General features: G+C 44.1%; 1 protein-coding gene across 1 annotated transcript; it reads right to left on the reverse strand.

The window, feature by feature from the left end:
- Window positions 1-60,860: 60,860 nt before the first annotated feature.
- SLC17A9 (solute carrier family 17 member 9) lies at window positions 60,861-120,827 on the reverse strand. Its single transcript, XM_030211955.1, has 13 exons — window positions 120,477-120,827; window positions 102,727-102,924; window positions 102,155-102,294; window positions 97,512-97,611; window positions 95,433-95,563; window positions 86,168-86,264; window positions 79,373-79,469; window positions 74,552-74,639; window positions 68,536-68,570; window positions 67,677-67,792; window positions 66,559-66,614; window positions 63,807-63,836; window positions 60,861-62,584 (listed from the first exon to the last, which is right to left on the reverse strand). The coding sequence occupies exons 1-13, from the start codon at window positions 120,623-120,625 to the stop codon at window positions 62,415-62,417; spliced, it is 1,407 nt and encodes a 468-aa protein (XP_030067815.1). The 5' UTR covers window positions 120,626-120,827; the 3' UTR covers window positions 60,861-62,414.
- Window positions 120,828-138,415: the final 17,588 nt, after the last annotated feature.

The raw sequence follows: 138,415 nt of genomic DNA on the forward strand, positions 1-138,415 counted from the left end.
GGGAAATGAACCCAGGTCACCAAGATCAAGGTCACCAGGTCACTAAGCATTAGACTACTCCTCCTGTGCTAGCTCAATGGCTGGCTGCTCCCCAGTATCTCTCCACACTCGTCCTTCCCTACACCCCTTCCCGTGCACTCCGCTCCATGGATAAATCCTTCTTATCTGTTCCCTTCTCCACTACTGCCAACTCCAGACTTCGTGCCTTCTGTCTCGCTGCACCCTACGCCTGAAATAAACTTCCTGAGCCCCTACGTCTTGCCCCATCCTTGGCCACCTTTAAATCTAGACTGAAAGCCCACCTCTTTAACATTGCTTTAGACTCGTAACCACTTGTAACCACTCGCCTCCACCTACCCTCCTCTCTTCCTTCCTGTACACATTAATTGATTTGATTACTTTATTTTTTGTCTATTAGATTGTAAGCTCTTTGAGCAGGGACTGTCTTTCTTCTATGTTTGTGCAGTGCTGCGTACGCCTTGTAGCACTATAGAAATGCTAAATAGTAGTAGTAGTAGTAGTAGTGGTATAAATGGTTCTGCCTCACTGCTAGTATTCTACAACTCATGTGAGTACTAGGCACCCCCCCCCCCCCCCATGTCCACACTATCTTGCAGTTGTGCACTATGGATTTTGTGTGCACAATTTAGAGAACACTAAGGGCTGTTATATGCGTAACAGCAAATAAGCACCAATTAAAGTAATTATTGGTTGTTACTGCCAATTACAAGGTAGCAGCCAATTATTAAAATAAGTTACTTGTGTAACTAACCCTATTCTGTAACTTGCGTGCTCATCTTTGCACACAAGTTAATAGAATTAAGGGGTATCTCTGTAGTAATCCAGCAAAAGTTAGGGCAGTAATTGTTCTGTCCTAGGGCCCTGATTACTAAGATGCGCTAGCATTTTGGCGTGTGCTAAATGCTAGTCACCCATATGTTTCTATGGGTGACTTTAGCATTTAGCATGTGCTAATCATTAGCACGGGCTAAAAACACTAGTGCACCCTTAGCGCTGCTTAGTAAACAGAGCCCCTAATTTTAACTGGTATTATCCGGATAGCAGTCTAAATATTGCTGCTGCTGATACCTGCCAGCTCTGCCCTCGCTCAGCCCACACACCAACTCAGCAGTATCTGGATCGTACTGAAGTGGTCTAAAGGATTTTTCATAGCACAATCTGGAAGGTGCTGCTAAGGATTTATGGCCAGCCAGTTCCAGCTAAGGCATTTATCCAGATAAAAGGCAATTCTACAGCAGGGAGCTTAGAGTTATGCAGCACTTGTGCACTTAAATATACAAAAAAAACCTGTACTTCTGCTGGAATTCTGCGCCCAAAAAATTCAAAATTCTGTGTTCTGTGCACAGAATTTGCAAATTCTGCAAAATTCTCCAAGTTTATGTCATAATTTAAACAAGATTAAAGCCCTCCCTCCCTGTGCTCAGATACCATTCATACGTTTCCCAGTCCCCTTCCCAGCACCTACAGCATCCATGTTTTTTATAGCCCCCCCCTCTCCTGCACCCACACACCATCCATAGTTTTTCCCAGCCCCTCCTGCACCCAAACACCATCCATAGTTTTTTCCATTCCCCTCCCCCCACTGCACCCACACACCATCCATAGTTTTTTTTCAGCCCCCCCCCACTGCACCCACACAATACCCATTGTTGTTTCCAGCCCCCCCACCGCCCCCCACCATCCATAGTTGTTTCCAGCCCCCCCCCCCCCCCCCCCCCCCGCATCCACCCGCACCCACATTCGCACTCACCAGGGAGCTCTGATGAGGAGGAACTGTATCAGGTACCTCTTCAGGGCAGAAAAGAACCTGACTCTTTGCTGCCCTCTGCCGCTGCTCTGAGCTGGTACTGCCACTTCTTGCAAATGGTATATTACTACTACTACTACTTAACATTTTTAAAGCGCTACTAGGGTTACGCAGCGCTGTACAATTTAACATGAAAGGACAGTCCCTGCTCAAGGAGCTTACAATCTAAGAGCCACTAGTAAGAAACAAACGTTCCTGCAGCAGCCTCGAAAGATTACTACTTGAAGTCTCAGCGGCCATTTTAAAGAAGCAGAGCACCGGCCAGAGAGTGGGGGCAGTGGGTAGGAAAGAGTGGGGGCTCTTTTCTACCCCCAAAGAAGCCACTAGACCACCAGGTAGGCCTGGAGAGGGCCTTCCAAGGCTCAGGGAGCCAGTCATCCAGATTCTGTGCAAAAAGGCTGAATACTGCATGACTGGGGAATTTTTGCCCAAATTCTATATTGCTCAGTCACGCAGAATTCTAACAAGAGTAAAACCTGCCACTTACTCACCCACCTGCTGTCATCTACTATGTTAACATTCCCTGCAGGGGATGTTAACATAGTAGATGACAGCAGATAAAGACCTGTACTGTCCATCCAGTCTGCCCAACAAGATAAACTCATAGCATAAGGTATGATGTGATACTACATATGTATACTTGATCTTGATTTGTCCTTGCCATTTTCAGTGTGGAAAACAAACTAGCAGATCAGTATAATATCCAAAAGACTTTATTGAAGATACCGTGTATGAGACAAATGCCCGACACAGGCCGTGTTTTGCCCAACGATAGGGCTGCGTCAGGGGCTAGTCTGTATCTTTCTTGAATAAGAGCGGTATCAAATAATCTATCAGGACAAGGATATAAGAAATTCTCTTCATAAAAAACCAGCATGAGCAGCTCAAAATAGCATATCCTGCGTGACACCAGATAGTGGATTAATAGTCTGCTGTCAGACTAGCCCCTGACGCAGCCCTATTGTTGGGCGAAACACGGCCTGTGTCGGGCATTTGTCTCATACACGGTATCTTCAATAAAGTCTTTTGGATATTATACTGATCTGCTAGTTTGTTTTCCACGTTGGATTTTGCAGATCGGTTGCCTTGTTTTTTGGGACTTGCCATTTTCAGGGCACAAACTATAGAGGTCTGCCTGGCACTGGCCTTGTTCTCAAACTTCTGAAATTGTCATTGAACCCCCACTCCAGCCCATCCAAATCTGTCCAGCCATGAGCAGTGCACAGACCATAGAATTCTGCCAGCACTGGTTTTGCTTCTCAATTACTGGTGTTTGCCATCTAATTACTATTGTTTGGTTCCATGCCTTCTACACACACCAGTTCATACTGGTGGAGCATGGGTGGTGCTGCCACTTACACATTTTCCCCAAAATTCTATAAAAGTTGCTAAAAAACTGTGCATGCAAATTTGGGTGCATATCCAATTTGTGCACACAATTTAATTGCATAATGAGACAATTAGCACCGATAATTGGCTTCTTAAGCAATTATTGATGCTAATTGGATTTAATTAAAAATTACACATGTAAATTTAGGCGTGGGTCCAAAAAGGGGGTGTGGCCATAGGAGGGTCATGGGTGGATCTGGGGAGTTTTCACAATTTATGTGCGTTGTTGTAAAATAACAGGGATCTGCACCTAATTTAGACAGGGATTTACAGAGCCGGCTCAAGCTGTTGTGACACCATGGACCAACTTTGGATTCTGCGCCCACCCCCCACCATGCCCCCGCCAACGTTTCGTTGGTGTAAAAGGTCGTGCCTAAATGTAGTTGCAGTTCCTGGTACTCTAAGCGCTATTCGATAAATGGCGCCTAACCTTAAGAGCCCTTTAAAGAATAGTGCTAAGTGCTTTTTTCAGCACCGATGTTTTAGGTGCCGTTTATAGAATTTAGTCCTTAGCTTACAGAATATATAAAGTTATGCATGTCCTTGTAGCAATTAGGTGCCTGCAGTTACACTAGGTCTATGGCTAGCATAACTGCGGGCATGTAAGTGTAAGGCAAGCCAATGCCAGGTTAAAATATAACTGATTCTGCCCAGATGCCATTATAGAAAAGGCTCTGATCACACAGCATCAGGACAACCAAAAGGAAGTGCCCCATAATGCTCCAGAAAAATGCCTTAGAATAATGGACTAATTGTGTCTAAGGCAGGGTAGGGTGGTCCTCCTTTTTCACTGAAATCTGCCCACTATTTAGGTTTCACGAGTGGAGGAGTAGCCTAGTGGGACTTTGATCCTGGGGAACTGGGTTCGATTCCCACTGCAGCTCCTTGTGACCGTGGGCAAGTCACTCAACCCTCCATTGCTCCAAGTACAAAATAAGTACCTGTATATATGTAAACTGCTTTGAATGTAGTTGCAAAATACCTCAGAAAGGCAGTATATCAAGTCCTATTTCCCCTTCCCTTTTCCCTATTCCAGCTCCAAGACTCACTGGAGGCTTCATTCCTTGCAAGCAGCTCACTCCTTTAACTCAAAGACCCCAACCCAACATGTTCTGTCTGTGTTCCTTGTCTGTCTGGCCGATAGGTAGGGACCCCAGGTGAGGAGCTCCCAAAGTCCAGAGGAAACAAAACGTACCTGGACCACCATGCGCCATCTCCAACCGGACCGGAATGGACCAGAGCTAAATCGGAGCGGGTCTGCAGTCGAACCGAAAACTGTGGGACCGCGGGGAACAGCACAGCACAGGTGAGCAAACCCAAGACTGGCCGGGACGGCCTGGCTGTAGCTGACCTCGGTGTCCCTGCATACTCCCAACCAGACCATACGGCCCGTCTGGGACTGGCTGAGCCTGTCGGATCGGCCCAAGCCTAGGGGACCGAACTGAGAACTGGTCCATAACAAACAGGATCAGAGCCAGTCGGGATCCCTGGAACGGAGCGGTACCGTGGCTCTCTGGAGCGAATAAGCGAGCCGACCGCAGCTGACCTCGTGGCCCGACACATCAGACCGGATAGACTCATCCGAACTGGCCGAGCAACGAGCGGACGAGCGGACAAAGCTGATCAATACTGTTGGCCCGCCTTAACCCAGGATGGATTGGCAAGGCTGCTACAGGATTGAGTAGACCTCAGGACGAGGCGATCGAGGAGCTCCGGGACGGGCAGGCAGGGGAGACTAGAGATGGACGGGCACTGTTTGCCTGTCGCGTCCCAGGGCGGAGCGGGAAGCGGTGACAGGACCGACCGACCCATGGACCGATGATCTCGTGGAGAACTGTTCCCAAAGAGGCTATTCGGGTCTCTAGACCGGAGCCCAATTGGGGGCTGATGAAAATAGGCTAGAGAGACCTTCTTGAAGAGTGGCTTCATAGTCCACACAGGACCAGACAGGCTCACTTCCAATAATAGCCTATGAGACCAACGCAAAACCTGCAAGCAATCCCTCTAAGAGCACTTGGATGACGGCAACTCTAAACAGGGAAACAAAAACCAACTAACTCTGCTCCCGTGCTTCTTCTAATAGATTGGACAGGTACATTTCCTCACCAGATTAACTAAACACTAAACACAGTCAAAATGCATCCCAACAAACTACTCATGCTAATATACTTCCTACTCTTAATCTACCACGTATGGACTACTCCCAACATAAGCAACAATCTTCCCACAACATACAAAGACCACAGACAACCCTTTAACAGCACAACAAACCAAAGGAACAACAACCAACCAAAATTAAAAACAAACACATATAGAAACAACCAACAGAAAGAGAAGAAAAGATACAACAAAAACAAACACAAACACCAAGAAACCAGACAAATAATAAAAATCAACACAACCAAATCCCAAACAGAACCCTACAGACAAATCCACATGGGATACACAAACGCCAGATCAGTGATAACTAAAACAGCGACTCTAACAGATTGGATCATCGCAGATAGACTGGACCTCCTATTCATCACTGAAACCTGGATTTATAATCTTAAAGACCCTATAATCCTAGATCTATGTCCACCGGAGAATCAAAATTATCCACTGGACAAGAAATGGAAAACGAGGAGGAGGAATAGCAATCATATACAAATCCGAGTTCAACATTACAACAATAACCTGATGACACAAAGTTATTCAAAGTCGTTAAATCACGACAGGATTGTGAAAAATTACAAGAGGACCTTACAAGACTGGGAGACTGGGCGGCTAAATGGCAGATGTTTAATGTGAGCAAGTGCAAGGTGATGCATGTGGGAAAAAAGAACCCGAATTATAGCTACGTCATGCAAGGTTCCACGTTAGGAGTTACGGACCAAGAAAGGGATCTGGGTGTCGTCGTCGATAACACACTGAAACCTTCTGCTCAGTGTGCTGCTGCGGCTAAGAAAGCGAATAGAATGTTGGGTATTATTAGGAAAGGTATGGAAAACAGGTGTGAGGATGTTATAATGCCGTTGTATCGCTCCATGGTGCGACCGCACCTTGAGTATTGTGTTCATTTCTGGTCGCCGCATCTCAAGAAGGATATAGTAGAATTGGAAAAGGTGCAGCGAAGGGCGACTAAAATGATAGCGGGGATGGGACGACTTCCCTATGAAGAAAGACTAAGGAGGCTAGGGCTATACAGCTTGGAGAAGAGACGGCTGAGGGGAGACATGATAGAGGTATATAAAATAATGAGTGGAGTGGAACAGGTGGATGTGAAGCTTCTGTTCACGCTTTCCAAAAATACTAGGACTAGGGGGCATGCGATGAAACTACAGTGTAGTAAATTTAAAACAAATCGGAGAAAATTTTTCTTCACCCAACGTGTAATTAAACTCTGGAATTCGTTGCCGGAGAAAGTGGTGAAGGCGGTTAGCTTAGCAGAGTTTAAAAAGGGGTTGGACGGTTTCCTAAAGGACAAGTCCATAAACCGCTACTAAACGGACTTGGAAAACTCCAAAATTCCAGGAATAACATGTATAGAATGTTTGTACGTTTGGGAAGCTTGCCAGGTGCCCTTGGCCTGGATTGGCCGCTGTCGTGGACAGGATGCTGGGCTCGATGGACCCTTGGTCTTTTCCCAGTATGGCATTACTTATGTACTATGTAACCGAATCTATTCTACCGCAACTCGAAATCGCTTCGGTAAGAATTAACCACCCAAACCTACAAGAACACCTCACCGCAGTCTTGCTTTACCGACCACCAGGCAACTGGCATGAATCCCAAACACACTTCATGGACTTCATCTCAAACACCTGCGTCTCTAGCTCAAATATCATCATAATAGGAGATATCAATCTACATCTCGAAGATCTCAATTCAACCAGTACCCGAGAATGCGCTGAGTTCCTACAATTATGGGATCTTCATAAGACACACACACAACCTACCCATAAAAAAGGACACACTCTAGACATCATCACATATAACTTTGATCTCAACACAAACCTTATACTAACAGATACAAAATGGACACCCGCACCATGGTCAGACCATTACAAAGCAAACATCTCCTTCCAATTGCGAACAAAAGGACTACCGAACAAACAAGAACGCAAAACTTATACCACGAGAGGAAAAATAGATCCGGAAATTTTCTGGCAACAGATCTACCACAATGATTGGTCAATAAAAACAGATACAAGCCAATTCCTATTAGATTGGGACGACAGATGCAGATTCACACTAGACAACATTACTCCAACCCAAACAAGAACCTCACACAGAAAGAATTCAACGCAGTGGTTTAATGAAGAGCTGGAAAAACTTAAAATACAAGTCAGAAGGTTAGAACGAGCTTGGATTAAGAAGAAAGATGACACTACACATAACGATTGGAAGCAACTTCACAGAAAATACAAATACACCATAAGACAAACCAAAAGACTACATTACAAAACCATAATCGGACCAAACTACAAGGACACACATAAACTCTTCCAACTCGTGAACAAACTATTAGATACAACACCAGTCACCACCAATAGCAAAGACACTCCTGGAGCAGACAATCTCGCAAGATACTTTAACGAGAAAATAATACAACTGCAACTTAAAATACCGACCAGCACCATCGACTACGTTGAACTCCTCAATTGCCTAGATCCAAACCCTGGCATTTACCCAGTGGACAGGACCTCCAGACAGCCCAGAATACAGCAGCTAGACTCATATTTGGCAAACCAAAACTCAAAAGTGCCAAGCCCCTACGAGAAAAACTACACTGGCTTCCACTCAAAGAATGCATAACGTTCAAAATATGCTCACTAGTCCACAAAATTATCCACAGAGACGCACCAACATACATGTCAGACCTAATAGACCTGCCACCTAGGAACGCCAAATTATCATCTCGCACATTCCTTGATCTGCACTTCCCCAGCTGCAAAGGAATGAAATACAAAACAATGCACGCGTCAAACTTTACCTTCCTGAGCACACAGTTCTGGAATGCACTACCACGCAGTTTGAAATCGACATTCGAAAGAACGAACTTCTGCATCCTACTGAAGACACATCTCTTCAATAAAGCGTACCACAAAGATCAACAAATGAGAAAAGGCACAACTCGCATATACACTTCAGAACTCGATTCTTAATATCTGCTTGTACACTATGAAATCGTTTATTCTGTATGTTATACCTTCATCAAAATGACCAAAATCCTGTAATATCAAATGTTTACTTATTAACTTTCTTCCACTAATCATGATGTATTGTAAGCCACTTTGAGCCTGCAAAGAGGTGGGATAAGGTGGGATACAAATGCAACAAATAAATTATACTGTGAGCTTTTAGAAGCAGGGACTCTCTATTACGTATCTCATATGTATGTACAGTGTTTTATACACTTGACAGCAATAATGATATCAGCATCATTGACTCACCTAGAATTATCCTTAGTGATTCCTCTCACTTTAGCTGTATTCTCTGTTTTGCCTCTTTCACTGCATTTCCTCCTCCGATAGTAAACGTTTAGGAGGGAACAGATCATTTGAACACTCACCTGACCTTGGTTGAGTACACACTCCATCCTCCCCCCCCCCCCCACCCCCATCTTAGATAAAAACAAGCACAAAGAAATTTTGACCTTTTGGTTGGGAGGGTCAAGTTGACAAGAGCAGAAACAATGTATCTCAACCCCAGAGAGCAATCTGAGAGACTGATGCAGACAGGAGCCTGCAATGGGAATGGAGTCAATCGCCTTACATGGGGGCCAATGATCAAAGCCCAGGCGCTAAAACCCACAATGCAAACCCCATAGCGCAAGAACAGTGCAGAAAACTATCTAAACAATGCTCAAAGCAAATGATATTCACATTTTATGCATGAATAATTCTCACTATAAAATTGAAAGCAAGGGGAGGAACGTGCCTGGTGCATAGCACAAAGGTTTCAAGGGAAGCTCGGCTCTTGTGCATTTGTCCACTGCACCTTTAAATATAAGTTTTTCAAAAATGTGGTTGCATTCACATTTTTGAAAAGCTCATATTTAAGCACAGAAAAACAGGCGTCAATGTGTGCTTTCACTTTTGCTTGGACTCACACACGTTTGTTTCTCACTGTTGCAGGAATTGGGATAGGAATTTGTGATGCTTCAGGAGTCAGACAGCACACACCAGAATGAGAGAGAAATCTTCTTTATTTGCCAGCAAACAAAGCAGGACATCAGTTCTAGCTCTCTTCTCCTCTCTTAGCTCTTTGTGTCTTTCTCTCAGCTCTCTGTGTCTTTGTCTCAGCTGCTTCTCTTCTTATGCTGTCTCTCCTGTTGTCTTCCAGCTTTCTTCCTTTCTTCTGAGCTCCTTCTGACGTAAACTGCTTCTGCTCCTACTTAAATAGGGTCCTAAGCCCTCCTCCTAGCCTAGCCCCCTTTACTCCCAATTGGTTTAAGGAATAGATTGGTCACCTTGCCTCAACCAATCATTACTTTTGAAATATCAGTTACATAGGTTTGGTATTCCTCAAACTGACCCAGTCCTACACTTAGCTTATAATTAATCAAGGAGACGAGAGCTAACTAGCCCTGACCTCGTTCACCTATCAGCTTATATATTAAACCAGCCAGAACTGCAGATAAGTCTAACCACATGTTGATCTCCTCAATTGCAGTCTTAAACAGCAGACAAAGAGTAATACAGAATTTAACAGACATTCTACATTTAACTACACAGAGTAAACATATTCTAAATATCAAAAACTTGTAAATACTAATCTATTGCCTCTCTCTAAACAGTATTTCTTCTAAGCATTTTAAACTAATCCTAAACAAACAGCCTGCTATATACCGGCTCATAATAGAATACATGTGTTTGCTTAGCAATCCATCCCTCACAAGGTTGAAAGAAATTCCTGTGTCTGACCTTTCTAACCCAGCCCAGCAAATGTAAATAACTTAAACCAGATAACATTCCTTCACTTGCTAGCAGAACTGAGAATTTAAAATAATATCTGAGCACCTTTAAACAAAATTAACCCTTCATATGATTTCTCAGAATTATTCAATTTCTTTTGCTCACTGCCTCATTCCCCCCTTTGAGACTAAAATCAGCTTATGCAGAGATAAGTCTCACAACTCAGACTCTGGAGATTATAGTGGTCCTAACTAGGAATAACATTTTCTTTCTTCCTAATCTAAAACAAATACAGCAAACTAATTAAGCAGTAATATTTCAACAGTCTGTGCTAATCACAGATTACTCTCATATAGTGTTCTCAGTCTTTGAGTTCTTATACCAGTTGGGATAGACCCTCAACTGATAAGGATCAAGCTTTCAAATTCCAAGAAAGCCAGAATCAGGCAAGAAAGAGTCTCAGTATGAAGCCGAAGTTCAGCCGCTCCTGCAGTATGCAGTTGACCCTTCTTTTCAGCTAGTAGATTCTTTGGTTCGGGTCAGGCGCAACTTCAATGGCTCCGCTGGATCTCTTTCTGCTCTCCACTGTTTAGGCTCCGTCTGATCCGTGCTGGGCTCAGTCTGGTCAGCAGACTTAATTCGAGACCAATGGACCCATGGAGTTATCCCTGCGACCTTCACAGCTGTAGGGGTAGAAAGCAAAACAGTAAAAGGTCCTTTCCATCGGGGCCCCAAAGGCTGGAGCCTCCAGTCTTTCACCCAAACTCTATCCCCTGGCAGGAAGGAATGTACCTGAGCCTGGAAGGGGACAGGGTTTATTTCTCTCACATAAGACTGAAGCTCAGAAATTATCTTACCCAGGAGGGCTACCTGCTCCTGCACCTGGGCAGACCCTAAAATCCCTATGTCTCCCTTAATTCCCTGTAAAATGGCTGGGGGCTTCCCATACACAATTTCAAAGGGAGAGAGGGCTGTTCCTTTAGTTGGAGTGCATCGGAGGCGGAAGAGGGCTAGTGGCAGTGCCTGTGGCCATTTCAATTGGGTTTCCTGACAAATCTTTGCTAGGCTATTTTTCAAGGTTCTGTTTGCCCGCTCAACCTGCCCTGAACTCTGGGGACGATAGGCACAATGCAATTTCCAGGTAATGCGCAAAGCGCGGGACAGGGCCTGAAGTGTAGCTTCAACAAAGGCGGGACCATTATCTGAACCTATGGCAAGAGGCAGTCCATACCTGGGGATGACATCCCTAAGGAGGGCTCGAGCTACTTCTGTGGCTTTCTCAGTGACTGTAGGATATGCTTCCACCCACCCAGAAAAGGTACAGACCATGACTAAGAGGTATCGGAACCTACCACTCCTGGGCATTTCTGTGAAGTCTATAACTAGGGACTCAAAGGGTGTTAGTCCTCTAGACTGAACTCCTGGTGGAATACGGGGTCCCTGACGAGCATTATTCTGGGCACAGAGAGTACATCGGGCAGAGGCAGTGGCAACCAGACTATCCAATCCTTCCAGCACCACTACTCGATTGAGTAGGCGGGCTAGTGCTGTTTTCCCTAAGTGTGATAGGTCATGAGCTTGAGACACTACAGGCCAAGCTAGGTGGCGTGGCACCAGAACTCTGGTATCAGGGAGATGTAACCAGCCATCAGGTCTCCTTACTGCACCTTCTTCTTGAGCCCATTTCTCTTCCATTTGGGTATACATAGGTGTCCATTCTTGCAATCGAATTTGGAACAGGGGGGTCACAGTACTTGCTGGGGGTCCTCGAGCAGCTTCCTTGGCCACCCGATCAGCATGGCGGTTCCCTCGGGCCACTGGAGTATCTATTCTTTGGTGTCCCCTGCAATGAATGACAGCTACCTTCTTAGGGGCCCACACAGCCTCTAGCAACTGAAGTATTTCAGGTCCATACTTAACAGGTTGGCCTGCAGCATTTATGAGTCCCTTTTCCTTATACAAAGCTCCATGAGCATGTAGAGTTGTGAAGGCATATTTGGAATCAGTATAAATGTTGGTTACCAGTCCTGCTGCTAACTCCAGAGCTCGTATGAGGGCCACAAGTTCTGCTTTCTGAGCTGAAGTTCCTTGGGGCAGGGCTCTTGCTTCTATCACCTTGTCTTCTGTCACCACAGCATAGCCTGCCAGTCGCTTGGAGTTCTCCACATAACTGCTTCCATCTGTGAAATAAATTACATCTGGGTCCCTCCATGGAACATCTTTAAGATCTGGTCGACTGGAATACACTTCATCCATGGTTTGGATACAGTCATGATCCGGTGGTCCCTCAGATGCTGGCAAAAGAGTGGCGGGATTGAATGTAGCCACTGTTTCCAGGTGTATCCGTGGATTCTCACACAAACTAGCTTGGTACTTAACCATGCGGTTATTTGTAAACCAGTGGTTGCCCTTATACTCCATGAGGGTGAGAACTGCATGGGGGACTTTAACAACCAGTTCTTGCCCCAAGGTCAACTTATCAGCTTCCTGGACCAGTAAGGCTGTTGCTGCAATGGCCCTCATGCAGGCTGGCCATCCTTTAGCCACTCCATCCAGCTGTTTAGACAGGTATGCAACAGGCCTCTGCCAGGATCCCATCATCTGGGTCAGCACACCCAGAGCAACCCCCTGTCTCTCATGGACATACAATGAGAAAGGTTTCTCCACATCAGGAAGGCCTAACGCAGGGGCTTGGAGTAGGGCTTTCTTTATGGCAATGAAGGATTGTTGAGCAGTAGATCCCCATTCAAATGGTTCCTTTTCACCCCCCTTTGTGGCTTGGTATAGGGGTTTCGCCATCAATGCAAAATTTGGAATCCAAATTCTGCAGAATCCGGCTGCTCCCAGAAATTCCCTAACTTCCCTTCTGGACTTGGGTTGGGGAATTGCAGCTACTGCTTGCTTCCTACTAGCATCCAATCTCCGACTTCCCTGGGAAATGCAAAAGCCCAGATACTTCACTTCTGACTGACAAAGTTGGGCCTTTGAGCGTGAGACCTTATAGCCTGCATCCAAGAGTAGCTCCAGCAATTCTCTAGTAGCCTCAAAACACTCTTCCTGGGTCACTGCTGCAATCAGGAGGTCATCTACATACTGAAGTAAAACTCGCCTGGAAGGCTCAGATTTAAAAGTCTTAAGGTCTTGTCCTAGGGCTGTCCCAAAAATAGTGGGGGAATTCTTGAACCCCTGTGGCAGGCGGGTCCATGTATACTGAAGCTTCCTTCCTGTTACTGGGTTTTCCCATTGAAAGGCAAAAAGCAATTGACTGGCGGGGGCCACCCGAATACAAAAGAAGGCATCTTTTAAATCTAGTGTTGTGAAATGGGTAGCTCCAGAAGGTATCAATCCTAGCAGGACATATGGATTAGGCACTACAGGGTGTAATGAAATAGTGGATTTGTTAACCACTCGTAAGTCTTGGACTGGCCGGTAATCCTCAGTCCCTGGCTTCTGAACTGGCAATAGTGGCGTATTCCATGGAGACTGGCAAGGTCGAATAATTCCATGGGATAACAGACGATTCAAATGTGCTTGAATCCCTTCCAGAGCCTTTCTGGGAATTGGGTATTGGCGAAGATGGATTGGCCGGGCACTTGGAAGTAAGTCTACATGTACAGGAGGAATATTTCGGGCCAACCCTGGGGAATTATCTTCTGCCCATACCCCACTGACCTGAAAGCTGTCTGCCAGGGGTAGGTCAACTTGGCCCTGCGACTGATGCAGCCGCCATTCTTCTTCAAGAGGGCAACAGAAACTCAGTATACCCTTAGGGCTGGATGTTGGGGGCCGAAAGGAGACTGAAGTCTGGCCATCAGAGTCAAAGGAAATTTGGGCCCTAAGCTTGGACAGCAGGTCTCGACCTAACAAAGGGATTGGACAGTCTGGCATATACAGGAATTCATGAGTGACTATGTGTGAGCCCAATTGGCATCTACGGGTTGTCAGGAAGGGCCTCTGGTTCTGCACCCCCGTGGCACCCACCACTCGGACAGTTTTTCCAGACACAGGCGCTAATCGCTCCGTCACAACAGAATGTTCCGCTCCTGTATCAATCATGAATGGAATTGAGCGGCTCCCTATAGTTAACTTGACCATAGGTTCCTGGGAGCCCAGTTTGTAGGAACCCGGTCTGTCCTATTCGTCCCATTCTGCCATCTCGGCTATCCCGATGATGTCAGATTCAGGAGGCTCATATCTTCCCTCTCGAACTCGGCCTCGGCTTCCTCGATCTCCTGGTCCCCTTCTCAGTCCCTGGCGCCTCTGGGGGCATTCATCTTTCCAGTGCCCTCTTTCCTTACAATAGGCACACTGATCCCTCTCCAATCTTGGTCTGGGATTCTCCCCCCTTGGCCGGGATTGATTGAAGGAATCTCGGAGCCTGGCTGGTGGTCCGGGGTCCCACTTTGGCTTCCCATTAGCTAGAGGTCGACCTCGATTAAGAGTGGAATTAGTAATGGCTGCCGCTAAAAGGTCGGCCTTCTTCTGCATCTTCCGGTCAGCCTCTCGGCGCACCTCCTGATCTCTATTAATGAAAACCTTGGTTGCGATCTCAATTAGCTGGGTGGTATTCATCCCTGCGAATCCCTCCTGACGCTGCAACTTCTTCCGGATATCTGGCATACTCTGGGCCACCAATGCGCTATTCACCATTCTCTGGTTTTCTTGGGCTTCAGGGTCAAATGGGGTGTATGTTCTGTAGGCTTCAATTAGTCGCTCTAGAAAGGCCCCAGGGGATTCAGTTGCCCCTTGGAGAATTTCAGAGACCTTTGCCAGATTAATGGGCCTCTTTATGCCTTTCCTCATACCTTCCAGTAAGTCCCGGCAATAGCCAGACAACAGTTCATAGTGCTGCCCATCATTTGGATCCCAATCTGGAGCTGCGCGAGGAAACCGAGCTCTAACCCATCCCTCTGGGTCCTGTATCCCCCCGGGGACACGCTCTCGCGTGATGGCCTCAGCATTTTGCAAAATCTTCCGCCTCTCCTCAGTTGTGAAGAGGGTCAGGAGAAGTTGTTGACAATCAGTCCAGGTTGGGTTATGGGTGGCCATAATGCTAGTCACTAGGTCCACCACTGCCTGAGGCTTTTCAGTATAAGAGGGATAATGCGTCTTCCAATTCAGGAGATCGGTGGTTGTAAAGGGTACATACTGATAGGCCTGTGCCTGTATAACCTGACCCTGATTATTAGGATCCGGTCGAGTGGTAGTTACCTGACGAAGTGGCAGAACTCTCGAGGAGGTGGGAATGGAACCTGAGGTAGAGCTAGGAGCTACCCTCCTATCATGCTCAAAGGTAATTGCAGCAGGTCTAACCCATTCAGTGGAGGTGTGTTGAACCCCTGAGGGATGGGGAGGGGTACTCATAGACTGAGAGGTGGTCACAGGTGAATCAGTCCATTGAAAGGGATGCCGGGCCCCTGATGAGTGGGTAGGGGTATTAGAAGGAGAGGCTGGGCTGTCGGGAGTTGAGGAGTCAGGGAGTGGAACCCAAAGTGGGTCTTCGGAGGTTAACAGGAGAGGATTTGGCACAGAAGGGTAGAGGCCAGGTGAAAAGTCCAACCTAGGGTGTGGCAGGTTTGGCACAGGAGGGGAAGAACTATCCGGAGAAGCCTGTGCTGGAGAGGCTTGGGCTGGGCGGCGTGGATCTCTGGGGGCGGCACGGAACCCCAACAATGGGCCATAAGGTGGCGGCTCAAGGTCTGAGGGGTCATCAGAGAGTATGGGTTTCTCAGACAGGGTAGGGGCGGAGGCCACCGATTGGGTGGTAGGCTTCCTAGGGCTCTTTCCCTCTTCTAGTTTAGATTTTCTAATCTTTCTTTGAACACGGCCTAACATGAATTTTACTGGGGATCCCATATAAGTTTTCAACCAAGAGGGAGGGTCAGTCACAAGGCTGTCCCAGGAATCTATATAAGGGAGTTGTTCAGAATATTCTGGTCCTCCTACTACTATGCTGTAGACCTTCCGGATTACTTCAATATCTAAGCTGCCACTAGGGGGCCACCCCACTCCCATAGATGGCCACTCAACTTCACACAAGGTTCTTAAAGTACCTGAGCTTAAAGTCTGTCCATAGTCATTAATTAAAAATCCTTTTTTGAAATTTCTAAGCATACAATCTAGGGGGGTAGCAATTGTTCTAGATGATGTCCCACCCATAATGCTTACAGTTACAACACACAAAGAGGGAAGGAGTTTTTGAGAATGCAGTAAGAGGTCTGCACTCTTCTAACATTCAAGCATCACACATCCCATACAGAAAATCCCACCCAACAATTTCAAATTTCTCAGATACAGATAAGCTCAAGCGTTTTCGCTTCTAGTCCCCGCGACTAGAAGGTACTAGGGCCTTTGCTGAGAATTGATCAGATTCTCCTTCCCTCTTTCTTGAGGGGCTGGTTTACAACTTCCTAGCTAGGATTACAATACAAAATACAGAATACATACCCGGCAAATGTTCTCCAGTCAGTTGGGTGCTGGGATTAATGCAGGATTTATCCCACCGCTGCCACCAAGAATTGTTGCAGGAATTGGGATAGGAATTTGTGATGCTTCAGGAGTCAGACAGCACACACCAGAATGAGAGAGAAATCTTCTTTATTTGCCAGCAAACAAAGCAGGACATCAGTTCTAGCTCTCTTCTCCTCTCTTAGCTCTTTGTGTCTTTCTCTCAGCTCTCTGTGTCTTTGTCTCAGCTGCTTCTCTTCTTATGCTGTCTCTCCTGTTGTCTTCCAGCTTTCTTCCTTTCTTCTGAGCTCCTTCTGACGTAAACTGCTTCTGCTCCTACTTAAATAGGGTCCTAAGCCCTCCTCCTAGCCTAGCCCCCTTTACTCCCAATTGGTTTAAGGAATAGATTGGTCACCTTGCCTCAACCAATCATTACTTTTGAAATATCAGTTACATAGGTTTGGTATTCCTCAAACTGACCCAGTCCTACACTTAGCTTATAATTAATCAAGGAGACGAGAGCTAACTAGCCCTGACCTCGTTCACCTATCAGCTTATATATTAAACCAGCCAGAACTGCAGATAAGTCTAACCACATGTTGATCTCCTCAACTGCAGTCTTAAACAGCAGACAAAGAGTAATACAGAATTTAACAGACATTCTACATTTAACTACACAGAGTAAACATATTCTAAATATCAAAAACTTGTAAATACTAATCTATTGCCTCTCTCTAAACAGTATTTCTTCTAAGCATTTTAAACTAATCCTAAACAAACAGCCTGCTATATACCGGCTCATAATAGAATACATGTGTTTGCTTAGCAATCCATCCCTCACAAGGTTGAAAGAAATTCCTGTGTCTGACCTTTCTAACCCAGCCCAGCAAATGTAAATAACTTAAACCAGATAACATTCCTTCACTTGCTAGCAGAACTGAGAATTTAAAATAATATCTGAGCACCTTTAAACAAAATTAACCCTTCATATGATTTCTCAGAATTATTCAATTTCTTTTGCTCACTGCCTCATCACTAGTGGCTCTTAGAAGCAACACAGGGTTCTTTCTTCTTCCAAAGCAAGACAAAACCGGCAGTTTGAAGTGAGAAATTGACAGGAAATCTTCTCCACAGACCCCTCTACGCTACCCCTGAGCTGGTGGTAAGTTTTCGGTGTTATAGGCCATCATTTGCTTTGGGCATTGCAGTACTGACCTCTGAGCATTGTGAGGGAATACTAACTGACCTCATTTGCACCCATTTAGAGGCATTTTAACACAATTTGTGGCAATGTTTAGCGCACATGTTAAGATAGACGCTCCAGCCCTTTGAGCATTCTGCACTTAATAATGTGCATACAAATCAAGTGCTAATCGCTTCTTAGCGCTGGCGTTAGTTTTGAGCATTGGCCCCATAAAAAGGCCAGTGTCACAGATGAAGGTTCACTGTAGAGATTTGCAGGCTACTTTTTTACTTACTTACTCTGCCAAGCAGCCAACCTCTGAAGAGTCTGTGCTGGGTCACACAGCAGTGGCGTAGCCACAGGTGGGCCTGGGTAGGCCGGGGCCCACCCATTTAGGGCTCGGGCCCACCCAACATTAGCACACGTTTAGCGGTAGCTGGTGGGGATCCCAAGCTCCGCCGGCTGAAGACTTCCCCCTGATGGTAACGAAAATGCTACTGTCCACAATACCGGTACCTGCGCATGCTCAGCTTTCAGCGCATGCCTGCTACAGACTGCCAAGGTGGAAAGGAGCGTTTTTTCACCAGCTGAGATAATTGTTTTGTTTTTTTTGGGGGGGGGGGGTGATGGGAACACTTGGTGCCCACCCACTTCTTGTCTAGGCCCACCCAAAATCTGTTGTCTGGCTACGCCTCTGTCAGACAGCACTACATTCTCCAGCATCACCTCATGCTCATTTCTTGGGAGACATATATAGATAGACATCTACTGCTTATCCTGTCAGTCTAATCATTTGACGTGAAATATAGAAAAACAGTTCATTTTGGGGGGGGGGGGTCCCAATTTTCAGCCATTTTTCAGTTAGTTCCAGAAATGAATGCATGTAAAATTTGATTAAAGCAACCAAATGTGTTTTAACGTTTGTAGATCAACTTTTGCATGCATTAAATCAGAGGTCTGATGCATGCAAAGTCAATTTAGAGCATAGAATTTTCCAAACAGAAAGCAGAAACCAACAGCACTTCCCTACCGATTATCTCATCTTTGGCACTCCTGGTGTGAATGACAAAGTGTATTGCAGCTCTGCTCTCTAACAAAGCACCAGGCACCATTCAGCTTGGGTATGTTAGGTGCTGGCCAGCTGAGCAGATGCACATGCTTGGCTACTGTAACATGGCTCCCAAATTCACTCACACCACAGCTGGTGAAGGGGAGCTCAGTCTAAGATTAACCAAAGCTTCAACGAGATTATTTAACAGTCAAAATAAAGTTTATTGGGGTTTGCTGTTCTCTCTCATGCAGGAGATCCATATCTGATGCCTGAGCCCAACTTCTGCTCCTCAGCTTCCTGAGGTCTGGAGATGCCACAGATGCAGCATTTGCAGGCTCCTGGGAAAGGCTGGAAGGAGAGAGACTCTCAGGGAACCCACAACAGTAGCTTCAAGTACTGAATAGCCTCAGGCTGCATTCAAGAGATTCCAGAGGGGCTGATGCAGAAAAATATAGCCCCCAAATATTTAAAAGCATTTAACCAGCAAGGATCAGCACCTGGCTGGTTAAACGTCCCCCAATAACTGGCTATCCACAAAATGTCAGTGGGACGTGTCCATATATGATCACGTGAATACCAGGTCTATCTTTGGCCAGTTCAAACTTAACCAGCCAGCGCTGAATATCGGCTTGGCTGGCTAAGTTTGAAGCAGCCAAAAATAAACCATATATTCAATGTTGGTCACCTGAATTGACCCAGCATTGGAATAGCTGAGCTCAGCGCCAAATGCGGGAGTTAGCCGGGCTAACTCTTGTGGTCTGAATATTGAACCCACATGGTAAAGGTGGCTCAATGTGCTGATTCTACCATAAAATTAAGGTGAAAAAAATTCTGCTGCCATTTTGTAAACAATGAACATGCAAATTACTGCAGCTTATTACAAAAAATGTCACTTTTCCTGTCTGTATCTGAGCAGTAATTGGCTAAGGCACTGACAGGAAAGGTGACATTTTTTAAATTTTTTATTTATAACCATTTAAATTTTTACAAGCGATAAAACAACTTGCCGGAAATACAGAGGAAGTAATATATAGGAATTATTTCAGTCAGGTAATTCTATTCTCTTCCTTAGGCCACTAAATGGAGAGAGTGAAACAAGACAAGGAGACCAATTAAACAGTAAACAGAAAAAAAAACGTGGTATTAACCTGATTATCCCCCAATATTATTCGTCTAATTCATTATTCCACATTGATCATCTGGTTGGCTTCTTCAAGGCCAATACGGTGTATAGTCAAATCATTTCATTGAAAACATACTTATTATCCAGTATTAGTTAGAAATAATACATCTGATTACATTCTCTCTCTTTCAAAAACCAGAAGTTATTTAACAATACATATACCTAAGTCTCTAATTCAAATCCCACTGATTAAAGTAATCCCAGTTTTCACAGGCTTCACTCCTTTTAAAATAATAATTGAGGAAATATTTCTGAGGAAAACTTTAGGAGTCATACCCAGAACTCTGGGAAAAACAATAATCTCGATATTGGGGGTATGACCAGGCACAATCTTCCCACACTTTCCTCCCATGATCGAAGCTAATAGCACACCTAAATTTGCAAGCTACTAACTTCGATCATAGGGGAGTTATTTCCCTGTGCTGTTCCAATGCTAATTTTACAGCGCGGGGAAATTGATCATCAGGTCCTGACTGCAATTAGAAGAGAGATGTTTTCTAAATCTGCAAAGTGAAAGGTGACACCTGTACTGAATGCAGTATTATTATTGTCCATAAATTACCAGAAGACTAGTTACTCTGGATACAGTGGATGGAATGAGCCCCTGATGCAGGCAGAATGCCAAAACATGTTGGGCTGAAAGATCTTTGTATCAAAGGACTGCTGGACCCTGGTCCAGAGAGATCTATCTTTATAAAACTCTTTTTAATGTGTTATTTATATGTAAATAAAGTCAGTGCATTACTGTTGCTAGTTCAACATAGCTGTCTTTGCATGGGACTGGATACTGTGCAAGAAGATTTGCCTCTCTTTTGGGGGCTATAAAATGCCAGTTCAGTGCTGTACGAGCCTTTGAGCAAATACAAATGAGAAGTGATAGCGACAGGGTCCAGCTGAGATTATCTGAGCTGTAATATGTCGTGGTTCTTTGGTCGGTTTTTAGGTATCCTGATTTACTTCTATCTGTATGCAGTTAGTGTTATAATGTATCCCCCTTTTTTTTTTTTTTAATTCCTTCTCTTTTGTAAACTGCCTAGAGCTAATAGTTTAACATGGTACAGTAGAGTCTCGCTTATTCGACCTTCATTATCCAACATACCCTGGTGTCATCACTGAGTTGTGCATGGGTTTTTCTTTGTCTTTCCTGGCATCACATTTAGTTAAAAGTGTAAAAACACATAATTGGACATCTTGAAGTCTACAGCTAAAAGCATCTCTGTGGCACTGTAAGTCTTTCTTTCTTTAAATCCAAGTCACTTAAACAGATAACTGAGCATTTTACATTGCTAAACAGCTACAGTCATTAACTGAAAAAGGGGACACGGTTAAGAGGTATTCCAGGGCAGGCCCAAAAGTTATCTATTTAAACAGTAATATGCAGCCACTAACCCCCAGATTCTATATAGCATGCCTAGAAAAAAACACGCTGAAATCCATGCAGATTCTATAATAATGTGCGTAACTTAATTGGCTTAATCTAATTAGCATTGATAACAGCACTTAACAAGCAATAATGAGCACTAATTGGCAATAATTAGAATTTATGTACACAACTCACTAGGCATATTTTGTAATGCACTGCGCCTAACTTCTAATGCGCGCAGAGAAATAGAGGCATGGTTATGTGCGTGGAAATAGGCATTTCATGGGCATTCTGAAATTTACATGCATAGTTATAGAATATGGCCCTCTGCACCTAAATCTACATGCCAGGATTTGCACCATGTATTCATTGGTGTAAATGGATGCTCGTAGTTTTAGGCACTGGGATATCAACTAAGCGTATTCTATACACCTCACCTAAATCTAGGTGCCGCCAGGGGCGTAGCTACGTGGGGCCACGGGGGCATGGGCCCCTGTAGATTTGGCCCTGCCCCCCCACCGCCAACCCCTTCGACCCCCCCCCCCCCCATCTTTCATCCAATCAACAGGCAATATTTCTTCGGACATAAAAAAGTTACACAGTGAGTTCACATCCCAGCACAAAATGGCTCCATTTCAGAACATGGCTGGACACCTGGGATCTTTGAACCTCTAAAAACGCTGAACTACTGGCCCCTACATGTCCATGCTTAGCCTGAGAGAGCCAGAGACTTGTAAAGACAGTACAGCACTATTCTGATGTGACTGGTTTCTGAGTGACAGAGCAGCACTCTGGGGAAAGTGGGTCTGTACCATCTGTCTCGCTGGCGACCAAACTACCGAGGGCTTTTGGGAATGGCTTATTGGCACCCAATTGCTCAAGCATTGTACAGCCAACTCCTCCATAAGGCACACAAGAGCTTGGCCATATGGCTCCACCATGCATTTCTTTTCAGGAAGGGAGAAGGAGAGAGGCTCATCCATATGCAGAAATTGTCAGCTTTCTACCCTTTATCAAGAACTCATCTCCCCCTTCAGGAAGCACCAAGGGGCTTGGACAGGGTAAATGCAACATTCACAATGTCTTGCTCTTGTTTGGTGAGCATCCATTCATTTTTTTTTAAATCAAAACAGGATATTGTGGGATTTTATTTTGCATTTCTTTTCTTTTAAATCATAAAGTAGGTTTCCAAATTCATCCAAGAGCAGCATAATGACATTAGACCTGTAGTGAGCGCTGCCCCTGAGCAATCTGGGGCTCTTGGGAGAGTTGTATGTTTAGAAGATCATTAAATAATTTGGGTAATGCTGATTAAACACCGGAAAATGGAATAAAGAAGAGAACTGAGTTCTAGCTCTGGTCCCCCTTTAAATAGCAACATAATAGCTAACAACGTGTAGATGATGGCAGGAAAAGAGCCATTGACCTGTCCAGACTGCCCAATTATTACTGTCCACTTATAAGGATATATTCCACCCTCCAGCCATGACTTCTGGTATGTCTTATCCAAATTAGTTTCTTTTTCTCCATAATGGGTTCCTTGAGACGATAGGCATACAAGATCCCATATGTAGCCTCTGGTTAGCAGAAGTGAGGTGCAAAAGAGGTTCCTCATGCTCCCCAGAATTCTTTTTGAATGGGGAGAAAGACAGTCATTTGGGATCCTCAGCTTCTGAGACTGTCAACACAAAATTACACTACACACCTGTTTGGGTTTGTTCAAAATTAACACATGTAAGCAAACAGTACAAAAAGAAAAATCAGTACAAGCTGCATAACCAGTCCTGATACAAACCCAGTGCAAAGGAAAAGAAGGACCCACTGTTAAGTATGAAAGTATTGCCATACTGGGACAGACCAAAGGTCCATCAAGTCCAGCATCATAGGCGCCCCGTATGGCTAAGCCTCCCCAGCCCAGCTGTGACCTTCCCCGCCTGCCTCCTCCTCCAAATGTAGCCCCGACTCGAGTCCCGCTGAAATCTGCTGCCGCCACCGCTTCTGTTGAGCGGCGGCAGGAACAAGCACCGCACTGAACCGCTGCCGCCACTTCTCTCCACAGCCAGCATAAGAACAAAAAGAAGCGCGGGGCCGCAGCAGCCTTCAGGCATGCGCTGTCGGCTCTGCCGTCCTCTGCCCCCGCTGACGTCAATTTCCCATTTTGGGGGCAGAGGACCAGCAGAGCTGACAGCGTATGCTGAAGGCTGCTGTGGCCCCGTGCTTCTTTTTGTTCTTGTGTCAGCGCTGCTGTAGAGAGGCCTGGAGGGAGAGAACATGGCTGGAAATGGTAAGGAAGTGAGGACGCTGGAGGAGAAAGGGAAAGAGTGGAAAAGAGCAGGAGAGAGCCAGAGCGAGAGATGGGGAGAGAAAGAGGGGCCATGGAAAAAAGCAGGGGAGAGCCAGGGACATGGAAAAGAGCAGGGGAGAATCAGAGAGAGATGGGGAGAGAAAGAGGGGCCATGGAAAAGAGCAGGGGAGAGCCAGGGACATGGAAAAGAACAGGGGAGAATCAGAGAGAGATGGGGAGAGAAAGAGGGGCCATGGAAAAAAGCAGGGGAGAGCCAGGGACATGGAAAAGAGCAGGGGAGAATCAGAGAAAGATGGGAAGAAAAAGAGGGGCCATGGAAAAGAGCGGGGGAGAGCCAGGGACATGGAAAAGAGCAGGGGAGAATCAGAGAGAGTTGGGGAGAGAAAGAGGGGCCATGGAAAAGAGCAGGGGAGAGCCAGGGACATGGAAAAGAAGTTATGTCAGAGAGAAGGCTCTGGGGTTGGCATGAACAGCCTGTATAAATCGTTGCTCGCTGCCACTGACCGCTGGTGACAAGAAAACTTTTAAAAGGTAGATAGGTGTGGGGGGGGGGGGGGTCAGAGACAAGGAAAGATGCCTGGTCGCTAGCTGGAGAGGGAACAGGAAGGACAGATACTGGACTATTTGTGAGGATGGGGAGGAAGAGAAGGTAAATGCTGAACTACTTGGTGGGAGGAGAAGGTTAAATGCTGGACCATGTGTGGGGTGCAGATAGGTGGGGAGAAGAAAGGAAAATCCTGGACCATGTGTGGGGGTGTGCCTTCACAATTCTAGCACCATGTAAGTGTGCTGTGAGACTATAAAGATTGAAAATCTCTGCCTTAATAAGTGGAACAATGCCTAGACCCCATCCAGCTCTGATTTTAAGCCTTTCTCCTTATTCCAAGCTTATCCTGAACTTTCTATGGCATTATTACTTAAGTACAAACCCAATGGATCTGTAGTGCTTTCTTTTCACCTTTAAAGATGCAGGTTGCACAGGATCATGAGACAACAAATACTCCACTCTTCACAACAAGCCCCACTTCCCATCCCTCTCATCGCTGCCTATCTCCCCATCCCTCCCTTGTCTGGACATCTCACGTGAATCTGCTTTTTGCCGTGTTGGCTCACATCTCTGAAATTCACTGCCCCCTGAAGTTGGACTGGAACCATCCTTCACTGAGTATCTGAACCTTTGTCTCTGCCCTTCCTTCCTTTCCCTTGCCCTTTCATTAAAGCTTCTTTCTTTATTTTGTTTTGTAAACTGCTTAGCAGCATATATATATTGTGACTTGAGGTATATCAAGCCTTGAAAATAATAATAATATCTCCTGTATCAATGGTCTGTTAATGAAACTAGAAATCATGTCAAGCGGATTGAGTAACTCTGCAAGATCAGCAGCAAGATGCACCAGCCCACAAGTTCTAAAAATGCTCACAGTGTCCTAGAAGTGTGTGGACAAACAGCAGCTGTGTGTGGGAAGCATTTAAGATGTGCACAGTTGGGCCTAGAGGAACATTAATTACAAGTCCATAGAAGCAAAGTAACACACTAAGACTGGCCCAACCTGTCCCTTATGGCCTAGAGCTACGTGGTCACCTTGGGTATTGAAAAGTTGTATATTTTTATCTCCGATATAACTGCAGTGAGTCCCCGTCTTTTATACAGTCCACTTACCTTCTTTTCCTGCCCTCATCATTTTTCCTTTACATCTGGACATTTTTAAGATTCAATTATTTATCTTCTGACGGTCAGGGATCAAAATTGTGGCACGTAGTAACTTCTCTCCTCAAGAACATTTACAATTCTAATTGTACCTGAGACAATGGAGGGTGAGGTGACTTGCCCAAGTTCATAAGGAGCAGCAGTGGGGTTTGAACCCTGCTTTGCTGGTTTACAATTCACTGCTCTAACCATTAGGCTACTCCTCCGTGATACTGTTAAAAGTCTCCAGCAAATTCCCTGATGGACTTGCATCTTAATATAGAATTCTAGCTTTCTTTCTGTGCATCTAGGGTGGCCTTCAGACAGGTTTTCTTTACTTATTTAAGTATTTAACAAAGTATAACATGACTACCAGGTCACCAACTTGGATGCCTTTTTAATTTGCTTCCTTTTCCTCAGTACAGCTGAAGTAGGTGAAGGCTGCCACTGGCCCCAACCACGTACCTTTCTTTTTTAGAAAATTACCACTATGTACTTCAGGTTTTCAGTCACAGTCTGGTAGGTCCTTCAGTACTTTTGTATACTCTGCCTAAATGCCCTCTCCCACTGGTCACCCAGTATGTGTCTACATGAACTGAATTTACTAGTCATGCTATGTTCATAAACTGTCCAAGTCTGTAGGTTTCAAAATATGATGGCTATGTCTCTCCATCTTTGTCTCCCCCCCCCCCCCTTCTATTTTCCCTTTTTCCCTTTCTCTCTCTCTCTCTCTCTCTGTCCTCCCCCCCCCCCCCCCCCCCCCCTCTTTCTCTGTTCTTTCCTGTATACCCATACCACCATACCATCTGTCAGTATTGCTTGGCCAGTAACTCTGTCCAGCAAGTGATAAAGGGTCATGGATATGATATACCGCCTGTCTGTGGTACTGTACAGCCAAAGTGGTTTACATACACCATATGCAGGTACTTAGGAAGGCAAAAAAAAAAAAAAAGCTTGTGTTGCATAGAATGGTCTATTATAATTAAAATATAAGGTACCTGGGTATGTAAAGGGTAAGACATGGGGAATGGGGTGATTAAACTGGCCTGGCAGCATTGTAGTTTGCAGGTCTTTTTATGTTGCCTTTAATTGCAAAGCAGTCAGGCTGTAAGGATTTTAATAGACATCTTAATTATTACATTAAAGCTTGAAATGGAAATGTCCTCAGTGCTTCACACATTGTAGGCCAGAAGAGCAATAAATGGTGCTATTTTCACATCTGAAAATGCAAGGTAGGACTGAGAGGTTTCCAGGTTTATTAAATATTTGCTATCCCACCCATTGTGGGAAACTTCTGGGTGGCTTACAAACAACTAAATATATAGATACAAAGGAAAAACGAAAGTGGAGACTACAATTTTCAAGAAAAATGGACAAGTTGCATTCTGCCACGCCAGACAGTACCCCAAACCCCATAATTCAGGCATGAGCAATGTTGCTTACAATTCATCCATACACATCCATGAACAAGTAGGTTTTCAGACCAGATTTACATTCTTTCCAGGAATCTTCTAAGCACAAAGAGAGTGGAAGAGCATTCCATCATACAGAAGCAGTTACACTAAAAATAGCTCTCTGGATGGCTTGTGAGTACTCATCGCTCTTATCTGTACCTGTCTCCTCCACTGCCAACTCTAAACTCTGTTCCTTTTATCTTGCTGGACTTCCTGAGTCAGTATGTCTGATCCTCTTGAAATCTAGGCTAAAACCCCCCTTCCAGAATAAATAACTCCCTAATCCCTTATCTGTCTTGAATAGATTGCAAACTCACTTAGCAGGTACTGTGTCTTTTGTGTTTGTGTACAGCACTGTATACATCTAGTCTAATCTAACCTAATTTAATACAAAATTTGTTCACTGCACAAATCCCAGTTAGAGGTTCTAGGCAGTTTACAGTGTAAGAAGCCCAATTACACATGGGGAATTACATCAATTTCAAACTCACATTCACCCTCCAATGGAAAGAAAAACAATAAGAAGAGGGAACAAAGAACACCACACAACTTCTTTACTAGAGGGAAGATGAATAACAATAACTTCTGGCTAACAACACATAACGACCAAACAGACATAACACCAAATACCATTCACTTCATGAGAAACAGGGATGAATTAAGCAAAAACACACTGAACAAGAAGCAAAAAACAATCTTTCCCCTGGTTCAAAGATGAATTACTAGAGATGAAAAAAACATTGCAGGAAACTGGAGAGAAATTGGTCTAAAAAAACAAAACAGAATTGAATAAAAACACATGGAGACAAACTTTAAGAACGTACAAACTTAACATAAAGACAGCTGAAGCAGAATTCTACAACGTATATGTGAATCCAGAACAGATCAACTCGAAAAAAGTATATGAACTTATGAACAGCCTACTACACACCCAAAACCTACTAATATTTCAAGCGAAAAAATAACAAAAATAAGATCAATGCAATGCAAATATCGCTCACAGAATTCTTACATGAGTATGAAACCAACAATGACCATATCCGGTGCTTTTTTGTAGGAAAAAAGGTACCGGTACTCATTATGGGCGCGGTCACTGCCTATGGCTCTGTCCCTATGATAGACACCCACATTAGCAACACCCCTTAAACCACCCATGGTGCATATAAACAGGCATCATTGAAAATATTATACCAGTATAGGAGAAAAAAATAACTTGTGATTTTTTTTATTATAAATAATTTCTGTAACAGCTCCAGTATACCCAGTATAAAATACAACAGCAGATATAAATTTTCAAATTGGACATATCCCAAACACTAAAATGAAAATAAAATGTTTTTTTTCTACCTTTGTTGTCTGGTGGCTTTGTTTTTCTGATCATGTTGGTCCCAGTCTCTGATTCTGTTGCTCTCTATCTGTTCTCTTAATTCTGTTTCCAGGGCTTCCTTTCCATTTATTTCTTTACTTTCTCCTTTCTTCTTCATTTCTTGCCCTACATCCATAAGTAAAAGCTGGGTCCTCCTTCGTGGAATTGACTGGAGGAGGTATAACGTGGATCCTCCATCCATGTGCAGTTTTTCTCCTCTCTTTCCTTTCCCTCATCTCCATCCATGTGCATCTTCTTCTTTTCTCTTCCCCCCCCCTCCATCCATGTCCATGTCCAGCATTTCTCCTCTCTCCTCTCCTCCATCCATATCCAGCATTTCTCCTTTCTTCCCTCCCCTGTATCCATATCCAGCAATAATTCTCTCTCCCCTCTCCTCCATCCAAGTCCAGCATTTCTCCTCTCCTCTGCCCCCTGTTCTTCCAGCCATCTATGTCTAGCAATTCTCCTTTCTGTCCTGCTCTCCTCTCCATCCATTTCCAGCATTTCTCCTCTCTCCCCTGCCCTCCCCTCCCATCCATGTCCAGCGATTCTCTCTTCCCTGCCCTCCCCTGCCATCCACGTCCAGCATGTCTCCTCTCTCCCCTCCCATCCATGTCCAGTAATTCACTCTTCCCTGTCCTCCCTTCCCATCCATGTCCAGTAATTCTCCTCTGCCCCCTGTCCTCCCCTGCCATCCATGCCCATCAATTCTCCTCTCTCCCCTGCCCAGCGATTCTCCTCCCGTCCTCCCCTGCCATCCATGTCCAGTGATTCTTCCCTTCCCCCTGTCCTCCCCTGCTATCCATGTCCAGCGATTCTCCCGCCCCCCCCCCCCCGCCCATCCTCCTTCTCCCGTTGCCTGCCTGCCTGCCTGCTTGAGAGTCGGGGCTGCCAGCATCAGCCAGTGCAGCGATTAAGAGAGGCTGCCGGCGTTGGAGCCTTCCTTCTGCAAGTCCCGCCTACTTTGTTTCAACTTCCTGTTTCCACAGAGGTGGGACTTGCAGAGGGAAGGCCCCATCGCCAGCAGTCTCTCAATCGCTGCACTGCGCTGCTGAGTTGATAAACAAAAGTAAGGAGGGTCTAGGGGAAGAGGGAAGCGAGAGGAAGGGTGCAGGTCAGCTGCAGGACTCACCAGGAAAAATAAGCTGCCGGTATACCATACAGGTGCGAACCAGCACAAAAAAATCCCTGACCATATCAAGGCAGACAGAATCTGGTCCTCCTTTAAAATACTCTGTGTAAAGCTGAAGAAACCAGAATGGGCAGTATATGCCTGCATATAACCTATCAAGCAATATCTTATTGCTGGGAAGAAAAGACCTCAAATGTTCTTTGCTAGGCGGCAAGCATACAAGCTTAATGCCAGTTCATCTTGGACTATTGTCATATCATTGGTCAAAAACCTCCTGTGCTCCTCTCGCAGAGATATTGGATAAGGTAAAAAATATATAGACCTCATGGAAGACTGGGCCAAAACTTTCAAACAAACTAAATTGAGATAAAACCAAATTACTGGTACTATCTAGCTCACACAATCCCACTTCCTACCAAAGTCTAACAGGAGGAGTGGCCTAGTGGTTAGAGCACCGGTCTTGCAATCCAGAGGTGGCAGGTTCAAATCCAACTGCTGCTCCTTGTGATCTTGGCCAAGTCACAACTCTCCATTGCCTCAGGTACAAACTTAGATTGTGAGCCCTCCTGGGACAGAGAAATATCCAGAGTACCTGAATGTAACTCACCTTGAGCTACTACTGAAAAAGGTGTGAGCAAAATATAAATAAATACCCTATTGAACCACAACTACAAATATTAAGAATCATCCTCAACAAACATCTATCTGTTGAAAATCAGGTTTCAGCAGTGAATCAAAGAGCTTCAAAACTCTATGGAAACAGAGAAAGATTAGAGACTATTTCCCCAGACAAGTATTCCATCTCATAGTACAATCTCTGATATTACCACAACTTGATTATTGAACGCAGCATATGTAGGATGCAAAGAAAACATGCTAAAATCATTGCAAACCATCCAAAACACGGCAGCAAGATTAATTTTCAAAACTCAAAATATGATAGAGTAACTCCACTGCTTGTAATGCTACACTGGCTCCCAATCAAGGCTAGATTATTCTTTAAAACTAGCACTTTAATCTTCAAAATACTGTTTGGCATGTCTCCCGACTACATGCTAGACTTGATTGAATTATCACCAAGAAACCAAGAAATGCAAGTCCAGGAACTAGTGGTTACTTATTACTCCACTTACCCAGCTATAGAAACATCACCTACAAATCCATCTACATGGCTGGATTTAGCTACCTGGGTTCTAAATGGTGGAACTCAATTCCCAAGGTCATAAGAAGCATCAACAACTATCTCCAGTTCAGAAAAGAAAGAAAAACATATCTTTTTAAGAAAGTTTACGGTTAATCTCATACGTCATTAATCTTCCATAATGCATGTAATCGAATACCAACACTGTAATCCCCCTTGTTAATTGTAAGCCACATTGAACCGAAACTTGTTTTTGGATAATTGTGGGATATAAGAATAAATTAAATAAGAAACTTGCATCATCAGAAAAAAAACTGTCAACAGACATAAGGTTCTCAAAACTTATCAAATAAAAGTTTTCAATTTCCTTCAAAATTGTAAATAATTTGATTCAGCTCTGATATACTGAGGTAGATCATTCCATATAGAAATTGCATACAAAGAAAACATGGGATCAAGCTGTCGCTTGTATCATAATCCTTTAATAATGGAATACCTTAATAAAAATGTATCATGTACCGGAGCTGAAGAAAAAAATGATTGAGATAAGTTTGATCAATAAATCAGACAGTTGCATGTAATATATGAAAAACAGAACAAGCAATTTTAAAAATGACACAAGCTTTTAATGAAGCCAGTGAATCCTACAAATACAACCAGAAATCCTGTTGCATTTCTTAATTTGTAAAATCAGTCGAGTTGCTATATTTTGTATCAATTGCAACTTTTTAAAAAGTATAACAATTAATCCTATATACAAAGAATTACAATAATCCAAATGGGACAAAAATCAACATTTGGACTAGTCGGGCAAAATGATGTTCATGAAAATATCTAGTAGTGCTATATATTTAAGCAGGGACTATCGCTTATGTGTTTGTGTATAGTGCTGCATATGTCTAATAGCGCTATAGAGATGAGAAATAGTAGTAATAGGGAGAGGGGATGGGACTGTCACTTGATATACCACCTTACTGTGGTTACAATCAAAGCAGTTTACATATTATATACAGGTACTTATTTTGTACCTGGGGCAATGGAGGGTTAAGTGATTTGCCCAGAATCACAAGGATCTGCAGTGGGACTCAAACCTATTAGGAAAGGGAGTGCAGCATGGAACCCTTTGGTGATTAGGTGAGTGTAGAAGGGTATGAGAGCAGGGCCGCCAAGAAACAAAAGCAGGCCCAGCAAACAGTCTTTGGGGGTGCCCCACCCCACTGCAACATCAGTCAGGAAATCATCACAGGGGCATAGCCAGAAGCCCATGGGGGGGGGGGGATTCTAGGGCTACCCATTCCTTTCTGCTCTCTCCTCGACTCCATTCCACTACCACCACCATCCCCCTCCTCACTAAAAATGTTACCTTTGCTGGCAGGGATGCCAAATAGCTCCACAGCCTGAACCTCCCCTGTTGTGAGGAAACTGGCAACATGCTTTCAAACCACCGACGCTGGCAGTCCTTGCACATGCACGGTTCATGCGTGCGAACTGAGCATGCACGGAGTGCCAATATTGGCTGCTAGAAAGTATACTGCTGACTTCCTCACACCAGGGAAGGTTTGGGCTTCGGACCTCCTTGGGCATCCCTGCCAGCCATTCGAGGTACAGCAGTTGGGCAGGTTCAAGCCCAAAGTGGAGGGACCTAGGCCTCCCATGCCACTGGGTCAGCCAGGCCCCCCCTTTGAGGTTGGGCCTAGGGAATCTCCCCCCCCCCCCACCTACCGCCCTCTCGGCAGGCCTGGATGAGAGTGGTCACTGCCCACCAGTTACTGAGAGCCTCCAGGTGGCACATTAAGCAGGAGTAGGTAATCACTTAGGGTGGCAGCCTCCAGGGGGCAGTAAAGAGTAGCTGAAGCTAAAGCAACACAATATACCCTGGACTGATCATAAAAAAAACTTGAGTTTTCTCTTCATTGGAGAGAATCTGGCAAAGCCATGCCAACAAGAAGCTATCCTTTATTTTGCAAGTCCTGGGGCAAAATAAATATTATTGCTTTTTGGGCCAATATATTTTATAGTCAGCAGCTCCCTTCGCCTGTGGCTGCAGATTTCTTACTTAGTTTAGATGGATGCTGTGAACACATTCTGGATGACCTAGCCCCCCTTAAAAAGCCACAGCTCACCGAGTGTCCCCTGGTATGATCCATCTCTTCTCACTCTCGTCAAAAAATAGATCAGATAGAAACATAGAAACATGATGGCAAATAAGGGCCAAATGGCCCGTCCAGTCTGCTCTTCCACAGTAACCACTAACTCCTCCTTTTTCTAAGGGATCCCATGTGTCTGTCCCACGCTTTCTTACATTCCGACACAGTCTTCGTCTCCATGACCTGGAGGCCATTCCACGCATCCACCACCCTTTCCGTGAAAGAGTATTTTCTTAGATTCTTCCTAAGTCTATTTCCTCTTAACTTCATACTATGCCCTCTCATTCCAGAGTTTTTCTTCACTTGAAAAAGGCTCAGCCCATTCTTCAAGTTTTGCTAGATCCTTCTTCATGCCATCCATTCCCTCCGGGGTGTCCACCCTATTACAGAGTTTGGCATCATCTGCAAAGAGACAAACCTTACCAGACAGCCCTTCAACAATATCACTCACAAAGATGTTCAAAATAGCCGGCCCTAGGACCAATCCTTGCGGTACACCATTGATAACATCCCTTTCCTTGGACTAAGCTCCACTTACCACTACCCTCTGTCTCCTCTCATTTAACTAGTTTGTAACCCAGCCAGTCACTTTAGGTCCCATACCAAGGGCATTCAGTTTATTAATCAGTTGCCTGTGCGGAACTATGTCAAAGGCTTTGCTAAAATCCAATTACACCACATCTAGCGCCCCTCCCATGTCCAATTGTGTGGTCATCCAGTCAAAGAAGCCAATCAGATTCATCTGACATGACCTGCCTCTACTGAAGCCACGCTGCCTCTGGTCCTGCAGGCCATTCGATTCAAGAAACCTCACGATCCTCCGCTTTAGAAGCGTTTCCATTAGTTTACTCACGCTGAGGTCAGACTGACCAGTCTGTAAATCCCAACCTTCTCCTTACTTCCGCTATTGTGCAGAGGGACAACATCCACCCTCCTCCAGTCCTCTGGGACCACTCCAGATTCTAAGGAAGCATTGAAGAGGTCTGAGTCTACCATGTATCCATCCATATTAGCATTTGTTTTCTGTGGTCCTACTCCAGGCCTTTCATCCGTGAACACAGAATAGAAGTAATTGCTAAGCAGTTCAGCTTTATCCTTATCAACTTCTACATATTCCTCCCCCTCAGCTTTGAACCTCACAATGATATTGTGGCACTACCTCCTGTCACTTATATGTCTGAAAAATGTTTTTTTCCCCCAATTTTACCACATCAGCTATCTTTTCTTCCCTTTGCCTCTTCGCTTTTCAGACAGGTGATAATAGAATGTTATAGAGATGAGCTGTTAGAGACGACAAAAGTAAAATTTGAGAGGCAAAGATCTGTTATTTCACTGCACATATTGGCAACATTAAGTTAAATACATGAGCGTAGTTTGACTGTTTCATTTGGGGAGGCAAAGGATAGGGTGGGGTATATTAGCATATTTGTTTGCATATATATATATATAACGCGCGGCGGGGGAGGCTGTCGGTTGGGAAGGAGGGACCGTTGGAGAGCAGCCTTGCGCCGCACCGGCCCTGCGTTTGGGGGGAGCAATGCCCCCTCTCGCCCCCCCAAACTACGCCCATGGTTAAATATCCTGTTATGGGGTATCTGTAATATAAGCTTTGAAAGTCCCAGTTTAATACTCCAGTTGCTCTTTTCCCACTCTTGCACATGCTCCCATGGAGAGATCACCACTGCAGTTGTGCAGTTTCTTCCCACAGGGACACAGTTCATTCAAAAATACCAAGAAAAAGAAAAACAAAATTCCACAAAACACTACCTTATCTTCAGCAGCTATTTGTTCATGCACTATTCAGTTCCCTTTTTTCACCACTAGGATGTTCCCTTTCACCATCCAGGCTATCTCACTTTCTTCACGCCGCTTCCTTAGGAGTCTTTTAATGGAGACACTAAAAATCCAATGTCTTTCTCTTATCACTTTTGTTCAAAACCCAAACATTAAAAACACAGGGTTCAACAAAACTACAGCCTTGGCTTTCTAGTTTTTGGGCCAAGGCTGAGTAGCCCTCCTCCCTCCCAGTGTTTGAAATCACACTGAACCTGCCTGCAGCTGCTGCTGACCCTTTCTAACTGAAACCTTCCAGCTCGATTTTCTTTATAACAATAAAAATAGCAAGATAAAGTTCACAAACTTAACTTCATAGTTTTAGTTGGATTGAGGTATCCCACCCCTTCAGTGTCTGGGCAGTTTGTCTTCCACCTTCCTCTCTACTGAGCTTTCAAGGGTTTCAAAGGTGTCTGCTCACAGTCCATGGGCTCAAGATCCTCCCCTTCCTATTTCCGCCCCTCTATTGGGCTGGGGCCCTTCTCTTCCCTGTTGCTCAGCTCACCATACTTTCAGCTGGCTGGGAATGGCCACACCCCACCCTCTTCAGCGAGGAGGCCTCCAATATGGTTTTCCCCCCTAGGGGAAAATCATAGAGGTCCCTAGGCTAACAAGACAGGTATCTCCCCCCCCCCCCCCCCCATCTACCTTCTTCTTGGTGGGAGTTTTATTCCTAAGGGCCATTCCACCAGATCACTGCTCTCTAGAGGAAGTCTTTGGAAAGGCAGGCTCCTCTTCTATTAAGCTGTACCATTTCGGGTTTTTGAACTGGTGCTCTCAATGCCTTCTGGGACATGTATTAGGCTTTTCCCCCGCTCTTGTGACAAACCCTGGCTACTACCTTGTCACAACCCACAAACTTTACCAGCTGGTACACAGAGTTTTCTCCACCAAAGATGTCACAGTTACTAGTGAGATTAATCCTGCAGTGCAACAGCTAGCTTCTCAATTTGAACAGAAAATAGTGACAATTAGGAGGGCAGTTCTCTAGCTTGCTGGCAAAAGTGTTGCTCCTCCTGCGTCACGGATTTAGTTTTGGGCTGGAATACCTGCTGATAGACTTTAGCATTCTTTTCAGGTGCCTTCCTCTGACACAGTTAAATTCTTCCTTTCAAAGTATTCTTCATCTCACTATATCCTTGATGCCTGTTCAAGTTATCTACTGAAGAATGCCCTCAGCATATTCATTGAACTTCTCCGGGAGCATATATCCTTCATGTTCACTCATGGCCTCTTCCCAGTTGAGGATTCCATTATATTGACCCCTATAGCTAAGAATTCTTTAGGCTCTTTGAGTGATGTTGCCAACTACAGACTAGTTACTTCTATACCCTTATTAACCAAGGTGATGGAAGGAATTGTAGCAGCCCAGCTCACTGACTACCTTTCCACCTTTCACCTCCTTCACCCACCCCAATCTGGCTTCAGACTGCATTACAGTACCTGTCTTAGCCACTTTAGTTTCTGCCTTCAGGAAATAAATTTGCTTAGGTAACAGGGTTTTAGTAATGCAATTTGACATGTCAAGTACTTTTGATGTGGTGGATCATAACCTATTGTTAAATTTATTGGACAATTTTCTTTAAAACAAAATCAGCCTTTTACCTTCTGCGGTAAAAGGGGGCCTTTGTGCGTGTCAAAAACATACACCAGTGCTACCACAGACCCCTTTTTACCGCAGCTTGGTAAAAGAGGCCCTTAACTGTTTATCTTCCAATAATTAGGGGGCTCTTTCAGGGTATGAAAATATGTGTTTATCAGTGTTTTGTGCTACAGGTACTTTTTCTGGCGGAATCAAATATGTACATTTCTGTCACTATCCAGCTCATTTTCGAAAGAGAAGGGCGCCCATCTTTCGACACAAATCAGGAGATGGGCGCCCTTCTCTCAGGGGTGCCAGAATCGGCATAATCAAAAGCCGATTTTGGGCATCCCAACTGCTTTCCGTCGCCGGGACAGCCGAAGTTCCCGGGGGTGTGTCGGAAGGGTAGTGAAGGCGGGACAGGGTCATAGTAACATATAGTAACATAGTAGATGACGGCAGAAAAAGACCTGCACGGTCCATCCAATCTGCCCAACAAGATAAACTCATATGTGCCACTTTTTGTGTATACCTTACCTTGACTTGTACCTGTCTTTTTCAGGACACAGACCGTATAAGTCTGCCCAGCACTATCCCCGCCCCCCAACCACCAGCCCTGCCTCCCACCACCAGCTCTGGCAAAGACCGTATAAGTCTGCCCAGCACTATCCCCGCCTCCCAACCACCAGCCCCGCCTCCCACCACTGGCTCTGGCAGGCCGTATAAGTCTGCCTAGCACTATCCCCACCTCTCACTACCGGCTCTGCCACCCAATCTCGGCTAAGCTCCTGAAGATCCCTTCCTTCTGAACAAGATTCCTTTATGTTTGTCCCACACATGTTTGAATTCCGTTACCGTTTTCATCTCCACCACCTCCCGCGGGAGGGCATTCCAAGCATCCACCACTCTCTCCATGAAAAAATACTTCCTGACATTTTTCTTGAGTCTGCCCCCCTTCAATCTCATTTCATGTCCTCTCGTTCTACTCTCTTCACATCTCCGGAAAAGGGTCATGCCGGGGCGTGGTTAAGAGATGGCCGGCTGCGGCCGATAATGGAAAAAAATGGGCGTCCCTGGCAAGAATTTGGCCCGCTTTTTATGGTCCCTTTTTTTTTAGGTCCAAGTCACAAAAAAGTGCCCAAACTGCCCAGATGACCACCGGAGGGAATCGAAGATGACCTCCCCTGACTCCCCCAGTGGTCACTAACCCCCTCCCACCCTCAAAAAAATAACTTTAAGAACTTTTTTTGTCAGCCTCTATGCCAGCCTCAAATGTTAAATGTTATACTGCGGTCCATGACAGCAGTATGCAGGTCCCTGTAACAGGTTTAGTGGGTGCAGTTTACCTCAGGCAGGCAGACCCAGACCCATCCCCCCCCCTACCTGTTACACTTGCGGTGGAAAATGGGAGCCCTTCAAAACCCACCAGAAACCCACTGTACCCACATGTGGGTGCCCCACTTCACCCCTTAGAGCTATGGTAGTGGTGTATAGTTGTGGGGAGTGGGTTTTCGGGGGGCTCAGCACCCAAGATAAGGGAGCTATGCACCTGGGACCAATTTACCAAGTCCACTGTAGTGCCCCCTATGGTGCCCTGGCATGTAAGGGGGACCAGTGCACTATGAATCCTGGCCCCTCCCATGACCAAATGCCTTGGATTGGTTCGTTTTTGAGATGGGCGCCATCGGTCTCCATTATGGAGGAAAACCGAGGGTGCCCATCTCTAAATCTGGTGATCTCAGCATTTAGGTCGAGATTTGGGCGCCCCAACCGTATTTTTGAAATGAAAGATGGACGCCCATCTTGTTCAAAAATACGGTTGGCCCTGCCCCTTCGCTGCACCGTCCTCGGAGATGAGCACCCTTAGCGATGGGCGTCCCCGTTCGAAAATGCCCCCATATGAGTCATCAGCACAGGAAAAGCATAAAAACCGAGTGTACGATACAAGACAAGCCAGGGGAGGGGTGATAGAATACTAGGGGCAGTGATATTTATCCAATAAACCCCTATTTTAGGGGCCCTTTTACTAAAATGCGTTACAAAATGGGTTTAATGTGTTTTAATGTGGAACTTTCCTGCACGCTAAGCTCATATTTAACATATCAGTAAAATAAGGCTTTTTAATTTTTAACACTTTTAGGCTGTGCACTACTATTGGCATTAGAATGCAGCAATTGCGAAGTGCAACCACATTGTCTGCATTATTCAGGTAGCGCGTGCTAATCATAACACATTCAAAAAAGCAAAAGAAGAGCAAAAAATCTTCCACAAAAAACTACAACAGCAAACCAAAAAGGGTGGAAGCCACCAAATCTACAAGTCCAAAGGCAACAAATTCTGAGGACATTCGGTTTAAATGTTCCAAATTGTTTACTCATCAATGATACATACAGGCAAAACCCAACACGAACCGTGTTTCGGCACGGTAGCCTTCATCAGCGGTCCTCATGAAAAAATAAAAATAATAATAAGCACAATTGAACATAAATAAGAACTATAAAAAGGAAATCAAAATATAAATATACACAAATGAACAATAATGTGAATTATATAAACCAAAAATGTGAATATATATATTATGTAAAAATGGTGAATATAAATATAAGTGCTCACAAAATCCTATATAATCATAGTATATGCAAAATGTGATGAATGTGAATATGAAAACCTAAAATACTAATATTTAATATATTTGTAAAATAATGAACCACATTATAAAATGGTTATAAGGAAAAATACTATATAAAAAACAATATAATCATAACACACGACCTGAATAACACTTACATGCCCATTTTCCACCTATGGCATGCCCCCTCCAAAACATATCTTTGAAAAATAAATAACGTATGCATAGTGCATGGGAAATGGTAAATTACTGCAAAACACTTTAATGATTTTTAAGGTGTTTTCCAGCACACTCTGCATTTGTTACAACTCCTTTTAATAAAAGGGTCCCTTAACTTTTATTTTATTTTATATGAGGGTATTTTGGTGGTGATTATTGGTTAAAAACCTAAAATCGGAAGTCCTGTGCTGGACACCACACTTCCCTGAGACCAGTATCTGAAGCTTATGAGAATGCAGATCAGACACCTTCTGGATTGATTAAACAACATTATCAAAGGGAATTTCTGCTAGTGTTATAAATGGTGGTGTCCTTTCTCTAATGTTCAGATGTGAGGCACGATGTGATCTTAGCATGATCTCAATTGCCCCAGTGATTCTCTGCTGCCCAGTAGCAGACATCTCACCTGGAAATGGTCAATGATTTGTGCACCCTAGGAATATATTAGGAGAGAGGTTTTTAGTAAATAAGTTTTATTCAGCAAGTGTTTTTCTCCCATTTAATATCTGCTGAGAAAAAAATCTTAAGTATTGCCTACTGCATTGAGCAGTAAACAAGAGCGAAGGGTTATTAGGATAGCCTAGGTTTTATTACCATTATTATGTTAAGACGCTCGCTGAACCTCCAGAGTACAGATAGGAAGCACTTGTGCAGGCTTACATTCAGAGATCTAGCAGCGCCCTCTGTGGAGCCTGACTGGTAATGCCTATGCTACCATTTCCTGAGTTTGTCCCAGAACAGCAGATTTGATATTCCATTAAATAGATTGCAGGATCCAATGCAGCATGGTTTCACTAGAGGCAGGACTTGTTAGACAAATCTGATTAATTTCTTTGGCTGGGTGACCAGAAAGTTGAACTGAGGAAGAGTGCTAGGTGCGCTGTAGTTAGATTTCAGCAAAGCCTTTGACACGGTTCCACATAGATGACTTATGAATAAACTGAGTGCTCTCAATATGGGCCCTGAAGTGACTGGGCTAGAAACTGGTTGAGTGGAAGGTGACAGAGGGTAGTGGAAAATTAAGTTCACTCTGAGGAAGAGGATGTTACCAGTGGTATGCCCCAAGGTTCGGCTCTTGGGCTGGTTCTTTTTAACATTTTTGTAAGCAATATCACAGAAAGGCTGTCTGATAAGATTTGCCTCTTTGTACACCACTCTGTCTTGAGGAAAATGGTTAAAAGAAGCTGAAAGGTTCAGCCGCAAAGGTTAGGACTCTGTATCCGGCATGGACATTGTTAAAAATTACCATTGTGGAAGCCCAGACTAGATATATTCCATGTATTAACAAAGGTGGAAAAAAGAGCAAACGACAGCCAGCATGGTTAAAAGGTGAGATGAAAGAGGCTATTAGAGCCAAAAGAGTATCCTTCAAAACATGGAAAAAGGATCCGAATGAAGAAAATAAGAAGCAAAATAAGCACTGTCAAGCCAGATGCAAAGTACTGATAAAGAAGGCTAAAAGAGAATATGAAGAAAACCTTGGTGCAGAGATGAAAACTCATAATAACACTTTTTTCAGATATATCAGAAACAAGAAGTCTGTGAGGGAATCTGTGATGATCATTAGATCAGGAAGGCGTAAAAGGAGTGCTCAGAGAGGACAAGGCTATAGCGAAGAGATTTAATTAATTTTTTGCTTCGGTCTTTACAGAAGAAGATGTACTGGAAATGGTTTTCAGGGGTGACGATGCAGAGGAACTGAAAGAAATCTCAACTTGGAAGATGTACTGAGCCAAATTTACAAATTAAAGAGTGTTAAATCACCCGGACCGGATAGTATACATCCCAGGTTATTGAAAGAACTCAAACGTGAAATTGCTGAGCTGCTGCTACTGATCTGTAACCTATCGTTAAAGTCATCTGTAGTACCTGAGGCCTGGAGGGTGGTCAATGTGATGCCGATTTGTAAAAAGGGTTCCAGGGTTTATTACAGACCGATAAGCCAGACTTCAGTGCCGGGTGAAAAAAAAGGTTCCAGGGGTGATCATGGAAATTACAGATCAGTGAGCCTGATGTCAGTCCCAGGCAAAATAGTGGAAACTATTATAAAGAATAAAATTACATAACACATAAACATGATTTAATGGGACAGAGTCAGCATGGAGTCAGCCATGGGAGGTCTTGCCTCACCAATTTGCTTCATATCATTGAAGGCGTGAATAAACATGTGGATAAAGGTGAGCTGGTTGATGAAGTGTATCAAGATTTTCAGAAAGCTTTTGACAAAATTCCTCATGAGAGACTCCTGAGAAAATTGAAGAGTCATAGGATAGGAGACAATGTTCTGTTGTGGAATTGGTTATTGGACAGAAAATAGAGGGTAGGGTTAAATGGTCATTTTTCTCAGTGTAGGAGAGTGACTAGTAGAGTGCCACAGGGATCTGTACTGGGACCAGTGCTATTTAACATATTTATAAATGATCTGGAAATTGGAATGACAAGTGATATCATTACATTTGCGGATGACATGAAACTATTCAAAATTATCAAAACACATGCGGATTGTGAAGAATTGCAGGAAGACCTTAGGAAACTGGAAAACTGGGCATCCAAATGGCAGATGAAATTTAATGTAGACAAATGCAAAGTGATGCACGTGGAGGGGCATAATTGAATGAAAACGTCTATCTCCATGGGCGTTTATCTCCGAGAACGGGTCCGTGAAGGGGCGGACCGAACCGTATTTTCAAAAAAAATAGACGTCCATGTTTTATTCAACAATTTGGGAGCTGGGCGTTTTTGTTTTTCAGTGATAATGGAAAATGAAAGCGCCCAGCTCAAAAACGAATAGATCCAAGGCATTTGTTCGTGGGAGGGGCCAGGATTCGTAGTGCACTGGTCCCCCTCACATGCCAGGACTCCAACCGGGCACCCTAGGGGGCACTTTTACAAAAACAAAAAAAAAGATAAAAGAGCTCCCAGGTGCATAGCACCCTTCCCTTGTGTGTTAAGCCCCCCAAATCCCCCTCAAAACCCACTGCCCACAAGTCTACACCATTACTATAGCCCTAAGGGGTGAAGGGGGGCACCTACATGTGGGTACAGTGAGTTTGGGGGGGTTGGAGGACTAAGCATTAAGCAGCACAATTGTAACAGGTAGGGGGGGGATGGGCCTGGGTCCACCTGCCTGAAGTCCACTGCACCCCCTAACAACTGCTCCAGGGACCTGCATACTGCTGCCAGGGAGGTGGGTATGACATTTGAGGGTGAAAATAAAAAGTTGTGAAACATCATTTTTTGTGGTGGGAGGGGGTTAGTGACCACTGGGAGAGTCAGGGGAGGTCATCCCCGATTCCCTCTGGTGGTAATCTGGTCATTTAGGGCGCTTTTTGGGGCCTTATTCGTGAAAAAACAGGGTCCAGGAAAAGTGCCCTAAATTCTAGCTACAAACGCATACTTTTTTTCCATTATTGGCGAAAGGCGCCCATCTCTCCTCGGCCGATAACCATGCCCCAGTTCCACCTTCGTCACGCCTCCGACACGCCCCCGTCAACTTTGTACGCTTCCACGATGGAGTGCAGTTGAAAATGTCCAAAATCGGCTTTCCATTATACCGATTTATTCGTTTTTGTGAGATAAACGTCTATCTCCCGATTTGGGTCGAAATCTAGGCGTTTTTCTCTTTCAATTATTAGGTGGATAGTAATCTAATGCTAGGGTCCACTTTAGGAGTCAGCACTCAAAAAAAAGTTGAAGACAGTATGCTGAAATCTTCTGCCCAGTGTGTGGCGGCAGCCAAAAAAGCAAAAGGATGCTAGGAATTATTAGCAGAGGGATGCAAAATAAGATCAAAAATATTATAATGCCTCTGTATTGCTCCATGGTGCAACCTCACTTTGAGTATTGTGTTCATTTCTGGTCACCGTATCTCAAAAAAGATATAGCGGGATTAGAAAAGGTTCAAAGAAGAGTGACCAGACTGATAGAGGGGGTGGAACTGCTCCCGCATGAGGAAAGGCTAAAGAGGTTAGGGCTCTTCAGCTTGGAAAAGTGACAGCTGAGGGGGAATATAATTGAGGTCTACAAAATCCTGAGTGGTGGAGTGGAACGGGTGGAGTTTTTCTCTCATTCAAAAAGTACAAAGACCAGGGGTCACTCAATGAAATTTCATGAGAATACTTTTAAAACAAGTAGGAGGAAATATTTTTTCACTCAAAGAATAGTTAAGCTCTGGTAACAGCAGTTAGTGTATATCGTTTTTAAAAAGGTTTGGACAAGTTCCTGGAGGAAAAGTCCATAGCCTATTATTGAGATGGACATGGGGGAAGCCACTGCTTGCCCTGGGATCAGTGGGATTTATATAGTATGGAATGGTGCTACTAATTGTGTTTCTGCCAGGTACTTGTGACCTGGATTGGCCACTGCTGGAACCATTGGTCTGACGCAGTATGGCTGTTCTTATCTTGGCAGGAAGGGAGGCACATAAATCCAATATACCATAGACACATCAGTTCATAGGGGCTTGGAAATGTATACTCCACGTTCCATCTCACTATCACCCATATCCCTCCAACAAGCACCACATTGTGCCTTTTGGGTGAAAATTACCCACATACTTGCTCAAGGTTGTTATCTCCTGGTTATCTTACATCTGCCAAAGCCCACACTTCTCTCTCTCTCTCTCTCTCTCTCTCTCTCTCTCTCTCTCTCTCCCTTCCCACTTCCACCCTCCCAACCCTATCCCCACCATAACAGCTTTCTCTGACCCTGTTTTTTTCTTATTTATATACCCTCCCTTCCCCCCACAGGTGCATACCTGTACACCCACATTTCTGGTATTCCTTTTTATCTCTCTGTTTATGGATTAGATAAGCGTGACATCTCAGGCATTCTCTATAATTAGTGATCTGCTGTTTCTGAATAAAGTGTTATCATCAGCTTTAGATGGCAGGATTTTAACCCAAGAAAACAAGTAGGCAGGCGACTTATAAAATCCAGCACAAAGTGAAAAAAGAAGAAAATCACCACAGAACTTTCACAAAAAGTCCAATTTATTCACCACTAAAATCATAACTGAATAAATAATTTGTATGAAAGTTCTGTGGTGATTTGTTTCCTTTTTCACTCCATGCAGGATTTTAACCCAGCCACAGTAGAGGATCCACACCAGACTCCATAATCACCCCCATTAGAGCAGAGGAAAGAGAGAGTGAGGGGATCAGCGCTAAGAAGAAAAGGCTGAGAGTGGTGTCGCTCAAGTCCACAGGTTTACAGCACACTGACAAATTGGTACTACTATTATAGTTGAATATATGCATTTGAATAAATTCTTATATATACTCATCACATACTGAAGATTAAGCACAAAGTATTTGCCTCAGTAATTCAGGCCTGATCTCTATGAAGCACGTGAAGGAACACTGAGGCAGGATTCTACATATGTACATTTGGGATCATTTTGGGTTTTTTATTTTTATTTTTTTAATGTTATAAGTTTGTATTTTTCATCCTTTTTTATGTTACCTGCTTTGAACCCTTTCAGGGATCTGGTGGCAGTGGCGTAGCTTTGGTGGCCCTGGGTGGGCTGTGGACCACCCAATTTGGACTCAGGCCCACCCAAAATTGTGGTAGTCTTGCTGTGGAAATCCCCAAACCCCACCAGCTAAAGGTTTCCTCCTGCTCAGGCAGCCAATGCTCTTCCAAATGGCAGCTGGCACCGCACACCGGCCCCTCTCCACATTTCACCCGTGCGGAAGTACTGAGCATATACGGACTGCTGGCAGCGGCGTCAGCTCAAGTCAAGTGCCTGCCAGCTGCTGATTGGAAGAGCACTGGCTGTCCGAGGAGGAAAAAATCTTCAGCTGTGCAATTTGGGGATCCCCACCAGCTAAGGTATTTAATATTTTGTGTTTGAAGGTAGGGGGAGAGGCAGAATGCTTAGAACAGAGCGGAAGGGGGCCAGGAGGGGCTGAATTCTGTGCCCATCCATTTTGGGCTCAGGCCCACCCAAAATTGACTGTCTGGTTACGCCCCTGTCTGGTGGGTTAAAAGAATCTGGATAGATTAAGATTAGAATAGATACCACATCAAAACTATTTGCCCCCAGGGCTGGTGCAACGCAGATGATCTCCTACAGTGTCAGATTTTGAAAGGTGGCACCCCACCAAAAAGTGTGCCCCCAAAATCCCCTGCAGCTGTAACCTCAGCTGGGGAACTGAGTTCGATTTCTACTGCAGTTCCTTGTGAGTCTGGGCAAGTCACTTAACCTTCCATTATCCCAGGTAAAAAAAAACTTAGACTCTGAGCCCACTATGACAGGGAAAGCACTTGCATATAATAAAAATGTAAACCACTTTGGTTGTGTAACAGAGAGGTGATATATCAAATCCATGACTCCTTGACTTCTTCCCAATAGGGACAGCCGAGCGAGAAACTCCAGTCCAGAATCTGCCTTTCCTATGTCCTCCAATGACATCCCATCCAAGATCTACCTTCTTATCCCTGCCCCTGTGGAAGAAGTCCAGTAGGGGACCAAGGAAAAGTAATGAATTTGTGTCAGAGGTCCAATAGGAGACCAAGGAGAAATGGAGAGTCAGTCATATAAGGAAGAATTATTAAATTCTTTTGATGAGAGCTGTAACACTGGAGGGAACAAGCTGTGAATATTATCTGTTATCTGTAATTGCTGAATCAGAAAGTACTATACAGGACCTTGAAAAGCAGGGCATAAGGGAGGAAATGTGTGTGGTTTAGCTAGGAAATGTGTATATAGTCTAGCCAAAGAAGATAAGGTGGGCTGTAAATGTTGCAAACAGTGTGTGAGAAAGAGAGAAGTATATTGCTCACCAAATTTGTAATCATGTATGGAATGTATAGTCATGATTGATTATTGCTAATAAAAAAACAGAGCTTAGAAGGGAAGTCAGAAGTCAGTCAAGTAAGGCTGCTAGACTTTGCAGTTGTCAGACTGTTTGCCTAAAGTTCTTTTTTTTTTTTTTTTTCAAATATAGCTTAGGCTCAATTCTTGAATCACAGGGGTTTTGTTATATCTATGCTGATGACATCACTGTTTTGATTCCAGTTTATCAGACTAATAACCAAGTCACTATATTAGTGGGAAAATGTTTGGATCACATCGTGGATGATGAGTCATAGGCTTAAATTAAATGCCAAGAAGACTAAGTTCTTGTTTTTAAATAATAATCCTGACCCTTTACTGGATAATTTTTTTGGTCAAACAAATCTGTTATTACTTCAGTTCTGAGTGACACATATTCAGTATTGGATAGGGGAGAAATTGTTTTTGCGGTTTCATTAGATTTGTCAGCAGCATTTGACCTGGTAGATCATACAACTCTTGATTTCTTATTTGAGCACTATTGGTCTTACAGATACAGTTTATCACTGGTTTTCTTCTTTTCTAACCGTAGTTTTACTGTCCACACTGTGTCTGAAGTATCTACTCCTCATTCCCTTCCATGTGGTGTTCTACAGGGTTCCATCTTGTCTCTGCTGTTCTTCAACATTCATCTCAGTCCACTCACAAGTGTTATTCAACCTTTCAACATATTACTGCTCTGCCCAGTATCATCTTCTCAAATAGATCTTTCCCCACTCCAAGATTGCCTTTACCACCCTTGCTAATCAGAAATTAGTCTTGAATGTAGAAAAACAGTTGCATGCTGGTTTACCAGGCCTTTGAGTCTACCAAATGTCAACCTCTGTCTCTTTGGTCTTTCTGTCTGTCCTGTCTCCTCATTTAAGTATCTAGGGGATCCTTTTACTAAGGTGCACCAAAAATGGCCTGCACTGTTGTTGACGTGTGTATTGGATAATCGTAGGTCCATTTTTCAATGTGCCTGCAAAAAAGGCCTCTTTTTTGGCCAAAAATGGACATGCGGCAAAATGAAAATTGACGCGCGTCCATTTTGGGCCTGAGGCTTTACCACCACCCATTGACTTAGCAGTAAGGTCTCACCCATTAACCGGGTGATGATCATCAGCATATGTACAATGCCGATTACTGCCTGGTTAGCGCCATGTGCCACAAAATAAAATATATTTTCCGGCGCATGCAAAAACTGAACTTACCGCCTGGGCCTATGCGACATAGCAAAAGGGCACCTAGGTGTTTGGTTTGATTCATCTCTCTCATTTAAAAGACAGGTCTCTGAGGTGATAAAATCCATTTTTTAAAGTTTGCAATATCATCGTATCTGACGTAGTTTTCTAGACTTCCAAGCCTGTCATGCACTTTTTACTTTTTTTGTAAGCCACATTGAACTCAAACTTGTTTGGGATAATGTGGGATATAAATGTCACAAATAAAAGGTACTTCCCATTCAGATTATTGTAATATTGCATATGATGCCAGTCCACCCCTTACCCAGATTAAACGCATTCAAACGCTTCAGAACACTGCAGCAAGACTTCTGTGCAGGGCTAAAAAGTTTGAACATGTCACTCCAATTCTCATTTGTTTACACTGGCTCCCTGTCCATTATTGCATTTTATTTAAGGTACTTATTTTGACATACAAAGCTTATAATCTAAATGAGCCACTGTAGCTATCTGCTTTGACAACACCATATAATCCCTCACGTACTCTACGCTCTCTGGATTCAAATCAGCTTGTTCTTCCAAGTCCCAAGATAGCTCGTTACGAATCCACTCATCACTCCGCTTTCTTTTTTCTAGCACCAAAGCTCTGGAATGATCTCCCTCCGTATACACTAAATGAACTTAATTCAAGTCCATACTAAAGACCCATTTTTTTTTTACTTCTGCCTTTAATGGTACCTTTTGCTACCTACTACTACTACTACTAATAGCATTTATATAGCGCTACCAGCTGCACACAGCGCTGAACATTTGACATAGAGAGACAGTCCCTGCTCAAAGAGCTTACAATCTAGGTAAAACAGACAGACAAGACATTACGGGCAAGGGAATTACAGGGTAAAGAGGAACAGGGGAGGAGGAGGGCAAATGAGTAGTGGTTAGGAGCCAAAGGCAGTAGTGAAATGGTGAGCTTTCAGCATAGATTTAAAAACAGGTAGAGATGGAGCTAGACGTATGGGTTCGGGAAGAAGGTTCCAGGCATAAGGTGCTGCAGGATAAAAGGAACGAAGTCTGGACTTACCTGCTTTTCTTTTCACTGAGGGGGTGTCTGGCAAGCCTGTTACAAGTTTATTTTTTATTAGTGTATTGAGTGAATTCTGTGTGCAAGGAGTCTTCTTTCCTTTCATTAATGGAGTTCCTTTTTCTCTTATTATGTATTGTATATTTTAGCACTGTACACCACTTAGATCTGTCTTGTCTTAGAATTAGCGGTATAACGAGTCTCAATAAACATGAGCAAATATACACTTTCCTCTGCAATTAAGATTTTAGGGGTATATGTTGATCAGACCATTTCTCTTGATTCAAACATCAAAGCTCTGGTTTAGTGGCGTAGCCAGACCTGACATTTTGGGTGGGCCCAGAGCTAATATGGGTGGGCACTATGTATATAGGTATGAGTAGCGTTTCTTAGAATACTCCTAAATAATGCCTTAGAGTGCACTTGATGAAGGATTTCTAATAAACAGTCTGCCCAACAGCTGTCCAGTATCAACATAAACCACATACATACTAAGAGCCTATGTAGCAAACCTTAACACCACCAATTCTGAACCCACAAATACCATTAACAGTACCTTTAAAAAGGCAACAGTGAATATACACAACAGCAATGCGGGTCCCACTGGAAAAGTCAGACTGATATAGATCCCCACACAAACCACATGCCAGAAGAATCTCTCACTTTGGTCACATGCAGAACACAGACCAATCTTCGTCAATTACAGAAAAAAAGGACCAAAAATTTGAAATTGTTCAGTAGCCCAGCATCAGCCCTGCCCTTCCCTACCACCCATCCCTCCCTGTAGCCTGACATCAGTCCTACCCTTCCCTTACTATCCCTCACTCCATCCATCACTGTACCCCAGCATCAGCCCCACCCTTCCCTTCCCTACTCCCCTCATCCATCCCTATAGCCTGATATCAGCCTTACCCTTCCCTACCACCCCATCCATCCCCATAACCCTGCATCAGCCCTTCCCTACATCCATCCTAGTAATCAGCCCCACTCTACCCCTACTCCTCCCTCCATAGTCTGGCATCTCCCCCAACCTGAAGCACACCACTGCAGAGCCCACCCCCACCCAGAAACCTGCCCACATTAAATATAAAGCTTTTTTATGTTATCTTGGGCACAGAAGAGACCATCCCCACCCAAAACCCACCAACATAAAAAGATATGCAGATTTTTTTTTTTAATTTTAACCTGGGCACTGAGTGCACTCCCACCCAGAAACCCACCAACATTAACATTTATTGTTGGTGGCTTTATGGATGGGGATGGACTCTAAACTGCCTAGGGGGAAAAAAAGGTATATTTTTGCAGCACAATACCAGAAAAACAGAACATTGCTATACATTGCAAAATAAGACAGGAGATGTAAATTCTCAAATTGGACATATTCCAAACACTAAAATGAAAATAAAATGATTTTTTTTCTACCTTTGTTGTCTTGTGACTTTATTTTTCTGATCATGTTGGTCCCAGTCTCTAATTCTGCTTCTCTCTATCTGCTCCTTTAACTCCACTTCCATTCTTATCTCTCCCTACCCCTCCATCCATGTGCATCTGCTTCCTCTGCCTTCCCTCCCTCTCCATCCATGCCCAGCATTTCTCCTCTTTTCCCTCCATCCATGTCCAGCATTTCTTCCCTTCCCTCCCCTCCATGTCCAGCAATTCTCCTTTCTCCATTGCCCTCCCCTCCCATCCATGTCCAGCGATTCTTCTCTCTCCCCTGCCCACCCCTCCACCCCTAGTCCAGCTGCATTTCCTTTTTGCCTCTCTAGTCGGCAGCACGGGGCCCCTGAGAGAGCGAGGCCCTGTGCGGCTGCACCAGATTGGAGGAGCAGGACAAATTGGGTGGGCCTGACCTGCTCTGGTTAAAAGTTTGTTTTTTTTCTGCTTAGAAAATTGAGGGCCTCTTTTACCAAGCTATGGCAAAAGGGGGCCTGCGCTGGCATGGGCCCCTTTTACTGCATTGGGTAAAAGGGAAGTCTCTCTTTCCTGCATAAAATGGCTGTGCAGCAAGTAAAGCACTTGCCATGCGGCCATTTCGGTGGGGGGGGGGGGAGCCTTTACCACCACCCATTGATGTGGCAGTAAGGGCTCCCGCCCTAACCCGGCAGTAACTGGGCAACGCATGGCACTGCCCAATTACCGCTGGGTACACTCCAGCACTAGAAACATTTTTGCAGCACCGGATATGATGACACGCTAGGGGTGGGAAGTACTGCTGGGCTGCTGCGGTAGCCTGGTAGTACTTCCTGTTTAGCGAGCGGTAAGCCCACATTGGGTTTACCGCCGCTTAGTAAAAGGGGCCCTGAGACATGTAAGGTGTTTCTTTGAAAGATAAATGTAGATTTTGGTCCAGTCACTGATATTGTCAAAGTTGAACTGTTATAATCTTATATTCCTGGGTAGCTTGAAACAAAAGCTAAGAAAGCTGTAAACACAGAATTCTCTTTCAGAAAATCAGACAGGATCTCAGGCTATTTTGTAAGATTGCACTGGCTCCCTATAGAAGCCAGGATTTTGTTTTAAGTTTCCTTGTCTGTTATTTAAAATTCTACATGGGAGTAGTCCTGAGTATATGCTGGAGAATTTTCAGTTCACCACTTTGTCCAGGAATAGGAATACTATTAATAATTCCCCTTTTATCTTCCCTTCTGTTAAAGGTTGTAAAAGACTGGCAATTCATGAAATGTTAGAATATCAAGCTCCTAAATTTTGGCAAGATATTTCAATCTGTTTTATTCATTCCCATACTTACTCTTTTTTTTAGGAGGAATCTTTAAACCCGTGTTGTTGTTTTTTTCAGAAATTTGTCCTTGGTTGAATTATTTAGGGATTTATGATTGTTTTAACTGAATTTGATATTGTAATTCTTGGGAGTTTGCCCCAGTTTCTGTTTGAGTTGTGAACTTCTTAGAACTTCTTGGTTATAGCAGTATATAAAATACTATTGTTATGTTATTTTTATATATACTTTGGTGACTGGTTTATTCTTTCCTCTCGCACAGACCTCGGGCTCTGAGGCAGAAGAGCCGAAGGTACACATATTGGGTACCTGGACCACATCCCCACCATGATGCTGTAGCATCACTGTTACATCTCCCTGGAACCTGCACAATGCAAATGGAAATAGAGTACAGTCTCGATTATCCAACTTTCACTAATCTGACCATCTGGCATATCCGATAGACCCCCCCCCCCCGGTGATGTCATTGCGTTGCCGTTAAGAAGCATGCGGCTTCTCTTTCCATTTTCCAGCATAGCACAGAGATAAAGGGAAGTTTTGCACCTTAGACAATCGGTTTTGACCCCACAAAACAGCACCATTATGAGCCAAGACCCTGCTTTTATTGTGCAGTGAGTTTTAACTCTCTCTTTCTTGCAGCATTTCTAATACAGTAGATACATAATACTACTGTACTACAGTACTGTATTTTTATTCTTCCCCTTTAGATCTGTAGAAGATAACTTCTGAACTGGCTAGTTAAAAGAGGAAAAAAGTTGTTTTGTCTATACAACAGAAACTTGACACTTTAAAAAGAATAGAGAATGGTGAATTCATCCAAAAAATTGCAACAGGAGTGAGGAGAGTAACTGTTCTTGACTGGTAAAGGCAACACAGTGTGTTGAAGAAATGGGCTTCAAATCATGCCTCTGCACTTTCATTGGACACTAGAAAAGCTATGAAAAAATGTGAACATGAGGTGAGAAAAACTTTATTCCTGTGGTTTCACACAGCAAAGAGACAAGGGCATACCTATATCAGGGCCAATACTGCAAGAGAAAGCCATGTTTCTTTATAAAGGAATTCAATGAAGGTCACCCTGATTTCACTGCTATTATTAGGTGACTATCATTGGAAGAAAAGATATGGAATAAGGCAGCTTTACATTGCTGGGGGAAAGCTATCTACAAATTCTGAGAAATTTGTCACATTCAAAGCAAACTTTCAGCATCTCCTTAAAAAGGAAGGTGTATCAAGGGTCCAGGTATAACTTTAAAATGTTGCCATCAAGAATTCTTGGCTCCAGGTTATAAACAGAGTAAAGAAAGAGAGACTATTCTGGCCTGTAGCAATGCAACTAGTAAACATAAATTACCACTGACTTTCATTGGAAAATTGAAAAAATCCTAGGGCCTTTAAAAACATGGCTCCCACTGCACTTCTGGTGTCCTGTAAGAACCAGAGGAATGACTGGATGGACAAAGTCATTTTCTGTAACTGATTTTTCAAGGAATTTTGTTCCATCAGTAAAAAACTTCTTTGAAATGATAAACCTGCCAAGGAAAATAATCCATTTCTTGGATAATGCACCATCTGATCCTGACGTTGACAAACCTACTGGTTAGGGTGGTGGACTCTGGTCCTGGGGAACTGAGGAACTGAGTTTGATTCCCTCTTCAGGCACAGGCAGCTCCTTGTGACTCTGGGCAAGTCAATTAACCCTCCATTGCCCCATGTAAGCCGCATTGAGCCTGCAATGAGTGGGAAAGTGCGGAGAACAAATGTAACAAAAAAAAAAACCAACTGAAAAGTGCTGATTCTGCCTCTCAATGTCACATCATTGTGTCAGCTAATAGACCAGAGCGTGCTGGAAGCCTTAAAGAATAAATATCTCCATAAGGTTCTTACAACGCTTGTTTGTGCCCTGGATGAAGGGAAAGGAATGATTGAAGTTTTAAAGAAAGTGAACATCAAAGATGTTATCTACTGGATCGCTCGGTCATGGAATTAAATCAAGCCTCCAACCCTAGAAAAAACATGGAGAAACTTAATTCCTGGGAATAAAAATGAACAAGGACATGACACTGAACATGGAGCAGCCAAGGAAGTTCTCCTTCATTGCAGAAAATACTGAGCTGTGAGAATGCTTGTGAGGATGACATACAAGAATGGATGCAGGCAGACGAGCAAGATGAGCTAACTGACAATGATGCGATTGCTCTGGCGAACGGGAATGGAGATTATGGTGAAGACACCTCGAGTGAGGCTGAACCTAGAATTGTAAAAGTCAATCATAGTGAAGGCGTCAAGGCAATCAAGGTTGCACTGGCGTATGTGGAACAACAAGAGGAAGTGACATCTACTGATGTAACTTTATTGAGATGCTGGCATGACCTTGCAGCGAGGAAGTATAATGAGAAAACAAACATTAATCACAAAAATTTTAAAGTTTTATAATTTATGTTTACCAGTTGCATTTCTACTAGGTATACAGTACAGTAAGTACTATTTCTGATTGTTTTTAGTTCTGTATTGGTCTTATTTTATGGTATAGTACAGTGATTACAGTATGTTTTAGTGCTCCAATCATGCTGCAGAATGTGCTATAGTGTTAATAAATAATTTTTGAAAATCAGGAACTCTATGCTTTTGTTTATGCCAGTCCTGTTTACATCAGATAATCAAGTACTATATTACAAAAAGCAAGCACGGTATGGGGCCTAAAACCCATACATACTCTGCAAGCCCAACTGTGTCCTATTCCCACACAAACAGAAAGTTTGCATTGGGGGAATGGATGGGACTGGGTTGGACTTTAAGAATGCACATGGGTTTTAGGCTCCAAGCTTACAGAGCTCATTTTCAAAAGAGAATAACCAGGGCCGGTGCTATGGTCTCTGGCTCCCCCTGCAAACTATCAGTTGGCACACAAACACCCCACCCCCTCCCCACCCCTGTCCAGCATCTCCTTTCTCTCTTTTCCCTCCCCAACTGTAGGAGTGGCGGCCGGATCTGGCCTGCATCGGTGCCGGATCAGGACTGACGGGGCTACCTCAAGACCTGTGCATATTTAATCAAGGACTTTGGCTTCCTTATACCACATTCCAGACCAGAACTTTTACAGAACTTTTATATTCTCTTGTACTGTGCCTTAACTACAAACTGTCAGCTCCTGCTTGCAAGATACCAAAGTTGCTGGAATAACTGTTTGAGACAGGATGCAGGTGCAGTAGATAACCGCTTGTAACATTAAGTAGCCAAGGCTTGCACACAAAACCAGCCTGCACGTAGACGCTACATGAATAAAAGATAGTCTGGGAGTGTCGCCACCCCCACCCTGCATCTCTGAGCCTTAAGCTCCATTGAGCCTTATCAACTCTGTGAAAGAAGCATTGTGTGATTATGTGTGTGTGTGTGCTAAAACAGGGCGATAAGTTTCGTTTTCTTTGCCAGTATCATTTCAGTGTTATGACGTGTGTATGTACTGTAAGAACTACAAGAACTACAAATGTTTACTGTGCATGCCAACTGTGATGTATAAGGGGCCTAATGCGCAGGCCCACAGGGGAGGTATAAATGTGAGTGTCAGCTGATTTCTGACACACAGTATCCTGAGACTGAACTCAGTGCTGTACATTGCTAGCAATAAAAGCTGTCTTGCCCTTGGAACCAGTTGCCTCTTGTCTCCTGATTTACTAGCTGAGAATCCTGTTACACAACTGCCATATTTTGCAGTCTGCAGCTTTTTCAAAAGTATATGTTACATCCTACATATACAAATTGCAGTAATCTAGCTGACTCAGTATCAATGCTTGCACCTCCAGCTTAAACTGTAAACAGTCACAACAGTGTCTAATTCTTCATAATCTTCTTAAACAGAAAAAAAATTTCTTCATTAACAGAATGACCTGTTTCTCAGATGATAATTTAGAATCTAGGACCACTCCCAGAATTTTAGATGTTTCTCCACTGGAAAACAAGAAACATTAATAATTAAACTTTGACAAAAAGCTGGTTGAGTAGGATTAAATGACAGGAAGAACTTGGTTTTTTCTAAATTCAGTTTTACCTTATGAGAAAGTACCCATTTTTCCACAAAGTTTGTCATAACGTTCAACCTTTGAGTTAATATCTATTGACAGATCTTCAACTGGCATCAACAATGTAATTAACATACAAAAAAATATATTTTGCTTTTACCTCAATTTTGAAAAGGCACTTCACCACTATATCAAGGATTCTAAAATTAAAAAAACAGAACCTCAATAATCCAGGGAGAAGTCGTAGACTTTTAACACAAAGCCTAATTGGACTTTTCTATCATTGGTTCCAACCATAAACCGGAAACCAAGAGTAGTAGAAAACAACTCTCAAAACTTCAAAAGAAAAAAAAAGAGGAGAGAAAAAAAACTACTACTCCAAAAAAACAAACAAACAGATATGCATTTTGAATAGCATTTTCAAAATTGAGGTAGAAGCAAAATATATTTTTGTATGTTAATTGTTAGATCTTTTGCTTTCCATTCTGTGATACTTTGAATCAACAATGTTATGTCATCTGCATAACATTTTTAGCTGAAAACTTATCCAAAATTGTTCCCTTTATAGAACAGTGCCATTTATAGAACTTAGCCCCATTATGTGCATTGAATTTTGTATCTGTAAAGGTATAACTCTATACAGTGGCGTTCCTAGGGGCACTGACACTTGGGGCAGTCGCCGATGCGCCCCGCCCCCCCGTGCAGCGCGAACCCCCTCGTCACCCCCCCCACTCCGGTGAAAGAACCCCCCACCGGGTGCATGCCGCTGGGGGGGGGTGCCGCGCGCCGGTCAGCTTCGTTGTTTCCATGCTCCCTCTGCCCCGGAACAGGAACCTGTTCCGGGGCGGAGGGAGCATGGAAACAACGAAGCTGACCGGCGCGCGGCACCCCCCCCCAGCAGCGTGCACCGGGCGGGCCGCACCCCCTTAGTACGCCACTGATTCTATATGCCAGAGTTGCTGCTGGTAGGTTAAGTGTGTATCTGGCAGGGAAAGAAGGTCCAAGAATGAATGTTCACCTAGGCTTGTCCCTGGATAACCAGTTTATCGGAGAGACTCACTTCTCAGTCACTGGTAGGAAAGAGCAGACATCTCCTCCTTTGGGCCTTAATTCAATGTGTTATAACTGTAAACCTACGTTTGGTCACAGAGGGGTCCTTTTACAAAGGTGTGCTGAAAATGGCTTGCGGTAGTGTAGACGCGAGTTTTGGGTGCGTGCTGATCCATTTTTTAGCGCGTCCATTTTGGGTCTGAGATCTTACCGCCAGCCATTGACCTAGCGGTAAAGAATCCAGGCGGTAATGACTTACGTGCATCAAATGCCACTTGGCACGCGTCCGTTACGTGCGCCCAAAAATAAAAAATATTTTTGAGACGCGCACCAAAAATAAAATGACCACAAGAGCTACGTTGGCACGAGTCTGGAGAAATCTGCCAATCTGATTGGCCAGTTCAGCCTTTTTAGGCATATGAAACCACTGCCAGCGTAACTGATCAAGTAATTCCAAAGAAGCTGATACAGTGTGTGCCCGAAGTGCTGGAGGTTTTACTCCTCTTTCCAAACTGAAGGAAGAATGTGATAGAGAAACACACAGATTCATACGCTTTTATCTAGTTTTTATTTATTTTCTCCCCCTGATTACCTTTTTCCACAATAATCAAATATCAAAGACTAGAAAACTGAGCACAGTACAAGGAACCGTGCTTGGTGGAACCGAGATGCATCGCAAGGTTAGGACTGACAGCAGATGAATAGGGCTCAGTCCTGACAGTAGTAGCTCACAGTACACTCTGCTGCTTGCAGTGTTCATTGAGAAAAGCAAGACCACAAATCCCGCCTCCTCCATGACTGCATAAACAGTGAAGCATTTCAGGGTAAAGCATCATGGGAACTATAATTTCATGCAGCTTTGCCAGTGACCCATGTATCAATGTGAGGTGCACAGGGTCCAGTTCTGGTTCTGTTATGGGTAATTCAGTCTTCCATCTTTCTTAGGTAGAGAAGTATTGCAATGTAATAAAAACTGTGCATTATCCCAACTGTATATTATAAAATGTACAGGATGCCGCAGAGGAGTGTTAAACGCACCTAAGCATAGCTCCAGGAATAAGAGAATACAAGGGTACCAGACTGCTCCATGGATGATCCAGTCCTGGTTTTATGTCATCTCAGACACTGGCTGGCTGATGACCTGGAGGCATTGATAATCCCAGATCCTGCTCTTTCATGTCCATTAAAATTCATGCCTGCAGCTCACAGAAGGAATCCAGGTCTGGGAGAGGGAAGGATAGGGTGTATCCCATCAGGCCTGGGGGTGGAAAAGGGTTTTCTAGTAAGCAGGATCACACACCCTTTCCCAAGTTTCATCAGACAAAGGGCTGGACAACATCATTTCCTTCCGGTCTTCAGACTCACAGCAAAGAGCATGTGCCGATATTATAAATATATGCAGTCTGCTTATATCCAGGTAGTCATGTACTTACATTACATTGCATTTGCATGTTCCTTAAAATGTATTGGATTTTCTTGCTCAGTGAAAAGGCTGACTAGAAGATATTTATAATGCATCAGCTTCTTTGAAAGGAAAAAAAAAAAAAGCCCAGAGCACCTGAAATAAAACTCTTCATATACCAAACTTCCAGGGACCTGACTGCTGTAACCTCTGCTTTTGGCTATAGATAGGATAACACATCTGAGGTGCAAAGTACAGCCCCTCTAGACCAGGCTCACAATTTCTGCTGCCTGTGGATCCCAAAAAGGTTCCTGACAATTCAGTCCTCTCAACCACCGCACCAGAAAGGACTGATGGGAGCAATTAGGCCCTCATGATCAAAAGCCCCGCGCTGTTCCAAACAGCGCCCTAAAAATAGCACCGGGACAGCGCAGGGCTTTTCTGCATCGATGATCAAAGATAATGCATGCAAATCTAAGCAGCGCTATTATCTTTGATTATCATGTTGAAGTGCGGGAGAATTGCGCCTGAGCATGCGCTCAGCACAATCCTCCCGCACTTCTTTGACAGGTCTGAGCTGTCAAAATCCCAAAACTGTCAAAGTGGCCTGCCGATCCCCCAACAAAGAGGCCGCCGCCACCGCCGGCGGCCAAACCGACTCCCACCCTCCCACCAAGCGATGGGGGGGGGGGCTGGAAGTCCGGTGGACCTCCGGTCCCCCCGACGACCCCCCCCCCCATGTTCACGGAGGGCTGGAGATCTGGTGGTTCTCCAGCCCCCCCCCCCACGAACCCCCAGAGGACTTGGTTGCCGAAACGCTGCCATACCCTCCCATCTGCGGGGGGGGGGGGGGGGGCTGGAGGATTGGTGGGTCTCCAGCCCCCCAAACCCCCAGAAATCGTTGTGATCCATCCATGGTATGAAGCCCCGCCCAGTGCATCCCATTTTGAAGCGGCGTCGAAAGGAAGAGGAGGGAGGCATGCAGGCTGCGTCCCTCCTCCAACAAAGGTAGGGGGGCCGGGAGGGAGGGAGGAGGGTGGGGTTACGTGTCACCACGGACCACCAGGGATTTGTTGAGAACGCGGGGGGGGGGGGGGGTTGGGGTGGAACTCCAGCCCCACCCCCTCGTCAGTAGATTACAGTGGCCACAAGGATTTCTTGGGGTTTGGGGGGCTGGAGGCCCACCGAACCTCCAGCCCCCCTCCCCGGCGCTGGTGGGAGGGTGGGACAACGCTTGGCCGGAGGCGGCCACGAAGATTTCGGGGGGGGGGGTTCGGATCGTCGGGGGGAGGGGACCGGAGGTCCTCCGGACCTCCAGTCCCGTGTGCTGTTGCCTTGGGGGGGAACGGGGGCCTGCCAGCATGCAACTGCATGCTGGACAGGGCTCACCATTCCTCCCCAATGATCCACAAAATCTAACGCCAGCTCGGAGCTGGCGTTGATTTTGCTGCGGCCAGCGACCCAATCTTTGGCGCGCTGGTCGCTGATCATTGGGGAAGAATGCGTTAAGCGCCAATTAGCATGTATTTGCAAGCTAATTGCGCTAGAAGCCCTGTTTAGAATGCATTTGCATACTACTTGCGCTGAGAGCCCTCAAGTGCGCTGTTTCAGGCGCTCGAGGGCTCTGATCATGGGTCGGCTGCAAACTCTGGCGCTAGTATGGTGTTAACAGCCTCTAGCGCCAGAGTTTGCTTTTGATCATGAGGGCCCTAGTCCTGAGAGTAGCAGTTACAGTGCTGGGAGAGAGCAGCATTCACACATACCCCCAACTACTCATACAAATATGCTACATAGGAGCTCAAAATGAGGAAAGTAAGTTTAGAACAGTCCAAGTTGTGCCAATTATGAGTCTATTTTATAAAGACACAGTGTGTCTTTATAAGAGAGCCTCATAAAACTGCACAATGGTATCTAAAATGCATCGGTGTAGACACTTATTTTATATTTACTTATCACATTTATATCCAACGTTATCTATATAAATTAAACAGGTTACAGTGAAACATCTATAGATTAAACACTATATTAAAAAAACATAACAATTAACATAAATACACTTAGTTATCATTCAGAATCCAACATGATAATTTAAGCAAAACATACCACATAAACCTCCTTCAGTCTGCTACCAGCGTTTACCATCATCATTGAAAGGCTTGACAAAATAAATATTTCCTAAAAGAAGGTAAGGAGGTTATTTGGCTTAGTTCTAAAGGAAGGCCGTCCCACATATTTGGACCATCAAGAAAAAACATGTGTAAATGATCTTCCTCCAGTCGAACTTGGTGAAAAAAGGGAACATCTAAAACACTTTTCCTTGGGATCTTAGTGTTCTGGATGGATATGGGAGGAATTCAGCAAGGTTCATCCACAATTGGGTGCACAGATCTGCATGTAAACTAATTAGCTTATTAGGTATTAACAATCAATAATTGGCATCAACAAGCACTTAATTGGCAGTAATTAGGAGTTACATGTGGATCTGCCCTATTCTATAATGTATGCCTACATTTCGTAGCATGCAACTCCAAAGAGGGTGTGGCCATGGGAGGGGCATGGGTGGGTCAAGAGCATTCCCCAAAATTTAGGCGCGATGCTATAGAATATCTGCATTTACGTGTCTAACTGCAATTAGTTGGCTGCTAACATTTACACCAGCCTTTGGTAGGGGTAAGTAATTGCACCCAAAGTTAGGCGTGAAATGCTTGCTAAACTGTATACCGCCTTGAGTGAATTCCTTAAAAAATGTGGTAAATAAATCCTCATAAATAAATAAATAAACTAGTATTCTGTAAAGGGTGCTCTGTGCAGAATGCTGTTTACAGAATACTACCTTAGAATAAATCATCCTGGTACTTAACTTTGAGAGCACAAGCAAAAAAGACGATGCACACCTACGTCAGTCAACCACACAAAACACCAGAGAAGGACTGTACAAATAGCCTTCCAAGACAAGTCCAAATGAAGACTCCGAGGATGTAAAGAGGTCAACCTTTATTGAAGAATCAAATTAAATCAGTGTGTAATGCCTGCTTCAGAAGTCACAGAAACAGTTCAATTTACTCCTCTGTATATTGCTCATAATAGAGCACTGGATGTATCAAAGAATACATATTAATAAAACATCCAAACAGCTAGTCACCTCGGAGACCCATTGGATGAAGCTCTGTTTTCATCCTCAGAGTCTTCTTTTGGACTCGGCTTGGAAGGCTATTTGTACAACCTCTCTCTGGTGTTTTGTCTGCCTAACTTTGGGAGCCATTTTTTTAATTCTCCCCATACCTTTAGCAAGTAGCAATGAACTTTGGGCCAGATTCAGTAAATGGTGCCCATGTTTAGGCCCCATAAGCATCTGTTTGAAACTCATATTCTATAATGAGTGCATCGTGCCAAGCCCCCTTTATAGAATAGCGCTTAATGCTGATTCTCATGCCCAGCTTTAAGTGTGAGGGAAAGAGAATGGGACTTGATATACTGCCTTTCTGTGATTACAATCAAAGTAGTTTACATATTCTATATACTATATACAGGTAGTTATTTTGTACTTGGAGCAATGGAGGGTTATGTGACTTGCCCAGAGTCATAAGGAGCTGCAGTGGGAATTGAACCCATTTCTCCAGGTTACTGCACTAACCATTAGGCTACTCCAAATTTATGACTGCTGAAACTTGGTGTAAATCCTGGCACACAAGGTGGGTGTGCAACCCCGGAATTCTATAACACTGCGCCTAAAATTTTGGAATGCCCCTGACCTGCCCATGCCCATCCAATGGCCACACCCCCTTTTGGATTGCACGTGAGACACTTTGGGTATGCAGACTTATAGAACAGCACATAGGCAGATGCGTGTGTTGTCCAAATTAGTAGCAAGTGGCATCAATATTTGGTGTTAATTGGTTCGTTAACTAATTAAGTTACACGTGCATCTTCCCTGTGCATCCAAATTTGGATGACCTATAAGGAATCTGGGGGTTTGGGACTCCACTCATGTTCCACCCAAACTGCATCTCTAAACACACCTACTTGCGAGACTCATAAAAGTCCATACCTTCTTGTAACTTCAGATATTGTTACATGCATAACCCATGGGCTACTTTTGAAAGAGGCCTTTTGCACACATAAAACAGGATTTATATGTGAAAAATCTGTTATAAAATTACCCATATACTCCCAGATTCTATATAGAGCAACTTAAGTTGCGCACGCAAATCCAGTCATATTCTGGATTTGGGCACACCACTTAGTTAACAAGCGAATCAGCGCCGATAATTGATACTTAATTATTGACACTAAGTGGCATTAATTAGAATTTAAGTGAAGTTTTACTTGGTGTAACTGCCTGCGGCTAAATTTAGTTGCACAGATGGGCGCTTGGCATAGTCTATAAACTGTAAGAAAATGTAGGCCTATTCTATAAAGTACACCTAAATTTAAGCATGCTTTATAGAATATGCCTAGGCGTATTTCATTTCAGCACCAATTTTTTTAGGCGTGATATATAAAATCTAATGCATCTACACACAGCTACACCCACAAATGCTCTTACATATACACGTGAAAATGCTTTATAAAAATACCCTGTGTAGGGGCAATTCTATAACCTAGGTTGTAAATACACATACGTGTGCAGGTGCACACTTAAGCATGTATACGCTAGCATGCTGCCTAAGCACTATTCTGTATCAACGCACCTAACTTGCATAGTGCATTAAAAAGATGGAGGCATACACAGGGCTGACGCATGGGTGGGACATAGGCAGGGCTCCCACTTATGCATATAACATACAGAATACTGTAAGCTACATGTATTGCTGGTGCAGTCAGGTGGTCACACTTACACCAGCTCTATAGTTAGGGTCCTACCATGCAGCTTTAGGTGCCTAAATGGAGGTCCATAGTGCAGCTACATTCACAAAAGTTCTTCCACATAGACAAAACTATACCTAGACACATGTGCACAAAGACAGAACCACACACCTACACAGTTTCTGGAAAGATCTCAAGTGCTACAGTTCTTCAAAAACAAGTGTCCTACTTCCATGAAACAGCCACCGTAAGAGCAGCTTCACCTTGCCGGATTCTCACAGAAACACCGCGAAGATAGCTCCATCACCATTCCTGGTTATTCACAGTAACTCTGACATGGCTCAGCTCCATTATCCACTTGAAAGTGTTTGCTACCATATGGTTGTGTGTTGCAGTGCAGGTTATCTTTTGTAACAGGCATCTCCAGGCAAGATCCTGAATTGACCTCCATACTGACCTTCCTGCTATCAAGCTTCACATCTACAAGACTCTTATTGCACATGTAGGGTCAATGTCCACCCTTCTGGCATCTGCAAACAGCAGAAAAATGGAGAGTCCCACCATGTTTACCACAACCACTAGGTGGAAGACAGGGGTCCAGGAGCCCACAGTTTCTATCAAGTATCCAGAGAGGGAAACCCATACGACCCCTGTGGATAGGAGAGAGAGAGAGAGCAGGACACAGCTGTCAAAAACACAGATCATTGAATGAGAGCTGAGAAGATTTTAAAATAAAAGCATTACAATTCATGATCAGCAAGTATAAATGATAGAGCAAAACTGGAAAAGGCACAGAGAAAGGCAACCAAAATGATGAAAAAAATGGAATTACACCCCTATGAGGAAAGGCTAAAAAAGTTAGGGCTCTTCAGCTTGGAGAAGAGACGGCTAAGGGGAGATATGACAGAGGTCCATAAAGTCATGAGAAGAGTAGAACAGGTAAACACAAATCAATTCTTTTTCAAAAAGTACAAAGACCAGGGAACACGTCAGGAAGTTCCATAGTAATACTTCTAAGGGAGAAAATATTTTTTCACTCAGCACATAATTAAGCTCTAGAATTTGTTACCAGAGGATGCAGTAATAGCAGTTACATAGCTTGGTTAAAAAAAAAAAACCCAAAACAAACAAATTGGACCAGTTCCTTAAGGAAAAGTCCATAAATTGCTATTAAGGTAGACTTGGGAAATAGACCTGGTTATCCCTGGTGTCAGTAGCATGGAATCTAGCTTCATTTTGGGATTCTGAAAAGTAACTGTGACTTGGTTTGGCCACTGTTGGAAACAGGATACTGGGCTAGATGGACCATCTGTCTGACCCAGTGTGGTTATTCTTCTGTACAAGACAGAAAGTGATTTTACATGAAAGAAACATGCACAGCAGTTCACAAGCTAAAGACATCTTACACTGTCCTAAGTAGGATTCTCAAACACAGCAACAGGATGGCATAGATTAGAGTATAAAGAAAGAGGGGGGGGGGGACGTACAGGGAGAGGGATAGTTGAGAAAGGTATGCTGAAGGACTGCTAGAATAGGAGAGGGGCTGGAAAGAGAAGCTGTTGGGTGTTCAGAGAGGAGCAGGGGGGAGAGAGGGAAGGCAAGAAATGCTGGGAGAGGTAGGATATGCCCGGGGTCTGGAAGGAGTGCATAAGGGCTGGAGGTGCTGGGGAGAGGGACAGAGGCTGGGATAGATGTACACAGAAAAGGAAAGCGCTGGGAGGGGGATGGTGTGCCCAGAGACAGAGGGTCTTGGAGGAGCTTGTAGGGAGAGAAGCTAGGACAGGTGACAGAGGGGCTGGGTGGGGTGTGCCAGTGAAAGATAAATTGATATCGATAGGGTCAGCCATCAGTCAGATGTTGTTTCTGCCTTACCTAACAGGGCACCTCCTGTGTTTGCCACACCTGTACAAATAAAACAGCTGTTAGGTACACAGATGATTCCAAGCCCCAACTCTCATGTCAGGAAAATCACAGCTCGGGTGATTGGAGATCCCACTCACACCTATCTAGTGAACCTAAATCTGTGATAGAATATACTATAAGTGGTTGCTGACTGAGAAGCAGGTACACTGTTTACAGCATTAATATTTTCATTTTACAGATGCTGACTCTGAGCTCTTGATAATTTGTTCACTTCAGCACTTGAATATGAATTAAGATGTTGAAAACTGAAATAAAATCAGTTGATTTGGGTCAGAAAGTTCATTTCCCAATCAACCACCATGAAAGAAAAGCAATGTCCTACCAGTGGTTAATGCATACCTTTAAAAATCCATGTGAACGTAAGCATATGTTAGATTCTTAAATAAGCGTGTAAAATGATAGAGTCATAATTCAATAGAAAAAACGCTTCTATGAAAAATGATACTTGTGGCTGTGAGAGGTAAGTAGGACTTTCCTAGTCAGAGCCAGGGGAAGGAGCATAAGTTTAAGAAATGCACCTCGCTGGCCTCCTTAACCTTTGTCAGGTAATCAAACAGCTCTTGCAAAGAGGAACCTTCCAGATCAGAGGTTCCCAAACCTGCCTCAGAATGGGAATGGTTTGAATATACACTGGAAATAGGTCAACCTGTCTACAAGTGGATCTCCACTGGGATTTTTGAGATGTAATAACATTTGTCTAGGAAACCTCTGCTCTCTGCTGTGTAAAGTGAGAAGGAAGACAGGCCACAACCTCACCCAGAATAGCCACTCAGGGCTCAATTCAGTAAAGAATGCTAAAACATAGGCATCAAAAATTTGAGCGCTACGCCTGTTTTCTTATTTAAAATAATATTCTAGTGTTCTTCTCAACTTTAAGAACTCCCCTCCTTCTTTTTGTGGTCTAAGAAGAGAGGATTAATTTCTAGTAAATGTATTTGCTTTGTATTATTTAGGTGTTACCCTCATGTTTCTATTGCAAGAAATTCTTGTGTATGTATTGCAAATTATAAATAAATAAATAAATAAAAAATTTGAGCGCTAAGCAATATTGTGTGTAGTTGCTGTTATAGAATACTAGCATAAGTCTGCATTTTGGAGCCTAATCTTAGGCGTGAACACTTACATCATGTCACGGGCTGGTGTACATGTTCACACCCCAATACTGACAGTTACATGTGTAACAGAGTATTCTAAAACTTGGTGCCTAATCGTTTGGCACACCCATGCCCCCCCTGGAGTTGCACACCATAGAAATCAGGCACTAAATTTATAGAATAGGTATGGAAGTCCTTTATGCGTGTAACTACAAATTAGTGCCAATTACTGCTTGTTGATGCCAATTGTTGGTACTTAATGCCAATTTAGCATCAATTAGTTAATTTAGTTATGCATGTAAATGACTCCTGCTTGCCTAATTTTTAGTGCCCTTTATAGAATTTGGGGGTTAATGGTTAGATTAGCTGGCTGAGCTGCAGAGAAACCAGGCCACTGTTGCTCCTTCTCATTTAACTCTCCGTTCCCCCAGGTACAAAAGTTAAGGACTATGGCCTAAATTCTATAGATGGCGCCTAAAAAATCAGCACCAAAAAAATAACGCTCAGCACTATTCTATAAACCGTGCTTAAAGTTAAGCAGTTTAAAGAATAGAGCTTAAACCCGGGAACATAAGAATAGCCATACTGGGTCAGACCAATGGTCCATCTAGCCCAGTATCCTTTTCCAACAGTGGCCAATCCAGGTCACAAGTACCTGGCAGAAACCCAAAGAGTAGCAACAATCCATGCTACCAATCCCAGGGCAAGCAGTGGCTTCCCCCATGTCCATCTCAATAATAGGCTATGGACTTTTCCTCCAGGAACTTGTCCAAACCTTTTTTAAACCCAGATACACTAATCGCTGTTATCACATCCTCCAGCAACGAGTTCCAGAGCTTAACTATTCAAAGGATGTGGTAACAGCAGTTAGTGTATCTGGATTTTAAAAGGGTTTGGACAAGTTCCTGGAGCGTGCTAACACATTAATGTGTGCCAATGATATGCATTAAAAATAAATAGACTCTACCTGTGGTAAATAATGTGCATTAACAGTCATTTACACTGGAGCCTACATATGGTGCCTAAAGTTAGACATGGAATTCTATGTGTGGTCTTCATTTCAGTGTGTAACTTAATTGATCAATTGGCACTAAGGATCTATTAATTTACCTTAACAACACTAATTGGAGCCAAGTAATAGTTACGCACAGAAATGTTGTGTGCATCACAGAAGTTAGGCGCAGTGCTTATAGATTACCTCGTAACTCCAAAGTGGATATGGCCATGGGAAGGGCATGGCTGGAAGTTAGGTGCGCTGTTATAGAATACTTGCCTTTCCATGTGTAACTACCAGGATTTAGGCGTAAGCGTTTATACCAGCCTGTGACTGATGTAAATGTTTGCGTCTTTATGAACGGAGATCTGCACTGAGCATGGACCATTACGGCACCTAACTTTGGGTGATATTTTCTGAATCTGGTCCTTAGTAACTCCAGCTCTTAGACTGAAGTCTTCTAAGAATAGAGAAATACCTACTATACCTGAATATAAATCGCAATTTAAAATGGTATGAGGTAAATCTAGGTATATAAGATATTCATAAAGACAAAGAACACATTTTGAAAGCTTTCTGTGTCATATACCATGCTAGTGAGAGAAATCCTTACCAAACAAGAAGCCTGCACATGATGGAGCCAAGTCCTGGACATTCACTGAAATACCACTGCACCAAAAGCAAGAAGGAAATCAAAGGTTATGAGCAAAAAGGATTTCTGCAGTTTTCTCAGTACACGAGAGAAATAAGTCAGGTTGCCCACATTGATCCATAGGGAGTAGAATGGGGTGAGCCACTGAGGACACAACCCTACCAATGTTTTGGATCTAGAGGCCTTGGGGTGAGGCCAGAGATTGGGTTGTTTGACGTCTCCAATCAAACAGATTTCCACTGTCTCACATTAATCAGAGCCTCCTTTCCAACTACAGGACAGCAGTCAGAGTGAGGGGCAATGGGACTGCTTTATCCTCTTTGCATAGCTACCAAAAGCATATCCAAAAGTCTGGCTTCTCGGAATCAGAGCTCCTTAGTGTGAATGAAGCCCGGAGGTCCACTGAATCCAACTTTCTTGTGACTACCCGACAGCCATCTAAGCAGAACATACAAACTACCTCATATCCATGGCCAGTTCTGTCACAGTAGGACCCCCCCCCTTTCTTAACCCCAAATTTGGTGATTGTCACAGGGTCCCTAGCTTAGCATTTACCAAAATCACCCAACCTACCAAGGTCTAAATTGTTCTTCAAATTCCTCACAGAAGTTCCCAAAACTGACTTGAAATCATGAACTCAGAGCAGGATAGCACCGTACCCAATGAACAAGGATACCTGGGCTGAGGAATTCAAGGATCTCAGTTTAAAGATCCACAGGGACATACAAAGCTGATGAGATTATTAACAACTGTCAGTAAACCTTTTCTATAAAGTGTCAGGACACATCAAAAGGTCATTGCCCTATGTGCTAAGGGGGACCACCAAAGTTTTCTGCTTCTAAGGCTAGTTTGAGTGACATTATGGGACATACAGGTGGATACATCACAGAGACTCTGGTGACTATTTAATTTATCTTTGTCCCTCCAGGTACAGGACAACTGGCCATTCTGTAGCCTGCTAATGCCCCGCTGGGTTATCCCTTTGGCTTCTCCCACCAGGGAAGAACTGCAAGAAACCAATACCCCTGCTGGAACTGTGAGGTACTGGATAACACCAGAACGTCAGGGCCAAGCCTCACCTGTGGTTAAAGGTCTGAAGTCCAATGGAGGCTGTGACAAAGATGATTGCTTTTCTGTAACTAGACGTTTGACTCAGGCACAAGACAAAAAAGCTCGATGCACCCATACCTATGATCTAACAGGAAAAAGATAGACAGCATTCAATCAGTCTCCTGACAGGAGGAGAAAGCAGGGGAGGAGGGGGCTCACTCAACTCTAACAATCTCAACACCTCATCACTTTCTCAGTTACACTGAATACTTTACAAAAGTGTGCTGAGTGATAAGAAATGCAAGTGGGTGAGCATCACTGGCATAAATTCTCTCCAAGCCATCCCTGCAGTCTAATGGGAACTCTAGAAGAATAGGACCTACCTGAGGTCATTCTCACACCCTCTTAAGTGGGTTCTTCCTTGCTCTGGGACCCCCCCCCCCCCCCAATTTGAAATTTATGCTACTAGTTGGCCAGGATTCTGCTATGAAAAATGACCCACCAAACTACAGAATAGACAGGAGTTTGTCATATCCCATATAAGCCAAAGGGTATGAGGGTCCCTATCTCCTAGTGCTTAACATTTGAAGTCCACTTTTGTCAGTTGTATTTTTAGCAATTTTGTTGTTTTTTTTTTTTGGCTGACTATGACCACATCTTCTGGACACTCAGGTGACTGGATTCCTATTAGTCCAAATAGTAACACATTGATCTAAAGCAAGAATAGCCCAGGTGACTTGAACCTGACAGAGCCACTGAATTCTCCCTTTTGACTTATTCCTTGGAACTATGTGAATCCCTTAATATTTGTTTTGAAACTATTAAACGAAACTGTACTACCATCCCCAAACCTTTCATTCCGAGTATAGACCTGTCGCCTGCATTTACCTGCATGAGCTTCCGAACAAAGATGGTCTGAAACCCTGGACGGGGAAAGAGATAAATGCGGTTGTCAGTAGGCTATACATTGGCCTCATGTCATGGATCAGATGACACATATCCGCACACATATGCAGTTTAAGTACATACATCTTGTATGCATTTATGTATGCCTTGCAAGTTTAAAGATGACACAGGTAGCACACCCCTCACCCAATCCTTCCCTTCCAGCCAGGTCTCCTCTGTTCACTTAGGGACCCCTTTACTAAACTGTACTAACTGCAGTAAGTACTAGCATGTGTACTTACTGAAGAAAAAAAACCACTACCACAGGGCACACTCAATCTTCCTGTGGTAGTTTTTGGACTAGTGTGCGTTTCCCATGCGCTAAAATATATTTTTTTATTTTTTAGCATTGGGGGCAGAGAGTAGGCATGTTCTGCACTAATTGGTTAGCACAGCTACACAGGGCCACCGAGAGACTGAACCGGGCCCGGGGCAGGGCCACCGCCCCCCCCCCCTTGCCCCCCGGATCGCAGTTCCCCCCCCCCCAGATCGCTGCCGCAAAATACCTTATTGGCTGGCAGGGATCCCGAGGCTCCAACAGCAGAAGACGTCTTACAGCGCTGCTCTTCTGCCAATTGCCTGCCCCTGCAGCTGCTTTTTCTCTTCAAGGCATGCTAACCGAGCATGCGCCCTGAGAGGAAAAGCAGCCACTCAGCTGGGCAGAAGAGCAGCACTGGAGTTGCTCCTCCGGGACCTCCCCAGCCTCCAAGCAGGGCCCGGCTGCGGTGCCGGAGTTTTGTCTCTCCTGCTCCTGTCAGTACGCGATCACTCGGGTCCCAGCAGGAGCAGGAGAGAGAAAGAGAGACCCCAGCGCCGGACCCCCCTTGGAGGCCCAAGCCCGGGTAATTTTGCCCCCCCCCCCCCTCCCTTGGCGGCCCTGCAGTTACCAATTAGCGCAGAATTAGAAAATAGGTGTTGGTAAGTGCTCACATGCTACTGAGGAACTTAGTATGTGGCCATTAATTAAGAAAATGGAAAATTCAGCCTTTTTGCAGTCATGCTAAACATGGCCTCAGCATGCGGAAAAGCCCAGCCATAGTGATAGCGCAGGCCACTTTTTAGTGCAGCTTAGTAAAGGGGCCCCTTAATTTCAAAGGGGAGTTCATTTATCATCCAAAATAAGAGATTAGAAGGGACCTACTAAATTGTTCACTTTCATTTCAAGCTTCAAATTGTTAATTTCCAGCTCAATCAGTCATAGTTAACAGGGTTTTCCTCCAACATTTTATATCTCCTTCGCAATTCACTTAGCCCAGTCAGTGCAGTAAGTCCTAGGCTAGGGGCCATGCTCCTTCCTGAATTCAGCCACTAGGTGTCACTGTTGCATAGTGGCTGATTCCCTGTCCCTAGTTGACTCTGCGGAGTACCCAGGGTGTTAGGAATTGAACCCAGAGCCTCCACCAGAAGTGTCAGTCCCAAGCAACTACTGTGTGAATCAGGAGAAGAAGAAGAAGATTTTTAAATGCCATGAAATATAGTCTGAGACCATGAAAATGTGGCAGAAAGATAAAGAAATATTTCCCATCGTTTTGGGTGCCACAGGCTTGTTTAAAAGGAATTTCCAAGCACACCTACATAGGTTGTCTATACATGTTACATCTTATGAACTCCAAAAGGAATCTCTCTTTAGCACAATACAGTACTACGGTGAGCATTAACAGTAGGGGTGGGGATGTCTCCAAATGGGTTAGTTTTGTACATAGCAAGACCATAATGAGCACATATCCTGACTTAGGAGTGAGGCTCATTATGGTCTTGCTATGTACAAAACTAACCCATTAGGAGACATCCCTCCCCCCACCTCCCACCCCACTCCCCACCCCCACCCCAGTACATAGCACTGGCGCAGAGCCATCAGGCCAACCTTTAATGTTTTTTTCATTTTCAAAACCTGTTTGGTTATATATTGTAGATTTTAGTATGAAAAAATGATATGTTACCTGATAATTTTCTTTCCTTTAGTCCTACCACACCAGTCCAGAACCTGTGAGGTTGTTGTGTCTGCTGACCAGTGGATGTAGACAGAGAAACAAAATAGTTCCTTGTGATTTGCCCTATAAGGGCACCATGCAGACACACAGCAAAACAGTATTTCTCCTGACAAAGCAGTGTGATATCACCTTAAGTTCCAGGAATATACCATACAAGGAATACAGGATACCATTCTGCCACTGAAATGGATGAATCTGGTAGGACAAGGCATAAAGATAATCTAATAGTGGCGTTCTGGCGACACAAAGGCAAGGTAGAATGGCTCCACTGAGCTCTGAACATCCCCCAGCATGGCTAGAACAGTACCTTCAATTAGTGCATGTACCCAGAAGGTACGAAAGTGCAGCTAGCAGGTTACTACTAAAATGCACGTCATGTTAGAAACGCCTTGTACAGGGAGCCAATGCACTGACGGCCTTATCATCAATGGTAGGCAATCCAGAGCAGGCAGACCTGATCTTCACACCAGTGCATTGCCAAGAAGACTGTACTAGAGGAGATGAGGTAGCGGAAGCAGTGATCTGCAGACAACAATCACCCCTGTGACGAAAGAGGTCTGACCTAGCCATTGAAGGCTATGGAGTGCCAGCTGAAGTTGGCTACCAACGACAATAGAGAATAAGCAGTCCTCTGCCATGGCAAGCACAGAAATTCAGGAACCTCTTTGCTACCAAAGACAATGGAGTTCAGATAAGCTGTGCACCTGCAGATATCAAAGTGCCCTGAAGCCGTAGCCATGGCAGGCAATGTACAGGAGGCAAACTCTTGCCCCCAAATGCCAAGAAGAGTAAGCAAATATTTGCTACTGAAGGCAACGGAGGGTCCGCAAAGACCCATCTGAGCAGGCCAGGTAGCGCAGGCAAGAAATACTATTGCCAGCCATGTTGAATAAGCAAGTCTTTACCCTGATAGGCAATGGAGAGCAGACAAGTTCATATCCTGGCAGGCAATGCAATGTAGGCAAGCATTTTGCATGGCAGGCATAGCAGGGTAGGAAGTTCCCAAATAGTTAGTAAGGCACTGCAGGCAACGTCTAGGTAAGCTTGGCACCATGAAAGGCAAAGTAGTGTAGGCAAGCTCTGTGCCATTGCAGACACTCTTTGCGTCACGGAAGGCCATGTATTGGACATGACCTCCACACCTGGAAGGTAAAGGGTTGCAGACAAGTTCTGTGACCTGGAAGGGAGCAGGCAAACTCATTTCCTAGGTAGGCAACATAGTGCTGGCAAGATCTTCGCCAAGGTAAGCGTAGTGCAGACAAACCTTTGCCATGGAAGGTATCCTTTGAAGTCCACTCCATCAGTCTATTCACTCCTCTGCCTCTCCGAGTAGCAGTCATTTATCAACCCCCTGATAAATCTCTTTCTTCCTTTCTCACTGACTTTGATGCTTGGCTTTCCTTCTTTCTTGAACCTTCATCTCCTTCCCTCATTCTTGGGGATTTTAACATTCATGCTAATGATCCCTCTGACTCTTATGCTTCTCAGTTTCTCGCTTTAACATCCTCTTTCAGTCTTCAACTATGCTCCACTACCATTTTATTTTTAAAGATCCTTGCTGCCCCAGAATTGAAATAAGCTACATACAGACTGGTTTATTCTCATACATGAGAGGGTGCCTTATAGTAACATATAGTAACATAGTAAATGACGGCAGATAAAGATCTGTAAGGTCCATCCGGTCTGCCCAACGATATACTCATTTTACATGGTATGTGATACTTTATATGTATACCCGAGTTTGATTTTCCTTGCCTTTCTCAGGGCACAGACCGTAGAAGTCTGCCCAGGACTGTTCTTGTACTAAGTTCTGAAGCTAACATTGAAGCCCCTTAAAATTTACAGTCCAGCCCATCCCTATCTATTCAGTCACGATCAGGGCATAGACTGTAGAAGTCTGTCTAGCTCCCGTTTTGTTTCCCAATTACTAGGACTAGGGGGCATGCAATGAAGCTACAAGGTAGTAAATTTAAAACGAATCGGAGAAAAGTGTTCTTCACTCGACGTGTATTTAAACTCTGGAATTCTTTGCCAGAGAATGTGTTAAAGGCGGTTATCTTAGCAGGGTTTAAAAAAGATTTGGACGGCTTCCTAAAAGAAAAGTCCATAGACCATTATTAAAATGGATTTGGGGAAAATCCACTGCTTATTTCTAGGATAAGCAGCATAAAATGTTTTGTACTTTTTGGGGATCTTAATAGGTATTTGTGACCTGGACTGGCCACTGTTGGAAACAGGATGCTGGGCTTGATGGACCTTTGGTCTGTCCCAGTATGACAATACTTATGTACTAGTATATTTGCTATTTCCTGAAGTAAAGGCATTGCGATGAATGGTGGTAGAGGAGAGGAAGGAAGGGACTCAGGACACTGAGAATTGCCTCCAAGCTTCTGATAACTGGAAACTCCCCTAACTCCACTAAGAGCCAATTTTTCAACTGGATCAGGGGCTAGCCTCAGACCAGCCAGAGAACCTCTCAACCTCACCCACCCTTCAGTGAATCAGAGGGAGGGTAGATCACAGAGGAAAAGGACTCAGAACTATCCAAGTATTTCCTCTTATTATTAATTTTTTTAAAGGGATTCCATCCAATCTCTACTCAACCAGAAACTGGTTCAGGACAGGAGCTCACAGAGGACAATGCAGCCCAGAACCTGCATGGTATAACATTTGCTAGAGAAAGAGAAAATACTGTTTTGTTTTGCTTTGCCTGCATGGTGCCCTTTGTGATAAGTAAGAGGCTGTCCTAGCCTGGGCAGGCCACTAGATGGCGCTGTTCCCCTAAAAATGTCCAGGATGTCCAGGGTAGGCAACTAGAGGGCGCTAGGAGAATAGGTGGAGGTCGCTAGGACCGGGGAGAGCCCTGGGAGGTCCACAGGTGCAGGCGGTTGTGGGCTGGGTCCTGTTTAGCTATTAACCACTTTATACCCCACCTGAGTTGCGAAAAGGAGGAGAGCTGGTAGCTGAAGAAAGAGAATCCCCCCTGGAAAGAACTGGCTAAACCCTATGGACTTGTGATGGACTGTGTGCTCAAGGAAGAAAAACAGGCTGGGGTAAGAAGTCCCTAAAGCATTAGTGTTGGACTGTGTAGCCTCAGTACTTAGAGGAACTGTGGGTTCAAAGAAAGGACTGGGTGTCCCAAGGAAGGAGGGACTGGGTGTCCAAAGAAGAAGTAGGGCTGTGAGTCCCAGTACTGAGAAGCAGGCTGCAAAGCCTGGGGTTAGAAGTCCCCAAAGTATTGAGGTTAATGCTGAGCCCAGGAATCTGTGTGGGGAGGCTCAGTGTGAAGATATGTAAATGTATAAAGTATGTAAGCTAGAAGAACTGTGCCCAGGGGCTGGAATAAAGAATTGCCTGAATATGCTGTTGGTAAGACCTGTTTAATTTTGCCCTGAGCGTGAAAGGATAACATGCTAATCTGCATACAATTTGCATACTGAGAACCAGCTCACCCTGAGTGAGAAAGGGGCCCAGGAGTTTGAGGTTGGATTGCTCAGGATGCTAGGAGGAGACTGTTTGGAGTCCTGTTCAGAGGCCACAGGCCAGTGAGGCCTGCTGGAGAGTGGGAGCAGAAGCCTCATCTTCACACCTTATAGTGTGAATCACAAGGAACTATTTTGTTTCTTTACCAACATCCATTGGTTGGTGGACACAATTACCCCATAGATTAAGGATGAACTGGAAAATAATAGTAAGTGGAGTGAAATCTTGACAATTAATGCTTTAGTTTGTTTATTTATAACTATATTTTAGCACATTTTGAATGAAAGGAATAATTGGTCTTCTGATAATTAAAATATAACTGAACTTATAGGTGTGACAGTATCAATCTTCCACCCCACTAACCCTAATCAGGCAGCAGCTACACTGGCTTTCTATAAGAACAAATGGGCGAGGTCACATGACAGTGGCTACATGTTCTGACTGGCTGCTTAGGATACACATAGAGAAAAGATAGGTGAAATTACCCAGGGTGGTAAGGTGATCCGAGAGGACGCCGCTAAAGATAGATGCTGGGATAGCAACAAGCCATGGAACGACATTAAAGACCCAGCCCTGAAACACAGAATATAGTCATTAGATCCACAGTGTCAGGAATCAATCACATTGTATCACTTATATATATATACAGTGGTGGAAATAAGTATTTGATCCCTTGCTGATTTTGTAAGTTTGCCCACTGACAAAGACATGAGCAGCCCATAATTGAAGGGTAGGTTATTGGTAACAGTGAGAGATAGCACATCACAAATTAAATCCGGAAAATCACATTGTGGAAAGTATATGAATTTATTTGCATTCTGCAGAGGGAAATAAGTATTTAATCCCTCTGGCAAACAAGACCTAATACTTGGTGGCAAAACCCTTGTTGGCAAGCACAGCGGTCAGACGTCTTCTGTAGTTGATGATGAGGTTTGCACACATGTCAGGAGGAATTTTGGTCCACTCCTCTTTGCAGATCATCTCTAAATCATTAAGAGTTCTGGGCTGTCGCTTGGCAACTCGCAGCTTCAGCTCCCTCCATAAGTTTTCAATGGGATTAAGGTCTGGTGACTGGCTAGGCCACTCCATGACCCTAATGTGCTTCTTCCTGAGCCACTCCTTTGTTGCCTTGGCTGTATGTTTTGGGTCATTGTCGTGCTGGAAGACCCAGCCACGACCCATTTTTAAGGCCCTGGCGGAGGGAAGGAGGTTGTCACTCAGAATTGTACGGTACATGGCCCCATCCATTCTCCCATTGATGCGGTGAAGTAGTCCTGTGCCCTTAGCAGAGAAACACCCCCAAAACATAACATTTCCACCTCCATGCTTGACAGTGGGGACGGTGTTCTTTGGGTCATAGGCAGCATTTCTCTTCCTCCAAACACGGCGAGTTGAGTTCATGCCAAAGAGCTCAATTTTTGTCTCATCTGACCACAGCACCTTCTCCCAATCACTCTCGGCATCATCCAGGTGTTCACTGGCAAACTTCAGACGGGCCGTCACATGTGCCTTCCGGAGCAGGGGGACCTTGCGGGCACTGCAGGATTGCAATCCGTTATGTCGTAATGTGTTACCAATGGTTTTCGTGGTGACAGTGGTCCCAGCTGCCTTGAGATCATTGACAAGTTCCCCCCTTGTAGTTGTAGGCTGATTTCTAACCTTCCTCATGATCAAGGATACCCCACGAGGTGAGATTTTGCGTGGAGCCCCAGATCTTTGTCGATTGACAGTCATTTTGTACTTCTTCCATTTTCTTACTATGGCACCAACAGTTGTCTCCTTCTCGCCCAGCGTCTTACTGATGGTTTTGTAGCCCATTCCAGCCTTGTGCAGGTGTATGATCTTGTCCCTGACATCCTTAGACAGCTCCTTGCTCTTGGCCATTTTGTAGAGGTTAGAGTCTGACTGAGTCTGTGGACAGGTGTCTTTCATACAGGTGACCATTGCCGACAGCTGTCTGTCATGCAGGTAACGAGTTGATTTGGAGCATCTACCTGGTCTGTAGGGGCCAGATCTCTTACTGGTTGGTGGAGGATCAAATACTTATTTCCCTCTGCAGAATGCAAATAAATTCATATACTTTCCACAATGTGATTTTCCGGATTTAATTTGTGATGTGCTATCTCTCACTGTTACCAATAACCTACCCTTCAATTATGGGCTGCTCATGTCTTTGTCAGTGGGCAAACTTACAAAATCAGCAAGGGATCAAATACTTATTTCCACCACTGTATATATACATACACAGATATACATAATACAGTGGCGTAGCAAGGAGGGCTGCCACCCAGGGCGGTTCGCCATTGCACCCCCCCCCCCCCCCGGGTGCAGCACGATGACACCCCCCCCTCAGCGCATCAACACCCCCCCCCCCCCGACCCAGTGCCTACCCTCCTCAGCTCCCTCCAACCAGCTGAGCACCCTACTTTTAAAGACATTTCGGAAGCCGTGGAGAGGCGAGGCGCAGCGCCTCGCACCTGCAAGTAAAAGAAGCGAGGATCGTCATCGGGCCTTCCCTCACGCCGTCTGTCCCGCCCTTGTGGAAATAGGAAGTTGCGTCAGCGGAGGGTGGGACAGACAGAGTGAGGGAAGGCCAGATGACGATCCACGCTTCTTTTACTTGCAGGAGCGAGGCGCTGCGCCTCGCCTCTCCACGGCTTTCGAAATTTCTTTAATGGTAGGGTGCTCAGCTGGTTGGAGGGAGCTGAGGAGGGTAGGCACTGGGTCGGGCGGGGTCATCGTGCTGCACCCGGGGGGGGGGAGCTGGCAGGGAGCACCCCCCCCCCCCCGAGCTGACACCCGGGGCAGACCGCCCCTCCCGCCCCCCCTTGCTACGCCACTGACATAATATAAGCATAAATACACATGTATAGAGAAATAAACACACATGTACAGACACACTCTCACATATATACATTCAAACACACAAACAGACATTCTCTCACTTTTACAAACATACACACAAAAATATAAATATAAGTACACACATACAGAGAAATATATACACACACATGTACAGACACACTCTCACACATACACATTCAAGCGCATGCCCAAACACTAGGGTTGCCAACTTTTTGACAGAGAAAAACCAGACTCCTGCCATGCTCCATGTCCTGCCCCAAATCCCTTGCCTCACCTACTGTTGTACCTTATCCTGCGCCCCCCCCCCCCCAAACACCCAACCGTCCACACAAGGGTTGCCATCTTAGAAGAAAAAAATTATGCATACGTATATTCTCTTATTTATTTTGCTAATTCTATCTGATGTTATGACAAACTAAAATTATGTTAAAGTTTTCATGTCCCCTCAGTAAAGCCAATACACAATCCCTCCATTGAAAAACACTATGTAGAAACACCTTACTATACCATAATATCACTAACCTCCAAGACTCAAAAAGCAATAACTTTATCTGTGAAAAGGCAGCACTATAAATATTAACACCCACACAGCCCCTGGTGAGAAAACAGAACAAACCGGAGGGTAAACAGATCTCTGCACAGAAACTACATGCTGGCAGAATACCGCACCCTGATCACACATGCAAAATACAACAAATATGAAACAAGGAAATACACATTAGTAATACAGATATGAAGACAAAAAAAATGTAAACCTCAATAAATCAGACTTACATATACAGCAATATTAGAGACAGAGAAACTGGTGGAAGACATCAGAGATGCACATTTCCCAAAGATGACACATTCCAATTAATAAATACAAAATAAAATAATTTTTCTACCTTTGTAGTCTTAGCATTTTATTTTTCCACCTAATTTGGTCCAAGTGCCCCTTGTGCTTTTCTCTGTTTTTCCTATCTTTCCAGGGTATCCTGTCCACTTGGAGTCAAACTCTCTACCTATTCCCTTTAGAACAGAAAACAGCTACCTCAACTTCAGGAAAAGGCTAAAAACCTTTCTCTTCCCAAAGACTGCTTCATAACAATCCAGCATGACTTCTACCTCCTAGTATCATGCATTATCCTTTCCTTAATGTTTTTAGTCTCATGCATTAGCAATGATCTCTAATGTTTCTATTACCTCACACTAACACTATTTGCTTTACACTCACCTAGAATGTAAACCGCACCAAACTCTGGAAAGGAGACATTAGCGGTATACAAGAATTGATTTGAATTGACATTACTTCTCTCTCTGTCCACCATCCATCTTTTCTCTGTGTCCTTATTAGTCCTATCCAGCATCTCTCCTCTGTGTCCCTGTTTCTATCCTCCCCACGTCTGTCCTCTTAGTGTCCCTTATCCTCCCCTTATTCAGTTGTCCCCTCTGTGTTCCTATCTCTATGCTAGTATAACCCGGTCTCTTCCCCCTCTTCCCAGCAGGTCCAGCGCATCTCCATCTCCCCCCCCCCCCCTCCATCCCAGGTTCTGCATATCTCCATCTTCCCCTCTCCCCCACAACTGGGTCCAGCATCCCTCCATCCCTCCCCCAATTCCAATTCCAGAATATCTCCATCTCTCCCCCAATCCCAGGTCCAGCATATCTCCATTCCACCCCCCTTTCCTAGGTCCAGCATATCTCCATCTCCTCCTCTCCCTCCCCCCCAAGGTCCAGCACATCATCTTCCAAGTTCTACCCTCCATCCAGCACAGCTGCCTCTCCCTCTCCCCCCACCCTCACCTATGCCAGCATATCGCCAGCTCCCTCCCTCCCCCTCACAGATCCACTTGGGTTCTCCAAATTTCATGCATCAGCGGCAGAGAGGCATTGATTAAAGCACTGTGCCTCCAGCCAGGCTCAAGCCCGTTCCTCTTTCTCTCCAATGACCTGCCTCCTTGGATGCAATTTCCTGTTTCCGCAAGGGCATGAAATTGGAGAGAAAAAAGAATGGGCTTGAGCCTGGCAGGAGGCAGAGTGCTTTAATCGCTGCCTCTGATACACTGGGAGGGAAAGAGGTTCAAAAACTCAGCTTTTGTAGTGCCAGTTTTGGGGGTCTGCCAGCAGCTGGCTTGGCCATTAGAAAACTGGCCAGGCCGGCTCAGAACTGGTCAGTTGGCAGCCCTAACAGACACACATTCTCCCACCTTTACACACACACATATATGTGAGTCAGTAGGTGGCAGGATTCTGCTATCTTAGGGGAGGCTGTTGCTGCTCTGCTGGTTGCTGCTTTATGACCTCTGCCACCTGTGTAGCTGCAGAGTCTGGATGTCATCTGGGAGCTGTGCTAGACTAAGTGGTGTGCACTCACAAGAAGAAATGATTGAGCGTGAGGAAGCAGATCTTGAAACACTAAGAGCTGGCATGGCCTTGAATCGGCCTTCTCCTCACTAACATACCTTAGACTCAGGGAATGTTTCTTTGAAGAACGTCGGCAACCAGGAGAGGAGGGTGAAGAAAGTGCTGGCCACACTGAGCTGAGCCACAATGACAGCCCTGGATACACAGAAACAAGACATGAAGAATCAGTCTGGATTAATTATCTGGAGAAAAAAATCCCAGCCAAAGAGTATCACCCTTCTGCTTTTCTGCAGAAGCAGAAAACAGCCTTACATGTCATTCAGTGACTCTGACATGTGAAGGACAATTCTGCAACAAGGTGCCTGGAGGGTGCACAGTAGGGGCTTATTCTGTAAAGAAGAGTAGGCACCAGTGGCGTAGCCAAGGGTGGGCTGGGGTGGGCCCAGGCCCACCCATTTTAGGCTCAGGCCCACCAAGTAGCAGCACACCTATAATGTGGCTGGCAGGGACCCCAAGCCCCACCAGCCAAAAACTCCCAACCATAGGAGCCAACTTTTCAAAATTATTGGGGGTGCTAAGCCCAATGGAAATGACCCCTCCCTGGACACATACAAGGAAGTTTCTCAATATTGGGGGTGCTCAAGCACCCACAGCACCCATAGAGTCGGCTCCAATGCTCCCAACAACTGTTTGCTGCCGGTGAAAATCTGCTATTTAAAAGGTATATGGGGGAAAGGGGATGTTTGAAAGACCATATGGCATGCAGGCGAGAGAGGGAGAAACCAAATCACTTGTAGGACAAGGCGGAGTTCTGCCCACCCACCTTGGGTCCAGGCCCACCCAAACTTGGATGTCTGGCTACTCCCCTGGTAGGCACCTACCTTCCTTTATAGGAGGGGTTCTCAATCCAGTCCTTGGGAACACCCAACCAGTCAGGCTTTCAGGATATTCATTAGGGATACCCTGAAAACCTGACCTGCTGGCAGCCCTTGAGGACACAGAGTGAAGACCAAGAGTCTCGTTTTAAATGCTAAAGAGAAAATATGACAGAAGTCTAATACAGAAAAGGAATTATTATTATTACTGGATTGGTTAAATCACAGTCAGAAAGCACTGAAATTTACTATGCAGTTTCATGCTACAGAAATTTGTTTTTTTAGATGTAAAAATATATAAAGAAGATATGAGATTTGTTACATCAGTTTTTGAAAGAACCCCCCCCCCCCCCCCGAAATTCATTGCTTGATTATAAGAGCTGTCATCCAATTACTTTAAAGAATAGTCTTCCTGTTTCCCAATTTTTATGATATTGGAGGCTGTGCTCTACAGATGAAGAAAGTAGTGAAACTGTGATTTCTGGAGAAGGGTTATCCTACAACCGTGGTTAATAAAGTTTATAAAACATGCTAAGTTCAATAATCATGATCTTTTACTGAATCCAAATTGAGAATTGTGTGAAGATGAGAATACACTGATGTGTTCTGAAATATATACAGTGGGGGAAATAAGTATTTGATCCCTTGCTGATTTTGTAAGTTTGCCCACTGACAAAGACATGAGCAGCCCATAATTGAAGGGTAGGTTATTGGTAACAGTGAGAGATAGCACATCACAAATTAAATCCGGAAAATCACATTGTGGAAAGTATATGAATTTATTTGCATTCTGCAGAGGGAAATAAGTATTTGATCCCCCACCAACCAGTAAGAGATCTGGCCCCTACAGACCAGGTAGATGCTCCAAATCAACTCGTTACCTGCATGACAGACAGCTGTCAGCAATGGTCACCTGTTTGAAAGACACCTGTCCACAGACTCAGTGAATCAGTCAGACTCTAACCTCTACAAAATGGCCAAGAGCAAGGAGCTGTCTAAGGATGTCAGGGACAAGATCATACACCTGCACAAGGCTGGAATGGGCTACAAAACCATCAGTAAGACTGGGCGAGAAGGAGACAACTGTTGGTGCCATAGTAAGAAAATGGAAGAAGTACAAAATGACTGTCAATCGACAAAGATCTGGGGCTCCACGCAAAATCTCACCTCGTGGGGTATCCTTGATCATGAGGAAGGTTAGAAATCAGCCTACAACTACAAGGGGGGAACTTGTCAATGATCTCAAGGCAGCTGGGACCACTGTCACCACGAAAACCATTGGTAACACATTACGACATAACGGATTGCAATCCTGCAGTGCCCGCAAGGTCCCCCTGCTCCGGAAGGCACATGTGACGGCCCGTCTGAAGTTTGCCAGTGAACACCTGGATGATGCCGAGAGTGATTGGGAGAAGGTGCTGTGGTCAGATGAGACAAAAATTGAGCTCTTTGGCATGAACTCAACTCGTCGTGTTTGGAGGAAGAGAAATGCTGCCTATGACCCAAAGAACACCGTCCCCACTGTCAAGCATGGAGGTGGAAATGTTATGTTTTGGGGGTGTTTCTCTGCTAAGGGCACAGGACTACTTCACCGCATCAATGGGAGAATGGATGGGGCCATGTACCGTACAATTCTGAGTGACAACCTCCTTCCCTCCGCCAGGGCCTTAAAACTGGGTCGTGGCTGGGTCTTCCAGCACGACAATGACCCAAAACATACAGCCAAGGCAACAAAGGAGTGGCTCAGGAAGAAGCACATTAGGGTCATGGAGTGGCCTAGCCAGTCACCAGACCTTAATCCCATTGAAAACTTATGGAGGGAGCTGAAGCTGCGAGTTGCCAAGCGACAGCCCAGAACTCTTAATGATTTAGAGATGATCTGCAAAGAGGAGTGGACCAAAATTCCTCCTGACATGTGTGCAAACCTCATCATCAACTACAGAAGACGTCTGACCGCTGTGCTTGCCAACAAGGGTTTTGCCACCAAGTATTAGGTCTTGTTTGCCAGAGGGATCAAATACTTATTTCCCTCTGCAGAATGCAAATAAATTCATATACTTTCCAAAATGTGATTTTCCGGATTTAATTTGTGATGTGCTATCTCTCACTGTTACCAATAACCTACCCTTCAATTATGGGCTGCTCATGTCTTTGTCAGTGGGCAAACTTACAAAATCAGCAAGGGATCAAATACTTATTTCCCCCACTGTAAGTATGACTAATTCCTTAGCGAATATCTTAAAACTTCACTGGAGTGTTTTGTCAAAAGTATTAAATACATCAAAAAGCACCAAGAGCCTTCAGAGACAGGACACAATTCTTTATTGGAACGAAGGGACCTCATGATTTTGACGCATTGAATAACTACTTTCTAACCAAATAGATTATCCCTCTATCACGCAGGGAAGAAGCTTTGGTTTTGAACACATTTGATCCCTGATGCAGGTGCTGTGCACTGAAACACGGCCCATGTCGGGCCTACATTGGAAAATTGATTTTACCAATAAAGAACTGCGTCCCGTCTCTGAAGGCTCTTGGTGCTTTTTGCTGTATTTTGGACTTTGTTCTGTACTTTGGACCCTCTTTGTATGTTTCTTGTCAAAAGTATTACCATGTTTTTCTGAGAGTTGGCTTTGGATTGCTTCAGTAGAGGGAGGAATTTAAAAAAACTGTCTTGTCCTTCTGATGTATTTTAAAATGAATAGAATAAATACAGAACAAGCATCTGGACATTTTGCCTGTAAGAGTTGCACTATCTGTGATGTCACACTTGAGATGGCAAGTTTTGTAAACCCGGTGGATAGAAAACTGTATGAATTGAGGTCGTATACCAGCTGCACCACGACTTTAGTGGTGTATTGCATTAACCCTGTAATATTATAAAAGTTGCCATAAAATTGCGTGCACAAATTTAGGCTCGCACCCAATTTGTGCATGCAATTTAATTGAAAAAGAAGCTAATTAGTACCAATGATTGGCTTTTTAACAATTGACACTAATTAGATTTAATTAGCATTTATGTATGTAAATTTCAGCACGGGATCCACGTCTAAAATTTAAGCGTGATCTGAAAAAGAGGGCATGGAAATGGGAGGGTCATGGGCACAACAGGGGCATTCCTAAAATTAATGTACATTGTTATAGAATAACAGGGATATGTGCCTAATGTAGGTGTGTATTTTTGCACCACATTTCAGTTGGTGCAAATGGCCATACTTGTTTGATTCCCAGGCTTGTGCGCTATTCTATAAACTGCACCTAACTTTAAGTATGGCAGAATCTAGCCCTGAATGTCCTCGTGATAAGCTGTATATAAGGCAAACGTCAAGACAGCTGCAGATTCGGTTATTAGAACATAAAAGTACAATTTCTACACAAAAATTAAATGCTCTTCTGGCAGCGCACTGGGTGGTTATGTAACAAGAATTCACTATGCTTAAGTGATTTACAGTTGAATGGATCCCTCCATTGCCATTTGGGGGGGGGGGGGATCACCGAAGGAGATTGCTACAAGCTGAAGAGCGATGGATTTCTACATTGAAAATGCTAGAGCCTGATGGTTTGAATGCCAACATTTTTTCTAAAGTATTAAAAAGATTTTTTTAATGTTTATAATTACAAGTATTTTTTTTGGGGAGGGGGGGGGAATGCTACTAAGCTGGAAGTAAGACACTGATTGGCTGGTTTGAATGACAGTGTCCTTCTTATAAAAGCTGCCATTTTGTTTGAGCAGTTGACTCTTTGGGTAGCAGTTGTTTGTGCTGAACCTTTCGAATAGTGAGTAATGTTACTTCTGAGATTTGATAAATGTATAAGCATTTTGTTTATTGATTGTTTTTAATGTTGCTCTCCCATTCAGTAGTTTATGATTCCCTGACGCAGCTTGGTGAAACGCTGGCCATTGTTGGATATAAGCAATTTATGAGTCACTCAAGTTTATTGGGAAAGCTACCACAAAGCTTTGAAGCTAAATAAAATTAGAAAAAATGGCTAGAGGTAAATAAAAATAGCTTTTTATGCCTATGATAAGATTAGAGCCAGCTGGCAGACTAGAAAACAGAGTCTGGGCCCGTTAAGGCTTTTTCCTCTCAGTTAAAACGTTGGTCTGTTAATAACACGTACTGATACTCTTAATAAGATTTTGGTGGAGGCAGATATTTGTATGGTATTAAGTACTCCGCTTCCTTCTCGATTTTGTATAAAATCCTGAATGGAGTGGAATGGGTAAATGTGAATCGTTTGTTTTACTCCTCTTTCAAATGTACAAAGTCTAGGGGACACGCCATGAAGTTACACTGTAAAACATTTTAAACAAATAAGAGAAAACCACTTCCCTCTCGACTTTGTATAAAATCCTGAATGGAGTGGAATGGGTAAATGTGAACTGTTTGTTTTACGCTTTCAAAAGTACAAAGTCTAGGGGACACTCCATGACGTTACACTGTAGAACATTTAAAACAAATAAGAGAAAATATTTTTTTCACTCAGCATATAGTTAAGCTCTGGAACTCTTTGCCGGAGCAAGTGGTATAAGCAGTTAATATCACTCTGGCCGATATTCAGTGCTATTTAACCAGCCAGCCATGGCTCCTGGCCGGTTAAATATCACTTGACCAGCTAAACACTAATATTCAGTGAGAGATAGCTGGTTACCTCCACTGAATATTAGTGCTTAGCAAATAGTGGCTAACCAGCTATATTGCGCGATATAACCAGCTACTCGCGAATATTCAGTGCTTTGCCAGATAAGTTTAGTACCCAAATCGGACCACCTAAATAGCAGTCCTATCTTTGGCCACTATAAACTTAACCGGCTAGTGCTGAATATTAACTTGGCTGGTTAAGTTTAAGCCAGCCAAAAAAAGAAACCCAGATATTCAATGCAAGTCACTGGAAATGGCCCGGCATTGAATATCCAGGCTCAGCACCAATCACTGGACTTTGTTAGCCTGCCTCCCACGGGCTGAATATCAGTCGGATTGGGTTTAAAAAAAGGTTTGGACAAATTACTGGAGGAAAAATCCATAAACTATTATTAAAAAGTCACTACTTATCCTCAGGGTCGGTAGCATGGAATATTGACACTTTTTAGACTATGGCAGGCAGGGCCGCCGAGAGGGGGGGGCAGGGGAGACAAAATTCCCCAGGCCCGGGCCTCCAAGGGGGGCCCGGCGCCGCAGTCCCCTCCACCCGCCCCCCCTCCGTCCACCACCAGGCCGGGACCCCCTGAATTCAAATCATAGCACCTCACCTCGACCTCACTCCATGTGAAAGAAGCGCAGCAGTGGCAGCCTGCAGATCGCCTCCCTTCGGGCCTTCCCTCCCTGTGTCCCGCCCTCGTCTGACGTAACTTGCGTGAGGGCAGGACATAGGGAGGGAAGGCCCGAAGGGAGGTGATCTGCAGACTGCCGCTGCTGCACTTCTTTCACAAGGAGCAAGGTCGAGGTGAGGCGCTATGATATGAATTCAGGGGGGCCTGGACCGGTGGTGGACGGAGGGGGGCGGCGATGGGGCGCCGGGGGCGGCCTTGCCCCAGGCCCGGCCCAGTCTCTCGACGGCCCTGCTGGCAGGTACTTGTGACCTGGACTGTTCGCTGTTAGAAACAGGATACGGGGCTAGATAGACCATTGGTCTAACCCAGTATGGCAACTCTTATGTTCTTATGTTATAGAATTATCCCCTGCCTGTCTGTGACCACTTTGGAAACCCCAGTTCACATTTGCCTGGTTAATTCTTAAGATCAATTTCCCACTATAGGTAAAAGACATCCTAAGGTCCAGGCTGAATACTTTCCTTTGCTGATCCCACGACCTCATGATTTTATTAACAAGAGAACACTTCCTGAACTCTGAATTCCACTTTTATTATACAGTATCCGAATTTGAAACGGTGAGAGGAGCTTGCTAGAAAACTAAGCAGATATGAGATAGGTTCTAAAACTGTAGCAAAAAAAAAAAAAAAAAAAGTAAAATGAACATTCAAGTGAGCTTGAATTGATTATACAGACCAGCAACTTACCAGACAGAAGCCTTTTTAAACAATTGCTTCCAAGGCACACAAGTCTGTTTGGAGGGAGAAAGGCCCTTTCCCAGATCTTCTAAGGAGACCGTGAGCTCTGCATTAAAGAGATCATCCTAGATTTACAGTCTAATTTTCTCTTGCTATGGACATACCAGCAAAATATATTTGTGCTACTTCCACAATCAGAACCCAGATGGATATAAAAACTGAACTGGCCACTGGGTGTTGGTAATAGGCGATGGCAAAATAACAACAGAACAACAGGAACCCTCACAGTCTCACAGACAAACCAAACACAGCGAAGGTGACATAAACAAAGGGCTAGATGATGTCAAAATGGTAAACATGTTTATTCAAAACATCCCAGACGCAACACAAATCGTGTTTTGGCCCAAATGGCCTGCTTCAGGAGTCTTCTAGCTAATATTTAAACTGCTAGCTAACCTTGAAATACCGTGTTTCCCCGAATATAAGACACTTTTCCTCCCCAAGACCCGCTAGGTCTTATTTTCAGGGGAGGTCTTATTTTTTTTTCAGGGAAACATCGGGGCGCCACCCCCACCCAAGGTCGCCCCCCCAACCGAGGTCGCCGGGCCCCCCCTCCACCCACCCTCCATCGCTCCCAACCTGAAACGCCTCCTTTCACCTTCCTTCGCAAGTTCAGAGCAAGCAGCAGCAGGGCAGACCTCTCCTTCCTTCTGTGCCTCGCCTTCACCTGACGTTATGTTACGTCAGGCGAGGGCAGAACACGGAAGGAAGGAATAGCCTGCCCTGCTGCTGCTTGCTCCGAACTTGCGAAGGAAGGTGAAAGGAGGCGTTTCAGGTACTGGTAGTTCCGGGAGCGATGGAGGGGGGGGGGGCGGTGACCTCGGGTGCGGCGGCGGCGGCCTTTGTCCGGCTCTCGGCGACCCTGCTTCAGGTAGGTCTTACTTTCGGGGGAGGCCTTATAATACAAATTTGCAGCAAAACCCCAGTAGGCCTTATTTTCGGAGTAGGTCTTATTTTCGGGGAAACACGGTAGTAATTGTGATGATATATACTAACAAGGCAAGTAAAAATAATACAGTAACAAAAGACACCTAAAGATCTTTCAAAAGTTGGAGGCAGGAGCAACACCTCCTCCCTTGGATACCGCCTCTTCCAAAATGGTGGAGCCCAGCCCCTGCCTGGTGCATTCTGAAGAGGCAGCACCCGAGGGAGGAGGTGTTGCTCCTGCCTCCAACTTTTGAAAGATCTTTAGGTGCCTTTTGTCACAGTATTCTTTCTACTTGCCTTGTTAGTAGTATATTATCATCACAATTACTGTTTCAGGGTTAGCTAGCAGTTTAAACATCTGCTAGTAGACTCCTGGGCCAAAATATGACTCATGTTGAGCCTGGGATGTTTTGAATAAACCTGTTTACTATTTTGACATCATCTAGCCCTTCGTTTTTGTCACCTTCACTGTGTTTGGTTTGTTTGTTGGTAACAGGTGACCATTAACTAACTTGTTAGTCTCACTCACACACATAAGGAGTGACTCGGGCTACACATACTGCAGCAGGACATGTTTATCCACTCTTACCCTAGCTGAGATAATATTTAACCATCTCTCTGACCTCATGTGCAACTCTCTTTAAATCAATCACCTTACTTTCTAACTCTTCCTACTTTCTTAACTATCTATATGTTACATCTTTGCTTTAAACTCTGGAATTCGTTGCCGGAGAACGTGGTGAAGGCGGTTAGCTTAGCAGAGTTTAAAAAGGGGTTAGACTGTTTCCTACAGAACAAGTCCATAAACCGCTACTAAATGGACTTGGGGAAAATCCACAATTCCAGGAATAACATGTATAGAATGTTTGTACGTTTTGGAAGCTCGCCAGGCGCCCTTGGCCTGGATTGGCTGCTGTCGTGGACAAGATGCTGAGCTCGATGGACCCTTGGTCTGTTCCCAGTGTGGCATTACTTATGTACTTATGTACCCTTTACTATAAATTATAACGTTCTATTACGTATTCTGTTGACATTGTAAGTAGTATACCATGCCATACTTTGTATTGTTTTTGAATATTTTTACTGCTGTAATTGTGTATTGCTCATGGTTGATTTATTCTTACTGTACACCGCCTTTAGTGAAATTCCTTCAAAAAGGCGGTAAATAAATCCTAATAATAATTAATGCTCAAAGTGGTTAAGCCAACAGCTGATAGTGGCGACTACTGAATGGTCAACCACGGTAGTTCTATTATTAGGTTTCAATTTACTGTTTTCAAGTTTACTCCATTTATTGTATTTAGTTTATTCTTGGTTATTTTACTATTGTTATGCTGTTAACAAAATTGTAAGTTTTATGTTAAACTGTACCTGCTGTAAACTGCCTTGGGTGAATCTCTTCAAAAAAGCGGTTAATTAATCCCAATAAATAAATAATACATAAATTTGGAATATCTGCAGTGTTCAACAGTCAGACATGGATAAGTCAGGTCATCTGGCAGGAGCACTGGGTAGACTTGCTGCTCTCTGAGGCCCTCATGATCAAAAGCCCCGCGCTGTTCCAAACAGCGCCCTAAAAATAGCGCCGGGACAGCGCAGGGCTTTTCTACATCGATGATCAAAGATAATGCATGCAAATCTAAGCAGCGCTATTATCTTTGATTATCATGTTGAAGTGTGGGAGAATTGTGCCCGAGCATGCGCTCAGCACAATCCTCCCGCACTTCTTTGACAGGTCTGGGCTGTCAAAAGCCCAAAACTTTCAAAGTGGCCTGCCGATCCCCCAACAAAGGGCCAAACCGACTCCCACCCTCCCACCCAGCGATGGTGGGGGGGGCTGGAGTCCAGCCCCCCCCCCACGAACCCCCAGAGGACTTGGTTGCCGGCTTAAGAAACGCTGCCCTACCCTCCCATCTGCGACGGGGGGGGGGGGGGGCTGGAGGATCTTGGGTCTCCAGCCCCCCAAACCCCCAGAAATCGTTGTGATCCATCGACGGGGGGGTGGGGCCTAGAGGTCCACCGGGCCTCCAGCCCACCCCAACTCCTCCCTCCCCGGCGTTCTCTACAAATCCCTGGTGGTCCGTGGTGACACGTAACCCCACCCACCCACCTCCCTCCCGGCCCCCCTACCTTTGTTGGAGGAGGGACGCAGCCTGCATGCCTCCCTCCTCTTCCTTTCGACGCCGCTTCAAAATGGCGGCGCCCAGCCCCGCCCATTGCATCCTGGGATGCGCTGGGCGGGGCTACATACCATATAAGGGAGCGATTCCCTTACATGGTATGAAGCCCCGCACAGTGCATCCCAGGATGCAATGGACGGGGCTGGGCACCGCCATTTTGAAGCGGCATCGAAAGGAAGAGGAGGGAGGCATGCAGGCTGCGTCCCTCCTCCAACAAAGGTAGGGGGGCCGGGAGGGAGGGAGGAGGGTGGGGTTACGTGTCACCACGGACCACCAGGGATTTGTTGAGAACGCGGGGGGGGGGGGGAGGAGTTGGGGTGGACCTCCAGCCCCACCCCCCTCGTCGGTAGATTACAGCGGCCACAAGGATTTCTTGGGGTTTGGGGGGCTGGAGGCCACCAAACCTCCAGCCCCCCCCCCCCCCCCCGGCGCTGGTGGGAGGGTGGGACAACGCTTGGCCGGAGGCGGCCACGAAGATTTCGGGGGGGTTCGGATCGTTGGGGGGGGGACCGGAGGTCCATTGGACCTCCAGTCCCGTGTGCTGTTGCCTTGGGGGGGGGGGGAACGGGGGCCTGCCAGCATGCAACTGCATGCTGGACAGGGTTCACCATTCCTCCCCAATGATCCGCAAAATCTAACGCCAGCTCGGAGCTGGCGTTGATTTTGCTGCAGCCAGTGACCCAATCTTTGGCGCGCTGGTCGCTGATCATTGGGGATGAATGCGTTAAGCGCCAATTAGCATGCATTTGCAAGCTAATTGCGCTAGAAGCCCTGTTTAGCATGCATTTGCATGCTACTTGCGCTGAGAGCCCTCGAGTGCGCTGTTTCAGGCGCTTGAGGGCTCTGATCATGGGTCAGCTGCAAACTCTGGCGCTAGTATGGCGTTAACAGCCTCTAGCGCCAGAGTTTGCTTTTGATCATGAGGGCCTGAGGCTCTAAATCCAAAGCTTCAGCCACTAGTCTTAAATAGATTCACTAGTGCAAAAATTCAAGGACTGCTGAGCAGAGATGGGCTTCACCTGCGCAAGAAGGGGTGAAGCATCTTCCAGAACAGACTGGCAAACCTGATTAGAAGGGCTTTAAACTAGGATCATGGGAGCTGGGTGGACACAGAGCTCAGATACATTAAGAGCACCATCTGAAAAGCTATGTTTACTAAAACTGAGAGCATGGGAAATAGAGTCCCCTATACAGAGGTAGGCATGAAACTGGATTTAGTGGAGACATGGTACATAGAGAATCAGACTGGGATATAACTCCATTCTATTCCAGTCTATAATCTATCCAGGAAGGACAGGCTTAGAAGAAAGGGAAGAGAAATGCTGCTATATATAAAAAGTAATAATATTGGGAAAAACACTCCAAGTTAATTGAGAAAGAGGAACTGGAACATTTATTTATACTGGTGGATTATACAGATCTTCCATGCAGGCAGAGAGTTAACTGAAGTTATTCACAAAATTGTTATGAAAGGGGAAATAATTTTTAGATGATTGTGCTCACGGGGAGCAACCTAAACTAAAAATAGACAATGCGACTGAGCTGGAGAGAGGTGGATGTGGTTCCTCTTCAGGAAAGTGGAACTATTTATTTGGATTTTGTTCATACCTTTTTCAGTAGTAGTTTAAAATGAGTTACATCCAGGTGCACAAGGTCTTTTTTATTTATTTATTTATTTATTTATTTATTTATTGCATTTGTATCCCACATTTTCCCACCTTTTTGCAGGCTCAATGTGGCTTACAATACATCATGAATGGTGGAAATATATTAGAAAATAGACATTTAGTGTCAGGCAATGGAGGGTTAAGTCACTTGCCCAAGATCACAAGGAACAGCAGTGGGATTTGAATCAGGCACCCCTGGATGTCAAGCCTGGTGCTCTAACTAACATAGTAGATGACGGCAGAAAAAGACCTGCACGGTCCATCCAGTCTGCCCAACAAGATAACTCATATTTGCTGCTTTTTGTGTATACCCTACTTTGATTTGTACCTGTGCTCTTCAGGTACCTGTGCTCTACTAGGCTACGCCTCTATTCCAGACTATGGACTGTTTAATCTGACGTCTGTAGTGAGTAAATTCATGGAAATACTGCTAAATCAGAGAATAGTGTGGCTTCTGAACTTCAATGATCCGAGACAGCACGGTTTTGCTAGAGATGGGCCTGGTCAGATGATTAGTTTCGTTGGTTGGATGTGCAGAGTTGGAACAGGGGAGAGTGCTAGATGTTATGTACTAAGGGCCTCTTTTACTAAACCGCGCTAGTAATTCCCAGTGCGGCAAATGTGCTGCAGCCCATTCTGGGCTGCAATCGCATTTGCTAGATGGGAATCACTAGATCAGTTCAATAAGAGAGGCCCTAAGATTTCAAGAAGGTCTTTGACACAGTTCAACATTGATGATTTTTAAATAAACTGAGGGCCCTCAGTGTGGGCCCTGAAGTGACTGACTGGGTTGGAAACCGGTTGAGTGGAAGATGACAGGGAGTGGTGGTTAATGCAGTTTATTTATTTAATTAAAAATGCTTGGTATACCGCATATGCCAGGGACTGGCCTTTAAGCGGATTACACAAACAATCAGGCTGCCAGAAAAGAAGAACAGAAAAAAAAAAACTAAGAGGAAGAAATTAAAAGAAGAGTCAAGAGTGAGGAGAGAAGACAAGAGTGAAAAGATGCATTTTTATGGCTATTTGATTTTGGTATAGGAAAGATCAGTGGAGGTGTGGTCTAATGATTAGTGTAGCGGTTTGCAGATCTGGGAAACTGGGTTCAATTTCCGCTGCTGCCTGATGGTCAGCAGTGGGTTGGTATCCTGGGGAACCAGGTTCAATTCCCTATGCAGCTCTGTGTGACCTGGGCAAGTCATTAACCCTCCGTTGCCCCGGGTACAACAGTATCACAATGTACTACTTAGATTGTAAACCCGCTAGGACAGACCCAGTACCTGTAAAATGAAACTGTAAACTTAGGTCTAAACGGTATATAAATATTTGAATGAATTAAATGTGTGCAGGTATGAAGTTCCAAATTTTTGGACCGGCATAGCTTATAGCAGTAGCAAGAGTAATATAAAGTTGAATCACTGAGGGAGGAGCAATTTGAAGGGCAGTTACTGCTGAGCAGAGGGAATGAGATGGGGTGTAGGGAATGAGAAGATGAGACAAGTAATCCAGGGCAGAAGGAAGATGGGATTTGAAGACAAGCATCAGTAGTTTAAATTGAATGCGGGCTGAGAGTGGTAACCAATGATCAAGATGGAGAAGTGGAGTGATGTGGTTGAAGGGTTTGGAGTAGTGAAGCAGATGAACAACTGTGGACTGAACCAGTTGAAGATGTTTCAAAGAGGAGAGTGGTAGGTCGGCATAAAAGGAATTGCAGTAATCAAGGTATGTGATGATGAGACAAAGAAGGAGCATGCAAACCGAGGAGGATAAAAAATAGCATATGTCCCAGATAGGGTGAAGGGCAAATAAAGATATTTGAAGAACAGAGTTTATTTGAATTTTGAAGGTAAGGTGACTATCAAAATGAACCCCCAGGATCCTTAACAAATCCTTGAACTCTAGGAGATGCTGATCGATGATGGGACAGGAAGGACAGGAGCGAGGGGGTTAGGGAAGTGAATGGCTTCACATTTTTTTAGAGTTGAGAAATAGACGGTTATCACGGAGCCAAGAGGAGACTTTTTGTAGACAGAAATTGAGATCAGTTAAGTCAAGTTGCATAGAGTGAACATGAAAGAATATCTAAATGTCAGTAGCATAACAAAACAGAAGGCAGTGATTGGATTGGATGAGAATAAGGAGTGAGGCAAGAAAGATATTAAACAGTGTAGGTGCAAGAATAGAGCCGAGGAACACGGAAGAGAACAGGGAAGGTATGAGAATAAGCTCGATGATGGGCAACTTGGCAGGTGTGGTTAGAAAGATAGCTTTGGAACCAGTGCAGAACAGTACCTGAGATACCGATAGATTGGAGACATGAGAGCGAAGGAGCGTGATCAATGAGATCAAAGGCAAAAAATAGGTCAAGTGAAACAGAGACAGAGGCAGGAGAGGAAAAATTAATAGATTCTAAGTCTTAATGTAGAAGGTGAAAGGATGAGAGGGTCTTAAGATGGATGAGAGGGTCATAAGATGGGGCAGATGATCCAGAGGGTGCAATAGAATTGTTGTCAAAAAAGGGCCTGGGGCTTGCTGGCAGCTTCAGAGATTCGACATGAGAGATAATCTTTTTTAGTTAAGGGCAGAAAGGCATGGAGCGGAAAGAAACATAGCGAGAGCGGAAGACATATAGAGTGGACGAAGAGTGGCATCTGCATCAAGTATGTTCAGCACCACGGAGTTAGGACTTTAGAAGTTTAACAGCCTGTGAGAACCAAGGTGTATTGGTGGTGTGACGGCAGGATGATGGATAGAGAAGGGCCACTGAATCAAGAGCATGACGAAGGGAATGATTGAGATCCTGAATTTGAGGGGAAAGAGGGTCAGAAGGGGAGAGTGAGGAAGGAGAGGGAAGAAGTGTGGGGAGTGAGGAAATATTCTTATCGGTTAGAAGATGCCAGGGTGGGGGGGGAGTTGTGCGGGAATAGTGAGAGGAACAGAAAAGTGGAGGAGAGCGAGGTCCCAGAGGAGCCACTGAAAAAAGATAGGGGAGGAGGAAAGGATATCCACAATGAATTTTCATGAGATAGATTTGGAAGCAGTGCATGCAAATCTCTCTCAGGAATATTCATTGTGGGTATCCTGAAAACATGACTGGCTGGGGTGCCTCCAGGACCAGGTTTGGGAACAACTGTCCTAGATAATAAAATTCTGTGCACAAAACAAGTGTAGGATCTGGGGGTGATCATATCTGATGATCTTAAGATGGCTGAACAGGTAGATAAGAGAGGAAAATGCCACCAAGAAGGTGGAGGTACGCTAGGATCCTACGCAAGGAAACGCACACAGCAGGGAGTAGGAAGGGAAGGCTCCTCCAAGAAACTGGGGAAGACATATATTGTAAATCAAACCTTTATTCCAAGTTACACAGTTTTTCACTGTGTAACTTGGAATAAAGGTTTGATTTACAATATATGTCTTCCCCGGTTTCTTGGAGGAGCCTTCCCTTCCTACTCCCTGCTGTGAACAGGTAGATAAGGCAGAGGATGTCTGGGTGCATAGGAAGAGGAATGGCAAGCAGAAAAAAGGAAGTGATGGTGCCTCTATGCATAGGCGCCAACATTTCAAAATGATTGTGGATGCCAAACACAATGCAAATTAGCCCTCCCTAGATACCATGCTCCTTAGATATTTGCTTAATATTGGGAATGACCAGCACCCACCACAGAGCTAGCTCCTATGCCTCCATGTAAATCTCTACTGAGGTCTAATTTGGACACTACACCTTCAAAAGAATATAAACCAGATGAAGTCATTCAAGAGGATGGCTACTACAGTGGTCCATAGTCATTATCATAAAGCTTATAAGATAGCCTTAGAGATTCACTATATATTCTCTGGAGGAAAGGGAAGAGTGGCAATTGAATGGAACAGCTTCCTGGTGGAGGTGACGGAGACAAAGACAGTATTTCAATTCAAGAAAGCCTGCTGGTGGAGACAGGCAGGCTAGATAAATTGCAAGGCCATGTTTTGGTGTCATATTCTATGCTTTTCTGTTTTATACTCCCAAAAAAGTGACTCCCTGTACTACTGCTGAAATTATGTCTCATAAAGCAGCTCAGATCTGGAATGATCTTCAATTGTCAATGAAGAAAATGTATTATTTTGCTTTCCATAAATGCCTAAAGATGTACTTGTTTCAAAAGTCTTTGACTGTTGATTTATTTGTTATCTCTATTGATGATGTTATTGCAAACCATCTGGATCCTACTAGAGGGAGAAAATGGTCTATAAATGTTGGGTTAGATTAGATTACTGGTATGAGTTCAGTTCTGTTACTAGCTCCAACCTGTTTGTTTTAGCTGGGCCATATTTTAGGAATGTTAATAAATGTTCTAAGTTTGTGCTTCTGCTTACTGGCAGTGTTTTAAAGGAACACTCTCTCCTTTCATAGAATTTGACCAATCTCTTTACACAAGATTTACAGGAGCACAGCACTACCTTTTTCACTGAGGAGATGTCTGTACATCCAGTAGACCCAGAACAAGGTGCATAAACCTGCAAAATAAAAGACACTTTCCCAGCCATACCAGTCCAGCAAGAGTGATCCCACACCTCCAATCACCAGGGTCCTGCAGGGAAGACAGTTCACAAAGGTTTCTAACTAAGATAAGATAAACATACTGTGGAAAAGCAAACAGAACCTGAATCAACCCACTAAAACCAGTCAGGTCATAGGCCACTGCAGGGCTGTTCTTAAGACAGGGGTGACAGGGGCAGCTGCACAGGGCCTTGTGCTCCCAGGGGTCTCATGCAGTCCTGGGATTTGTGGTCTTGTCATAGCTTTGGAACCCCCTTTGGAGTTGGAACCCTCCCACCCCCCTCAGAGTTAGAACCCCAGCTTCAGCTTTATCTTTCCTTTGAAACGGTGCATGGCTGGAGTTGGTGCATGGCCGGCAACCAGCAGTCCTCTTCATCAGAGTCGTCACTAGTGTCCCAGCCAATTAGGAGTGCCCTCTTAGGCACCAGACAGGCTTCCTGATTACCCATCACAGCTGCACTTCTAGCTCAGCCACCTGAAAAAAACTGAGCACTACGAGGGTCCTGCCCCCACCCCCCCCCCCCATGGTTCCATATCCCCTCCACCCCTGGGTTCCACATATCTTCCTCCATCCCCTTGGATCCAACATCTCTCCCCATTCATTCTCCTTCACCCTCTCCTGAGGCCAACATCTCCCGCTCTCTCTCCCCCTGGATCTGGCTCTCTCTCCTCACATTTACCTCAAAAGTTCCCTTCTCTGTACAAGGCCCTGGCTGTCCACCACTGACTGGAACCTCTCTGCTGCGGCCCACCCTTGTGGAAGCAGGAAGTTACATCAGAAAGAGGAAGGCCGCGGCAGAGAGGTTCTGATCAGTGGTCAGTGGCAAACAGCTGGGGCTCTGTATGGTTTCTGAGGGAAGGGGAGGCTGTGAGAGAGAGGGAGTTCTGGACATGTTCTTAGTTATGTAATAATTGACCATTCGGGCAACTGCGCAGTGCCTGGGCCCCCCAACTGCACTGGGCCTTCAGGCACTGCGCAGTTGCCCAAATGGTCAATTATTACATAACTAAAAACAAATAAAAATAAACCATCTTGTCAAAGGGGGCGGGGCTAGGTGGGCGGGGCTAGGCAAGGAGCTGGGGGCCCCATCAAACTGGTCCGCACAATTGCTATGACTGGCCCTGGGTCACTGCTTTCACATATATTCCCTGCAGGTCCAGTGGTTCTAATGCCACTTCTATTATAACCATCCATCAGAGGTTCTGACTTTCAGACATGTGTGAACCTAGCTCGCACACTGAAACTCTTATCCTAAACTGAAGCTTCCTGATTTCCTTTTAATCTCTTTTGCAAAAGTTTGACTAAGTAGGTGGGAGAAAGGAGTAAGAACCCTGAACTGTGGACCAGTCCAGTAGTTCAATGGCACTGCCATGTGGAGGGTCACCAGTTTAATTCCCAGACTGGGTCTTCTACACTGGGGCTGCAGATATTATGGAAGCAGCATTCACAGATGCTGAGGTGGCGTTATGTTCATTAATCAAGGGAGTGACTCTAGAGACCATGATACAGAATTCTGGAAGGAGCATTGTTAAAACCATCATTGTAATGGGAACAGTAGGATAATGAGCCTATCAAAACAAGGGCAAAATGGATGAAGGGTCACAGTACCAGAGTCCCAGCACTGGTCCAGATTTAAAAAAAAAACAAAAACAAAACCCTTATCCCCCCCTTCCCCAACATCCTCCAGTTCCAGTTTTCCAGTCTTGTGCACTCACAGACATACCAAGTTACCAAGTTTCAGGCTGGAGATTTTTTGGCCTGTCCTGGTTTTGAACTTCCTCCCAAAGCAGTATAGCAATGTAGTGCCTGATCCTGCCCAATGAAATCTATGCTGCAAGTCCCATAAAGAACCAGGATACGATGGTCAGAAATGAGGGACTGCCCCAAATTCTCCAGCCTGGAATTGGGTAACTTGGCATCTCTGCACTCACTCAAGGAGAAATCCTGGTTGTTGGATGCACTCAGTGCTATGACTTACCCAAATTGAGAGCCAGACCCTACAGTGCAGCACGTGAAAGCTCTTTCATTCTCCCGCACCTTCTGGGAGAACAGACTGGCCAAGGCAGGGAAGTGAACTCCTGAGAATAAGAAAGGAGACATCAGTCCTTGAGCTGAGAAGAAATCGCTCCTGGAAGAAAGCTGTACATGGAAGTTTCTCAGACATGATACAAGAGCCAGTCTTCCCTCTATCTCATGTCACATAAAGTCTCTCAAACCAGGAGAGATTAAGAGGCAGATGCACTAAAGCTAAATGAGCCTTTAATGACTCTCCAACGAGGAAAATTTGATCCGTTGCATGCATCAAAGGGCTTTTACCGAGGAAGCCAGCAGCTAACGAAAACGGAATGGAGATGAGCAATTAGTGTGAAAACCCCATTGAAACAACATGCACTAACCTTTTCCGATTGCCTTTACGCAGGAAAAAGGCAGGAAAACTAACGAGAGGTCTGGACCACTCGTTAGGTCAGCTCTGTGGCAGGAAAAATCATTAAGAGAAAAAATAAACAAACTTTGAGCCAATCCCAGCGCATTAGCAGAGCTAAAAGCGCTGTGATTGGTCCAAAGGACGTCAGAAAAACAAAAATAAATAAAAATAAAAAAAGGATCGGGAGGGGGCAAGGGCGCTCATCAGGAGCGTCCTGTACGGACGGCCTTGCCCCCCCCCCCCCGCTGCTCGCCACTTTCCGCCGCTCCCCCCACCCCGAAAAAGCAAAATGCTAGCTGCCCCGGTCCCCCTCCCTTCCTCACTACTCTGTCACCTCAGCTCCGCCTCCTGACATCCTCCGTCCTGTGCCCCGCCCCCTTTTGGGGTCGTCGCCGCCATTCCCCTCTTCCATCGGGCCCCCCTCCCTCTTACCGGGCCCGTGCAGCGCCTCTCTCCTCTGTCCGAAGGCGCTGCACGGGCAAGAAGAAAGCTGATGGCTGCCTTCGCCCAGCTTCGATGGCGCGTCTTTCTCCTGCTGGGCCCGCCCCTGTCTGACGTCAGTAACCTACGTAGGTTACCGACGTCAGACAGGGGCGGGCCCAGCAGGAGAAAGCAGGAGAAAGACGCGCCATCGAAGCTGGGCGAAGGCAGCCATCAGCTTTCTTCTTGCCCGTGCAGCATGCGCAGAGCAGCCAAGCGTTATGCTGGCTGCTCTGCGCATGCCAAGGACGTCCTTTATGGACTTCCTTCACTATAAAAACAAAAAGATGAGCTGTGCCTATGGACGTCCTTCACTATATATATTAAAAAAAAGACAATCTGTGCCTATGGATGTCCTTTGCCCCCCCCAGATCGCTGCCGCTGCCCCCTCCCCCCTGCATTGAAATGACAGCTTCCCGCAGCCCCGGCCTCCCAGCCATCCTACGCACCCCCGAGGCCCTGCCCCCGCCGCCCCCCCTGAGGTCGTCACTGCTGCCGCCCTCATCTGACGTAAGGGAGGAAAGGAGGGAAGTCCGAAGGGAGGCAATCAGTTGTTGCCTGCTGCAGCGTCTTCACATGGAGGTGAGAGGCACTGTGAGGGCCCGGCCCGGTGGCAGACAGAAGGGGGTGGGTGGAGGGGTGCAGTGGCGGCAGTGACAATCTCAGGGGGGGGGCGGTGGGGGCGGGGCTGCATGAAGTTGTTATTTCAATGCAGGGGGGAGGAGGGAGCGGCGGTGATCTCGGGGGGGGGGGGGGGCGAAGGACGTCCATAGGCACAGCTTGTCTTTTTTTTAATATATAGTGAAGGACGTCCATAAAGGACGTCCCTGACGAGCACTTTTTTCCCCTATTTTTTTTTTTTGTAACATTTATAGACTTTTTTCAATCCCGTGCAGCCCCAACGACAGGTACAGACCTCTCGTTAGATTTTCCAGCGTTAAGGCAATCGGAAAAGGTTAGTGCATCTCATTACAATAGGGTTTCTACACAATTTGTTCATCTGCATTCCGTTTTCGTTAGCTGCTACCGTCGTCGGAAAAAAGCTCGGAGAAGTCTTCAGTGCATGCCAGAGTTTACTACTTGCTCATTAATGGCTCGTTAAGTTTAGTGCATTTGGCCCTGAATGCTTTATTATTATATCACACACTCTCAAGTGTAGCAAAACCAATGAACACCAATCAATTGTTTACACTTTCAAAAAGTACATAGAGTAGAGGACACACCATGATGCACATTTAAAACAGGAGAAAATACTTTCTCACTGAACACATATTTAAGCTCTTGGGCCCGATATTCAGACCACAGGAGGTAGCTGGGCTGCTTTCTGTGGTCAGCACTGAGCTCAGATATTCAATGCTGGGCCGTTTCCAGTGACTGGCATGGAATATTCAGTTTATCTTTGGCTACTAAGAACACAGCCAACCAAGTCAATATTCAGCGCTGACCGGCAAAGTTCATAGCAGCCATAGATAGACCCGATATTGATCTGGCTACAAAACTTTGCCAGCAATGTGCTGAAAACTGGCAGATAGCCGGTTATATCGCACAATATAACTGGCTATCCACTAAGCACTAACCAACGATATTCAGCGGGAAATAGCCAGTTATCTCCCACTGAATATCTCCGGCTAAGTACCATTTAACTGGCCAGGTGCCATTCCAGTCGGTGGAAGTCATTGCCAGATCATATGGGAAAAGCATAGCATAGCTGAGTTTAACAATAGTTTGGGCAAATTCTTGAAAGAAAAGCCCATAACCTAGAGTTTCCAAGTTACATAGCTCCAAGAGGGAGATTTAAGCCAGTCTTGGATTTTTGCTCACCTCATCTTGATGCATTACAGGACCTGCAACACTGATTTCAAAGGATAGAATCAGGATCAACAAATCCCACGCTGCTCTGGGATGCAAATTGAAAACCAGGCCAAAATGCCTCCCTCCTGGAACGGGGTAACTTGGTAGCTCTGCATCATAGGACAGACCTTGAAAAAGCCACTGCTGATCCCTGGTGGTAGGTAGCATAGAAACTATCTATGAAGAAAGGATAAAGCAGCTAGGGCTCTTCAGCTTGGAGAAGAGATGGCTGAGGGGGAGATATGATAGAGGTCTATGAAATACTGAGTGGAGTGGAACGGGTAGACATGAATTGCTTGTTTACTCTTTCCTAAAATACTAGGAATGAAGCTACTAAGTAGTACATTTAAAACAAATCAGAGAAAATATTTCTTCACTCAATGTGTAATTAAACTCTGGAATTCATTGCCAGAGAATTTGGTAAAAGCAGTTAGCTTAGCAGAGTGTAAAAAAAAGTTTGGAAAATTTCCTAGAAGAAAAGCCCATAAGCCATTATTAAGATGGGAAAATCCATGGCTTATTTCTAGGATAAGCAGCATAAAATCAGTTTTACTGTTCTGGGATGTTGCCAGGTACTTGTGACCTGGGTTGGCCACTGTCAGAAATGGGATTCTGGGCTTGATGGACCTTCGGTCTGTCTCAGTATGGCAATGCTTATGTTCTTATGTACTTTTCGGATTCTAGCAGGTACTTGGGCCAACAGTTGCCAATTCAGGTCATATCTAGTATCCTGTTTCCTTTGGTCTAATGCAGTATGTCAATACATATATTCTTAAGTCCCTTAATACCATGAGAATTTTCTTTTCTTATTTTATAAAAAATCATTTACAGTGTTTGTGTTTGACACACCCAGATAATCTGGGATGTCAATACAGGTGTGATGACGTGGGCACTTGAACACTGTAAAGGAAACTGCAGAGGAAAAAGAGAAGCTGAGAAAAGAGGTGAGACAGCTTTGAGAAAGAGGGAGGCAGAGAATTGCCAGACTAAAGATAAAAAATCAATGAGGAGTAAGGAAATGGGCAGCAGATGAACGAAATATTAACTGTAGAATCCAGGTGACAGTAATTAAGGATTTTGGCTGGAGGAGAAGATTGCCAGGGAGACAGAAGCAGCCAAAGAAGTGTAAGCCTGTCAGACTGAGACTGAGTTACACTCCAGAGACATCTCAGTAAGAGTACTGGAGAGATTGAGGCAGAATGCAGCTAAAAAGGGAGTGTTGGTTGCTGCACAGAGTGCAGTGCCAGCCTGTTTTTAAATGTTTGCTGTGCATGTGCAGAGTGCATCTCACCCTTCCACAAGGAACAAAGGTGTCTGTGAAAGAGAAGCAACTGAGGACAATAAAGACTCTGTTGCAAGTGCGTGGCGTGCTGTTTGAGGGTGATCCAGAAAGTGTTTCGAGCTGCTCAAAAGTAGTGACCTATCAGAACAGATCAGGAACTCAGGCAACCAATCAGCTTGTAGGTGATCAAACAGGTATTTCAAGCAGCTCAAAAGCAGTGACCTATCAGAGCTGATCAGGAACTTTGGCAAACAATCAGCTTGCAGCAGGGAGTTTTCTTGTCATTTATCAATAGTTATTAATGCATACTTTCTTGTCCTTCACATGAGGACGATACTCTCATCAGATGACACATACTCTTCACTACATCACTTAACCTTTATGACCTCACACCCATAAATAGCAGAATTAATGTGTCACAGCCATGCAGTTTCAAGGGTGTGACTGAATCACTGCAGAATTATACCCCCCCCCACACACACACACACACACATACACACTGGGATTCTGCAGGAGAGAGGGCAATCTGAGCCTAAACTATCAGTGGGACTGAAACCAAATAAAAATCCACAAGTCATCTCACCTTGCAAGAGACCCATGAGAAAGCGGAGGCTGGTGAGGAAGACGAGTGGCACCGAGGTCATGTGAGCAACAAATGGGGTAATGGTAGTAAGAAGACCCCAGGCAGATGCTGAAAGGAGAAGAACCTTTTCCCCTCCGACCCTTGACAGAAAGAAAAACACCCAGTGGAGTCACTAGCAGATCTATACATATCAAGCCATGTTGTACCAAGTTTTGAACATGTATACAAGGACTTTATATGTAACATGAATGTAAAAGCCAGCAATGGTATGAGGTCTACTTGTGCATAAGCTACAGGTGGTATAGTGAACTCAACTTGTACAAAATGACTCTATGCATAAGCTAGAGATGAAATAGTGAGGTCTACTAGTACATAAGCTAGAAGTTGTACAGCGAGATCAACTTGTGTATAATGACTCTATTGCATAAGCTAGAGGTGGTATAGTGAAGTCTAACTGTGCATAAGCTAGAGGTAGTATCATGAGGTGTGCATGTGGGTAAGGGCTTTATATGCAAGCTTGTATCTAGTGATATGCTGTTAAGCTAATGGAAGCAGCAGGTCTATTACATTACTTGTCACTAAGATGTCCCCCGATGACCTGGGTGAGGCAGTACCCCCAAAAGAAGCTACCCAGGATGATGCCAGATTGCTTCTTGTTCCAGCTGAAGTGCTCACTCATGGCCATGGAACAGATGGGCATAGTGACCCTCGCACAGTACAACAGACAAGTCCCCAGCAATAACATCAGCGTCCACACACGTGTCTGGGGCCTAGAAGATGTGTAGATATAAGTCGTTTAATTTCATCACATTTATAAACCACTTTTTACAGTAGCCCCATTATTAAAATACTATGTACACTTCTAGTCAAGTAGTAGTTAATGTGCAAGGATGTGCATTATACATAATAGAAGACTGCAGCTTCCACTTAGGTTTCCTTAGGCTTTGAATTGTTTGAGTTTATTGTGTGATAAGGACTGACATCAAAATGGGGAAAAAAAACACTTTGGAATTCAGTCAAAAGGCAGAATGCATTAAACTAAACTCAGCTTTTGTTTTCCTTCTTTATTGTTCTCCAAGTGAAGGTGTCTAGTCTACACAATTTCTTGTCAAGTTTTACTTGTGAATGTAATTTGAAATGCATTAAATTTATAAATAAAAAATATCATGTACAAACTCAAAACAGTTCCTAGACAAACCACTTAACCCTCCATTGCTCCAGGTAGAAAAAATTAGGATCTCACTAGGGACAGAGAAAGTACCTGAATATGTAAACTGCTTTGGTTGTATCACAGAAAGGTGGTATATCAAAACAGTGCTCCCTCCCCTCCCCCCACCTTTATATCAGATTGAAACTCCAGAAAAGAAAATCCCTAACACATGGCACCAAAGGCTTGGTATAGTACTATAACATTGTTTCTACATTGTGAGGAAACTCAAGATAATAAGACTGTGTCCTAATACCCTTCGGTAATTAGTTGTATAATCATGATGCTGTCACTGAAAATGTCTTCTTTCTTCTGATGATCTAAGAGGTGGAGCGCTCCTGGAAGTATTCAGAGCTACTGCCTATTTTAGCCTTATAAGATAATATAAGAAGCATAAACTGGCAACAAAATGTAACCGGTCACCAGTATAGGCCCTAAAATACTGGCATGATACATTGTTTACAGGAGACCATGGACAGGAAGCCTGCTGCTGAATTTTGCAAATTTTGTAGTTTGCAAACTTTAATTTTCAGGAAGGCCAACATACACTATATTGCAATAATCAATATCTGATATTACTAGAGGCCAAATCCTTGGGATGAAATAGGAAGATACAGAGAAAATGAAGGCAGATAAAGCCATATGGCCTTGAGACTGCCCATCCATGCCAATTATTCATCTCTACTATCCCTTCCTGTCCCTTACAGATCCTCTGTGCGTGCCCCATTGCTTTCTTGAATTCAGATATAGACTTTGTCTCTATCACCTCCACCAGGAGGATGTTCCACACATCTGTAAAGAAGAATTTCCTTAGATTATTACTTTTTATTTTAAATATTTACAATCCTCTCTATCCACAGGTCTAGGTGGATTACACCGGAATAAATCCCCTTTCACCTTCATCCTATGTCCCCCAAGCAGTTTCCTAAGCAGTTGTAATTGACTAAATGCCTTTAAGGTAGTCTTTGCAATGTAATTCTCCATGGATAGAAAGGAGTCCAGCCAGACCCCAAGATCCATCATTGTGGCTTTAAGAGACAGTGGTGAACCCTTGGTGATAAAATGTGTCATTTACTGGAGTGCTTTCTCAACCCATAGAGCTTCAGTTTTCTTCCATTAAGCTAAAATTTACTAGATGTTAACCGTTCTGCTCCTGTGGCCAAACAACAGTTGGTTTTCTGAGCTGATCTCTTCCCTAAGAGAAAGTAAAGCTGGACATCATCAACACACTTACCGGAAGCCGAACTGTTTCACAATATTACACAATGATCTGATAGAAACGCTAATGGGAGAGAACCAAAGCCTGAGCAATGCTATCAATCTAAGTATCCTCAAGGGGACCTTTTACTAATCTGCATTAGCACATGGGCTTAATGTGGGACTTTCCGGCGCATTAAGCCCATTTCTTTCATGGCCCACAAAATAGGCATTTTCCCATCGGTTGAATATCTGGCCATGTGCTAATGTTAGCATAAGTGTGCAGCCATTCAAAATGAATTAACACGGGAACACTTACTGCCTCATATTTAGGAGGTACTAAGGGCTTCCATGTTAAGTCGGTGTTATTCAGTTAGCACGCGATAATGTCAGAGCACTCCATGCCCATTCTCCACCCCTGAAATGCCCCCTCCAAAAAAATACAAAAAATAAAAATACCACATGCTTAGGGAAAGGGAAATGAAACTTCATATACCGCCTTTCTGTGGTTTTTGCAACAACATTCAAAGCGGTTTACAAAGTATATACAGGTACTTATTTGTACCTGGGGCAATGGAGGGTTAAGTGAAAGTCCACTGCACTAACCAATAGGCTACTCTTCCACTCCACTCCACAAGCAACTGCCAAAACTAACACAGAATGCTTCAGCTTTATTTTTGTTTTGTTTTTTATTCTTTTTAGAGCTTTATAACTGTTTGTTTATTTGATATAACGAAATCAAAACAGAGTATCCCCCACCCCTCCTGTGGCTTCCTCCTACAGTCTAGAATACCCTTTTACTCTGTTAATGCCAAGAAGATGACTGACTCAGGCTACTGGATAACTTGGCTAATGACTACTTGATTGATTGACAGAACCAGAATTAGCTTAGTAAGTGTTAATTAATGTATTAGCAAGCTGTTTTAAAATCTTTATAATTTTAAATTGTATTTCATTGTTTTATTAGATTTTGTAACCCATCTCAAAGTCATTCTTGAATAAAGTGTGATATAAATGAGGTGCCACTTTGGATGACAGCACTGACTTGGGTGGTAGTTGTGGATGACTGTGCTATAACCCAGGACCCCCTATATTACCATTGCAAATTCCCAAATAGGTCAGGTTAGGGAGGGGACTGTTATGTTGGGGGGGATGTGTCTGGCAGGGGAGGAGGATTGTGACACATATGTATGTTGCCTTGGCAAAAGGTCTGCTGAAAAACAGGTCCACATTTGTGTGGGTACTTTTTAGTGGGGCAATAATCAAAGCAAATCCCATGGATAAATAATGGCCACAGTTTCACAGAAATGGATCCAGTTTGAATATTTACCTCTAAACAACATGTGCACTAGGTGCTCTCATTGACTTCAGCAATAAGTAATAGCACAGGACCCAATAATTACATGTTATTAACAGAGGGTCCAGTTCCACCCAGGGAATAAGTTCTTCTGTAGGTGATGTCATGTGACAAGCGTTCAGGTCACATTCAGAGGACCCCATGCTGCATCCCATCCTTCCAAAGTCTCTCCCCATCCACTGCCCCACACTTGTCCCTTAAATAACCTAAATTCTCTCACAAGTGGCTTTCTAATCTGATTAGGCACTGTCTGAGAATTATAAACGGCTTCACTTTTTTTCAGACCAGTTGATGCAGTCCTGATTTTTTCCTGCTGTATGCATGCCTTATACTTTTGCTGGTGTTGGGGAAATTAGGGCTAGACATCCAGGAATGAAAGGGGGGGAAAAAACCAGGACTGGATGACCCTGACCTTAAAAAAAAAAACCCTGACTGCCCCTTTTCCCTGCTCTTTCTGTAGTATTCTGTACAGAAACTTCACACATGCTCTTCATTGCCGACACTCAGGTTCAGCTGAGAGAATACTATCAGCAACACTTTAGGGCTCACAGATGCGGGTCTGCTGTGCTCAGGATACGATTTGGTGGCTGGTGACTTGATGATGCAGGAAACGTGGAGTGGTACTGTCTGTGGCACACAGTTGCATTTAGTCTGGCCACTGACAAAAAGAGAAAACGTTTTTGCAGGGTATTGCTAGTTATTTCTCCTTCACTGCAAGACTTGCCCATCACTATATACAGTGGGGGAAATAAGTATTTGATCCCTTGCTGATTTTGTAAGTTTGCCCACTGACAAAGACATGAGCAGCCCATAATTGAAGGGTAGGTTATTGGTAACAGTGAGAGATAGCACATCACAAATTAAATCCGGAAAATCACATTGTGGAAAGTATATGAATTTATTTGCATTCTGCAGAGGGAAATAAGTATTTAATCCCTCTGGCAAACAAGACCTAATACTTGGTGGCAAAACCCTTGTTGGCAAGCACAGCGGTCAGACGTCTTCTGTAGTTGATGATGAGGTTTGCACACATGTCAGGAGGAATTTTGGTCCACTCCTCTTTGCAGATCATCTCTAAATCATTAAGAGTTCTGGGCTGTCGCTTGGCAACTCGCAGCTTCAGCTCCCTCCATAAGTTTTCAATGGGATTAAGGTCTGGTGACTGGCTAGGCCACTCCATGACCCTAATGTGCTTCTTCCTGAGCCACTCCTTTGTTGCCTTGGCTGTATGTTTTGGGTCATTGTCGTGCTGGAAGACCCAGCCACGACCCATTTTTAAGGCCCTGGCGGAGGGAAGGAGGTTGTCACTCAGAATTGTACGGTACATGGCCCCATCCATTCTCCCATTGATGCGGTGAAGTAGTCCTGTGCCCTTAGCAGAGAAACACCCCCAAAACATAACATTTCCACCTCCATGCTTGACAGTGGGGACGGTGTTCTTTGGGTCATAGGCAGCATTTCTCTTCCTCCAAACACGGCGAGTTGAGTTCATGCCAAAGAGCTCAATTTTTGTCTCATCTGACCACAGCACCTTCTCCCAATCACTCTCGGCATCATCCAGGTGTTCACTGGCAAACTTCAGACGGGCCGTCACATGTGCCTTCCGGAGCAGGGGGACCTTGCGGGCACTGCAGGATTGCAATCCGTTATGTCGTAATGTGTTACCAATGGTTTTCGTGGTGACAGTGGTCCCAGCTGCCTTGAGATCATTGACAAGTTCCCCCCTTGTAGTTGTAGGCTGATTTCTAACCTTCCTCATGATCAAGGATACCCCACGAGGTGAGATTTTGCGTGGAGCCCCAGATCTTTGTCGATTGACAGTCATTTTGTACTTCTTCCATTTTCTTACTATGGCACCAACAGTTGTCTCCTTCTCGCCCAGCGTCTTACTGATGGTTTTGTAGCCCATTCCAGCCTTGTGCAGGTGTATGATCTTGTCCCTGACATCCTTAGACAGCTCCTTGCTCTTGGCCATTTTGTAGAGGTTAGAGTCTGACTGATTCACTGAGTCTGTGGACAGGTGTCTTTCATACAGGTGACCATTGCCGACAGCTGTCTGTCATGCAGGTAACGAGTTGATTTGGAGCATCTACCTGGTCTGTAGGGGCCAGATCTCTTACTGGTTGGTGGGGGATCAAATACTTATTTCCCTCTGCAGAATGCAAATAAATTCATATACTTTCCACAATGTGATTTTCCGGATTTAATTTGTGATGTGCTATCTCTCACTGTTACCAATAACCTACCCTTCAATTATGGGCTGCTCATGTCTTTGTCAGTGGGCAAACTTACAAAATCAGCAAGGGATCAAATACTTATTTCCCCCACTGTATATATAACAGATGGTCCCTTCCCTGCACAGTCTAGACAAGAAATATTGGTTACAGTCTTCTTTAGCTGTCAGAGAAGACACCTCTATATCCTCCTGCAAGACTTCAACCTTCTCGGTCAACACCGATCAAGCATCATGGGCTCTTGGAAAGTGAGCCAACTTCTCTCCCATCTCCATTTCACTCTTCTTTAACATAGGATTTTTTGGATGCACAAGGCATTAAAGTATTATCAAAATATTTTCCAGGTCCAGTTCAGCACTATACGGTCCCTTAGATTTAATTTGTAATCTTTGCCCTTCCTATTTACCAGAAACAGTCACATGCACAGTACTTATCAATAATTAACAGGGCTCCAGTCATATCCTGATTTAAAGCAAGCAAGTTCTTGCAATCTGGCACTCAACTCTTGGTACAGAGCTTTTCTGAAAAGAAACATGGCAGCATAAGACACTTAGAGGCAGATGCACTAAAGCATAATGAGCCTTTAATGATCCTCCAACGAGGAAATTTTGATCCGTTGCATGCATCAAAGGGCTTTTACCGAGGAAGCTAGCAGCTAACGAAAACGGAATGCAGATGAGCAATTAGTGTACAAACCCCATTGAAACGAGATGCACTAACCTTTTCCGATTGCCTTTACACAGGAAAAAGGCAGGAAATCTAACGAGAGGTCTGTACCTCTCGTTAGGACAGCTCTGCGGCAGGAAAAATCGTTAAGTGAAAAAGCAAGCAAACTGTGAGCCAATCCCAGCACATTAGCAGAGCTAAAAGCGCTGTGATTGGTCGAAAAGCCCTTTGCATTACATAAGTACAAAAAGTATGGGAGCAATTTTTTTTTAAATAAAGCTTAAAGAAAACGTGTCATAACCACGTCAATGTAGTGCGTGCGTATTAGCGTGCTATATGTCGTTATGGCTGCAAGAGGGAGAAAACCAAATTTCTCGGACCTCGATGTCCTGTGGCTTGCCCAACTGTTCATTGTAAACGAGAAGCGCCTTTTCCCTCGTGCAGGGAAAAGGAGGAACATAATGAGGATGGACCAGGGCTGGAGGACACTGCAGCGCTTATTTAATAAGCGTAGTTCATTCCCTAGATCTGTAAGTGGGGTACAAATGCAGCAAATAAATAATAATAAATAAGTATTGGCTGGACATGTATGTGAAACGGGTGCGGTGCATGTACAGCAAAGGTGTTTTCTACAACGTGGGTACAGTGAATGTGCATGACAGCAGTGGCGTAGCCACGCAGCGGATTTTGAGTGTGCCTCGGTGGGCGCACAAATGAGTACAGGACTGCATGACAGTGCATCATATCATATCATAGAATATCATATCTGGTGAAATGTGGCACCACAGTGCATGACAGTGCATCATTGCTTTTCCATTGTGTTTGTCTACATCTGACAGGTGGAGGAACTTAAAAAACGGGCGAGGGCATTACGGAAGGACCACCCAGGATGGCTACGTGAGGTCAGGGCCAACCTTGACAACAGCCCAGGTATTTTTAGATTTCACGTGCGTCTGCTGCATGATATTTGATGATTCGGGGTGTTATCACAAAAATTATATTTGTCTCACCAGAAGTGTCAGAGGAGGAGGAGGAGGGTGACGAGGAGGATGATGATGTTGAGAAATCGGATGATGATGATGATGATGATGACGATGATATGATGGTGCCGGCGAGGGGTCCCTGGCTGGTGTTGTACCTCCCCGCCCTTCTGCTCCTACCCCTGGTCCCCACCTCTTACCTTATGCCCTTGTCCGTCCCGGCCCCCCCCCTCGTCTCCCCCCCCCCCCCGCCAAGAGATCACGGCATACCATTCTGCGGCTCCCTGCACCAAGATATGGCCCTTCCCACCGTTCCTCTTCTCCACCCCGAGCACACTTTAGCCCTCCTGCCTCACCCTCCCAGCTGCACGGTCTCACCAGCCCTCCTGCTTCCCCTTCCCCCCCCCCCCCCCCGCAAAGTCCGATCTTCCCTCCTGCTACCCCCTCCCACGCTCTCCCTCAGACTTCCCTTGCCCTTTCACAACACCATGCCACTGCCTCCACCTCACCTGGGCAAGTCACCCCCGTCCTGGAGATGTTCCAGATGGAGCCATTACCTGTGTATGGTGAGTTTTAAAATTCTGCTGCTAGCCCCAAGTGCCCTCCCCTTGTCCCTTCCTCCATTGTCACCCATTACTTCCCTCACTGTGTGTACAAGGGCTATCTGTTTGTATGAGGTGTTCTGCGCTGTGTGCGTCTGGTGTCGTAATACAATTGGTACTAATAATTCTTGTTATTGTTATTGCGTATCACGGTGTGTGTGCATTTTAAAGCTGTTCGTGGTGAAGCTTTCTGACAGTCCTTCTTTTGTCTTTTCTGACAGGTGCCACAGTGGACCTCACAGGCGAAGAATCTGCGGACAGTGAAGAATTGCCATCTCTCCCCCCCCCCGCACCCGTAACTGTCCACCGCAGTGTCTCGCCCATGTCCCCTGCTCCCACCCTCTGCTGCTCCACCTCCCCTATCCCCCCCACTCCTACTGTTGACCGTGGTACCTGTACCATCCCTCCTGCTCCTACCCGTGACCAATCCACCTCCACTTTTGCTCCCATCCTTGAAGACCGAGCCACATCTCCCCATATGCCTCTCCCCCTAATTAACCTTCCACCGGATGAGCTCCAGGACATGGCCTGGACCCTGCGCATGGGAGGACAGGCACTGGAGGACCTTGCCGAAGTGATCCAGTACCTGTCCTCCAACGTACAGCGCCCTTGAGACCATCTCCTCCCCCTTTCCCCCCTATCTGACCCGCGTTTGATTTTTTCCCCACCCTCCCACAAATTATCAGTGTTCTTGTGTTTTGTACATAGACAAATAAAGTTTTATATATGGAAAAAAAATTATGTTATTTTGAAAGTTACACTAAAAAAAAAGTTTTTGCAAGTTCCAAAGTTATTTACAAAGGCTTTTAAGGTTTGTCCGTACACGAGCGACAATATGTGACGTATATTTTATGCGCCATCATGGAGCGCCGCATTGCTGAGTGTTCTATCGCGTTTTTGTTGCACGTGACACAGAGAAGCGAATCGTCTTCAATTTCACACGATTATGGTCTTTCCTGTTTAGCTGCTCCTTGGCGCTTAAATATGTCCTAGTAGCAGGAATACTTTGTTTTCCCTTCTAGTATGAACTACAAGGGCTTTCTGAATATCACTGGTGATTTGCAGATGTGCTGCCAGCAAGGTAGCTGTATTAAGATGGACTCCCAGGTAGCACCAAGTGCTGGAAATTCAAACAAACAGGAGCAGGTAGAATCTGAAACTGCTGAAGACTGTACAGAATGAAAAAAGGACAAATAAAATCCAGCTGTTTCCTTTTGTCTGTTTCTTTTAAGAGTAACAGGACCTTCTTGGACAGTTTGAAGCAGCTGGAGAATGCAGTGTGGAGAAAAGACAGACTTGATTGAAGCATCAAGTATATTATAAGAAGAGTTACAGAAGGTGCTCACATGTAACCCATCTCCATAAGAGACAGAAGTGTTAGAGCAAGGAAAATGTAGGTTAGACATTTCAGGGGCCTTTTACAAAGACGCAGTAAAAAGTGGCCTGCGGTAGTGTGGGCATGTCTTTTGGGTGCATGCTGGGCCACTTTTTACCGCGGCTAGGGAAAAAGGCCATTTCTTAATGGGCCGGGAAATGGGTGTGCGCAAAAATTAAAACTAGCACGCACCTATTTACGGCCTGAGCCCTTACCACCAAACATTGACTTAGTGGTAAGGGCTCATGCGCTACCCGAGCGGTAACCATGCAGCAAGCGCCAATGTGGCCACTGTGATATCCCCCTTCTCACTCAGGGTGACCTGGTTCTCAATATGCAGATCATATGCAAATTAGTGTGCTACCCCTTCTCGCTCAGGGTGACCTAGTTCCCACTAAGCAAATTAAACAGGTCGCACCAACTGCATATTTCTCAGGCAACTCTTTATTCCAGCACCTGGGCACACTTCTTCTAGCTTAATACTTTATACTTTCATAGGTCTTCACACTGAGCCTCCCCACACAGATACATGGGCTCAGTACCAGCTTCAATACTTTGGGGACTCCCAACCCCAGGCTTTGCAGCCTGCTTCTCTCAGTACTGGGACACACAGTCCTTCCTTCTTTGGACACACAGTTCCTATAAATACTGACACACAGTCCAACACTAATGCTTTAGGGACTTCTTACCCCAGGATTTTCAGCCTGCTTCTCTCCTTTGGACACACAGTCCACCACAAGTCCATAGGGTTAGCCAATATCTTCCAGGGGGATCTCTCTTCTTCTGCTGCCAGCTCACTTCCCTTCCTTTCACCTCTCAGGTGGGGTATAAAGTGGTTAATTAGCTACACAGGACCCAGCCCATAACCTCCTACACCTGTGGACCTCCCAGGGCTCTCCCCGGTCCTAGCGACCTCCCTCTATTCTCCTAGAGCCCTCTAGTGGCCTACCCCGGATAGGATAGCCTCATACTTATCACACCATGCTGCCGATTACCGCCGGGCACATGCCACGGTAGAAAATAGACAAAATATTTTCTACCACAGGATTTGATTATTATTATTTGTAGCATTTGTATCCCACACTTTCTCACCATTTTGCAGGCTCCATGCGCACCAAACTCGGAATTACCGCCGGGTGCATGCGCTACCCTGGCGGTAGTGCCGATTTGGTGTGCGCTATCCGTGTGTTAGCCCTCCCATGGCTTTGTAAAAGGGCCCCTCAGTGACAGAGTCAAGCAGCTAGGATGATGGTGAGATGCATCTCTGTCACAGAAGAATTTAAAGACTAGGCTTCTGTCTGGAATGGTTTAGTTAATGCTAGATGTTGAAACAAAAAGAATACGCTATGTCCACTGTTAGTGTTGTTTTTTCAACATCTTAGCCTGTTAGGGAGGACTAGTCTAATGGTTATTACAGCAGGCTTAGATCCTGGCAATCTGGGTTCAGTTCCCACTACAGCTCCGACCTTGTGACAATAAATAAATAAAACCCTCCATTGCCCCAGGTAAAAAAACTTAGATTGTGACAGAGAAAGGGACAGAGAAAGTACCTGCATATGCTGTGTACATCTAGTAGTGCTATAGAAATGATTAGCAGTTTGGTTACTTCTTAAAATTTACTTCATGTTTATCTTTGTCTCGTTTTTCCTTCAGATACATATAAGCATATAGCCACATAAGATACCTATACCCTTTGTGGTTTTGTGTGTGGGTTTTTTTTTTTTTTTTTTTTTTACACACAATGTGCATTGTATAGCCTTTTTCATTTTCTTTTTATAGTTTTTTTCTCAAGCTTAAGGATTTGTCAAAGGTAGGCCTCAGTATATATTTTGGCCTTTCTCATATGCATGCATGCACATCTGATCTTTTGGCAACTTTTTCCATTTTAAAGCCTTGGCGCTTTTCATGAAGCATCCACAGTGCTGTGTTTGCGCTTTTCTGCTGATTTTCCACTTTTTTATAGTGTACGGTGTCTTTTTAACGGTAAGGATAGTTTGTACATATTTATATTTTATTTGTATTTATCTTTTTAGCTCTTCTCCTTTATTGTTTTTGGTTTACTATCAGTAGAACACACTCACTTTGGTATCTTTGCCACACACAAGTTCATGGTTTACATTCCGATCGTACACTGCTCTGTCATCTATAGGACTATTTTTCTTCTTAAACACTGGAAGGATTTTAACGTTTTAAGATATAGTATACACTGGCTCATATATTGGTGATTGTAATAATAGCACAAAAGCAGAGAGGAACAATCTTCTCTTCCATGATTTCATGATTTATTTTATTACTTAACATATTTTTAATGATCTGTGTATGGGTAAATTATCTTTTTACTCTTTCTTTGATTTATATGGCATTGTCCACTACTAGTGCTGCAGTCTTAGTATCTCAGCAATTTTGTTTTGTCTTTATGTTTTGCTTTTTCCAGTTTTTCTTCAGATATATATGAGCATAAGATCACAATAGGATGTCTTTTCTTTTAGGCTTAGGTGGCTTTGTGTTTTCTCTTACAGACAGCGTGCTCTTTCACCTGCATAGGTTGAATTTTATTGAGACCTTTCCAACAGGTGCATTTTTTACATCTCTCATTGTTTTTCTTTTTTTTTTTAATATATATAGTTTATACACGTGGGGCCCTGTTTACTAAGATGCACTAGCGTTTTTAGTGCGCACTAAACGCTAGACACTCATATATTCCTATGGGTGTCTTTAGCATTTAGACTATGCTAAAAACACTAGTGCACCCTTAGAGCTGCTTAGTAAACAGGGCCCAAGGTGTACACTTATATTTTTCTACACACCTTTTAGCATGTCTCCTTGCTATTCTTTTTACATTTAAAAAAAACCAAATTGATACATTTGTACATTGTTGTAACATGTTTTACTTTTATATTCGGTCATGGATGTGTTCATTCCTTCTTTTGTGTATATATATATATATATATATATAATTGTTTCCTTTATTAACCTTTTTATTTTAGATCTTTTTTCTGTAAAAGTTATTTTCTTTTATGAATAAGTTGATTTGTATTGTATATTTATTTATAGTTTTTAGACTCCTGAGGCAGGCAGTTTAGCCGAAACACGGTGCCGTGTCAGGTCCTTCAAGGAATAAAGTGTTATATTTCATCCAGTTGTCCATCTGTGGTTTTTCTGGAAGAGCTTTGCTGGCTACACTACTTTCCTTTTCCTTGAAACAAGAAGAATGCAAGCCCTGTCAGGGAACCTCAACTTTCCCAACAGTGGAGGAGTAACCTAGTGGTTAGTGCAGCAGACTTTGATTCTGGGGAACTGGGTTTGATTCCCACTGCAGCTCCTTGTGACTCTGGGCAAGTCACTTAACCTTCCATTGCCCCAGGTACAAATAAGAACCTGTATATACTATGTAAACCGCTTTGAATGTAGTTGCAAAAACCACAGAAAGGCAGTATATCAACTTCCCTTTCCCTTCTCCCTCCTACAGGCAGATGGAAAGCTGTGCTTCTTATCTACAGCCTCCTCCAACCCTGCTGGTTTTGACCTGAAAGTTGAACTGTACATGGCCAGCAGCAGATCCCGCATGACAATGGCATCCTGTGTGGGTTCATACTTCAGAGTGAAGCTGGCAGCTACAAAGCACTCTGCTCCTTCTAGGAGAGGATGGAAGATCAGAATCCCATAAAGTGCAGGGCCAGGATAGTCCCTCTTCCCTCAAATGGCACTGATGGAAGATCAACTAGATCATAACCTGGGATCCCTATTTTTCTATGATTTATTCTAATGTTAAAATTATTTCATAAGCAAATTAACAGCAGAAAGAAGGATTATGCTTGTAACATTATGGGCCCTGTTAACTAAGCCGCACTAGAGGCGTGCTAGCATTTTTAACACACGCAAACTGTGTAGATGCCCATAATATTCTGATGAGTGTCTATATGGTTAGCGTGTGATAATTTTTTGCTTGCTCTTAAAACGCTAGCGCACTTTAGTAAACAGGGCCCTATGTTTGCTAATGTAATTTATCTAGCTGCACTGCCAGGTAGTTCAGTTTGAAGCCAAGTTACCTACGCTAATGATGTCAGGACCAGCCCTATAAAATAGGATGTAGAAAAAAGGTCAGCAGAGCCTCAGCAAACACCTTTAGGGCAAGCACGAAGAACTGCAGCAACGTCATACAGAAAATTCACCTAGTGCCAAGTCTTGATACTATTGCACAAACTTGCTATATTTAGACAGCAAGAATGGTCCTACACATATCAAGGGTGTGATTTCACAAAGGCTTTTCCCCATTCTTTGACTAGAACAGAATGAATCAGGTCCTACATGAATAAACCACACCTTAATCTAGCCTATTTATTTATTTATTTATTTGGGGGGATTTATTAATCGCCTTCATGAAGAGATTCACCCAAGGCGGTGTACAGCAGGTACAGTTTAACATAAAACTTACAATTTTGTTAACAGCATAACACTAGTAAAATATCCAAGAATAAACATAAATACAATGAGGTAAACTTGAAAATAGTAAACTGAAACCTAATAATAGAACTACTGTGAAACAGTATAAAAAATATATACATTTAACAGCACTGGAATTCAAATACCAGAGATATAAGTACATAAGTATTGCCATACTGGGCCAGACCAAAGGTCCATCAAGCCCAGCATCCTGTTTCCAACAGTGGCTAATCCAGGTCACAAATACCTGGCAATGTTAGCATAATACTAATGATACACCTAATAAGCATGCATTAGAACATTCAACTAACATAGATATTATGCTAAACATTTTCTACAATATGGCTGAGGGACCAAGGGCAGATATATGATGGGAACAAGGTGTATGGTACAGAGTCAGTTGGGATAATTTGATGGTTAGCTAAAATCAAGGCAAGTTCTTTGTATAGTTAAGCAAGTGATCTAAGTTACAGTATGTGTAGCAAGCTAGTCCAGGTGCAGAATGTGTGTCAGTCACCCTATGTATCAAAGGCTTGGGATCTCTTGCCTATGACAGGGCTCAATGGATGAGTAGTTTTGTAAGTGTCATGTCATTATTCCAAACCTGCTAGGTAACTGATGTTCAATACTTACTAACACACTCTTCTTGATATTTGCAGAAATGCTGCTGCTGAAGGTGAATAGCATAGGTAGGAGTGGTCAGAAGTTAAGGGTCATTGCAGACCAGTTTTTTTTATATTTGTGCCCCATGCTTTCCCACTCATGGCAGGCTCAATGCAGCTTACATGGGGCAATGGAGAGTTAAGTGACTTGTCCAAAGTCACAAGGAGCTGCCTGTGCCTGAAGTGGGAATTGAACTCAGTTCCTCAGGACCAAAGTCCACCACCCTAACCACTAGGCCACTCCTCCACTCCAATTTAGAGATTGCACATAATTACTAGTCACAAAGCTGAAACGGCTTCAAGTCTCTGTGGTTTTTGTTTTCTTGTGCATTACTTTAACATTTTTTTTTAATTTGCAGTAGTCATCGTAATCTTTTCAGTTTTAAAAGTGTCTCATTGTGAAGCAACACTAGGTCTTGCATCTGATCTCTTGTCTTTAAAGTAACCATTTTAATATGCAAGTTGTAGGTACTGTATATGTTAGGGAAGAGACAGAACAGCAGGAAGAGCTGTATCACAGTGGTGGAATTTCCTCTATCCTTGTTTTCAGGTATCACTGAAAATGAGCTCAAGCAATAATATTATAAATTACTCACCAGATGAACTGCATATATAAAAGGTGAGTAACTGTGTTTCATTCATAATAATCAAACGTGCAGGACCTGTAGTACCTCCCAATTGGCAAGTGTTTACTGCCCCCTGCCTGCCCTGCTCTGCTGATTTCAGATGCTTCCATTATGAATCCTCCAGCCCCAGCCCAGGGCCTTCCCAAGCACTGATATGTTTGATTAAAGTATGTCTTAATTGATGTGGTTGTCATCCTTATCCACCTTTGTTTACGCAAGACCAAGTGCCTCCCTTCAAGCTGCTAACTTCTTTAACAAACACAGCATCCTTTTTTTTTTTAATCTTAGAAGATAACCCTTTCTTGGCTGCTAAAACAAACTCTGAAAGCATTTGGGAGAATCAGAGCCCTTTCTGTACAAGCAGGGCCAGCCTTTAAGTAGGATGGTGAACTGGGCAGTTGCACTGGGAGGATCTCGAGGATCCTGCTGTATCTGTCTTTTACCTTTTGCCGCTATTTACTGTGCAACTGACAGGAAACTAGGGAGGCACAGAAAACATGGGAACAAGTGGGTGGGGGATACAGGGGCAGCAAAGGGTGAAGATTGAGCATGAGGTCAGTGAGAGAGAGAGAGCATGGGGGGGATGACTGCAGAAGTGGAGAAGAGTCTGAGGTCAGAGAGAGAGAGAGAGAGAGAGAGAGAGAGAGAGAGAGAGAGCATGGGGGGGGGGGGGGATGACTGCAGAAGGGGAGAATAGTCAGTAGGGATAGGGAAGGACAATGGCAGTGGCGTAGCCATAGGTGGACCCAGGCCCACCCAAAATTCTAGCAACTTTGTTATGGCGGCCAAAGAGAGATCCTCAAGCTCCGCCAGCTGGAAGTGGTCATCTGGCAGCAAGAACAGGTCATTCTCCTACTAGCTGCAGCCCAGCAGGTAGCACTGTCCATGGGTTGTCCACGATGCCACGCCGCCCCCCCCTACTCATGCATGAAAACTGAGCATGTGCGGGAGGGGCATGGACCAAGGAGGTTTGACTGAGCAATCTAAACTTCTTAGTGTGGACAGTGCCGCCAGCTGCAGCAAGTAGGAAACTAACCTGTTCTGGTTACTGGAGAACTTCTTCCAGCTGGTGGGTCTTGGGGATCCCCACTAGCTCATGTATTCATTTGTTGGGGGTCATTGATGCAGAAGCAGGTGTGGGGGCAGAAAGCACAGGGAGAGGGAATTGTATGCCCACCCACTTCAGGCTCAGGCCCACCCAAAATATCATGTCTGGCTACATGTCTCTCAAGAGCAGATGGGGAATGAGAAAGTAGGAGACTGGGAATAAACAAGAAAGGGTGTGAAAATAATAAGAATCAGTGTGTGAGAGTCAACATAGGTGGAAAAGCAAAATCTCTGACCCGCTTCCTCCCCATTCTCCACACACTACCAATCTTGGGAGGGCAGGTAGAGAAAGCTTGAAAGCATCCCTGCTCTACCAATCCATACAGGACCAACAAGAGAGGGGGTAGGGGGAACCAAGATTCCCCAGGCCTGGGCTCCAAAGGGGGCCCTGCATCGGGGCCATCTCCATTGGAGCCAACTCTGTGGGTGCTTGAGCACCCCCAATATTGAGAAAATTCCTTGTATGTGTCTAGGGAGGGGTTATTTCCATTGGGCTTAACACCCCCAATAATTTTGAAAAGTTGGCTCCTATGGGGGGAGGGAGCAGTGGCTGCACGAGCAGTGGGCAGGGCGGGGTGGTGGCGACTTTGTCTCTTAGCAGCCCTGAATCCATGCCAAGGACAGGGAAGAGGTATGCCCTGAGCAATTTTTACCACCAGTTGTCCAGCTCTCTCTCTCTCTGCCCTAGCGCAGTAATCCTTGAAATAACAATGTCTAAATTACAGGTCAGAGGAGCATTTTCCTACCAGAGCCCAAGAAATTACTGGAGGTTCAGAAAGGGGCTTGAAGTCCCTGAACTAACTGAGGGGGGTCTTTTACTAAAGCTTAGTTTGAGTTATCTGCAGCAGGGCTTTAGTAAAAGTGAGTGTCCACATGAGGGCCACTGTTATGTGGTGAGCTTGTCACTGCCTAAAACACAACATTCAGTAGCAAAATTCCTAGTTAACAAAATTAATGCAAAATAACAAATTTCACCAAGCTGTGAACGAAAAAATAGTTGGGGGGGGGGGGGGTCCCTGCAGGACCATTTATGGTAGCTAATCCATGCTATACAAGATAGGCAGTACTTCCCAACCTTTCTGTTCTTATGATCCCATGATTGCAGCCAAATAAAATGGTGTGCCGGCCCCCTCCCTCGCCCCCCCAGGAGTAAAACAATGATGTACATACGGAGAGCCCACCTAAGTCATGACTCCAAATGAAGGTTTTATGATCTCATTTGAGGTCCGGACCCCGCAGTTTGGGAAGTTCTGAGCAAAGGAGACATTGCCAGCAGTTTAAACTTTCAGTTAGGCAACGCAGTATATTGTGCATAACCTCCAAGAGTCCAGGCAACACGCTTTGCTTTGCACTCCCAAAATGTTCAAAGAATTAGACAAGAGTCCAGCATAGTTCTTATTTCTGTCTGTCAAATCCTACCCACCCCTAGAAGCCCAGCGGGTCCCTCTGTCTGACATCTAAGTCAGATAAGCACTAAGAGTGGAAGCGTAGCCTAGTGCTTAATGCAGCTGACTTTGATCCTGGGGACCTTGGGTTCGATTCCTGCTTGCAGCTCCTTGTGACTCAGGGCAAGTACAGAATAAGTACCTGTATATATGTAAACCGCTTTAAATGTAGTTGCAAAATACCACAGAAAGGTGGTATATAGTCCCATTTCCTTTTTACTTTGTGCAAAGGGGGGGGGGGGGCTAATATTTTGGCTGTGTAGCTGAAGCTAGTGCTTCTCTTCTTTTTGCGAGATGGGGGGGGGGCGGTAATATTGTGGATGCGTGGCTCACTGTACAGCGCCGCGTTCATATCCTGCAAAATCCTTCGGTGAAAGCAGACCCAGGGGAAAAGAAGTCGGTGGCCCCCTTTATGTCTTACCTGGACCAGCAGAGATCCGCATTTCCTCCTATCCCCATTTCTTCCGGCGAGGACTCCTGGGCCACCTGACACTGTTTCTGTTGCTGCAGGGAGACTAGGACGTCAGTGCCGGAGACTTGCCCACCACTCCTGTAGGCATCGGAGGCCATTCATTAGCGCTTAAAATTGCAATCTACACAGTCAGAAGGAAATGAGATAGAATACAAAAGTTGATTGGTTACCGGTCCCCTGGAGTGGCACGAATGGAGTCGAGTTCGCTAGAGTAACTGAACTAAAAAGCCGATTAAAAGGGGACGATTAGCCCTACCCCTTCTAGTATCGCTAATCAGGAAGGAGGGAAAAGGGCACCGCTGTTCGGTGGCACACAATGAATAAAGCTGTGAACTCAGTGCCTTTTAATTGTCGTCCCGCTACCAGCGGAGGGAGGAACTCGATGGGGGAAAAAAAAAGTTTCCTTTCCACGTGTCAACTGTAACTTGACTTCCTGGAGCTGGATTGTGCACAAAGTGCTGGCTGCCAAAAGCCTGGGACAATGAACAAGAACATCCGAAACTCCAAGCGCACAGTGGCAGAGGGGTCAAGGGAGAATTCAGTTATCCCTGAGTGAGATCCACCACAGCAAAGAGCGAGACTGGAGGTCAAAAAGTGAGTTTGTTGAGATAGTGCATCCAGGGTGTAAATCCAGACTAAAGTGTACTACTGCTTTGCAAATGAAGAAAAAAAGGCTACGTAAGAACATAAGCATTGCCACAGTGGGACAGGCAGAAGGAAACAGGATACTGGTCTTGATGGACCAATACAGGTCACAAGTACCTGACAAGATCCCAAAAGAGTAAAACAGATTTTATGCTGTTTATCTTAGAAATAAGCAGTGGATTTTTCCACATCCATCTTAATAATGGCTTATGGACTTTTCTTTTAGGAAATTGGCCAACCCCCTTTTAAACCCTGCTAAGCCCTTTACCACATTCTCTGGCAATGAATTCAAGATTAATTACACATTGAATGAAGAAATATTTTCTCCAATTTGTTTTAAATTCAAATTTCTTTGGAGCCTTTAAAGGATACAGAAAGAGTGGAGGCACTTCGAGCAAATTCTGTAGGCTGAAAATTGCTCTCCATCCCGCTAAAAATAAGCACAGAGGTTTCAGAGCCCCTGTACTTGTAGGGACATGGAAAAGGGATGGGGCAGGGGGATGTAGTATGCAAGAAGGTCTGGTCTTAAGGGTTACTTTAATATATGTGTATGGACTTTACCTCCAGGAATTTTGGAAACCTTTTTTAAATGTAGCTACTCTGCTCTTACCACATCCTCAGCAATGACTTCCAGATTCATTGAATGGAAAAATATTTTTTTTCTATTTGTTTAAAATGTATTAGTATGTAACTTCAAGGCCTGTCCCCTAGGTTTTGTTTACTCTTTCCAAGATTGAGTCACATTTACTCCACTCAGGATTGTGTATGATACAAGGGGTAAACTCTGGCATAAGGTCAGAAAATACTTTCTCCACAGAAATAGTGGCAGATGCCTGGACTTGCTCTTGGAGGAAAAGGTATAGACAAACAGCTAGTGGAATTGAAAAAGCAAGGGCTGAAACTCAAAAGGCAGGATAGTAAATCTAATAAACCAAGGATGGCTGTAGGTATAAGGAGAGAATTTTTTTTATTACATTTGTACCCCGCACTTTCCCACTCATGGCAGGCTCAATGGAGGGTTAAGTGACTTGCCCAGAGTCACAAGGAGCTGCCTGTGCCTGAAGTAGGGAATTGAACTCAGTTCCTCAGGACCAAAGTCTACCACCCTAACCACTAGGCCACTCAATGAAACAGTGAGATAAAGTGTATAGAGCAGTTAGCTTTATTCATGTGTTTACAGGTCATTATTTACTGATAACCATACTTTTAAGTGTATGTGATCAATTTAGCACCATTAAATTTTTTTTTTAATTGTTAATCTTTATTAATGTTTCTATATACTTTTAGTTACATATTTTTAAAAGTATGCATGTTTCTACTTACTTTTATAGTTTTATTTATTTTGCATATTTATATAATTATGTTTTATACATGTTGAATTTATTCTTACCTTTTGTAAGGTATTACGACTCCTGACGCAGGCACATATGCCGAAACACAGTCATGTCGAATCTTTTCTACATTAGGCAATTGAATCAGATGATAGAAGGTTTTGCACTACACCCTAGGAATCCTCATTTTTTGTTGCCTCACTTTCTTGTTTTGCTGTTGCACTCTCGTGAGGCCTGGACTTCCTTTTCTTTGGATTCAGAGCAGTTATAACCATACATGGGAATTAGTACTACCTTAATAGATTAGATGAGGGACATAGGGAAGAGAGGCCAGATGTTAGGATTCTCTCAGGGCAAGGTCTTCAGATGGGTTTCATTGTGAGGAACTGTTTCTACATCTATACAAAAGTGGACAAATTGCTACTGGGCAGAACAGATGAGCCATTTCAGCCCAGCCCTTTTCCTGGTGGAGGTAGCAGAGACGAAGACTGTGTCAGAGTTTAAGGAAGCGTGGGATAGGCATATGGGACCCCTTAGGAAAAGGAGGAGTTAGTGGTTACTGAAGAAGGGCAGACTAGATGGGCCATTTGGCCCTTATCTACCATCATGTTTCTATGTTTCTGGGACAGCTGTTGTAGTTGGTGATTCACTGATTAGGCATGTAGATAGCTGGGTGGCTGGTGGACGTGAGGATCACCTGGTCACTTGCCTGCCTGGTTAAAAGGTGGTGGACCTCACACGTCACCAAGATAGGATCTTAGATAGTGCTGGGGAGGAGCCAGTTGTCTTGGTACATGTGGGTACCAAAGAAATAGGAAAAGGTGGGAGAGAGGTTCTGGAAGCCAAATTTGGGCCCTTAGGTAGAAAACTAAGCCCAGATGCTCCAGGATAGCATTTTCAGACAAGCGATTTACATCTACCCATTCCTCTCCACTCATTATTTTATAGACCTCTATCATATCTCCCCTCAACATAAGCACTGGCAAGTCAGATGCAAAGCAGTGATAAAGAAGGCTAAAAGAGAATATGACGAGCAACTTGTCACAGAGGTTAAAACTCATAGTAGCAACTTTCTCAAGTACATCAGAAGCAAAAATCCTGTGAGGGAATCCGTGGGACCGTTAGATCACAAAGGAGCAAAAGGGGCACTCAGGGAGGACAAGGCCATAATGGAGAAACTGATTGAATTCCTTGCTTCAGTCTTTACAGAAGATGTAAGCGATCTATCTACCTGTATCAGAAATGGTTTTCATGGGTGATAATGTGGAGGAACTGAAAGAAATCTTGATGAACCTGGAAGATGTACTGAGCCAAATTGACAAATTAAAAAGCACTAAATCACCTTGACTAAATGGCATACATCCAAGGGTACTCAAAGAACTCAAGCATGAAATTGCTGATCTGCTATTAGTAATATGTAACCTGTCATTAAAATCATCTGTAGTACCTGAACATTGGAAGGTGGCCAATGTGACACAGATTTTTAAAAAGGGTTCTAGGGTTGATCCGGGAAATTACAGACCGGTAAGCCTGACGTCAGTGCCACGCAAAATAGTAGAAACTATTATAAAGAATAAAATTACAGAACACATAGACAAACATGGTTTAATGGAACAGAGTCAGCATGGCTTCAGCCAAGGGAAGTCTTGCCTCACCAATTTGTTTAATTTCTTTGAAGGTGTGAATAAACATGAATAAAGATGAGTCGATTGATGTACATCTAGATTTTCAGAAAACTTTTGACAGAGTTCCTGAGAGACTCCTGAGAAAATTAAAGTCATGGGATAGGAGGCAATGTTGTGGTATGGATTAGGAATTGGTTACTAGACAGAAAACAGGGAGGGTAGGGTTAAATGGTCATTTCTATCAATGGAGGAGGGTAAATAGTGGAGTGCCACAGGGATCAGTACTGAGACTGGTGCTATTTCACATATTTATAAATGATATGGAAATCAGAATGAGTGAAGTGATTACATTTGTAGATGATACAAAACTATTCAAGGTTGTTAAAAATACATGTGGACTGTGAGAAATTTCAGGAAGACCTTAGGAAATTGGAAGATTGGGCATCCAAATGCAGATGAAATTTAATGTGATGCTAGGGTCCACCTTGTGGGTCAGCATCCAATAAAAAGATCTAGGTGTCATCATAGATAATTAGTTGAAATCTTCTGCTCTGTGTGGCGGCATCCAAAAAAGCAAACAGGATGCTAGGAATTATTAGGAAAGGAATGGTGAATAAGATTGAAAATACTATAATGCCTCTGTAATTGCTCCATGGTGCGACCTCACCTTGAGTGTTGTGTTCAGTTCTGGTTACCGTGTCTCCAAAAAAAGATATAGTGGAATTAGAACAGGTTCCAAGAACAGCGACCAAAATGATAAAGGGGATGGAACTCCTTTCATATGAGGAAAGGCTAAAGAAGTTAGGGCTCTTCAGCTTGGAAAATAGACAGATGAGGGGAGATATAATTGAGGTCTACGAAATCCTGAGTGATGTAGAATGAGTAGAAGTGAATCTATTTTTTTTACTCATTCCAAAAGTACAAAGTCCTAGAGGACACTCAAGGAAGTTACATGGAAATACTTTTAAAACAAATAAGAGGAAATAATTTTTTCACTCAATTAACTCTTTGCCAGCGGATGTAGTAACAGAGGTTAGCATATCTGGCTTTTAAAAAGTTCTTGGAGGAGAAGTCCATAATCTGCCATTGAGACAGCCATGGGGAAGCTACTGCTTGTCCTGGGATTGGTAGCATGGAATAGTTACTACTATTTGAGTTTCGGCCAGATACTTGTGACCTGGCTTGGCCTCTGTTGGAAACAGGATACTGTGCCTAGATGGACCATTGATATGACACAGTATGGCTGTTCTTATGTTTTTGTTTTCTATTATTTATTATGGGATATAAACGTCTAAAACTAAAGAACATGCAAATGGAAAGAGTGCATGAGCTGTGCCTGTTTTGGGTGGGCCTAAAAAAAAATGAACAGTTGTTTTTCATTTTGGAAAGGGAATGAATGTCTATGACCTAATAATTTGTCAGGATTGACACATACTACCTGGGATGTATAGGTTTTAGAAAAGCGCTCCTGTTGAGCAGCACCCCAGTACAGGGATTAGAGGAGGTTACCCCTTTAATCCCCTAGTATTTGACATCTTTCCCCCCCCCCCCTCTACAAAAGCCAAACTGGGAAGGGATATATTCCCTGTATACACACACCATCTACCTTTTTACCAGCGCCCCCCCTATAAGAGGAGGGGCTGCTTCCTGTGCCTCCATCACCCTGACTTAAAGGAATTGGTGGGGACCAAAGCGGCAGAGGAGGAAGCAGCCTGACCTGCTGCTGCGGAGCAATAAGTATACTGGGTCATTCCATGCCAAGTGGTCTAAAATTTAAAAAAAGTTCTCACCATCATGTTCTCCAATTTTGTTCAAGTTTTATCTGTTGCGCGAGTCAGGTGTTAAAACGAAGTTTCCCAAAATTTGAGGTCTCTAAACTGCAATAGTTGCAGATCTAGACCCCCTTTTCTGAAAGGTTGTCAGTCCATGAGCGCGTGACATTTACCAAAATGCCATTTTTGGGGTCTAATAAAATCCAAACACATTTATAAGAATGGCTAAAAAATTCAAATCCTGTACAGTTTTTGATGCTAATTCCAATGAAATACATTTTAACATTATGGATTCAAAATCCAGTCAAACAAGTTGACTCAAAGTGTGCATCAAAATTGGTCGCCACTCATCGGAACATATTTGGACCAATATTCAGACCGCAACAACTTCCATGCAAACAAAGATACGGACTTGAAATTTTGAACAAGCATTATGCTTGTGCTGGACATAATACTACCAGATTTGCAACTAACCAGCATCTATAACCGCCCTGCAGGATCTCTTCAAAGTTGGCACTGTCAGCGCAAATGGTAAAATATACCAAAGTTCAAAGCCAATTGTTAAAAAGAGTCTGCCTGAATCAGCTTGTGAACAGTATCATCTGAAAGAGAAAATTGTGCTCTACAACACTGATATGTTTTTGTTTTGCAATGCCACCATTAAGTAGCCATTTACTCAGGTCAAAGTATGTTATATTTAGTACGCTTGATGCGCTAATTTTTCTTCATTTCTAGGAAATTGAGTCTTAATAGTCGCTTAAAAGTATTGATATAATTAGTCATTCGTATTTTATTCGTTGATTGTCCAATCGTTTATTGTGCGCTGTTATGGTGGATTGGAAATGTTTGTGAAATGTCAGTTGAACAGAAAGATGCTTTCATAAGCTTTATGCATCCTCATGGTCCCGCTACTTCATTTTATTGGCCGGTAAGACGCGATACTTGCTGGATCCAAGAACAACTTATCATTGCTGTTATTCCAGCTCCATCAGTGACATCATCTGGTCGGCAATATAGTTTCCCTGAAACCTTTCTCTTGCAGATCAATGATGCTTTCAGAATGAAGTAACTGAAGAAGGCAGGCTTGGGAACCTGCAGTAAAGAAACCCACAATCAGGCTTGGGATCCTGCAGTAAAGATACCCACCCGTGGCTGTTACTGTATGGCTATCGGGCATGGCCCCGATGGGGATGCTGGTTTCAATGTGATAACCAGTAATGGCTCAGCCATCATGGACCAACGCAATACATCGCACACACAAAATATAACATACTTTGACCTGAGTAAATGGCTACTTAATGGTGGCATTGCAAAACAAAAACATATCAGTGCTGTAGAGCACAAGTTTCTCTTTCAGATGATACCATTCACAAGCTGACTCAGGCAGACTCTTTTTTTTAATAATTGGCTTTGAACTTTGGTATATTTTACCATTTGCGCTGACAGTGCCAACTTTGAAGAGATCCTGCAGGGCGGTTATAGATGCTGGTTAGTTGCAAATCTGGCAGTATTATGTCCAGCACAAGCATAATGCTTGTTCAAACTTTCAAGTCTGTATCTTTGTTTGCATGGAAGTTGTTGCGGTCTGAATATTGGTCCAAATAGGTTCCGATGAGTGGCGACCAATTTTGATGCACACTTTGAGTCAACTTGTTTGACTGGATTTTGCATCCATAATGTTAAAATGTATTTCATCGGAATTAGCATCAAAAACTGTACAGGATTTGACATTTTTAACCATTCTTATAAATGTGTTTGGATTTTATTAGACCCCAAAAATGGCATGTTGGTAAATGTCACGCGCTCGTGAACTGACAACCTTTCAGAAAAGGGGGTCTAGATCTGCAACTATTGCAGATTTTGGGACCTCAAATTTTGGGAAACTTCGTTTAACATCTGACTCGCGCAACAGATAAAATTTGAACAAAATTGGAGACATGATGGTGGGAAGGTTTAGACCACTTGGCATGGAATGGCCCTACTGGAAGTGAGGAGAGACAGTCAGAAAGGGACTATTTCTGTCGCAAAAGTAGACTGCACAGAATTCTGCATTGCACAATAGAAGAGAATTCCCCCAGGTGTATTGTAGGAACAGCAGTAGCATCTTATCTGTGTTAGCTGAACATTCTGGATGCTTGTTAGGTGGTCCCTTGTTAGTATGCTGACCAGGGCTGTACCGACTATTCGTATTTGATTTGGCCCCAAATGCACCCTGCATACACTGTTTGTGTTTGGCTGAACAAATTCAAATACAAATAATCCTGGGCTCTACCCTACTGAAATAAACACTTGATCTCCGATTTCACATTGCTTCTTTTATTATTTGTTATGTTAAAGCTCAATGTCCATTATTCATATTCAGCCGAATGGTAAAATACGCTATTCTGTACAGCTTTAAATTGCTGACATCATATTATGTGTATGTTATTTGAATGTTCTTCCATGCTATTATTGTATTGTACTGACATTTATCGTAGCTCTGTTTGACGGTGCTGTTAAGTGTATATTTCTGATTCTGTATCACGTTAATCTTATTACTAGGTTTCAATTTGTTGTTTCCAATTTGCCTAGATTGTTTTTATGCAAGGTGTGAGCCCGTCCTCTATGGCACATAAATGAGGTAGCATGAGCAGAGAGATCTGGAGTCTCTATGATTTGGGTTTCCACCCACAGGATACAATTGCTGCGTTATATGAAGCTACTTGGATGATTTAAGTGAAGTGCATTTGAATGATACATGAGGTGGAAGAATTGATTCATGAAGTGTTGCTTGATATAAGGTAATGGGTTTCATTTGTGTATGTTTGTATTGTGTGCCTTTTGAGAAAGAGTTTTTGTGAAACTCGACCAGAGTCAAGGTCTGGTGAAGATTTTGTCACCAGCAAAGGACAGACATTTCACGGGCCCGCAAGGTCAACCTTTGAAAGTTGTGGGGTTGACTAAATGGAGTATCATTGGACTGGTTATGCTAGACCTCAAAGTAAAATAGTGCAGCGGTTTGGATTTTGAAATGGTGACGCTCAACCTCAGTGACCGTAAGTATAGAAGCAATTGAACCCGAGGGAGCTGTGGATAGACAGACCATCTCTACCAGGGGAAAGCAAGCCAGTTGACTAAGGCGCATTGGATCATCAATCAGCATAAGATTAAGTTGATCTTTTGATGAGCTTGGAGGAACTTTATGAGTGATTGTGTTGTTCACTTATGGGGGGCGTGAGGCGCCAGCACTTTGCAGAATGAAAATTGTGATTATAACTAAATAAATTGCGATTATAATGGTATAAACAAATAGGGACAAGTTGTATTGTTATTAGGAGACTATGTTAAGCCTAATAAATAAATATGGTTTTAGCAAGTGAACTCCATGAGTTTCAATTTTTCCACCGCACAATTTAATATGGTGAAAGAGGTATAATAAGAATAAAAGATATATATAGATTAAGTCCCTGTGGATTATAGATTGATAATATTGCACAGGTATACGAGAGAATGTTTTCCCGGTTTAGGTAATTGTTAAGTTAAAATTTAATGCCAAGAAGTGCAAAGTGATGCCCTTGGCAACCCAAGAGAGATACCAGATAGGAGGGGAGAGATTAGTAAATTCGACTCAGGAGAGAGACCTTGGTGTCAGAGGATATGAAGCTGAAGAAACAATGTGACGGCCGTGGCCAGAATGATGCTAGGCTGCATAGAGAGGGGTATAACCAGCAGACGAAAGGAGGTGTTGATGCCCCTCTACAAGTTGTTGGTGAGGCCCCATTTGGAGTATTGTGTTCAGTTTTGGAGGCCGTATCTTGCTAAAGATGTAAAAAGACCGGAAGCAGTGCAAAGAAAAAGCTACAAAAATGGTATGGGATTTGTGTTGTAAACCGTACGAGAGACTTGCTGACTTAAACATGTAGTATACCTTGGAGGAAAAGAGAAACTGGGGTGACATGATACAGACGTTCAAATATTTGAAAGGTATTAATCAGCACACAAACTTTTTTCCGGAGACAGGAAGGTGGTAGAATTAGAGGACATGAATTGAGGTTGAAAGGGGGCAGACTCAGGAGTAATGTCAGGAAGTATTTTTTTTACAAAGGTGGTAGATACATGGAATGTCCTCCCGCAGGTGGTGGAGATTGAAAACGGTAATGGAATTCAATAAATCCTAATAAATAAATAAATGTGATCCCATGGTTTAATGACAAACTAAAATAACTCAAAACACAAACCAGGAAACTGGAACGAGCATGGAGAAAGCTAAAGGATGATCACTCACTCAACGCTTGGAAACAAATACATAAAAAATATAAATATGCAATAAGGCAATCCAAAAGATCTTACTACAAATCCAAAATTGGCCCAGGGTACAATGATTCGAAGAAACTATTTCAACTCGTGAACAAGCTCTTAGATACCACCCCAATTATCACCAACAATTTAGACACCCCATCTGCAGTCTCGCTAAATACTTCTGTGGCAAAATAATAAAATTACGCAATACACTTCAAAAATTTCATCAATGATCTGGACTCAAACTCTTGCGCATGCCCAGCTGACCGTAGTTGGTTAAAATTTTCTCCTCTCACCATCGACTCAGTATTTCTAGCTCTTCTCAGATTCTCCAACAAACACTGCAAATTGGACACTTGCCCCAGCTACCTTCTCAAATCTGCTCCCAATCCCTTCTTAGAAGACCTCTCATCGTACTTAAACTACATGCTCCAACAAGGTCATTTTCCTGAAGAATCTGGCAACATCTTACTCACCCCTATACCGAAGGGCGCAAAGAAAAAAAACAAATGACATCACCAATTATCGTCCAGTTGCATCTATCCCACTTATAGTTAAACTGATGGAGAGTTTAGTGACCAAACAGCTCACTATTTGGACAAATTCTCTTTATTACATGAATCTCAATCTGGTTTCCGCCCTTCTCACAGTACCGAAACTGTGCTGGTCACCCTATTGGCCAAATTCAAGAATGAAATAGCCTTAGGTAATAACATACTCCTACTCCAATTCAACATGTCGAGTACATTTGATATGGTTAACCCTAATATACTTCTTCGACTTCTAGATCACTTTGGAATTGGTGGAAATGTACTTGATTGGTTCAAAGGCTTTCTGACCACCAGGTCATACCAAGTTAAATCTAATACAAATATATCATCAGCATGGAAATCAGACTGCGGAGTTCCTCAAGGTTCACCTCTATCACCAATACTCTTCAACATATTAATGATCCCATTGGCCAAGTCCCTATAAAATCAAGGTCTCCACCCGTTCATCTATGCTGATGACGTTACAATCTACATCTCTTTTAAACATGATTTATCAGAAATCTCCAACGATATCAAGAGTGGATTGAACATCATGCACTCATGGGCAAACTCGTTTCAATTGAAGCTGAACACCAATAAAACACATTGCCTTATCCTCTCATCCCAGTACAACAATTATAAACCAACAACCTTATTTACTCCAGATCATTCCCTTCCCATCTCTGATAGTAACACCTAATATTTTGAGACTATCGATCGAAATCTTACACTTGAGTCCCATGTTAAATCCACCGTAAAAAAAATGTTCTATTCAATGTGGAAACTCAAGCGTTTAAAACCTGTCTTCCCAAGAGATGTTTTCCGTAATTTAATTCAATCAATGGTATTATGCCACGTCGATTATTGCAATGGAATCTATGCGGGATGTAAGGAACAACTCACAGGGCAACTCCAGATGGCACAAAACACAGCAGCTAGATTGATATTTGGTAAGACACGATTCCAAAGTGCCACACCACTCTGTGAGAAACTGCACTGGTTTCCTATCAAGGAATGTTTCTCTTTCAAAATCTGCACCTTAGTCCATAAGATTATCTATGGTGCAGCCCCAGGTTACATGATTGATCTAATCAATCTCACAATCAGAAATAGTACCAGTTCATCACGCTCTTATCTGAATCTCCACTACCCTAATTGCAAAGGACTAAAATACAAGACAAGCCATGCATCCAACTTCTCTTACATAAGCACGCGCCTGTGGAACGCACTGCCACAAGTGGTGAAAACAACTTATGATCACCTAAAATTCAGAAAATTATTAAAGACTCACCTATTCGGAAAGGTATATCCGAATGACCCAACTTAGGTGACTCAACCCTGCAACACTTCACTATCAAAGATCGTATTGAACATTGACAAACCCTTTTACCTCAAACCCAACTTGATTGAATCTTATCTTCCCTATCCCACTATAACATTTTGTACTATTCCCATATCGGACTTGGCGAATGCCTTCACGGTATTATGTAAGCCACATTGAGCCTGCAAATGTGTGGGAAAATGTGAGATACAAATGTAACAAATAAAATAAAATAAAAAATAAATGTGTGGGATAAACACAAAGGATTCCTGTTTAGAAGGAATGGCTCTATGGAATCTTAGCGGAGATTGGGTGGCGACACCAGTAATTGGGGAAGCAAAACCGGTGCTGGGCAGACTTCTACAGTCTATGCCCTGATCGTAACTGAATAGATATGGTGGGCTGGAGTGTAAATTTTAAGGGGCTTCGATGTTAGCTTTAGAAATTTTAGTACAAGAACAGTGCTGGGCAGACTTTTACGGTCCGTGCCTTGAGAAAGGCAAGGACAAATCAAACTCGGGTATACATATAAAAGTATCACACAGCATGTAAAATGAGTTTATATTGTTGGGCAGACTGGATGGACCGTTCAGGTCTGTATCTGCCGTCATTTACTATATGTAGACACATGATTCCAGGATCAGAATGCTGGTGGGGCAGGTTAGACTCTGGGATCTAGATTAACATAGAGGGAGAGAGCCCACAGCCTTCACAGTGGAGTCCCACTTGTGGTATAATGATAGTAAAACCTACTCACTAGCTCACAACTGTGAGGTTTGTCTCTCACATCTGAAAAATGGCATCAGGCAGAGGGGAACTGAATCAAGACTTGACACATTTTTGCTGATTAAGGCAAGCTCAAATTGACCTGGAACAATAACAGCCCTCTTCCCCCCTCCCCTTTCAAAAATTCACATTTTAAAACAATTTAATGAGATCTGCTGGTAGTTGCACACAGCTGCACGCGCTCTCTTTCCTCCTGTTCCACTTCAATTGTATGCTAAGGAACTGAGATTTACTTTGGAAAGAACTGTCATTAGCCAGAACAAGTATACATTACAGTTAGATCAAGGAAAGCAAACATCTCATTTTACAACAAAAAAGTGAAGCTGGAGACTTAAGTTTTTAACCTTTCCATGGTGCTAACTTGAAGCTGACCTTCTAGTTGACTGAAGCCATAAAAAGGGGTAGCTTCCCAGACATGTTTTAATTGGGCATATTTTTCAGCCACCTACTCTTGAATTATCTTTAGCTTAAGTCCTAACTCCCTACCATACAGTAGATACAATAAGCATGGTCGCAGCAGAAACAGAATCCAGTGAAAATTGTAATGGACAAAAAACTAGTTTTCATGAAAATATTCTTTAATAAATAACAAGGAGAAGAGAAATACAGAAATATATAACCATACAGTGTATTGAGGCTAGATGGGATTAATTTAGCCAATCTAGAACAGTCAGTGGCTCTAACAACTGGTCATTTACTGATCAATTCCATTGAATACATGAAGTCACAGAATTGATTCTTTAACCAACGTTCCCGGGTTGTGTGCTGAAAAAACAAAAGAAACAGTGGAAAATAAGCTCATCTCATTTAAGGTTATAACGTAGGCCTGTCAGAGATTCTTGAACAGATGGAAACTACACAACTATTTCTTAAAACGTTATGGCCCTAAACTTTGTCCTGTTGGAATCCTCACATTTGACAAATACGTTATCTGAAAATCCAGCTCTATAATTAATAAAGTAATTTATTTCAAATGACTGGGTATATACTGACTTCAACATATAGCCATCAAGCAGTACAAGAAAATGTTTTTCCCAAAAAGCAGAAGAAAACCCCCTCTCTTTCAATAAGTGCTCTGAGGTTTCTGTTAATGTACAAAACAGTATTTCATGTTATAACTAGGAAGACTGCACAGCAACGTCTCAGCAGATAGTCAAACACAAACCATGGTCGAGATTTGGCCCTTGCATCCTTACCCACCATAAGGGCAATTCTATATAGGGAACCATAAAGTGAGCGCTAAGCCAGTATTCTATAAGGGCCAAAACCATTAAGGAATAATAGCTTGTTGGCAAACACGTGCTTAAAGTAGGTGTGACCATTTACATCTGCTCTATGGCAGAGGCAATTGCTTATGCACATAACTGCCAGTATTTTGTAAAGTGCATGATGAAATAGTCAGCACACCTCTGACCTGCCCATACACTGCCCTCATGTATGCACCTATTGCAGTTGTGCACTATAGGGCCAATGCAGAAAGGGTCGCAACTCTCAGTACAGCCATATGCGGATGTTGGCACGTGATACCATGGCATGCAAGAAGCTAACTGCATGCAAATTGTGTGTGGAAATCTGCAGCAAATGTGAGGGGAGTGTACCAGATGCATGTGTACAAGTTTTCGCAGTAAGCACGGCTTCTTGTGTGCATGTTCAAATCAAAAACGAAAATGTCAGCACACATCAGTGTTTTTCTGCACCTAAATAGGAGCCTTGCACAAACTGTTTGCAGTTGACATTTTTGAGAGGCTCACATTTAGGCGCAGAACAGCAGGCGCAAATGTGTTTCACTTTGTTTTGTTCAGACCTGCTGCACACATTTGCTACTTATCATCTGCTGTTAAAACTTGAATAGACTTCATCCTGCTTGCATAACGGGACAAAACACTTAAAATGTGAAAGACCAACAAGAAATCCTCTCTGATAACCTTCTGTGTTACCCTAGAATCTCTTGGAAAATTTCCCCCTCAGGGGGAGGGACCTGGCCAATCAGGTGTAACACCCCAAAGGGAAAAATGCGAGCCCCACCGGACCCACACCCCCGAAGCACACAGAGAACCAGTATAGGATTCTGTTTTCTTTTTTTTATTTTTATTTTCTATTATAACCAAAGGCCTACCAAGACAAAGCCCCAGGCCTACCAGACTAGTCAGACTGCACGTCTACCCTTTGCTGGAGACTGAGAAATACTGGCTAGGTGGGGTTCTGCACAGGTTACATATGCAGTGTTCGAAGTTCAGTGTTTCTCAGTGTCCCTCTGCTGCTAGGAGTGCATAACCCAAGTGTCTTGACCGGTCTGGAGGGTCACTGAGGAAGCAGGCACTGTACTCTCTGCATTGCACACTACCTTAATTAGTTTGTTAGCATATATTTTAATACAACCTGTGTTGTGTCTTCCCGCACGAGCTAACACTGCACACCATTCCTCTATGCATCACTTGGCCTCTACAACCTGCAGCTAAGCCTGTGGTTGCTTTCTGCATCAGCCCCTATAGGATTTACATGTCAACTTTACAAAAAAGAAGCGTATTTCACCAATAACTGCTAATTAATGTCAATGAATTTAAGTGCAACTGTCAGTAATGGAGCTAAGTGCCAATTTAGGTTCAAACAAATAACTGTAGTTACCTATATAGTGGGCCGATGATGAACCCCCCCCCCCCCAAACAGCACTGTAAAGTTAGCACCAGAATAGCATGGGGAAATAACGTTCTTATGATCAATGTTAATAGTATGCAAATTTATGCATGCTATTAACGATTACTGGGGTAGTTCTGCAGGAAGACTGTGCCCAAGCATATGCCCACAAGGCACAAGCCTCCTGCAGAAGTTGTTTTTTGACAGGTCCAGGCCTTTTGTTTTGACAGCCCGGACCTGTCAAACACAGCCCAACAGAAGTGCATAAAGGACCTCCAGACACCCCCCCCCCCCCCCCAGCAATAAAGGTGGTCCAGTGGGGACCCTACTAGCCACCCACCCCACCACCACCACAAAGTACTTGGAAGCAAGAGGAGGGAGCAGAACTCCATCCTCCTGCGAGCACTTTATCAAAATGGTGGCACCGTGCCTGGTGCATCCTGGGATTGCACTGGGCAGGACTTCACTATCATATGATAGTGAATTTATACCCAGTTCATCCCAGGATGCACTGGGCAGAGAAGGGCACCACCATTTTGATGCAGTGCCACTCCCTCCTCTTGCTTCCAGGTACCGGGGGGGGGGGGAGGGGGCAGAGAATGGCTACTAGGGTCTCACTGGACCACCAGGTAATGCCTTTATTGCTTAGATGTGGGGGGGGGGGGGGGTTGGAGATGCACCAGACCACCAGGACATTGTGTGGGGAGGGGAGGGGGGGGAGGACCTACAAGCATGCCAAACAGGATCTCTTCATTCCTCCCCAATGCCCTGGCAAACTCTAATGCCAGCTCCAAGCTGGCATAGGGTTTCCCACAGGAGCAGCACCCTTGTTTGGCTCGCAGCTCACCAAATATTGGGGAGGAATAGGTAATGTCCTATTTTAAAATGCATTTGTATGCTCATTGCATTCAGAGCCAGCAAGGTCGTTGATCATCGGGTAGCATCAAATGCAGACACTAGAATGACACTAATGGCCTCTAGTGCCTGCGTTTTAGGTGAGGTATTCTGTAGAGTGCACACCATTTACAGAATTAGGGGGCAAATAGTTTTACCTCACATTAAATATACCAACTTGCTTAAATCGATGATGGGCACACAAAGAAGATACAAATAACCAAATGGAAAACATTGGGGGGGGGGGGGGGGGGGAAGAGAGAAACCAAAAACCTTATTTTCCCCTTCTATTGGTGACTAAATAGAGGCCATTTAATGTGATTTTTTTTGTTTTACAAAAAATGGGAACATGTCACCACAATTCACCTAGAATAACTTATTTTTTTTGGTTTTTCATGATTATAATAATGAAAAAAAAAAACCCTTACCTTTACAATACACAATTGGTTAAAAAAAGTTCTTAAAACCACCTAAGGGCAGTGCTAAGCATTATGGATGTGAGCCTGTCCCATTTGAACAAGCAAAAACATTCACACAGCCCCAGGCTCTAACATTAGTGCTGGCACCAGGCTTCCCTCCTACTATGCCTTTGCTCCAGACCAGCCCCTGAGCAGTACAGGCTGAGCTGTAGCATCAGCCTGGCTGGTATAGGCGCAAAACAGCGAAGATGACTAAAGAAAATTCAAGACGCTTCAAATGTAAATACAGTAAAAAGTTTATTTGATGTAAAACAAAAAAAAAATATTATATATAAAAAGGTTAAAATTTGCAATAAGAAGGTAGGTGAGACTCGACACAGCTGTATTTCAGCCTGTCAGGCCTGCAGCAGGAGTCTTTTCACCATAGGAAAGCTCACTTCTTAAATGTACATCATCTAATACAGCAATCTTTATTTTCGTCTCTCAAAGATGGTTCATATGATTGTACTGGAGTGTCTGATCGACTTCCCAACGCTGACACTAGCTCTGTTCATTTCTCTCGATCTGGGTTCACACTTGGGGTTAGACGTTTGCCGAGAGAAAATTGGGAAGTCGATCTAACAGACGCTCCAGTACAATCATATGAACCATCTTTGAGAGACGAAAATAAAGATTGCTGAATTAGATGTAAATTTAAGAAGTGAGCTTTCCTATGGTGAAAAGACTCCTGATGCAGGCCTGACAGGCTGAAACACAGCTGTGTTGAGTCTCACTCACCTACCTTCTTATTGCAAATTTTAACCTTTTTATATATTATATATATTTTTTAGGTCCAATAAACTTGTTTTTACTGTATTTACATTTGAAGCGTTGTGTTCTTGAATTTTTTGAGTCATCTTCGCTGTTTTGTTGTCATCTGATTTTTGCGAAGACTGGTTTCTTCTGTTTTTTTTGCATAGTATAGGCACAAGACATGGATGGCCTGCATTTTTTTTTTGTGCCAATGTACTTGTGAGCCAAAATGAGGATTTTGTGATTTACAGTTTGGTAACTGCTGACTTAAGGATTAAATTATCACTTTTTCTTGATATGCTTATCATTGTATTTATATCAATCTGGAATGAAGGATAGCTCCTGCCCAAGCCCCAGGAGCCAGTCAGACTTGGGTATGTAACAGAGGTTCTGCACTCAAGCTCAGGGACATAGCAGCCAACTTTTCAAAATTATTGGGGGTGTTAAGCTCAATGGAAATAACCCTTCCCTGGACATATACAAGGAATTTTTTCAATATTGGGGGTGCTCAAGCACCCACAACACACAGAGTCAGCTCCTATACTCAGGGAGGAAGAATAGTTAGTCCCACTGTGGGGACTCCAGTGCAGAAAGTACATCTGTAGCCCTGAAGCCAACAAGTCTTCTGTATCATGCAGGTAATGTCATCTGAGGAAGAGGATGCGGCAGAGACTGCTAAGGGAAAACTACAGTGCAGTATGATCAAAAAGATATTTAAAAATCCCAGGGCTCCAGTATGGCAAGGTGTAGCACTGCCACTCAGTCAGATGAGATTTGTATTTTTCTCCATGGACAGCTAGTACCACTGTGGATATAGGAGCCTGCTATCCACAGCAAACACGTTACAGGTATGCAACTTGA

Source organism: Microcaecilia unicolor, chromosome 8 (assembly GCF_901765095.1).
Source record: "Microcaecilia unicolor chromosome 8, aMicUni1.1, whole genome shotgun sequence".
NCBI classification, from domain to species: Eukaryota; Metazoa; Chordata; class Amphibia; order Gymnophiona; family Siphonopidae; genus Microcaecilia; species Microcaecilia unicolor.

Bases quoted from the DNA above. Each gene is read 5' to 3' on its own strand.
- SLC17A9 (XM_030211955.1), bottom strand. From the start codon at position 120,625: ATGGCCTCCGATGCCTACAGGAGTGGTGGGCAAGTCTCCGGCACTGAC. The intron at 102,925-120,476 runs GTAAGACATAAA...CACATCTTCTAG, and splicing joins GCGGATCTCTGCTGGTCCAG to GCCCCAGACACGTGTGTGGA. The intron at 79,470-86,167 runs GTAAGTTGCTGG...CTGTGTATCCAG, and splicing joins TTTAAAAAGGCTTCTGTCTG to GGCTGTCATTGTGGCTCAGC.